The 144,179-nt window shown below is 38.2% G+C and overlaps 3 protein-coding genes across 4 annotated transcripts; all 3 read right to left on the bottom strand.

Annotated features, from left to right (window-relative positions):
* Positions 1-30,568: 30,568 nt before the first annotated feature.
* On the bottom strand, positions 30,569-113,070 carry LOC143875050 (uncharacterized). Of its 2 annotated transcripts, none has more exons than XM_077376939.1 (9): positions 112,234-113,070; positions 47,672-47,721; positions 32,538-32,958; positions 32,230-32,415; positions 32,061-32,153; positions 31,476-31,769; positions 31,311-31,384; positions 30,987-31,211; positions 30,569-30,890 (listed from the first exon to the last, which is right to left on the bottom strand). In XM_077376939.1, the coding sequence occupies exons 5-7, from the start codon at positions 32,109-32,111 to the stop codon at positions 31,358-31,360; spliced, it is 372 nt and encodes a 123-aa protein (XP_077233054.1). In that variant the 5' UTR covers positions 32,112-32,153; positions 32,230-32,415; positions 32,538-32,958; positions 47,672-47,721; positions 112,234-113,070; the 3' UTR covers positions 30,569-30,890; positions 30,987-31,211; positions 31,311-31,357. The 2 variants fall into 2 exon arrangements, with proteins under 2 accessions (XP_077233054.1, XP_077233062.1); XM_077376947.1 differs by having other exon boundaries at positions 112,234-113,067.
* On the bottom strand, positions 60,764-62,209 carry LOC143887704 (uncharacterized). The gene is made up of 3 exons (XM_077391855.1): positions 61,933-62,209; positions 61,163-61,860; positions 60,764-61,117 (listed from the first exon to the last, which is right to left on the bottom strand). Exons 1-3 carry the CDS (start codon positions 62,207-62,209, stop codon positions 60,764-60,766), a joined length of 1,329 nt encoding a protein of 442 aa, XP_077247970.1.
* Positions 104,996-105,430, bottom strand: LOC143887696 (uncharacterized). Its single transcript, XM_077391843.1, has one exon. It carries the CDS (start codon positions 105,428-105,430, stop codon positions 104,996-104,998), a length of 435 nt encoding a protein of 144 aa, XP_077247958.1.
* Positions 113,071-144,179: the final 31,109 nt, after the last annotated feature.

Raw genomic sequence — 144,179 nt, 5'->3', positions numbered from 1 at the left:
CTAAATACTTTGTCAAAAGAATGCACAAATAACATCACAGCTCCACAACCAATCAAATGATCAAATAGACTTATCCACTTTTTAGCTCAAATGGAATTAGATGAAAGATCAAACCATTATACAATTTTCCAAGACCCAACTTGATACTCCAAGGAAACATACAGGACTATATATTATCTTAAAAAAAACGAAATAAGGCACATACAACAATATGATTTACCTATTTAATTTTTCGTTTTCAGACCATTGACATCTCACTCTATTAATTAGGTCATCGAAACAAAATTCTCACAACCTATGGAAAAATTGCTACCAATTTTTAGAAAAATCAGAGTTATATAACATCAAATGAACAAAATCAAAACTTTATGCTATAAAATAGATATCGTAGAGATATTTCTACAAATCATGACAAATGAATAGGATCGAAAGCTTTAAATTGAGTTTAAAAACAAAACTTACTACAACTGGCTAAGAGAAGTATGAATAATACCTGATTTTTGTGCCGATTCTAACCTTTTTCCCTTGCTCACTCCTTTGCTTTAGCCTGTCTTATGAAACTGCCTTGTACTCTTCATATTTCATCAATTTCCAGTTAAAATATTGAAATTCTAGTGGAAATAACAACACTAGAGTTTGAATTGAAGGAATTTAGATTGATCTTCAAGGTAATAGACCGGATCTGAAGTTTAAGGCCCTAGATCTAAGGTTTATGCAGAGATTAGGAAGAACAAATCTCAGCAAAACACACGAAATAAAATATGTTGTTGCTACGAGACACGAATAGCAAGAACATACGGCCGGAATCCAGCCAAAATCCGATCGGAGAAAATTTTTTATCTGAAAAAGAGGGGAAAGAAAGTTAGAGTTAGGGCTTGGATTTGAGAAATCTCAGCTAAAACTTCATATCTAGGGTTTCCTAAAGCTGAGAACAAAATGCAAGTATGTGCAAAGAGGATATAACAAAGGATATAAAAAATCATCATACTGAGGAAGAAGAACGGGCCGGAATTTTGACCGGAATCCGGTAGGGCTTGCCGAAGAAGAAGATCCTTGGTCGAGGAACTAGGGTTTGGACGATGAGATTTCTTTTCTCCCTCTCTATTAAGAGTTCTGTTAGGGTTTGCAAGAAAACCGCAAAAATCCTCACAAATGAAACCCCTCTCATCTATTTATAGATTTTTCAGAAAATAACCCCTTTGAGTTGTTTTAGGACACTCCCATATGTGATATTTACATTTGGTTCTAAAATGATAGTGTGGTCCACTGGAAAAGTTTTAATGAAACATTAATAGATAAATTCGTACTCCTCTGGTTACCCAGAAACAACCCCTTACTGCAAATCACCCACGTCTTATTCTCCCCAGGCCACTCCTTAGTTTGGATAATACACTCTTTTTGCTACATTATACCACACAACGCTACAAACTTCACTCGTCTTATTTGCCATTTCTTGGCAGATTTCGACGAAATTTTAAAGGGATCTAAAAGGGATCCTAACCTACTCTAGGGTTCAATTTGGGACTCTAGTTCACCTATTTAATAGGGTTTTTATTAAAACAAAGTCATTTGGAGTTCGGTTAAAATGAGGTGTCTACAGATGCCCATCTTTAGCAGAGCGTGCTTGTCGTGCTAATGTCAAAGCTGAACTAACAACACATTTTGGCAGACCCGAAATCAAAGTGAAACAATTTTTTTTAGGTTTTTTGACTCTAAAATGGTATTCACAAAAGTAAAACAGCAATCACAAAAGTAAAACAGCAAAATGACATTGCAACAAAACTCGAAATCTACAAACATTGACAGATGACCTTCCTCCGACTGTCGACATCTAAAATGAGCTCTCTATTCTCACCAACAATGATATCTAAAATGAAATAGCCTCTCTCTAATATTCGAACTCAACAGACTATATCGATCAACAAAGACCTTTTTGAAAACAAACAAGCAAAAACACTTTTTTTACTATACTGGAAACCAAAATTTAACATGAAACGAAACACTTAAAGAATAAAATCGTAATTCAAACACACAATTGTATCAATGAATAAGGGTTTTTGCGGACAATCAGACCAAATATCGTTCGGTCAATTACCAAAATGATATCATTTAAAAGGATGAGCAAGTCTTAACGATCAGACCAAATATCGCTTGGTCAGTTGTCAAAATTGTCACAAAATAAAAGGGACGATAACTATACAGACCATTACTGTAAATCCATCTATTTAGCTATCCAGGTAACTCTGACTCCTCTTTTTCAAGGTAGCGAATCACCCTAGATTCATATGGTCCTGTGAAAAGGGTTCCATATAAATCTGGACAGATATACCTGACTCCTAACTCATTAGGTAGCGGTACATTGCGGAGCAACGATTAAACAAGCCACTACTTGGCATTTCACTGTTAATTGTCACGGACGAAGAAGAAAAGACCAGACTCCAAACACACGGAGCTCAATTTCACTGGTAGTTTCTTACTTCTGAAAAACTCTTCATGGTTAAAGAAAAGCCCAGACTCCAAACATGCGGAGCTGTTTTACCGGAAATTAAGAAAAATCCATTTCAAATGAGTTGAGAAATGCCCGGACTCCAAATTTGCGGAGCTGTTTCACCGGAAATTCCCTTCTTTTAAAAAAACCTTTCAAATGAATGAAGAAATAACTAGACTCCAAACACACGGAGCGACTAACAATTTCCTCTTAAAACCTCTTTTAAAATCTTTCATCAAAATCTTTCAAATGGATGAAGAAGTAATCAGACCCCAAACACACGGAGCGACTGGCAATTTCTTCTTAAAACCCTTTCAAATGATGAGAGAAACTGCCAAACTCCAAATCATAGAGCCATTGATGGTTTCCTCTTGAAACCTTATCAAATGATGAGAGAAAAGGACCAAACTCCAAATCACAGAGCCATTGGCGAAAATATTTTTAAAATCTTTCAAAAGGTGAAAGAAAAGACCAAACTCCAAATCATGGAGCCATTGGCGAAAATATTTTTTAAATCTTTCAAATAGTGAAAGAAAAGACAAATCTCCAAATCACGGAGCCATTGGCGAAAGTATTTTTTTTTAAATCTTTCAAATGGTGAAAGAAAAGACCAAACTTCAAATCACAGAGCCATTGGCGAAAATATTAACAAAATGATGGAAGAAAATACCGAACTTAGAAACACGGAGTCATTGGCAAAAATATTTACAAAATGATAAAAGAAAATGCCAAACTCTAAATCACGGAGCCAATGACGAAAATATTTTACTTTATTAAAGGAAAATTCTTTGAAATGATTGAAGAAATGACCAACTTTGACCGATTTCATAAGATGAATAAGTCATCCTTTCCCGAGAATGATTGAAAATGTACCATCTTTGTCAAAGACAAGTGATGAGCACATTTATGTGTAAATTGTAGTTAGGAAAAACATGCATTTTTCTCATTTTAAGCGGTGCTACTAATGTATTTTCCTTGTTTTTGGTGTTTCAGGGTTATTCTTGATTTTTCACGGAAAATGGAGTTAAGATGGAGCTAAAAGGCACTATTTTACCCTTTGAAAATTCAAGTACCCTTTACCAAAGCTACTTTGAGAAGCCAACCTCCAATGATCGTGATGAATGTGACTTCCACTTGGACGGCTTGGATCAGCTACTTAAGATGATCTAGTGGGCAGCGTCTACATTGAAGTTATCAGTTCAATGGTTTAGATTTGTCTGATGGAAGTGATATGGGAACAACCATGTACATGAAAGCTATCAAATGAGAGATCATCATATCGTGTTAATTCAAGAGTGCAACCTATCTAAAATGTGGCTACAAAAATGAATGATTCGGATCATCCTATGAAAGCTAAATTTAGGTACCACCTATATACATTGATAGCCCACTAAATGAACGGTTGGGATCGTCCCATGGAGTAATTATGAGATCAGGATATTTAAATTACATAAGTGAGATGAGGTTTGCTAGGGACTTTTGCACGACATTTAGTGGCTGATGCATGTCAGATCCACATCTCAGATGAATTACATGGATAAGACCAAATCGGTGAAAAGTGAGCTATGTGGACACAACACATATACATTATGGCTTAATAGAGGAACGGTTCAGAGCAGTCATCATTTGATTGGTTATGATAAATCAATGTCAATGGATGGACAGTTAGGATTACCCCATATGGGAAATAATTTTGGGCATAACCGATTTACATTGTGGGCTACCAAATCAATGGTTTGGATCATCATATGGGAGTTAATTTTGGGCTCAACCTACTGTTTTGGACACAACCTGCTTACACTATGCCTAATATATGAAAGGTTCAGATTATCATATGGAGCTAATTCCGACTATCACCAGTGGGATCCATTATCAATACTCTATTCTTTCAATTCGGTTCAAGAAAGTGGGACCCATTGAGTTTTGCACGAAAACCAAAAATGGAATTTGCTATCCGAATCGTATTCAATTTGAGAGCAATAGAAAAGAATCTCTAAAGTTTGCTTTTTGGGTTTGTCACCTTTTTAAATTGAGTTTTAAATTAGGAAAGAATATGGGAAAAGAAGATGCTAGAAAGGTGATGATAATAGAAAAAAAGGGCATGTTGGGAATTATTTTTGGTCATGGTTTGAGAGGAAAATTAGTAACTTTCTTTTGCTCACCGTCACAAATCGAGAATTGATATTTTTTATAAGAAGAGAGGGCTTCTATATTCGGTTAATTGAGTTTTTGTCAATTGGGTCCCACCACCTTGAATTTTTTACTTTTAGTCCATATAGGATTTGGCCACACAAGAAGGGTTTTTATGTTTGGAATTTTGGGTCCCACTCTCTCTCTCTCCTCACGCGGCACCCACTTGCTAATTATTAAATGCATGCCATTTTGGCTCTCATGTTTTGGGTTTAAAAATAGAAATTTTCTAAATGCAATCATTAGAAAAGCATGCAAATTTATACACAGCAGCTAATTCCACGGTTTTGATTTAAAAAAATAGCATTTTCTACATTTTGTGTATTGCAAACACATGCAATCAAGTGGGTCCCATTTGCTACTATTTTATTACTCTCATAACTAGGGCGATGATATTGTCACCCCCCCTAAATTACGCATTCGCTCCCCTTTTGGCTTGATTTGACGTCAAAAAGCATTAATAAGGGGGGCGAATGCGTACGCAGGGGGGGTGACAATATCATCGCCCCATAACTATTGTTAATATATTATTATATTTCTTTTGTCTTGTAGCAAAATTCCCACCCATTCTCCCACGTCAAAAAGTAAGGGAAGAGAAAATGTCAACAAAAATTTACCAAAAAGGAGTGCAAGGTTACTGAAATTATGAAGAAAGAAAAGAGGAAGTTTGCTATTACCAACAAATACTAAAAGTTGTAGATTTGCCAACTACAGGTGGTGATTTCCAAAAATACAAAAAAATGCTAAGATTGTGTTTTTTCTTGGAGATGAAAATAAAAGGGGAAGAAAACTACATATTGGAGTGAAGAAGACATTCTCAAGATTATCTCTTTCTCTCTTTCTCACTACTCTTTCTTTACTCTCTTGTTCTCTTCTCTCACATCCAATTTCTAAGGCCATTCCAACTCCAATCAAGGGTGACACAAGAAAGGAGAAAGGCTTGTCCAAGGCTTAGAAGACAAAAGAATAAGTTTTTATTTTTGTTTTATTTAAATTTTGGATTTTATTTATGTAATTTGTCTTAAGTTTAATTAGTGAAAGCATCTCTCTTTAACTTTCTTTTCAATTTGTGATTAATGGCTCTTCTTCCTCTCTCCTCTCTCTCTCTCTTCTATTTTATCTTTTTCTTCTTTTTCTATGAACAATTAAATCCTAGTTACTTAGGGTTTAGTTGAAGCCATGGGAGAGGAGAAAAATATTCAATTAATTCCATCCAAACTTTTTGTAAAAATTATGTAGGGTTTTGTTTTTGTACAAATCTCAATCATCCATGCCATTGGCTTTCTCCTTTCGTATGGATGATTGTTGATTAACAAAGATTAAATTCTATATAATTAATATAAATTAGAGGGTTAAGTTGATTAAACACTCATAAATAATGACATCTTTTAAATCTTATTATTAATTGACTGTTTAGTTGGATTTTCAACCTAATTAAAATGATTGTTTTAATTAATCAATTTTATCCAAACCCACGGTGGATTCCAGCCCCTAAGTAAGTTTTTTTTAATCTATCTTTTATCTTTTAAACAAATCTTGGTTTTAGTTATCTTTTAATTCTAGGTTTCAAGTTTGATTTCAACTCTGATTTTTTTGTTTTAATGCTGTTAGTTAATTTTTGAAGCTAATTTTGGACATATATAAGACCAAATTAGGAATCATCATAAACATAGAAGTTGTAGAACTTTCAAAATCCTTCGAAATGAGTACCCAATGGTTAAAATCCGAGTTCAGATGAGTGCGATATGACTGTTTTAGTAAACAGTATTTTTAATTCCAGATTCTAAAATTCAGATTTTAGTTTTTGATTTTCTAATTAGAATAGTTTTAATTTGTTTGTTAATTAGAACTGATTTTTCTTATTTAGTAGGTACTTAATAGAATCATTAAATCTTTGGTTCACTTTGCCTAGATATAAGAAATAAAGTAATATTCAAATTAAAGTTAGTTTCGATCTTTGTTTTGTTTAAGGAGTAAATTTATAGTAAGTTGTTGGCTCTGAGGTAAATTCACAGAAATCCTGAGACCCATGCCAGGCAATAACTTATTATACTTTTATTTTCTAAATAATATAAAGGTAGAAATTCTACATCCTCTACCCTGAGATCGACCCGTGACTGCATATGATCCGTTCACTTGCGGTTATTTAATATCACAATCAAGTTTTTGGTGCCGTTGCCGGGGAAGAGTGCGTTATTACTTTAGTTTCTATATTATTCGAAGTGATTTTTATTTCTTTCTATTTTTAGTTTTTTTTTATAATTAGTAAGTTTCTTAATTTGATTTTATTGCCCACCTCTCTTTCTAACTTGGTTCTCTTGTGTTTATGAGCGTAGGTTGGGTGCGGAACTCGGCCAATCGACTAGAAAGAGCAAACCGGTCAGAGACGGCGGACGACATCGAACTAAATCAAGTAGTCATAGCAGAAGAACAAGAGCCGCCCAAGAGTTTACGTGATAGCTTCTACCCGGCCCGAACCGCGCAACCTTCTTGCATTAGATTGCCGGTTGCGCAGGGCAATAATTTTGAGCTAAAATCGCAATTTATCTCTTTGCTTCCTCATTTTCATGGCCTCCCTTCGGAGGATGCTTATTTATTTTTGCATCAGTTTGAAGATGTATGTGCTTTGATTAAGTTGCAACAACTTACCGACGATGCGGTAAAGTTGCAGTTTATTACGTTTTCACTCAAGGATGGAGCCGAAAAGTGGCTCTATGGTTTATCAACGAACTCCATCACCACTTGGGAGGAGTTCGCCGTCGCTTTCCTAAAAAAGTTTTTTCCATTACATAAAACTAATAAGCTTAGGAACGATATTTTACAATTCAAACAAAAGCCATTAGAGTCATTTTCTAAGTTTATGGAGAGGTTCAAAGACCTACTCCAAGAGCATCCTCACCATGGAATCGATTTGTGGCACTTATGCCAAATTATTTATGAGAGCATAGATTACCAAACAAAGCAACTTCTTGAGTCCATGTGTCCTAACGGTTTTACATCTTTCACGGATGAGACAGCGGCATGGAACTTCTTACTTGATTTGGCGAAAAAAACAAGAGAGTGGGAATCCACTCAAGAAGGTGAGAGAGCTACTTCAAGCAAGGGATTTTTAATAGAGGGTGCCGTGGCAAAAGAGGCTCATCTTGATAGCCTAATCGAAAGGCTAGAAGCAATAGTTGTCAAAGGACATTCACAAGTCAATCAAATTGCACATAGTGTTCCCATGTGTAACTGGTGTCAAGCCACGGACCATGTCATGGAAGAGTGTCCAACTCTTGCTAAATTTGGTAATTCTAATGAGAATGTAAGTGCTTTGTATTCTAATAATCCTTATTCCAGTACTTATAATCCGGGATGGAGAAATCATCCCAACTTTTCATGGAGTCAAGGTGGGCCATCTAATTTACAAGGCCAAGGCCAATTCGGCCAACCTAGGCCCACCTTCCCGCCCACTTTTGTTCGGCCACCCCCTTCCGCTCCTACTTCTCAAAACCCCATGATTAATAATGTTTCAAATCAGCCCCCTCCGGGTTTTTAAAAACAAGGGGAGTCGGCACGAATTGCATCTTTAGAGAAGAACATGGAGCTTCTCATGAGTACCTTCATGACGAGCCAACACAACTTAGAAAAGCAAATTTATCAACTTGCTACGGCCCTAAGTGAAAGGGAAAAAGGAAAGATGCCAAGTCAACCCATTCCTAACCCACGGAATGTGGCCATGAATGAGAATCAACAACCACAAGTGAATCAGTTGAATGCCATGCAATCTAGTTTGCCGCAGCAGGACCCTGTGAATCAATGCAATGTGGTTTATGCTTTGAGAAGTGGAAAAGAATACAAAAAAGAGGAGGTCAGCACCAAACTTTCTAAAAATGCGCAAGATCTTCCAAGGAGCTAAGTGAAGAACCTTCCTCCACAGGCTCAGAAGAGGAGCCCAAATAGGTAAGTACAGAAGAGGTAACTTCTCCCCCTGTACGAGATTTCATTCCTAAAGCTCATTTTCTAAGAAGACCTGCTAATAATAAAAAGGTAGATCAAATTGATAAAGTTTTGAATATTTTTAAACAAGTGCATGTGAATATTCCATTGCTTGATGCGATTTCCCAAGTCCCCACATATGTTAAAGTTTTGAAAGATCTAAGTACACAAAAGAGAATAACGAATGTATCCAAGAAAGATTTCTTGGCCTTAAACGTTAGTTCTATTTTGTCCCAACAAATGGTAGCAAAATATAAGGACCCGGGATGTCCCACTATATCATGTACTATTAGAAACACTCAAATTGATCACGCCTTATTAGATTTGGGAGCTAGTGTAAATCTCATATCGTTTTCGGTTTTCAAGCAATTAGGACTAGGTGACCTCAAACCTACTACCGTCACACTCCAATTGGCGGATAGATCCATTAAAACACCAAAATGTATGGTTGAGGATGTCCTAGTAAAAATAGGCAATTTCTTATTTCCTGTGAATTTTGTGGTTTTGGACACGGAGCCCATTGCTAGTATCAATGATCAAATTCCTATAATCCTTCGTAGGCCGTTCCTTGCCACTAGCATCACTCTAATTAATTGTAGAAATGGCTTAATGAAATTGTCTTTTGGAAACACATCGGTTGATTTTAATGTCTTTAGATTGGGTAAGCAACCAAATTTTCATGAAGAAATTAATATGTTGGATTCCTTTCCTAGCGATATTGTTTCTAATTTTGAAATTGATTTTGATGCAGGATTCCAAGAATGCTTGGACGAACTAAGAAATGATGGAGATGATTTTTTTTCCAAAGCTTTTGCCATCCAAAATGTGGAGCCCGTTGGACCACTAACAACATCTCTTCCAAAGCCATCAATCGAAGAAGCCCCACAGTTGGAGTTGAAGCCCTTGCCTTCTCATTTACGTTATGCTTTTGGGTGATAATTGTACTTTGCCTGTAATAATTGTTGCGGAACTAACCTCCACTCAAGAGGAGGAACTCATTAAATTGCTAAAAGATAATAAGGAAGCCATAGGTTGGACAATGGCTGACATCAAAAGAATTAGCCCTTTGACTGTGCAACACCATATCAACCTCATTGAGGGTTCCAAACCTTCAAGGGAACCTCAAAGAAGGGCTAATCCTGTGATGAAGGAAGCCATCCAAAAAGAGATCTTAAAATAGTTAGATAACGGGATGATATATCCCATCTCAGATAGCCAATGGGTGAGTTCCGTCCAAGTAGTACCTAAGAAGTCAGGAGTCACGGTTATACAATCCGCCACCAATGAGCTTATACCTACTCGCATTCAAACGGGTTGTCGGGTTTGTACTGACTACCGAAAGCTTAATACAACTATTTGGAATGATCACTTTCCTTTGCCTTTTATTGATCAAATGTTAGAAAGGTTAGCGGGTCACGAGTATTACTGTTTTCTAGATGGCTATTCCGGTTATAACCAAATTCCCATAGTTCCTGAAGATCAAGAGAAAACGACATTCACATGCCCCTTTGGAACGTTTGCTTATAGACGCATGCCTTTTGGGTTATGCAATGCATCAACAACTTTCCAAAGATGCTTGATGAGTATCTTTTCTAACATGGTGGAGTCCTTCTTAGAGGTTTTTATGGATGATTTTTCTATTTATGGCTCCACCTATGCCGAATGTTTACATCACTTAAAATTGGTCTTAGAAAGGAGTAGAGAAAAGAACCTTGTCCTCAATTGGGAAAAGTGTCATTTTATGGTAAAAGAGGGCATCGTTCTAGGCCATGTGATTTCTAAAGAGGGAATTGTAAGCCCAAGGGTCTACTCTCCTATCTTGTTTTGATGATTCTAAACATAATTGATTGTGTTTTTGAATATTAATCAATTTGCTTTGAAGTGTTGTGTTTAAGATAGGATTGATCGTTGAAGAAACCAACACTCAACTTGGTCATGCTTAAAGGTGTACCAAACAAGAGCCAAAGGAGCTAAGTGTAGCTCACATCATCACTCAAGCAAGCATCCAAAGATGGAAGATCATTTGAAGACCAAAGCTAAAGAGGGATCGAAGATTGCATAGGTATCATTGTACATCCTTTCTCTTTAGATTTTCAAGTCAAGGCAAAACGTTTTCAAAGTGTTTTCAATTTGTTTTTCAAAGAACACTTAAGAACTTAAAATGGATTAGTGAATGGTTATGTGGTGGACCAACATGTTGGGACCCTCATAAACATTCCAAAATAACCATAGGAGTTGAGTTCCAAAAGCTAAAAATCAAACAAGCAATAAAAATAAAAAAACACTGCGGATTTTTAGGCTTCTCGGAACTCCGAGAAAAGGTCCAGTAGCGTCTGGACATTTTCTCGGAACTCCGAGAAATGGTCTAGTAGAAATTTTATTTCTTCTGGCCGTTGTCTCGGAACTCCGAGAATATTTCTCGGAACTCCGAGAATGATTCTCGGAACTCCGAGAACCCTGCGACAGCTCAGAATATAGCCGTTGGGATTTGAATTAATTCTTGTATTTTGATATTTCCACCCCCAAACGGTCATATTCTTTGGAGAGGCTATAAATACAATATGTAGAGAAGTTTTTCTAACTCTCTTGATCATTTGAAAACATCCTTGAGCATCAAAGAAAACTTGCAACCTATTATTGCTTGAGATTTTTGTTTTCCCCAAACTTGCCTTGCAACTTGCAAATCTATTTGAGTTGGGATTTTAGAGCTTTCACTTGCAACCATCATTGAAGAGCAATCAAGGATCTACAAAGAGCATCAAGCTTTCAAGAAGAAGCCAAGCTATTCAATCTTCATTCCTTGTATAGGTGGCTAGGGCATTCCTTATTTTAATTCCCTAGAGAGCAACCGCCTAGAACTCGGCGGAGAAGGAGAGTCTTTGTAAAGGTGTAAGGGCATCCTCATTTAATATCCCTTGGAAGTGTAACCGCCTCGGAGCCGGGCATCGTGGAGGTCTCCAATAGTGGAAATCCTTAAGGACAATCTTAAGAAGAGTGGAGTAGGGCTTTGCCCGAACCACTATACATCGGTGTGTTCTTTCTTGTCTTGCATTTCCATTATTAACTTTTGGTTTGACATTTCCTTTTTGTTTCTAATTATTTACACTAACCAAATATTTAACTAAGTGAAGAAAATTCCAATTAGGGTTCATAGGTAATTTTCAAAAGGCCTAATTTTGAGTTAAATTCAATTCACCCCCCCTCTTGAGTATTTCAATTGGTATCAGAGCCTCGTCTCTAATTTTCAGAAAACCCTAACTGGTCTAGAGTAAAGATTCTAAAATGGCAAACTACCCTCAACACCATGAAGGTTATTCAAACACTAGGCCACCCTATTTTGATGGAACAAACTATGGTTTTTGGAAAACCAAAATAAAATTTTTTTTAACCCAAGACTATCAAATGTGGAGAGCAATTAATAATGAATACATCTTACCCACAAGAAATTTAAATGATTGGACCGAAGCCGAACAACAAGCTTCGAATTATAATGCCAAAGCCATGAATTCTCTTATTTGTGCTCTATCTCCCGGAGAATTCAATAGAGTATCAAATTTGAATTCGGCTAAGGAAATTTGGGACACTCTAGAAGTCACCCATGAGGGAACCAATCAAGTAAAAGAATCTAAAATGAACCATCTTTTTCGGCAATACGAACTCTTTCAAATGACACCCGATGAAACAATTGCCGACATGTACACTAGATTCACAAATCTTGTAAATGGATTAAGGGGTCTTGGAAAACAATTTTCCAATAGAGATTTAGTGACTAAAATCCTTAGGTCCTTACCTTTGTCTTGGGAATCCAAAACCTCCGCAATCACCGAAGCCAAGGACATGAACACATTGAACCTAGATGAACTAATAGGGTCCTTGATCACCCATGAAATGATTTTCAAAACAAAAGCACCCGAAATCGAAACTAAAATCGAAAAAGGAAAAGGAATTGCTTTTGCTTGTAATATAGGTGAAAATGAAGATGCAAAAGAAGACATGGAAGATGAAGTTGCCCTCCTAACAAGAAGGATCAAATTCTTGCAAAGGAACATGGGAGGGATGAGAAATAGAAGGACAAACCCTCCATTCAAGAAGAAAGAAGAACTCGGTGATGGATCTTCTCAACCACGATGTTACGGTTGCAAGAAGCTTGGACACATTCGCCCGGATTGTCCACTCAACAATGAACCCACTTCAAACAACCGCTTCAAGAGAAGAGAAGGCAAGAAAGGAATGACCGCCACATGGGATGAGGAAATTGAAAGCGAAGGCGAACAAAATGATGGCGAAGATTGCTTGATAGCAAGGAACGTATGCTTCATGGCCTCAACAAACGACAACAATGAGGTAAACACTTTAAATGATGTTATTGTGTTTAAAAGAAGTTCTTGATTCCCTACAAAATGCAAATGATGAACTTGAAATTCAATTTGATAAAATTGCATCACTTGAAAATTCTCTTGCTAACATGACAAAAGAATTTGGTTGGTTAAAAAAGGATCATGAATTTTTAGATGATAAGAATGAAAAATACAAAGTAGAAATTCATGAGTTAAATGCTTCTATCAAAATCTTAAATAAAAACCGACAAGAACTCTCAAATGAAAACAACAATCTAAAGCATGAAAATGGTAGATTATCTTTTGAGTATGATGAACTAAAGAAACTTTTTGAAAAATTTGAAAATAGTTCATTAAAATTGGATAGGCTTGTAAATCTTCAAAGAATGTCAAGTGACAAAAGTGGACTTGGACATAAATGGAACACCACAATATCCAACTATAAAACTAAACTTGAAAAGGTTTCTTCTAGCGGTACCAAAATTTGCTTTTATTGTGGTCTAGAAGGTCATTACAAGGTTGCTTGCTTACATGCTAAACAAGATAAGATTAAGTTGAACTCTAATGTGAAAACAAATGAACATAGCAAGATTAGGAAGATTTGGGTACCTAAGGGATCTCACTTGCCTATTCATATGTAGGTATGCCTTAAAAGCCATAACAAGAAGAACACATGGTACCTTGATAGTGGATGCTCTAGACATATGACCGGAGACCTTACTCAATTCGCATCCCTATCGCTCAAGGATGGTGGAGACGTTACCTTTGGAGATAATAAGAAAGGAAAAGTCAAAGGTGAAGGCACCATAGGTAACTCTACCTCTCCCATACATGATGTACTATTTGTTGATGGCTTGTCCCATAATCTTATTAGCATTAGTCAATTATGTGATAACGGTTTTGAAGTTGTCTTCAATCCCGATAAATGCATTGTTAAAAATAAGATAGATGGAGTAGTCAAATTCATAGGTTCTAGAGATAATAACATTTACACAATTGGATTAGATGATCTTAGACTCCAAAATGTAACTTGTCTTAATGCCATTAGTGAGGATTCTTGGCTATGGCATAGGAGGTTGGGTCATGCCGGAATGGATCTCATTTCGACCCTCTCCTCAAAAGAAAGTGTTAGAGGATTGCCTAAGTTCAAATTCATCAAGGATCACATATGTAGAACTTGTCAATTAGGAAAACAATTGAAAAGCTCATTTGCACCTAAAAATATGATTTCAACTTCCTACCCCTTGGAGCTACTTCATATGGATCTTTTTGGACCAATGAAGACTAGTAGCCTAGGTGGAAAGAGGTACGTGTTTGTAGTTGTGGATGACTACTCACGATTCACATGGGTCATATTTCTAGCACACAAAGATGAAACTTATGAAAACTTCCTTACATTGTGCAATCAAATACAAAATGAAAAAGGTGTTGCTATCTCTTACATTAGAAGTGATCATGGAACTGAATTTGAAAATGTACATTTTGACACTTATTGTAATGAACATGGCATAAAACATAATTTTTCCGCACCTAGAACACCTCAACAAAATGGAGTAGTAGAAAGAAAGAATCGAACTCTCCAAGAAATGGCTAGAACTATGTTGCATGAAAATGATCTCCCTAGATATTTTTGGGCGGAAGCGGTTAGCACCGCTTGCTATATTATAAACAGGGTATATTTAAGGCCAATTTCTAAGAAAACACCTTATGAGCTTTGGAAAAACTTGAAACCAAATATAAGCTATTTTAAAGTGTTTGGATGTAAATGCTTCATTTTGAACATTAAAGATAATTTACACAAATTTGATAGGAAATCGGATGATGGAATATTCTTAGGGTATTCTTCTCATAGTAAGGCATATAGAGTATTTAATAGGAGAACCCTAGTAGTAGAAGAATCCATGCATGTGACATTTGATGAAAGAGAGCCAACACCACAAGAAATGCCACATGATGAGGATGAACCCATTGAACATCTTTTTCCAAAATTGAGTGCTCCTCCTTATGCATCAACAAGTCATACATTACCTAGTGAGGAAGTAGAAAATGAAAATGATGACTCATTGCCTAGGGATAGGAGAACATTGGTAGATCATCCTGAATCCTAAATTTTAGGTGATGCCACATTGCCAGTAAGAACTAGATCATACTATCGTAGTGTGAGTAACAATTTGGCGTTCCTATCCGAATTAGAACCAAAATCCATCAAGGAAGCTGAAAAGGATGAATATTGGTTGATGGCTATGCAAGAAGAGCTAAGTCAATTCGAAAGGAACAAAGTGTGGAGGCTAGTGCCTAGACCTAGTGATCATCCAGTCATTGGCACGAGATGGGTGTATAGAAATAAATTGGATGAAAATGGAATTATCACTAGGAATAAAGCTAGGCTTGTAGCCCAAGGGTACAATCAGGAGGAAGGGATAGATTATGATGAGACATTTGCTCCTGTTGCCCGTATGGAGGCTATTAGGATACTTTTGGCATATGCATCTCATAAAGGATTTAAACTATATCAAATGGATGTCAAAAGTGCCTTCCTAAATGGCTATATCCAAGAGGAAGTGTATGTTGAGCAACCTCCAGGTTTTGAAGACTTCAAACATCCAAATCATGTCTTCAGGCTTGATAAAGCTTTATATGGATTAAAGCAAGCTCCTAGAGCTTGGTATGAGAGGCTTTGCACTTTCTTAGTTGAAAAGGGATTCGAGATGGGAATGGTGGATAAAACCTTATTTATCAAAAGAGAAAATCATGATATCCTTCTTGTCCAAATCTATGTGGATGATACCATCTGTGGCTCAACTAATCAAAAATTGTGTGATGAATTTGCAACCTTAATGAAAAATAAATTTGAAATGAGCATGATGGGAGAGTTAACCTACTTCTTACGACTCCAAATTAAACAATACAAAAATGGAATATTTTTAAATCAAGAAAAATATACAAAGGAGTTATTAAAGAAGTATGGCATGGATAGCAGTAAGACATCAAGAATTCCCATGAGTACTACTGCTAAGCTAGAAAAAGATGAATTTGGCAAATCTGTGGATCAGAAATTGTATAGGGGTATGATAGGTAGTTTGCTCTATTTGACAGCCAGCAGACCAGACATTATGTTTACTGTCTGTCTCTGTGCTCGATTTCAATCGGATCCTAAAGAATCTCACCTATCAGCAGTTAAGAAGATCTTCAAGTACTTAAGAGGAACCCAAAGTCTAGGACTGTGGTATGAAAGATCATCTTCCTTCACTCTCATCGGATATTCAGATGCAGACTTTGCTGGATGTAGAGTAGATAGGAAAAGCACTAGTGGGACTTGCCAATTCTTGGGTAAATCACTTGTTTCATGGTTTAGCAAGAAGCAAAATTCAGTAGCTCTGTCCACAACAGAAGCAGAATATGTGGCAGCTGGAGCTTGCTGTGCTCAAGTCCTATGGATGAAAAGCACATTGATGGACTATGCAATTAAAATGGACAATATTCTCATCCAATGTGACAACACTAGTGCTATAAGCTTAACAAAGAACCCCATACAACACTCAAGAACAAAACATATTGAGATCAGGCACTACTTCATTAGAGATCACTCACAAAAAGGGGATATTTGTTTAAAATATATCAACACTGAAGAACAATTAGCGGATATCTTTACAAAACCCCTTAGTGATGATAGAATTTGCTATATCCGAAGTGCCTTAAACATATGGAGTGCGGATCAAATCAAAGAAATTGCCAAATAAATACTTTGTGCCTTTAACCAGCTTATCTATATAGTATTTATATATATAATCTTTGTTTGGTAGTATCTGCATGAATGAGATGTCAAATTTTTAATCTTAAAAATCACTCAATTGATATTCTTAGCCTTCTTAGTTTTTCTAAGTTGGAGAAGTATCTTCACTTTAATTAAAATACCTAACATCTTGACATATGTCAACATCTCGATCATGAACAGGTATATGTGCATTACTTGGTTATATATTTTTATACCATAAGCATTGATTTAGGGGGAGTTATCCACTCCTAAATTTTTTTTACACCCTTTCTGTCGATGACAAAAGGGGGAGAAGTTTGAAATTGATTATCTATTCAATTGACTATATGCACCACTTGCTTATAACTTGTATCATTTATATGTGTGCATATATTGAGGGGGAGTTCCAGTATTCACTTGCCTACTATGTCACTCCACACACACCTCATAATCAATTTTGTTTGTCATCATCAAAAATGGGGAGATTGTAAGCCCAAGGGTCTACTCTCCTATCTTGTTTTGATGATTCTAAACATAATTGATTGTGTTTTTGAATATTAATCAATTTGCTTTGAAGTGTTGTGTTTAAGATAGGATTGATCGTTGAAGAAACCAACACTCAACTTGGTCATGCTTAAAGGTGTACCAAACAAGAGCCAAAGGAGCTAAGTGTAGCTCACATCATCACTCAAGCAAGCATCCAAAGATGGAAGATCATTTGAAGACCAAAGCTAAAGAGGGATCGAAGATTGCATAGGTATCATTGTACATCCTTTCTCTTTAGATTTTCAAGTCAAGGCAAAACGTTTTCAAAGTGTTTTCAATTTGTTTTTCAAAGAACACTTAAGAACTTAAAATGGATTAGTGAATGGTTATGTGGTGGACCAACATGTTGGGACCCTCATAAACATTCCAAAATAACCATAGGAGTTGAGTTCCAAAAGCTAAAAATCAAACAAGCAATAAAAATAAAAAAACACTGCGGATTTTTAGGCTTCTCGGAACTCCGAGCTCGGAACTCCGAGAGTTCCCTCGGAACTCCGAGAAAAGGTCCAGTAGCGTCTGGACATTTTCTCGGAACTCCGAGAAAATTTCTCGGAACTCCGAGAAATGGTCCAGTAGAAATTTTATTTCTTCTGGCCGTTGTCTCGGATCTCCGAGAATATTTCTCGGAACTCCGAGAATGATTCTCGGAACTCCGAGAACCCTGCGACAGCTCAGAATATAGCCGTTGGGATTTGAATTAATTCTTGTATTTTGATATTTCCACCCCCAAACGGTCATATTCTTTGGAGAGGCTATAAATACAATATGTAGAGAAGTTTTTCTAACTCTCTTGATCATTTGAAAACATCCTTGAGCATCAAAGAAAACTTGCAACCTATTATTGCTTGAGATTTTTGTTTTCCCCAAACTTGCCTTGCAACTTGCAAATCTATTTGAGTTGGGATTTTAGAGCTTTCACTTGCAACCATCATTGAAGAGCAATCAAGGATCTACAAAGAGCATCAAGCTTTCAAGAAGAAGCCAAGCTATTCAATCTTCATTCTTTGTATAGGTGGCTAGGGCATTCCTTATTTTAATTCCCTAGAGAGCAACCGCTTAGAACTCGGCGGAGAAGGAGAGTCTTTGTAAAGGTGTAAGGGCATCCTCATTTAATATCCCTTGGAAGTGTAACCGCCTCGGAGCCGGGCATCGTGGAGGTCTCCAATAGTGGAAATCCTTAAGGACGATCTTAAGAAGAGTGGAGTAGGGCTTTGCCCGAACCACTATACATCGGTGTGTTCTTTCTTGTCTTGCATTTCCATTATTAACTTTTGGTTTGACATTTCCTTTTTGTTTCTAATTATTTACACTAACCAAATATTTAACTAAGTGAAGAAAATTCCAATTAGGGTTCATAGGTAATTTTCAAAAGGCCTAATTTTGAGTTAAATTCAATTCACCCCCCCTCTTGAGTATTTCAGGAATTAAGGTTGATAGAGCTAATGTGGATCTCATTGTCTATCTTCCACCGCCCAAAAGTGTGAAGGATATTCGATCATTTTTGGGCCATGCGGGCTTTTACCGGCGTTTTATAAAAGATTTTTCTAAAATTGCTAGGCCTCTAACCAACTTGTTAGCAAAAAGATCAAAAATTTGAGTTTTTCAAAGAATGCTTCGATTCTTTTGAGTGTTCGAAAAAAGAGTTAACTACGGCTCCCATCATTTAAGCACCCAATTGGACCGAACCGTTTGAAATTATGTGTGATGCTTCCGATTTTGCAATAGGGGTTGTTTTACGCCAAAGACTTAATAAATTACCCCATGTAATCTATTATGCGAGTAGGACTCTCAATGATGCACAACTCAACTACACCACTATGAAAAAAGAATTCTTAGCGGTTGTGTTTGCATTAGGGAAGTTTCGGTCCTACTTGATTGGATCGCATGTGATAATTTATACCGACTATTCAGCAATCAAGTATCTTGTTGGAAAGAAGGATGCTAAAGCTCACCTCATTAGGTGGGTTTTACTTCTTCAAGAGTTTGATTTGGAGATTAGAGATAAAAAGGGTACGGAAAACTTAGTTGTTGATCACTTGTCTTGACTTCCTAATGCAAAGAATAATGAAGGTCCAATTAATGAAAACTTCCGGATGAGCAATTATTTGCTATTTCTAGTGAGCCATGGTATGCGGATATTGTGAATTACTTGGTTACAGGTGCTACACCGGATCATTGGTCCAACCGAGACAAATACTTGTTTCACTTACAGGTAAAGTATTTCTTTTGGGATGATCCCTATTTGTTCAAAACTTGTTCGGATCAGATTGTTCGACGATGTGTGTCCGATCATGAGCACCAATCGATTCTATCTTTTTGCCATGATCAAGCCTATGGTGGCCACTTTAGTGCAAAGAAAACCGCGTACAAAGTTTTACAATGTGGTTTCTATTGGCCTAGTCTCTTTAGAGATTCTTTTGATTTTTGTCAAGCTTGTAGGTCATGTCAATCATTAGGAAGAGTTACAAAGCAAAATATGATGCCCTCAACCCGATCTTAGTGGTAGAAATTTTTTATGTGTAGGGTATTGATTTTATGGGTCCATTTCCTAACTCTTTTGGAAACTTGTATATTTTGTTAGGTGTAGATTACGTGTCAAAATGGATTGAAGCCATTGCTTGCAAATCCAATGACCACAAGGTGGTGGTCAAGTTTCTTAAAGAAAACATTTTTTCGCGCTTCAGTATACCTCGTGCCATCATTAGTGATAGGGGTAAGCACTTTTGTAATAGACTGTTTGAAGCTCTTATGACAAAATATGGTATTACTCATATGCTGGCCACCCCCTATCATCCTCAAATTAGTGGCCAAGTGGAGGTTTCAAATAGGCAAATTAAGCCAATTTTGGAGAACACAATGAATCCAAACCGCAAAGATTGGTCCATTAGATTAGTGGATGCCTTGTGGGCTCATAGGACGGCATTCAAGATTGATCTTGGTCAGTCTCCTTACCGCCTTGTTTATGGAAAAGCTTATCATCTCCCGGTTAAATTGGAGCATAAAGCTTTTTGGGCAATAAAGAAGCTCAACGTTGATTTTTCTTCTACAGGTGTTTAAAAGAGATTACAACTTTTCGAATTGGAAGAGTTGCGGAATGATGCCTATGAGAACGCAAAAATCTATAAAGAGAAAACGAAAGCCTTTCATGACAAATACGTAGTGCGGAAAAGCTTCACTGAAGGTGACAAAGTCTTGCTCTACAATTCATGCTTGCATCTTTTTCCAGGTAAGTTAAGATCCTGTTGGGATGGACCATATCACTACAACAAAACCAATATTTACCGGCGATCACAACCGCTGCTAATATTAGGTAACACCGCTGTTATTCAATTTACCCGCGGTTTCCTTTCTGTTGGTGTATGTCCCGTCGGTGCATCATTTACCAACGGTTAAAACAGTAGCTATTACCACCGCTAGTGTATCTGTCAAAACTAGCAGCGGTTATAACCGCGGGTATATATCGATATATACCCGCGGTTATGGTTATGACCGTGGCTATTAACACCGCTAGTGTATTGTCATAACTAGTGGCGGTTAGGACCGCTGGTAGATCTCAGTGTCGTTAGTTGAACCACAGATATATACCAGCAATTATGACCGTTGGCATATATCAGTAATAACTACCAGCGGGTATAACCGCGGCTATTAAAGGGGATGTTCTCAGTTATATCGAGATATAACTGCAGCGGTTATGACTGCTGGTATATCGGTGTGATTTAGTGAACTTGAGATATATACCAGCGGTCATAACCGCGGGTAAACTTATAGGGGATGTTCTCACGCGTGTTATATACTAGCAGTTATAACCGCTGCTAAAAATGTGAATTTTTTTTTTTGAAAATACAGAAACGCTAAATATCCCAAACCAACATGGGTACAATACACATACAGAACCTACTGTACAAATTAAAACCTGTGACACAAAGAGAACCAGCTGCTTCACATATAAGAACTTGTGACACATACAAAACCTGCTTTTCAAAAGTATAGAACTTGTAGACTTTGACAAAAGAACTTTTAATTTATTTAACACAAAAGAAAATTTACAAAGGATGGATCAAATCGATGGGGATGCCTTAAAGGCTACAAGTGCGACATTTAAGTTCCACATCCAAAGCCCGCATTTTTTGTCAGCCCAGTTTGATAGTTTGGACCGCCTCTTCGAACATAGATGTCCATTCTTGATGCCTTCAGTTTGGATTCCTGAAAAATCAAGAAGATAGGCATATAAGTAATATATACTGACGAAATGTCACATTTTATCATACAATTGAATACAAAAAACTTGAAATAAATTGAAAACAAAGGTTACCAAAGTTGGCATCGATGTCATCAAACGATAATGATATATTGTTCCCAATCAACACCACAGTTGCAGTAACCCTAAGCAATCCAAATCTTCTCTCTATATATCTATTCCCTAACCCTAAATCAAAATAAATGAAACCCACACCATGGTGGATTCTATGGATCAAAACACCAGCTTCCATGCTTCGTATAGCATAAACTGAAATTTAAAATAAAGGGCGTGTGTTAATATTCAAAATATGGGGGTGAAAATCATTTTCAGTCCTTTGTCAAAAATACCTTCCGCCCTCAACAGGCTTGTAAAGGAGATGAAAATACCAAATAGCCATTCTGAGAGATTCCCATTGGAGCAAAGCTCATAAACAAGAAAACACTCATCTTCTTCATCACAGTAACCCAGCAAAGTCACAAGGTTTGGATGTCTAACATGTGATAGGCTCGTAACCTCCCTCACAAATGTCTCCACATATTCATCCTTGATAATATGCTTAATTGCAACATGCTGCCCTTTTGAGAGTACACCTTTATACACCTTTCCTAATATATCACAGAAAGTCAGACAAAATCAAGCTTGCTCATGAACCAGACTAAAATCCTTAACCAGTGCCTAAATGATTTCTTCAGGCCATAAAAACTTCAAGTGTATGATGTATAACCTACCTTAAGGATCTATACAAGAAGGCCCACTCCATTGTCTAAAAACATTGCCAATCAAGACACGTATTTGTAGTTGTACACATGGCGGGTTTTTTTTTTGAATGACAAAATAGATTTCATTAAATAAAAACCGAGACCGAGGAGGTCCCAAAAGAAAGATACAGAAGTACAATCAAGACATCGAAGCCAATATACAAAAGGAAGACACTAGGGAGGAAGAAAGTCGAAAAACTCAACACTTTTTGGGAAACCACCTCCATGAGCTAATTTATCTGCCTCGCCATTGGCTGACCGCCTCACATGTGAAAAAGAGATCGATGCTGCCCCAATTCTATCCTGAATTTCATCAAAGAAGTCGGCAAATCTCCAAGGCACCGCCTTTGTACCTCGATGCATCTAATAACATTGAGAGAGTCCCCTTCCACCACCACCTTGTTCATATCAACATTAAGGAGCATCTTGATACCATGATGGATGGTTCGTACCTTGTACACATGGCAGTTAATAAAACTAAAGTTTGAAAACATTCAATTGACCATTTTCGTTGCTTCTTTGCTACCACTATGTTAAATATAATGTCTAGACTCTAGACTCTAGACATTCACATATACTTCTATTGTATTTTATCTCTAAAGTATCTTTCTGCAAGCTATTAGGTGAATGAAACAGAGGGTGAATTTACTGTGGCAAGTAGAAATAGATGTTCACCTGCTATGCCTTGGCCAATGAAGTTCAAAGCATTTAGATCATTCATGGCAGCATAGATCTCCTTAATTGGAATTTTCTGACAGCCAGACCCTTCAGATACGAACTCCTTGGAATCTGTAGAAGTAAACAAGCCAATGTTCAATTTACTAAGTGTTAAAAGTGGTAAGTTACAGTGGATGAATCTAGGAATGGGAAATGCTATGAAATACCATCTTTTTCTTGTGGAATATTGGATATAGACCATTTTTTTGTCGAGTGCCACACGGCCCTCACCACAATAATTACCAATATGAAAATCCCTACTAGGCCCCCAACTAGTAGCCACAGACCTATTTCATTGCAAAAACTGCCCAGTTTAGAAAAGAGATCAAAATAACTCATATAGAATGAGGTTTTGGTCATCGTTTCGAAGAAGGTTTCACCTGCAAAAATCTTAAAGCTTTCTCTTCTAGTTTGTTGTCTGTCTGCAAATAATTGGATGATTCATTACCAAACTATTCTTTAACAAATTAAGGCAAAACACAAAAGAATTCACAGAAAAAAGCAACATAGTAGGAACGTTTCAGTAAGCACATCAAGATTAAGGAGTAACTGGAAAAGACATCAAAGAACACTGAATGAATAAAAGCAGTATAGAAAGAGAAGATTATGAGCCCAAAGAACCCTAATATATAAAGCTCACAATAAACGATTATTCCATTTCTCTAAAATAACCCAATCACCATTTGCAGTCACCTATAGGGTAAACAATTTACATCTATACAAAGTTAACTAAAATGCACCAACATGATATATGATCTTAAAAGCCTCGAACATAATCAACTAAATGAATCATTTAGGGTACGTAATTCATACATGTAAAGCAACATTATTGTTAAGCTAAATATATTTGATGAAATTGGATTTAAAATGCTCTTTTAATTATCTTGTGGCATCGATACAACACGTCCTCCTCCATTGTTGAAAGGCTGTTTGGTTTGCAGATAGCAGAGTTGGAATAGCAAAGGTTCCTCAGACGTCCCGCTTTATCCCCTGTTTGATAGTGCCTTTAAAATCAGAATGAGGATCTGTGTGCCCGTCATTTCCGATTTAACCCCATAAACAGGCCAAATGCAACACCAGCTTAGGCTGATGCTGCACTCACCCTGTTTTCAAGGGATAAGTGAGACCCAGGGTTAGAAAAGATCCCTATCCTGGCAATACTATCCCTAGACCAAACAGTCCCTGAAGGTCTAAAGTCTAATGAATAAGAAGAAAGAGCTGAACAAGGTGTTCTAGTGATATCATTTGACTTCATTCTAAATTCAGAAGAAGGTTCGCCAGTGGTCTTTAGATCTCAAATTCAAGCAATCTTTCTGTTTTTCATTTCCAGATCTATGGTATTCGTTCCAGGTGTAAGAGCTGTTTAGATAGGTTTCTAGAAGTGGCTATGTTAAGTCTCTAAGATGCTTATTTCCAGATTTACGGACTTCGGTAGAAGTTTAATTACAGCAAGTTTGCTTTATTGAGTCAGAACTATAATATCAGTACAGGTGAAGTTTAAGCTAGAGGCTCTAAGCCAATATTGATGGGATTCTATATATATGGCATGCAAGAGACAAAGTTCAGGAACCTTTTGTATGGGAGTTTGATGTTTTCCTCTATATTTCCTGTTACTTTCTGTTACTTTCTATTTGAGCACCTCCATAACCCCCAAAAGAACATGAACCAATACAACCTTACAATATGAAAGGATCATTGGTCGATCTTCTAGCAGCTAGATTTTGCAACACTGACTCTTTCCTTACTTTTCCAGCATGCAAGGAGAATACACATGAAAGTGAGGGAAATGGCACTATGTGCGTAGTCTATTTTTAGTGCACACCACTACCCATAAAAAAAAAGAATTTGCAACATTACACTAAACCCTGATGAATGGTAGAAGAAAATGTGTTATATGGATAAATCAGAGCAAACAATGAAAAACATGCATGTGCTAAGAGAAACGAAAACATAGCTTGCTTATCAGGGTAGTGGCAAGGGCCCTGTGATAACTACTTAATAACCCAGTTTTTGGTGTGGGGGCAATCATTGTGGTGGTACACAACAAGATGTGGCCCATCTCACTTGAGTAGGAGAATTATGCATCTTATGTTCAAACCAAGTAACTTAACTGGAATTTTGCATGGACCATGAGTGAGAATAATGTGTTTTAACCAAGTCCGAATAACCAGTTTCTCATTGTTGAATACTGCATTGAACCAATGTATGCTTAACCAATTTACAATCACATTGTTTGGATCTAGGAAAACAGATAATATCAAAGGGCTGAGTCATTAGATTATTCTTGTCTTTGATAACAATATATATTCCTTACTCTCAAAACCACTTAAGATATAACATAACAAAAAATTTCATGAACCACACACTATATGAAGATATACCACAAAGTTACATAAGAAGGGTGTAAGCCCAATGGTTTTTACCTTGGCATTCCCATCTTGTTTTGATGATTCCAATACACAAGTGATCATTTATCACTAATGTGTTTGTTTGTCTAAGTTGTAGATCTTGATAAAGTAAGATCAAGGATGCTTGGATTGAAGGCCAAGAAGCCCACATTGGACCACTAATTGGAAGGCCAAAGTCATCAAGCAAGAAGTCATGAAGACTTGAAGACATGAAGAAATTAATATTGAAGACCATTTTTTAATGTAATTGATCCAAACCTAGATTAGGTTTTTAGAGGCATAATTAAAGTAATCTCACACACCCTAAATAAACAAGTGATTGTATTTGTGGAGTTCCAACACCTTGGAACCCTCATAGCAATCCCATCTTGGTTGAGAACTGGAAGCCCAAAAACAGAATTAAAAATCTGCTCTGCATAGGCTTCTCGGAACTCCGAGAGTTTTTCTCGGAACTCCGAGAATTCTCGGAACTCCGAGAATTATTCTCGGAACTCCGAGAAATGGTCCAGTAGACTTTTTCCAACTTCTGTGAGGCTTCTCGGAACTCCGAGATTTTTTCTCGGAACTCCGAGGATTCTCGGAACTCCGAGAATTATTCTCGGAACTCCGAGAACACTCCAACGGTCTGAAAAAGAGCCGTTTGGAATTTTGCTGGAATTACCGTAATGCCACTGAACGGTCATATTTTGTTTTTCCTATAAATATGGGTGTTCTAAACATACAAACAATCAATCCTAACACTCTTAAACTTCATTTGAATACCCAAGAGTGAATCAGCTTCAATTGTGCCTCTCATCACCAACTCTAGGATTTGGATCATAGGCTCTCAATTGTACATCTTTTGTAACCCTTGTGAAGGGATTTTTTAGTTCTTTCTTTCATCTTTCAAGATTTGTATTCGGGCGAGTATTCGGAGAAGCGGAGCCCTTTTTTTCTCCGTGGTGAGGATTGCCACTAAGGTTAAAGCAATTGTAATTGGCACCGATCTTCGCCAAGGTTAAGAAGATCAAATAGTGAAGCCATCAACGGGTTTGGTTGGTGGAGTGGAGTAGGCCTCGCGTTTGAGGACCGAACCACTTTAAATCTCGGGTGCACTCTTTCTATCTCTTTGCTCTTTCATTTGCATTGCACCATTAGATTTAACTTGTATGCTTAAAATATTATTTTTGATCTCTTAATCGGTTTAAGTTTTTCAAATTGGTAAATTCTAGTTTTCTTAAACAACCGTATTCTCCCTCCTCATTGTTGCCATTTCTATTATAACTTGGGACCCCCTATATCGGATTTTCACTTGGTATCAGAGCCTTGGCTCTTAAAAGATTTTAAAATTTTTCGTGAAAGTTATTTCAAAATCTAACTAGGGAAAGATTTTATTTGGCAACTTCTAATTGTGAAATGGCACACCAAATTGGAACCGGACTTCCGGAAGGCCATTCCACAACTAGACCTCCTTTCTTCAATGGGTCAAACTATGGACATTGGAAAACAAGGATGCGCATCTATCTTCTTTCGATAGATGTGGAACTTTGGTACATTGTTGAAAATGGATACAATGTACCTTCCAATCCTTTTGAAGAATGGAATGTGGTAGAGAAAAGGCAAGCTAATTTGAACTACAAAGCCATAAATTCCTTGTTTTGTGCCTTAGCTACCGAGGAGTTTAATATAGTTGCTCTTTTTGATTCCGCCAAGACTATTTGGGATACCCTTGCAACTACCCATGAGGGAACATCACAAGTCAAGGATTCCAAAATAAACTTGTTAAAGAGCAAGTATGAAATGTTTAGAATGAGTCCAAACGAGAGTATTTCGGAAATGTATACTCGTTTTTCTATTATTTCTAACGAACTAGCTAATCTTGGTAAATCTTATCCTAACGATGAGCTTGTGAGTAAGTTACTTAGGTCTCTTCCTCCCCATTGGGATCCAAAGGTGACCGCGATTCAAGAGTCAAAAAATCTCAAGACGCTAACCATAGAGGAGCTTGTAGGATCTCTCATCACCCATGAGATGCTCCTTACTAGCCGACAAGAGGAAAAGAAGCCAAAGGAGAAGGAGAGGGAATTTAGATCCCTAGCACTCAAGGCTTCCAAGGAAGACTCATCAAGTGAAGCGGATAGTGACGAAGAAGAAGCTTTACGAAGATTCAAGAGCTTGTGGAGAAAGAAGCATAAGAAAGATAAGAAAAAGAAAGAAGAAAGTGATGTTGATGGAGCCTTAAGATGCTTCAATTGCAGGAAGATAGGACACAAAAGACCGGATTGTCCACTTCTAAAATCAACTTCCTCTAAGTACAAGGGTAAGAAGGATTGGAAGAAGCATAAGGCTCTTGCCGCCGGTTGGGATGCGTTAAGCACATCGGGCAAAAGCTCAAGTGAAGGGGAAGAAAATAAAAAAGATGATCTTTGCTTCATGACATTCGCCCATGAAGTTGAGGTAAACTCTAACCCCTCATATTCTTCATCTAGTAGTAAAAGTGATATCATACCTTATGATGAATTATGTGAAACCTTGCATACCCAAATTTCCAAAAACAAAGTTCTTAAAAAATCCATTTTAAAGTTAGAAAAAGAACTTGAATTTTTGAAAAGTGATTTATCTTCTTCCATATCTCAAGAACAAGTTACACTTGAAAATCATAAACTTGAGATTAATACCCTTAAGGGTAGCTTGGATGAGAAAACTTGCCAACTTTTAAAATTTCAAAATATGGCAAGCTCCTCCAATTCTTATGAAGATGAAAGAAATGAGCTTTTAGTTCAAACATCCCATCTTCATAATGAAAATGAAAGACTTAGATTATGTTTACATGGATTTCTAAATGGAAATAAAATTATTGACATAATCTTAAGTAAAACTAGTCTTAGACCTCAACATGCTTATCATGATAGGACGAGTGTATCTAACCCTCTTGTTAGATGCCATTTTTGTGGAATGAATGGCCATTACCAATTCCAATGTGCATCCAAGAGTAGGGCTAGATGTGGGACCAAGAAATCTTGGGTTCCCAAAACCCCCATATGATGATATTCATATTGTGTAGATTATGGGTTTTTGAACTTAAAATTGAATATATTTCATTTGTATGTTTTGTTTGATAACCCCTCTTGTATTGTAAAATTATTTTAACTAGGGGGAGTTAAAATTGAATTTTTCTTTGAAAAAGGGGGAGCTTTTAAATTGTAAATTTTAAACCCTTGTTTTTCTTACCCCTTCTTTTTGTTGATGACAAAGGGGGAGAAGAATCTAGAGTAAAGTCTCTAGTGTAAGAAAAATGTGAAAAGAGTATATGCTTTGATTTGTAAATCTCTTGTGCTTGTCATCATCAAAAAGGGGGAGATTGTAAGCCCAATGGTTTTTACCTTGGCATTCCCATCTTGTTTTGATGATTCCAATACACAAGTGATCATTTATCACTAATGTGTTTGTTTGTCTAAGTTGTAGATCTTGATAAAGTAAGATCAAGGATGCTTGGATTGAAGGCCAAGAAGCCCACATTGGACCACTAATTGGAAGGCCAAAGTCATCAAGCAAGAAGTCATGAAGACTTGAAGACATGAAGAAATTAATATTGAAGACCATTTTTTAATGTAATTGATCCAAACCTAGATTAGGTTTTTAGAGGCATAATTAAAGTAATCTCACACACCCTAAATAAACAAGTGATTGTATTTGTGGAGTTCCAACACCTTGGAACCCTCATAGCAATCCCATCTTGGTTGAGAACTGGAAGCCCAAAAACAGAATTGAAAATCTGCTCTGCATAGGCTTCTCGGAACTCCGAGAATTCTCGGAACTCCGAGAATTCTCGGAACTCCGAGAATTATTCTCGGAACTCCGAGAAATGGTCCAGTAGACTTTTTCCAACTTCTGTGAGGCTTCTCGGAACTCCGAGATTTTTTCTCGGAACTCCGAGAATTCTCGGAACTCCGAGAATTATTCTCGGAACTCCGAGAACACTCCAACGGTCTGAAAAAGAGCCGTTTGGAATTTTGCTGGAATTACCGTAATGCCACTGAACGGTCATATTTTGTTTTTCCAATAAATATGGGTGTTCTAAACATACAAACAATCAATCCTAACACTCTTAAACTTCATTTGAATACCCAAGAGTGAATCAAGCTTCAATTGTGCCTCTCATCACCAACTCTAGGATTTGGATCATAGGCTCTCAATTGTACATCTTTTGTAACCCTTGTGAAGGGATTTTTTAGTTCTTTCTTTCATCTTTCAAGATTTGTATTCGGGCGAGTATTCGGAGAAGCGGAGCCCTTTTTTTCTCCGTGGTGAGGATTGCCACCAAGGTTAAAGCAATTGTAATTGGCACCGATCTTCGCCAAGGTTAAGAAGATCAAATAGTGAAGCCATCAACGGGTTTGGTTGGTGGAGTGGAGTAGGCCTCGCGTTTGAGGACCGAACCACTTTAAATCTCGGGTGCACTCTTTCTATCTCTTTGCTCTTTCATTTGCATTGCACCATTAGATTTAACTTGTATGCTTAAAATATTGTTTTTGATCTCTTAATCGGTTTAAGTTTTTCAAATTGGTAAATTCTAGTTTTCTTAAACAACCGTATTCTCCCTCCTCATTGTTGCCATTTCTATTATAACTTGGGACCCCCTATATCGGATTTTCAAAGGGGTACTGTTAAGAGAAAGGTTTTAGTCCTACAACTTGAAGAGCCAGCTAATATTAATAGGTTCACAGGTTTAGATATCCACCCTGTGGCCATTCCTTGATCCAAGTGAGTCATTATAAGGCAAGCATCCAACCCATTATCCTCTGTCTACTTATTATTAAACTTCATAGTGTTACAAGCATTGAGCATAGGAGTGACAACGGTATCAAAAGAAATCTAAAATATATGCTAAATTCCCAAATTTACACATGCTAGAGACATGAATTTCAGGGAAAGTGAGCAAATGCTAATATTACTAAAAACTATCTATCTCAGCATTTCTATATCAAATGCTAATGCTAATAGATGGGAACTACCTTTCTCATCGTAGATCTCGTGTCTGTAGGGAAAGTGAGAAACAACTTCTCAACTCTCGACTCCTGACCCATCCACAACTTGATAACTTCTTATTTACACTGAATTCCTAAAGAAAACTAAAGGTAAAAGTTACATCATCAAGGAAACTAAAGAAAAATTACATCAGAAAGGAAAGTAAAGAATAAACAATGCTGAATGCAATTCCTATCCCTTTGCTACCTGATCAGTTGTTCATATCAACCTCCTTATTTATGCACACTTAAGATATAAAAATCATTAAGCAAAAATAATATGACCACCAGCAAAATCATCCCTTTACTACCTCGTCCACACAAAAAATTTGGAATCGGATACAAGAGTTTAGCATATCCCCAACCACTGCTCACATGAAGATTATCTATACTTTAGCATGTCCCCAATGATGATGTCACTCATCATACAAACACAAAAGTAACTTAATTGCTTGGTGCTTCTTTAACCTGCAAAGAAAGTAAAAAAAACAAAAATAAAGAAAACGATTAGTAAATATATGATAAAAAAATATATTAAAAACCAAAATTATATCATAAACTTACACAAAAGGATGGCCAAACGACATGTCCTCCAGCCACGTCTCTAATAGTTTTCCGTCGTCCTGATGGTCTTATCAGAAGTTCATCGCCCACTATTATAACCCTGACACTAACAAGAGAGAATCCTGGCCCAATCGGTGTGCCATCAACTATCGTCGCCGGATCTTCGCTCACAAGAAGTCCTTTGGCCAATTCAATCCCCGGTCGTGCCAAGCTCATCAAAATAACCTAGGCAACATTAAGGAAATGAAAACTTGCAAATTACACAGTCAATGATAGCAGTCAAGTATTGGAATTAGCTGCATGAAAATGTAAAATCAATTATACCTCTGTGGAGGAGCAAGGCGGGTGACTTGCAGGGGGGAAGTCACATCTCATGATGGAGTCGCATCGGCAGTATTCTAAAATTATTATAAAATAGAAGCGTTATGTAAAAAACCTCATTTTACAATTTTGTATCTTACTTGTATGCAAGATAATTTCAAACATTACCTGGCTACCACTGAAATTTGACATGAAATTCTGAAGCTGCTGGGTCACCTTCTCCTTAAACTGGCAAAAATCCTCCCTAATTTGTTCTTTGTCATTTCGCTCTTCTTCAATCATTCTCCGATAATCCATGCGATTCAGTGATGGCCCAAAACAATCAGTTGGGGTTGTACCAAAACCCATCATCCGTACCCTGCCATGTCTCTCTGATCCCATGAAATGGGCAAAGGCGTCGTCTCTGGAAATTGCAACGTTGCTATTGGAAGACTCAGGATGCTCCATCTCGTACTGTGTAAACTTTTTTTGAAAATAAGAAAAAAAAACAATAGAAATAAAGCTTAACATAAAACCGGCCAAATAAATAAAAAAATAGCATATAGTATTGGCACATTATATTTAATAACATACTATCAGATCCTCTGACGTTTTATCAACAATCTTCCCATTTTTCTTCGTATGAGTAAGCTAGAATAGTTCAGGGCGGCTAAGAACCTTGGCACTTCCTTTCTCTTGTCAACAGGAAAACTATTTTATCATGTCAAAACCAATATATAAATGAGGAATTAAATTAGAAGTTCATGAAATTACCAGATCATAGCGTTTACATGCGAAGCTCTGAGTCCCATTTGTGTGCATCATCACTTGTTTGAATCGGTTAGCCTTGTTCGTTATACTGCACTTCTGAAATTAGCAACCAAATATAATAATGTAAATTTTTTTATATTAATGTTAAAACCAAAATAAGATTGCATTTTACCTGAGCAAGCGATGACTGCCAATGGGCGCAGAGACCCGTCCACTGGTCACCAATTAGTCTATCATCCGTGCATGGGAAACCAGGATCGAAGTAAGTTTTTCTCAAAGAACACTTCCAATCTTTCCATTTTGTACTGATATTACTCAATGTTCAACTCTTATGCATCTCATCAACATCATAGTAATCCTAAATTGACACGTAAGAAGTCTTTAATACCATGGAATTATAACAAAATTTATAATCAAAATAGTACTAGCTTCCTAAAATAACTTGTAGGAAGTTAATAATACAATTTATTTTCATCGTACCTGAACAACTTCCCACGCATCTTCTTTCTTTTCGTTAGGCACTTGCCTCCAGTCGAATTGGTCAATTGGTAACTTAGCACCAAGTCTTGCTATAGTGCCCAAGAAATTTGTGAATTTTTTCCCTATTTTTCCTATGGGCTGGCCAAATTTATAAAACACTACTCTCTTCCTTTGGCTCCTAGGGCATCCCCATGTATCTTTGCAGTAAGTGGGACCACGTCTCTTCCTCAACCTCCTCGACGAGGAGGAAACATCCTGTGTCTCAGGAACAGAGGAGGGCTGTGTATGCAAGTGCCCGACCTGGTCATCCAGATCCTCAGTCTGCTCATCCCCCTCTCCTACCTGGGAATCATCATGTGTATCTTGGGCCTGAGAATGTGAGGGTGGCATAGTGAGATTGCGTTTCCTCATGTCTGATCACCTGTAGATGATTAACAATTGAGATTGATATCTTAAATAATAAGCATACAACTATTGCAAATTGATAACAATTTAACGATTTGACATTTAAGTGGAGATGATAATGTATCCATCAAATTTCAAAAGATAGCAGGTGTAAGTATTTTAGTAAACAAAGCCTATAAATTTAAGAACATTAAGAATAGAGCAACATTTAGTGATTCAAAACTCCCAAATATGATACCCCCTCAACCATTTCTTAGAAAAAGAACAGGTACAAGTGTTCCACTACACAAAGTCTACAAATGTAAGAACATTAAGAAAAGAGCGACATTTTGTCAAAATTCAAACAAATCAACCATCAAAGCAGTACACCAAATAGAGAAAGAGATATGATCCCGTTTATTTATAGTTGGCAAAGGGACTCTCATCGCCGTCAGTATCATCTGAATCTGTATCACATTCTTCATCATCTGGTATTGCCTGGGTCAATTGTTCCAACGGTTCATCAATTTCTGTCCCTACTATATCTATTCGTTCCCAGCTATTTACGTCTTCCAAATTTTGGATTTCTGCTGCTTCGGTCTGGACATCTTCCTCATCATTGTTCCCATGTACCTCATACAAGTCCCTAAGTTTTGTCTTCACAACCACATGCCAGTCTTTGTTGCCGGGGTGATCTTGCACGTAGAATACTTGCTCAGCTTGAGATGCAAAGACAAAAGGCTCATTTTTATAAATATGACGTGTCATATTTACAACTGTATAACTGAACGCATCTATTTTTATTCCCCTGTTCGGCATTACAACATCAAACCAATCACATTTGAAAAGCAATGCCTTGAGGCGTCCAAAGTAGTTAAGTTCAATGATATCTGTTAAAACACCGTAATAACTAATATCTCCTGCTATTGGTTCTGATCCCTGGCACTTGAAAAACTTCTTGTATTTGTAGTGACAACAACTCCACAATTCTGTGTTTCCCTTTTCTGTTCTTGAGCCTTCGTGTGAAAGCGGAAACCTTTACTAATAAACCCTTTGTATTTCCTAGCGACGGGCGCTGGTCCCCCAGCTAACCATCTAAGCTTTTCTGATATATGTTCACTCCTTGTCCGCTACAAATTTTGAACCTATTCAAAATTTGATAATGATTAGCAAAGACCAAAGTGTATGCTAAATAAAGTTGAAGAGTAGCTTAATGTGGGTGTGAGCTGACATGTGTGCCAAACCAAGTTGGAAATTTTTATTGTGAATTTGCTCTATATCCCTTGCCCTAGCACGAGGATGCAGCCTTTGAATATGGTTTACATGTTCTCTACATAAGCATTAATGTACGTAAGAGAAAAGAGTTTCCAAGTATTTACCGAATAGATTGAAGACAATTTAATTGGCTTACGCAATAAATGAAAAACTGCAGGGCAGTTGAAGAGAACCTATCGATGTGCCTGTTCAATTGTGGTTTGATCTAAAGGGCAACTCTTAACTTCGCCTAGAGGGCGTTCTGCTAGTGAGAATATAGAAAATCCTTCTTCCATTTCAACATGTGCATCTTCATCATTCCTTACCGGCCGATTCAACTTTGATTCAACACCTTCCAAATATCTTGAACAAAACGTCAAACATTCTTCTGCCAGGTACCCCTCTGCAATAGATCCCTCGGGACGACTTCTATTGCGCACATATGACTTTAATGTGAGAAGGTACCTACACAATCACAGCGTGCATTACTTTCACTAATATGAATTTATAGAAACCTTCAAGATCGAACCAAATTTTTTTATGAACTGTGCATACCTCTCTATGGGGTACATCATCAATATTGTACCGGTCCAGCCAACATTGCCTCATCCGCTAAATGAATAGGTAAATGCACCATAATATCAGAAAAGGCAGGAGGGAATATCTTCTCCATATGGCAAAGTGTTAGTGCAATCCTATCTTGTAGTTTGAGGAGGTCGCCTACATTGAGGACTTTTGAACATAATTCTTTGAAGAAGTTACATAGCTCAATCAATACGGAGCTGACGTTCTTAGGCAATGATGAGCGTATAGCTAATGGAAGTAGCTGCTGCATCAAAACATGACAATCATGACTCTTCAATCCCGAAATCTTGTGCTCTCGAACATTTACACGTCGCGAGATATTTGAGGAATAGCCATCTAGAAGCTTGACATCCTTCAGGATGTTGCAAAGAACCTCTTTCTCCTTTGGAGACATTGTGAAGCATGCTGGGGGCAAGTATGTTTTGTTCCTTATAGTAGTCACTGGGTGAAGTGTCCTTCTCAGTCCCATTTCTTGTAAATCTAATCGTGCTTTTCCCTTCAATATTCAATAATGTACCAATTACACTATCGCAAACATTCTTCTCAATGTGCATCACATCTAGGTTGTGGTGCAATAAGAGCGATTCCCAGTAAGGAAGACTGAAAAATATACTTATTTTCTTCCAATTATGCTCCTTAGGAGGCTTCTCTTTTTTATTAGCAGCGGAGGCAGAACTGTTTTCCTCCAAGGGACTCTCCTCTTGGACCCTCTTCTTCCCACGTTTACCTTGCTTCTTTGCACCGGTATCTTGCTTCTTGCCAAATGTGATGTTAATGCTTTGTAGTTGATCCAGTATCTGTGTCCCTGATAGGGGAATTGGAGCTAACCTCTTCTCCTTAGTGCCATTAAAAGAAGACTTATCAGACCGAAATCTGTGGTTGGCCTCTAAGAATCGTCGGTGTCCCATGTAACAAAACTTCCTTCCATGCTTCAAACGTAGAGAACATGTGTCCTTGTTACAAGAAGGACAGGCTAGTTTCCCTTTGGTGCTCCATCCCGACAAGTTAGCATATGCAGGGAAGTCGCTAATCGTCCACAAAAGTGATGCATGTATCTGAAATGCCTCCTGCCTCGATGCGTCATAAGTCTGCAAACCTGACACCCATAATTCCTTCAACTCTTCGATTAGAGGTTGTACGTAGATATCAATGTCATTCCCGGGACTAGAAGGGCCAGGAATTAACAATGACAACATTATATATGGTTGCTTCATGCACATCCATGGTGGAAGATTATATGGAATGAGCACAACGGGCCATGCGCTGTGAGCAATACTCATCGTCCTAAATGGATTGAAGCCGTCGCTTGCTAATCCAAGTCTAACATTGCGAGGTTCAGAGAAAACCACTGATATATGTAGTCAAAAGTTTGCCAGGCCGTAGAGTTTGCAGGATGCCTTAATATATCGTCTTTGGTATGGTTCTCATAATGCCATGCCATGAAAGAAGTCGTTTTAGTTGACATATACAACCTCTGCAACCTTGGCTTCAAAGGAAAATGACATAAAATCTTTGCAGGAACTTTCTGCTCTCTTGTGGATGAATGGGTTCTCTGCTCATCTGAATTCCCTTCAATTGTTTTCCACCTTGAAGCCCCACAAACACGACATTGAGAATCATTGGAGGCTTCCTTCTAGTATAGCATACAATCATTAGGGCATGCATCTATTTTGTCGTAATGGAGGCCCAAATCCCTAATAATCTTCTTCGTTTCATAAAAGAACTTCGGTAATGCTTCACCCTCAGGAAGTACCTCTTTCAACAGCTCAAGCAACATGGTGAATGATTTGTTGCTCCCCCCAATAAGACACTTTATGTGAAACAATCGAACCACGAAGGATAATTTAGTGAACTTGCTTCCTGGGTATAATTTTTGCTCGGCATCTTGTAATAGTTTAAAAAACTTATGCGCATCTCCATTAAGCTCTTCCATACGTGCATCTGCTGAATGACCCTCCTCATCTAGTGGTCTATTATCATGATCATGGCTCGATCTTGGGTGTATATCATTCAATAGTTCGTGCATTTCATCTTGTATAATTGGTTCATGAGGTGCTTGGTATTCATTATTACTCACAGCACGAGATGACCCTTCCCCATGATTAACCCATCTACTATAGCCCAAGAGCATCCCATTCCACAACAAATGTCCCTCGGCCTCTTCTCGATCAACCAATCTAACATTGCCGCATTTGTTACATGGGCAGAATATCTTTCCTTCATGAGCTCCATGAGTAAATGCAAAGTTAAGAAATTGAGAAACTCCTTCCTCGTACGCCGGGTCATTCCTATTGTATCCAAAAGCGAACACAAATTAAACATAATAAAATTATACATAATCAATCCAATTTCTTCCACATTTGAAAAACCTAAATGCTATCATAGTCATACCTTGGAAGTTGGATCCAACTTCGATCCATGACTTTTTGAGATTTTTCCGTAGACGCGTACAACTGAGGATGCCAGGTAGATCACAATATTCAACTTATATGAACATCCTAATAACAAAGGTCATTGCTTTTGAAATATTAAAAAATCACCTTTTCAATACATTAACATGTATAAGCAACATGTATTAAAAAGGGTAGTTGACTCGCGGGAATAAGGGAATGCGATGTCGAAAAGAAAGGATTGAATGGATGAAGACATGTTGTCCAAATTTAAGAAAGTATGCAATAGTATGCAATAGCCATGGAAATAGATATTAATTTAATTCTTGCATGAGAGTCATGGCGCTTCAGTCCGCGTGCGCGCGCACACACACACACGTAGCTTCCACTGCATAGCTGCGCTAGCAGATAACTTCCGCTCAAGCAGCGGCTTCTGAGAGTAAGTGGAGTTGGGTAGGCTCCTCTCCAGGGCCTCATTCCTAGATAGAGTAGTGTGTTACATCTCATTGTAACAAAACTGTATTGTTCTGAGTTATATCAAGATTCAGGCTCTGGGTTTTCGCACTACCATGTTTTAATAATCGCACAAACTCAGGTTATCTTTTGTTTTTTAATTGTTATCATATTAGATTAACTCGTATGCCTTTGCCATAGTTCAGGCATAGTCAATTAATTGTTGGTTGGTGATAAACTTACAGTCTCTATCCGAAATTAATAGTGTTACTATGATTATTATCATATTGGATTTGATGGCTATTTATTTTTGAGAATAGTGAAATCATCAACTGATAGTACATTGGCTTCAGATATTTTTGCCATGAAATTTATGATACTGCTCCATCTTAAAAACTAGCTACTATGCACATCTACTTTCAGTATGGAACTGAATGCATGATGAATATTGAGGTTTTATTTAATATTCAATTATACATCTACTGGCCTTTATTTAATATTCAGTTATACATCTACTATGCACATCTACTTTTTTGTTGTGAACTTCGTGTGCGAAATCTTAAAGGCCACTATTGGTCATGCATCTCAAGAAACATTAATTCATGTGATTAGTGATAAATTTTGCAGGCATTTAGAAGATTGTATGAAGAAGTTGGTCTTGGATGGGTTTATGCCATTACAAAATATGAGCCTGTAAGACTTCTTATGATAGTATGCAATAGCTAACTTGATGGACCTACTACATTTAATTTATGTTCATTAATGCTTCTCTTTGCAGGCAAGAATGAAAGTTAAATAAAATTATAATCAATACATGTAGTTGAATCTTGGTATTGCCACATATAATTGCTGGAAAATGATTTCATGTCAAGAAATCTTTTTGTATTGAGAAAATGATGCTCTAGCTCGATGCCTGATTTACAAATTCTGATCCTGTGCTTCTGAAGTCTATCTTTTAAAATAGAGAAAGATCCTCCAACCTTGACCAGTGATGGTTAAAGGGCCGTTACGATTGAAACATATCTTTATCCGAGGAAAAAAATCCACCCGATATGAAATTCAAAACCCCCTTGACGTCAGCCCATAAGTCTCTTAGAATTTTTGTTTTCATGAACAGTTTGATTTTCTTCCAGAACTCCTATCTCACATGCTCATACTGCTTACTTCCAGCACTGCTAGCTCTGTTTTTGAACCTAAATCTTATATGCTATACATGAGTAACGTGTAGCATTGTAGTGAAGATGCAAGGATTAACTTGTAACTTGTGATTTACTCAAGAATGTGGTGTTGACTTTGAAGAAACCTACACTATAGTTGCTAAAATGACTGCCACCAAAATATTCTTGCCATTCATGTTCTTAGACAGTGGGAACCTTTATCAGATGGATATCAAGAACATGTTCCAAAATGACGACCTTCATGAGGAGGTATACATTATGCCTCAAGTAGGCCTAGATTCCTCTTGACTTCTCTCTAGTTTCTCGGCTGAGAAAACCGCCATATATTCTGAAGAATTCAGCAGCACTGTGATACAGACAGAGCTTTATTTAAAGCCCGAGTGAGTACTCTATCTTTGTACATCAAACCACTAGTGGAAAAGTCATCTTGCTCATTTATGTTGTTTAGTTTCTCATTATCACTTTCACATTAAAGATCTTGGGAGCCTTACATGTTTTTGGGGTTGGAGATCACATGTCTTCCGCGCTGTTGTGTTCTCAGACATTAACTGCATGCAACAAAATTTTCATCCCATGCTCAACTTCTAATGCTCCATTAGAGTTATATGTCAAACTATGTGTGTGTATGGCGGAGCCAGTCTTATTGAGTAACGACCAATTGGAGGACTAGTATATCTGATAACCTCTTGTCCGAAAGTGCTTTTACAGTTCACAAAGTGAACCGATTTTCAAATGATATTGGAAAGGCTCACACGGTTTCAGTTCATTTATCTTTGATATATTTAGGACTTTTCTCTTCACTCGGCTGTTGATTTTGATTGAGCAGGTGAACTTGGTTTTTGCAAGTCCAAAACTAGATATTGTATCTTCCTCAGTTCCTTCTTATTTCTTGGAAAAGAAATAAAAAGGATATAGTGGCAAAATCAATTACCGAGCAAAATATTAGGCCGTGTCCACTATCTCCTTGCTTCATGTCTCACCAGGGATTTAGATAGCCAGCATCCTTATCAATCCAATGATTCACTCCTGACAGTTGGCTAATGAGATGTGCATACACTCCTGGTGACTGAAAATGAATGTTCGAAGAGAATAGGTTGCTATAAGGCTAGTCTAATATATAGATTTTTATTATTTATATGTTATTAGCAGCTTAGCCAACCCCAACTAGTTTGGGACAAAGGCTTAGTTGAGTTGAGTTGAGATATGTTATTAGCAGCTAGGGTTGTGTAGATTAGAGTATATCTGATAAAGATGACACACAATTGCCCTCGCCTCTTTGTACGTTGTTAACAACCAATGTTTCAGTTAGACCCACATGAGAATCCGTTTATGTGACAAACTAATAGGATGGATAATGAGCAGTTTGAGGACATTAGTCATCAGGTTTTATCTGCTAATGAGTCCATATACTATTTCTCTTTTAGAATTCTTTCTCTAAGTTCACATTACATTTGTCATTAAGGTTTTTTGAAAGTGAATACTAGAAAGTTTTCCAGGCTGACTTAGTATCTTAGGGACCTCTCTGAAAATTCCCCATTGTAAGCCCAATGGTTTCCACCTTGGCATTCCCATCTTATTTTGATGATTCCAATACACAAGTGATTTATGATCACTAATGTGTTTGATTGTCTGAGTTGTAGATCACATTGGTGCTAAGACAACATTGCTTGGATTGAGGCCAAGAAGATCTCATTGGACCACATCATGAAGGAGAAAGACATCGAAGTCCAAGACATATGAAGACTTGAAGAATCCATTGAAGATCAAAGTCATATTTGAATGTATAAGATCCAATCTTAGTTTTACATTTTAAGAGGCATAATTAAGTAAATAAACACACTCCCTAAATGTATAAAAGATTGTCCTTGGGGTGTTCCAACACCTTGGAACACTCATAGCAATCCCATCTTGGTGTAAAGTTGGAAGCCTAAAAACAAGAAGTGAAAATCTGCTCAACATAGGCTTCTCGGAACTCCGAGAGAATTCTCGGAGCTCCGAGCTCAGAACTCCGAGAGATTCCTCGGAGCTCCGAGAAATGCTCCACTAACATTTTCTCACTTCTGTTTGTATTCCCGGAACTCCGAGATTTTTTCTCGGAACTCCGAGAATTTCTGGGAACTCCGAGAAATATTCTCGGAACTCCGAGAACACTATAACGGTCGGATTTTTAGCCGTTGGGAATTTTTCAGAAATTACCACAATGCCACTGAACGGTCATATTTTGGTTTTCCTATATATATGGGCCTTCTAAACTTCAAGACCATCAATCCTAACACTCTAAAACTTCATTTGAACATCCAAAGAGTGAATCAAACTTGATTATGCCTCTCATCCTCTAAAGATTAGGATTTGGATCATAGGCTCAATTTGTACATCTTCTACAATTCTTATAAACCCTTGTGAGGGGTTTTTTATTCTTTCTTTCTTATCAAGAACTTTGTATCGGGCGAGTGTTCGGAGAAGCGTAGCCCACTCTCCGTGGTGAAGATTGCCACCAAAGTTAAAGGCATTCGGAATTGTAATCGGCATTGATCTTCGCCGAAGTTAAGAAGATCGCATAGTGAAGCCATCAACGTGTTTGGTTGGTGGAGTGGAGTAGGCCTCGCGTTTTGAGGACCGAACCACTTTAAATCTCGGGTGCACTCTCTCTTAAACTCTTGCTCTTTATTTAGCATTGCACCTTTAGATTCAACTTGTGTGCTTGAAATTCATTTGTGATCTCTTAATTTCCTATATTAGGTTTGAGTTTTCAAAAGAGTTAAAACTTATTAGGAACCTAATTTTTCCCTCCTCATAAGTTGCCGTACTCGAGACCTCCCTTGGAGTTTCACTTGGTATCAGAGCCTTGGCTCTTAAAAGATTTTCATTTCTTAAAATCTTTGGTAAATTTTCTTTAAAAATTTCAACAAGGGAAAGATCATAAGATCTTTGGCAACTTTCTAATTGTGAAATGGCAGATAAAAATGGAACCGGACTTCCGGAGGGCCATTCCACAACTAGATGCGCATCTATCTTCTTTCGATAGATGTGAAACTTTGGCATATTGTTGAAAATGGATACATTTTGCCTTCCACACTATTTGAAGAATGGAATACGGTAGAAAAAAGGCATGCAAATTTAAATTACAAAGCTATAAATTCCTTGTTTTGCGCCTTATCTACGGAGGAGTTTAATCGAGTTGCTCTTTTTGATTCCGCCAAGATTATTTGGGATACACTTGCCATTACCAATGAGGGAACATCAGAAGTTAAAGATTCCAAAATAAACTTGTTAAAGAGCAAATATCAAATGTTTAGAATGGATCAACATGAAAGTATTTCCGAAATGTATACTCGATTTTTTAAAATTTCTAATGAATTAGCCAATCTTGGTAAATCTTATCCTACTGATGAGCTTGTTAGTAAGTTGCTTAGGTCTCTTCCTCCATATTGGGATCCAAAGGTAACCGCCATACAAGAATCAAAGAATCTCAAGACGCTAACCAAGGAGGAGCTTGTAGGATCTCTCATCACCCATGAGATGCTCCTCACTAGCTGACAAGAGGAGAAGAAGCCGAAAGAGAAAGAAAAAGAGAGTCGATCTCTAGCTCTAAAAACCTCCAAAGCGAACTCATCATCCTCTAGCGAGGTGGATAGCGATGAAGAAGAAGCTTTAAGAAAATTTAAAAGCTTATGGAGAAAGAAACATAAAAGGGATAAAAAGAAGAAGAAAGAAGAAAGTGAAGTTGAGGGAGCTTTAAGATGCTACAATTGCAAGAAGATTGGACACAAAAGACCGGATTGTCCACTTCTCAAGTCGTCTTCCTCAAAGTATAAGGGAAAGAAGGATTGGAAGAAGCACAAGGCTCTTGCCGCCGGTTGGGATGCTTTGAGCACCTCGGGACAAAGCTCAAGTGAAGGGGAAGAAAAGACGGATGATCTTTGCCTCATGACACTCTCCCATGAAGTTGAGATAAATTCTAACCCCTCTTGTTATTCATCTAGTAGTGATAGTGAAAAAATATCTTATGATGAATTGTGCTCAACCTTGTACTCTCAAATTTCTAAAAATAAAGTTCAAAAGAAATCTATTTTAAAATTAGAAAATGAACTTAATTTTTTTTTAAATGAATCTTCTTCCAAATCTTAAGCACAACTTGAAAATTTTAAACTTGAGATTGAAACCCTTAAGGGTTGTTTGGATGAGAAAACTTGCCAAATTGCAAAACTCCAAGATGTGGCAAGCTCTTCCAAATCTTATGAAGATGAATTTAATGATTTTCTAAATCAAATAACCCATCTTCATAATAAAAATGAAAGGTTAAGATTATGTCTCCATGGATTCTTAAATGGTGACAAAATTATTGACATAATCTTAAAGAAGACTAGTCAAAGACCTAAACATGCATGTTATGATAGGACTAGCATATCTAACCCTCATGTTAGATGCCATTATTGTGGAATAAATGGTCATTACCACTTCCAATGTGCATCTAAGACTAAGGATAGCGGTGGATCCAAGAAAGCTTGGGTTCCCAAAGCCGCCATATGATTTTCATCATATGTGCTTAGATTAGGGGCTTGCTCTAAAATTTAATATCGTTCTATGGATAATTAAAATATCCTCTCTTATGTTGAATAAAAATCCTAAATAGAGGGAGTCCTAGGTTTGTCTTTTTCCTTGAAAAAGGGGGAGCCTTAAATTGCATATTTCATCCCTTTGTTTCTCTTTTACCCCAATCTTTTTAATTGATGCCAAAGGGGGAGAGAATTCTAGTGTAAGGAAAATATGTATGCTTTTATTGGAAAATCTCTTGTGCTTGTCATCATAAAAAATGGGGAGATTGTAAGCTCAATGGTTTCCACCTTGGCATTCCCATCTATTTTATTGATTCCAATACACAAGTGATTTATGATCACTAATGTGTTTGATTATCTAAGTTGTAGATCACATTGGTGCTAAGACAACATTGCTTGGATTGAGGCCAAGAAGATCTCATTGGACCACATCATGAAGGCCAAAGACATCGAAGTCCAAGACATATGAAGACTTGAAGAATCCATTGAAGATCAAAGTCATATTTGAATGTATAAGATCCAATCTTAGTTTTAGATTTTAAGAGGCATAATTAAGTAAATAAAGACACTCCCTAAATGTATAAAAGATTGTCCTTGTGGTGTTCCAACACCTTGGAACACTCATAGCAATCCCATCTTGGTGTAAAGTTGGAAGCCTAAAAACAAGAAGTGAAAATTTGCTCAACATAGGCTTCTCGGAACTCCGAGAGATTCCTCGGAGCTCCGAGAAATGGTCCAGTAACATTTTTCTCACTTCTGTTTCTATTCTTGGAACTCCGAGAATACTACAACGGTCGGATTTTTAGCCGTTGGGAATTTTCCAGGAATTACCACAATGCCACTGAACGGTCATATTTTGGTTTTCCTATATATATGGGCATTCTAAACTTCAAGACCATCAATCCTAACACTCTAAAACTTCATTTGAACATCCAAAGAGTGAATCCAACTTGATTATGCCTCTCATCCTCTAAAGATTAGGATTTGGATCATAGGCTCAATTTGTACATCTTCTACAATTCTTGTAAACCCTTGTGAGGGATTTTTTGTTCTTTCTTTTTTATCAAGAACTTTGTATCGGGCAAGTGTTCGGAGAAGCGTAGCCCACTCTCCGTGGTGAAGATTGCCACCAAAGTTAAAGGCATTCGGAATTGTAATCGGTATTGATCTTCGCTGAAGTTAAGAAGATCGCATAGTGAAGCCATCAACGTGTTTGGTTGGTGGAGTGGAGTAGGCCTTGCGTTTTGAGGACCGAACCACTTTAATACTCGGGTGCACTCTCTCTTAAACTCTTGCTCTTTATTTTGCATTGCACCTTTATATTTAACTTGTGTGCTTGAAATTCATTTGTGATCTCTTAATTTCCTATATTAGGTTTGAGTTTTCGAAAGAGTTAAAACTTGTTAGGAACCTAATTTTTCCCTCCTCATAAGTTGCCGTACTCGGGACCTCCCTTGGAATTTCACCCATTCTGTCCTGCAGTAACTTTCAAGAACCATACTTCTATGCATAATCTTCCATCAATATTTGTTCTAATTGTTTGATAGAATTATATAGTTTTCATGGATAGGCTATAAAGAGCCCTGTTTTTTTTTCTTTCTCCAAGTGAAGTCTACAGTGTCTTTATCCATTATAGTAAGTTTTTGGTTTACTGTTAGTAATTTGTATTTTATCTTTGCATGTTTTTCTCTCTCTAAATTCTACATTCTTTGACATCTGATGTCATATATCTCTTTCCCTTTCCTCCTTGCCCAATTATTGCACCCATGTCTTCAGTTCTTTCCAATGAAATATCCATGTTACATCACTTATATATACAAATGTCATGTAAAATTGCCATATTCCCTTAACGATTTAAAACAAAATCTGTAGCACTGCCCCCTCAACCTGTTGGCTTCCTTTGAACATTTTCGGCTTGTCATTTATGTATAAATGTTGATTTCCAATCAGGTCTCTAGTGAACACATCTACTACTTGGTCCATACTATATGTGTCTATATCACCTCTTTTTACCTTTTCACAAATGAAGTGAAAATCAACCTCAATATGCTCAGTGCAGCATGAGACACTTAGTTCTATGACATTTTGGTTGCACTCTTGTTGTCATAGTATAGTATATGAGATTCTGAACTTTTTGGTTTCTAAGCATGCTGAGACTATGCAAGCTGTCGAGCTCTTAATACCTGTGGAAGCTGCTCTTCTTCATTGAGGAAATGTTATCTTATGATTCTGGTGTGTTAATGGCGTGAATTTATATGTTAAGACAGAATCTATTTTAATAGTTTGTTTTCTAGGCTTTAGAGGTTTAGTACTGTGAATGTGGTGGATGTCACCATATATGACACCAATGATTAATGGTGTTTTACTTATTAAATCATAAGATGAATGTATCAGATGCAGGATTTACTGCCAATTAAGAACATTTGAAATGCGAACAAAAGCTTAAACATCGGCAGGTACTATTATAATCATATAACATATAACATTTTTTATCAGAAACATTAAAATCATAGTATAAATCCAAGCTATTTAGTCTAAGTTCTAAGATATTGAAGAGTTTTTGGGAAGTTTAGTGTGTTTTGTTATACCCATTGCAATTGCCTATTGGGTAATGGTGGGGCTGCCTGGTATACTGTAGAGGCCTTAGTTTCATACTCTCATGTCAATAGGGTTCTCTTCTGCTTGATGAAGGTATGCAAACAACCAATGGTCAGTAAGTTCAGGGAGAACACTAAGAGAAGAGAAGTTGTACACTGTTCCTGTTTCAAATAATTCTTTAATTGTGTTGATGATGTTAGCCTCTGCAATGTTCCAAAAGGATCTATAGAAAAAACCTTTGTAATTTGTTAGGTTGTGGATGATGATGTTAGGTTGCAAAAGCATCACCAAAAACGCATTAGGCGAACAACTATGGTTACTCAAGCCACAATTGAGGGCAACCTTCTATCCCACTGATCCATCTGACCCCACTAAAACATTTTCAAAAAGAATCTAGAACCTCTTTACACAGAAACCCCAAAAAGACAATACAGTATTCCATCACCATCCAAGTCGTCCCTTCATTTTCTTCTTTTACCAACAGCCTAAAATTTCCAAAGAATTCCTTTCTACTCCTTTACCATCTTGATAGAGAACATGGTATATCAGAGAGCCAAGAAGAAGAACAAAAGGAGATTGCTGACAAAGAAGGACAATCGGAAGGTCAATCAGATCACGACAAAAGAATCAGAGGCAGTAGAATGACCAGAACACCTCGGTGGATGAAGGATTATGTCCATCGTTAGATTAACATAATCTGATTCATTAAAAGGTTGTTAAACTTGGATGTTATCGTTTACGCTTTCCATGTAATTCGAGAATAATGCCAGCTAGGCTCAGTTGGTTACAATCTGAGTCAGAGAATCAAGTCCTGTTATGTAAAAGAGGCCTATAAACAAGGGCATCAGGAGAGGAGAAATATAAAGAAATACAATTTTCTCGAATCTTCTTCTTCTGCTCTCCCTCTTTCTCTTTTCCTTCTCTTTTTCTACCTATTTTCGTTCTGTTACAGAGACTTGGTAATCGTCACTACTGGGTCATAACACATCTTCACAATTTCTCGACCCCTTAGATTCTAAATGACCTAACTACCCTTATTTTATGAAAATGCCTAAAATGCATATTAAAGGGCTAAAATGACCAAAGTACCCCTACTTATGCAAATGTACATGAAACAAAAGAACATTTCCTACGCTAATGAGCATTCAAAAGCCGATGTAACTTTCTTAAGGGGATGCTGTTGCATCAGCCGGACCCACATCTTTTCCTATTTTAACCTTAATATTTTCAAATCTAAGAGCTATTATAGGAGCCTTTTATGTCTTTTTACCTGCTCAAACATATCGTAGAGTTAAAAACACATAAAATGGCAAGTACATTAGGAATTCCGAAAATATCGTTAGAGAAGAAATCTGAAATAAATCACCGTCAGAATACAAGACATCTACACAAAAATTTTCTTAATTATTCCGTATTGCTTATACTTCCAAAGCATACTACACTAAAGGGAGGAGTCTTTACCTTCATCAAAGTGGTGTATGGTTGCACAATTCATAACTAACTACGCAACCAAAATCAAAACATCAAAAACACAAGGAAAAGCAAAGAATCAATAAATTTATACTAAAACTAACAAAAAATCCCAAATTTGAACCGAAACAACAAATGAAAAAATTGTCCCAACTCAATTACTCCAATAAAACTGTGAAAATTGATTTCCAAATCACCAAGCACAACAAATTCTAACCTAAAACAGAGATCGAAAAACTGAAGGCCGGAGTTAAACAAGATCTGACCTTTTCCCGGCCAGATTGTTGTGGAGAATCCGTCGAAGGAATATCTTCTTCTACAAGAAAAAAAGGCTAATCTAATAAAACTTCAGATCTAAAAAAGAGAAAGGACGAGAGATAATTCTGCATGAGTATTACACTAAAACAGGCAACTCACACAAAAAGAATAGTGATCAAATAATACCAAATACTAAAAGCCCTAAAAACCAAATCCATATAAAAAGTAAACAACTCACTAATTTCACTCAAAGTAACTAATATTGCTGATGAATTAAAAGAACCCTACATCGAAAATCAGAAAATGGGTAAAAGTGAAAACAATAAACAGAGCTTTAGCACATATTTATAAAGAAAGAGAGAGAAGGAAAAAAAAACCTACTATGATCTAAGACATAAAATGAAAAAAATGCTTCTAGATCTGAAACTAATAAGCAATACCTTGAAACCCTTCTTCAGAAAGAAAAGAGGAATCAGGAGAACTCACATGCTTGGAACGATGGTGTAGATCTCAGCCCAGAAGGAATGAACCCTAACCCCAAATGCCCTCTTCTTCGTTTCACAGTGGCAAAAAACAGGATGGCGTGGAGATGGAGCCAAATGGAAAGGGGTGGTCAAAACCCTACACAATAAATGAAAAAGAATGGTCGAACCCTAAAAAAACAGAGCAATGGAAGCTTCTGTCTTCCTCAATTTCATCTCCTTCATCAATCTGCAGTGGAGATTAGAGTTTGACGGCAGTTTTGGGCTTCTAAATGTCACAGAAAATTAGGGTTTCACGTCTCCTTCGCCAATCGCAGACGAGGATGGAAAAGAGGGAAAAGAGGGAGCAAAAGACACGGGAGATTAGGGTTTCACGTCTCCTCAATTGTCAATCACAGACGAGGATGGAAAAGAGGGAAAAGAGGGAGCGGAAGAGAAAAGCGAGGGAGTGGGTAGCACGGGAGAGGAAAGCGAGGGAGTGAAAAGTTGGCGCGAGTGGGTATTTTTCTTTATTTTTTCTCCAAAGATCTACCAGCGGCCGGCTAAATAACCGCGCCTAAATACCAACATGAACCGCTGGTAATTGATGATTTTGTTGTAGTGTATGTGGTTAAGAAAGTTTTCTATCATGGTGCGGTCGAGGTTACTAATCCAAGCAATGGTGAGATTTTTAAAGTTAATGGTCAAAGATTAAAGCCGTTTATGGAGTTGTCAAAGCCGGATATGGAAGAGGTCATGGATCTCCATGAACCTTCCTATTCGAATTACGCCTAAACAAATACGGTACGTACCCTCCTTTCTTTTTTTGGTCCACATGTTTTTATTTCTATTTTTGCATGCATTGAGGACAATGCATAATTCAAGTACGGGGGGGGGGGTGGGTAGCGTTTAGAAACTTTCATTTTTCTATTCTTTTCTATGGTTTAAAGTTAGAAAGTTTCTTTTCTTTTTGTTTTTTGGTATTTATCTCAAATTAGAAAGAACTTGGTATTCTTAGAAAGAAGTTTGTTTTCCTATTTTGAGAAAGAAAGTTAGTGGATATTTTAATTTTGGAATCTGAAAAATTTAGAAAGAATACTTTCCTTTCTTAGTTTTGTTTTCTTTTGGAATCTTTCTTTTAAAATGATTAGATTTGAATAAGAAATAGAAATAGAAACTTGCTTTTTATATGGTATGGTAAAAAAGGAAAGAAAGGTTAAAAAAATATTTTTTTTAGAAAGTTTAGCTTTTGATTATAGTTTTGATTTGTAGCCTTTTTGACATGAGCTATTAAGTTTGAAGGGTTTTCATGCCTAGTTCCTTAAAGCCAACTGGCTTGAGAGGAACTGACTGAAACATTGATACATGGGTCAATTAGAACGCTAAATAAATCAAAGCATTGCACATAATCAAAGGTAAAGCTTGAACTCATATGCATCAATGTCTATGACATATGCAAATCAAAGATTAGTCGGATACTGCTTAGTAGCCTGGGTGTCCGGTGCATGCCCTGCATGTCATTCACGCCAAAAGCAGTAGAGGATTACAGAAAGTGAGTACTATTCTTAGTAAGTATGGGAAAAATGAAAAAGTGTGGTGGACCATATAAATTTGCATCTTTTCTATTAAGTTTCGAACTTAAATTTCTTTTATGGTATGATTACATTAGCATCAAATTTAAGGAAGAAGAATAGGACAAATTAAAAAGAGAATTCCTTGATTAAAATATTTTTCTAATTTTTTCAACTTGGGATAGGATGCAAAGTTTAAGTATGGGGGTATTCTTGTTCTTCTATTTTGAGTAATTTATCAAAGAAAAAGGATTAGAAATTTTTAGCTTTATTCTACAGTGAGATTTGGAAAGAAAAGTTAGTTTTTAGTATTTTGGGTGTATATTCACTGCAAATACTTACGAGACACAACTCGTCCACCAAGCTAACCTAGGCGTTTAAAGGCTTGTTGCACGTGCTAAGTGCAATCGTGATTCCTACGAAAGTGAGTTGGGATTTTGTTTTTGTTTTGTTTTTATTCTTGTTTATTTTTCTTCTTGTTTGTTTGAGGACAAGCAAAGCTTAAGTATGGGGGAATCTGATGAGCACATTTATGTGTGAATTGTAGGTAGGAAAAACATGCATTTTTCTCATTTTAAGAGGTGCTACTAATGTATTTTCCTTGTTTTTAGTGTTTCAGGGTTATTCCTGAATTTTCACAGAAAATGGAGTTAATGTGGAGCTAAAAGGCACTATTTTAGCCTTCGAAAATTCAAGTACCCTTTACCAAAGCTACTTTGAGAAGCCAACCTCCGATGATCGTGATGAATGTGACTTCAACGTGGACAGGTTGGATCAACTACTTAAGATGATCTAGTGGGCAGAGTCTACATTGAAGTTATCAGTTGAATGGTTTAGATTTGTCTGATGGAAGTGATATAGGAACAGCCATGTACATGAAAGCTATCAAATGAGAGATCATCATATGGTGTTAATTCAAGAGTGCAACCTATCTAAGATGTGGCAACAAAAATGAATGATTCGGATCATCCTATGAAAGCTAATTTTGGGTACCACTTATTTACATTGATAGCCCACTAAACGAACGGTTGGGATCGTCCTTTGGAGTAGTTTTAAGATCAGGATATTTAAATTACATAAGTAAGACGAGGTTTGCTAGGGACTTTTACACGACATTTAGTGGCTGTTGCATGTCAGATCCACATCTCAGACGAATTAAATGGATAAGACCAAATCGGTGAAAAGTGAGCTATGTGGCTTAATAGTGGAACGGTTCAGTGCAGTCATCAATTGAGTGGTTATGATAAAACAATGTCAATGGATGGACAGTTAGGATTACCCCATTTGGGAAATAATTTTGGGCATAACCGATTTACGTTGTGGGCTACCAAATCAATGGTTTGGATCATCATATGGGGGTTGATTTTGGGCTCAACCTACTGTTTTGGACACAACCTGCTTACACTATGCCTAATATATGAAAGGTTTGGATTATCATATGGAGCTAATTCCGGCTACCACCAGTGGGATCCATTATCAATACTCTATTCTTTCAATTCGGTTCAAGAAAGTGGGACCCATTGAGTATTGCACAAAAACCAAAAAATGGAATTTGCTATCGGAATCGTATTGAATTTGAGAGCAATAGAAAATAATCTCCATTTGGTTGCCAGTTAAATTTTTGTCCCAGGAAGAGTTAGTTAAATTTTGGTCCCATCCCATGTTTGGTTGCCTTTTGGCACTAGGTTTATTTTAATCTCACTCTTGTAATGATTGCTTGTGGGGTGAATTTTTTAATTCCACTTTTGTAATGATTGCCTTTTCATCCCATCCCAAGATAACCCCAGGAACAAAAATAAACTCAGGAACCAAAAATAAGCTTGAGAAGAATTTTTTTCTACCCAACAGTTCAAGCAACTAAATAAAGGTTTTTTTTTTCCCACCATAATCCGGTCAACCAAACATGGGATTTTTATTTTACTAGGATACTTCTAGGACTTTTTTTTCTCACCTATCTCCCAGGGTATTTTTTTCTCCCACATAACTCCCAGGAAAAAAAAAAACCCGGCAACCAAACAGAGGTTTCCTTTGTGGGTTTGTCACCTTTTTAAATTGAGTTTTAAATTAGGAAAGAATATGGGAAAAGAAGATGCTAGAAAGGTGATGATAATAGAAAAAAAGGCCATGTTGGGAATTATTTTTGGTCGTGGTTTGAGAAGAAAATTGGTAACTTTATTTTGCTCACCATCACAAATCGAGAATTAATATTTTTTATAAGAAAAAAGGGCTTCTATATTCGGTTAATTGAGATTTTTGTCAATTGGGGCCCACCACCTTGAATTTTCGACTTTTAGTCCATATAGGATTCGGCCACACAAGAAGGGTTTTTATGTTTGGAATTTTGGGTGCAACTCTCTCTCTCCTCACGCGGGACCCACTTGCTATTTATTAAATGCATGTCATTTTGGCTCTCATGTTTGGGTTTAAAAATAGAAATTTTCTAAATGCAATCATTACAAAAGCATGCAAATTTATACACAGCAGCTACTTCCACGATTTTGATTTTAAAAAATAGCATTTTCTATTTTTTGTGTATTGCAAACACATGCAATCAAGTGGGACCCATTTGCTATTATTTTATTACTCTCATAACTTTCGGTAATATATTAAGAGGAAACTCACCAAACTTATGGTGAGCTAGCTTGCCCAATCACATGGGGCCCACTTTGTTAGGATGATCCAAACCATTCATTTGAAAGTCCCATACATAGATGGGGGTGTACCAAAAATCAGCTCCATAGGATCATCGTAACCCCTCTACAAATGGAGGGGTTAGGATGATCCTATGGAGCTGATTTTTGGTACACACCCTATCTATGATAAGGCCTTGCAAATGAATGGTTTGGATCACTCCCCAAAATGTGGGACCCATGTGATTGGGCAAGCTAGCTCACCATAAGTTTGGTGAGCTTAGTTTCCTCATATATTAATATATTTCTTTTGTCTTGTACCAAAATTCCCACCCATTCTCCCACGTCAAAAAGTAAAGGAGGAGAAAAAGTCAACAAAAATTTACCAAATATGAGTGCAAGGTTGCTGAAATTACGAAGAAAGAAAACATAAAGTTTGCTCTTACCAACAAATACTAAAAGTTGCAAATTTGCTAAATACAGGTGGTAGTTTCCAAAAATACAAAATGATGCCAAGATTGTGTCTTTTCTTGGAGATGAAAATAGAAGGGGAAGAAAGCTACATATTAGAGTGAAGAAGAGATTCTCTAGACTTTCTCTTTCTTCTCTTTCTCACTACTCACTCTTTACCCTCTTGTTCTCTCAACTCTCATGTTCTCTTCTCTCACATCCAATTTCCAAGGCCATTTCAACTCTAATCAAGGGTGACACAAGAAAGGAGTAAGGCTTGTCCAAGGCTTAGAAGACAAAAGAATAAGTTTTTATTTTTGTTTTATTTAATTTTCAGATTTTATTTATGTAATTTGTCTTAAGTTTAATTAGTGAAAGCATCTCTCTTTAGTTTTCTTTTTCATTTGTGATTGATGGCCCTTCTTCCTCTCTCCTCCATCTCTTCTATTTTATCTTTTTCTTCTTTTTCTATGAACAATTAAATCCTAGTTACTTAGGGTTTAGTTGAAGCCATGGGAGAGGAGAAAAATATTCAATTAATTCCATCCAAACTTTTCGTAAGAATTATGTAGGGTTTTATTTTTGTACAAATCTCAATCATCCATGCCATTGGCTTTCCCCTTTCGTATGGATGATTGTTGATTAACAAAAATTAAATTCTATATAATTAATATAAATTAGAGGGTTAAGTTGATTAAATACTCTTAAATAATGACATCTTTTAGATCTTATTATTTATTGGCTGTTTAGTTGGACTTTCAACCTAATTTAAATGATTGTTTTAATTAATCAATTTTATCTAAACCCATGGTGGATTCCAGCCCCTAAGTAAGCTTTTTTTAATCTCTCTTTTATCTCTTAAACAAATCTTAGTTTTAGTTGTCTTTTAATTCTAGGTTTCAAGTTTGATTTCAACTCTGATTTTCCCGTTTTAATGTTGTTAGTAAATTTTCGAAGACAATTTTGGACAGATAAATGACCAAATCAGGAAAAATCATAAAGATTCAAGTTGTGGATCTTTCAAAATCCTTCGAAATGAATACTCAAATGTTGAAATCCGAGTTTAGATGAGTAAGATATGACTGTTTTAGTAAACAGTGTTTTTAATTCCAGATTCTAAAATTTACATTTTAGTTTTTGATTTTATAATTAGAATAGTTTTAATTGTTTGTTAATTAGAACTGATTTTTCTTATTTAGTTGGTACTTAATAGAATCATTAAAGCTTTGGTTCACTTTGCCTAGATATAAGAAATAAAGTAATAATCTAATTAAAGTTAGTTTCGATCTTTGTTTTGTTTAAGGAGTAAATTTATAGTAAGTTGTTGGCTCCGAGGTAAATCCATGAAAATCATGAGACCCATGCCAGGCAATAACTTATTATACTTTTATTTTCTAAATAATATAAAGATAGAAAGTCTACATCCTCTTCCCTGAGATCGACCCGTGACTGCATATGATCCATGCACTTGCGGTTATTTAATATCACAATCAACAAGCCTCAAGCAAAGATGAAGAGATTTTTGAGTATTGACCCTTTGAAATAATTAAAAAGCATTCTGCTGGAGTTTGAAGATTACATGGGTGAATTTTAGACTCTGCATGAGGGTAAGAGTTTATGAAAACATGACTTTGAAAGAAAACAACTTGATTGAGGAGCTTGAACTAAAAGAGTGTGTTCAAGTTTCTCTTATCTATATTTAATGAGAATAGCCATCTCAAATATCAATGTTTGATTGACATCTTTTATGACGCAAGTGATAAAAGATGCCCCTAATATGATTACTTCCATGACAAAATTCATTGGAGAGCAATACAAAAGGGATCAAAAGGATAAGCAGAAAGCTTTCATTAATGAACTCTTGGGGTTACAAAACTTTTCTCATGAACACTTGGGTTTACAAAATTTTATCATCTACAAGAAACTGGTTTTGCTCAGAAACTCTCTTCTCTGCCAACCACTGATACTTCAGATGGGTTTAAAAGCCTGCCACATTCTGAACTTTGCTCTGTATTTCACTGCTCACAGGAGGCATATATTCTCTTCTTTCTCCCCCCTTTTTTTACTTATCACCCTGGCTTTGGGAGGACATTGACTAAACAAGACCTCAAAAACTTGACCTTGACTCAACAAAAGAAAGACTTTGACAAGTGACAAACGAGGACATTGATAAAACACATGACATGAACACTAAGAGAGACTGAATCTACTTCTTAGCTTGATAAGATGTTTTAAGATGGTACAGTCTACCACTCTTAGATTCTTTTGAATACCACGTTTAATGGTGTTTCATTCCTCTTTTCGGTATTTCCGTAATGGTTATTATCCCTTTCGATTGCTTAGTCTTAATGCCCCTAGCTCAGAGAGTATCAAAGGAAACTATGCTGGCACTTATTTAGACATTGGAGTAATGCCAAGGAAGAAATAAAAGTTCAGCTGACTTTCAAAAGTTCTGTCCTTTCTTGAAGTCACTGCCATGACTAAATCGCCCTTGCGGGTTTTTGATTTAGGGAACCGTATGCCTTATATTTTGCCAGTACTGTCTTCCCTTGCAGATTTTCCATCCAGTAGGCTCTGCACCTTGATTTTTCCTAAGCCGCCCTTTCGGATTCTCAGCTTAGCGGGTGAATGACCCTAACTTTTACCAAGACCGCCCTTGCGGGTTTTCAATCTAGCGGGTCTAAGACCCCATCAGTTTTTTTTTCTTTCTGTTTCTCTACAAACCCGGGCCTAAAATACACTAGAAGGACTTTTAGGTAGGCTTAGGTTCAAGGAGGGTAAACCTTGGTTTGTTTGAATTTATTTAGACCGAATTTGAACCCTCCAGATTGCCTACGTATCCCTAAAGAAAAAGGGAATCAGGTCTGCGTAGTTCGCCCATTTGGGGTTTCAAAGAGTATTTGTTGTTTTTATTTTTCTAAAAAGGTTGTGAAAGGTTGCGATCGATCCTGAATTAAACAGGCTACCTACATACCCTGTAGAAAGGGATTAGGTCTTAATGTAGTTCAAACAAAAAACAAAATACCCCTAGTTTGTGGCTATCAAAGAAAACAAGTTTTTTTTATTGGACCTAAAGGGTGTGCAAACAGTTTTGAAACATTTAGGTTTTGGCTCAAAGCTCAAATCGATCAAAGATGGCCTCCTGGTGTATCAGGCATAATACTTCTTCAACTGATCCAAGTTTGTAGGTTTATTTAATTTTTTTCCATTTTCATTGAGGAGTCTTACGGCTTTTCCAGGCAGGACTTCATCAACAATGTAAGGACCAAACCAGTTTGGCCTGAATTTTCCTCTGGGATCAAACACTGGTGCCCTCTAAGATTTAAGGACAAGATCTCCTGGTTTAAGGTCTCAGACTCGAACTTTCTTGTTGATAGCGCTTTCTATCCGACTTTGATATCCCTGAATATGGTATAAGGCTCTCAGCCTCTTTTCATCGATCATCTGCAACTCATCATGTCTGGCTTTGGCCCACTCAGACTCTGGCAGATTCGCCTTCATCATGACTCTTAACGAAGGAATTCTCAACTCAATCGGCAAAACCGCTTCCATTTCGTATACCAAAGAATACGGAGTCAGACCTGTCGAAGACCTGATCGATATCCGATAAGCCCACAAGGCATATGGCAACTTGTTCGACCAGTCTTTATAAGTCTCAGTCATCTTACTGATAATGACTTTGATATTCTTGTTCGCTGCCTTTACAGCCCCATTTGACTGAGGTCTGTAAGGAGATGACTTATAATGCTTTATCTTAAATTCTTCACACAAGTGTACTACCTCTTTCTTAAAATGAGTTCCATTGTCAGAAATCAGCTCATGAGGCACTCTGTATCTACATATGATGTTTGTACGGATAAACTTCACAACTGTGTTTGAAGTTATGGAAGCATATGATCCAGCCTATATCCACTTCGTAAAATAGTCAATAGCTACCAAAATGTACTCATGTTTGCTTGAGGATCTTGGATAAATCTTTCTAATGACGTATATTCCCCATACTGAGAGTGGCCATGGACAAGTCAAAGAATGCAACTCTGACGGAGGAACATGAATAAGATTCGCATAGAGGCAAAGCAGTCTGCTTCCAATGTGGGCCAATAAAATCCAAGTCTCAAAATCTTTCCAGATAATATTTTGCTATTCATATGCAGTCCACAAACTCCTTCATGAGTCTGCTCAATAAGCTCCGCAGCTTTATCCTCATCAACACATAAGAGTTGTATTCCGTCAAAAGATTGCCTATACAGCTCTTCACCACAAATGATGAAGTTGGTAGCTAGCCTCTGAAGAGTTTTCCTCTCTTTGCTTGAAGCTTCAGGAGGGTGCCCCTTGCCCAAAATGAAGTTCTTGATATCTGTATACCATGGTTTCCCTTCCGGACAGCTTGCCATTATTTCTATCACATTCACATGTGCAGGAGCCCACTGTAACCTAACAGCTAAAGGCTGAACCTCCATAGTTGCAGATATGTCTAGCATCGAAGCCAAAGTAGCCAAAGCATGAGCAAAATGGTTCCTGGTTCTTGACAAGTGAGTAAAAGTGATACTCTTAAACTTTTTGACCAGAGATTCCAAATATGTATTATAATGGATCAATCTATCCTCTCGAATTTTTCATTGCCTATTGATTTGACAAATAATGAGCATTGAGTCCCCAAACACATCTATGTCTTGAACTTGAAGAGCTAAAGAGGCCTCAAGTCCTGCTATACAGGCTTCATATTTTGCCATGTTGTTCGTGCACTCAAACTGCAACTTGATGGATATAGGGATATACTCTTTCTTTGGAGATATCAAAACTGCACCTACTCCTTGACCCTGGTTATTGACTGCTCCATCAAAATACATCAACCACTTGGTTATTGACATATCCATGATTTCTTCATCAGGAAACTCAATGTTCAGAAAAACATTCTCCTCTGTAGGAGAATCAGCTAGCTGCTCAGCTATAACCCGTCCTTTGATGGACTTCTGAGTGACATAAGTGATGTCAAACTTAGATAACAATAACAACGATCTTGCGGTTCTTCCAGTAAGGGCGGGTTTCTCAAACAAGTATTTCAACAGATCCATCCGAGAAAGTAAAATAACCTTGTTCGACAAGAGATAATGTCTAAGCCTTTGGGTCGCCCAAACCAATGCTAGATAAGTCTTTTCTAAAATGGAATACTTTATCTCATATTCTAGTATCTTCTTACTGATATAGTAAATTGGCCTTTCCTTGCTTAGATTCTGGATCTTTCTAAGCAAGCAAACAACCCATTGCTGTGTCTGTGATTGACAAGTACATCAACAATGGTTCGCCTGGAACAACAGGAGATAAAACAGGAGGCAAAGATAAACACTGTTTAACTTTTTCAAAAGCTTCCTGACATTCCTCATTCCATTTCTTCGAGGAATTCTTCTTTAAAAGCTTGAAAATTAGTTCACATGTCATAGTTAAATGAGATATGAACTTTCTCAAGTATTGAACTTTTCCATGAAAACCTCTGATCTGCTTTTATGTCTTAGGCGGTTCCATTTCCTATATTGCCTTGGTCTTTTGAGGATCAACCTCATTTACTCTTTCACTGACCATAAATCCTAGGAGTTTCTCTGATGTAACTCTGAATACACACTTGTTTTGATTCAAGCGAAGCTGATATTTCATTATTCTCTCAAAGAATTTTCTCAAGGCAACTGTATGCTCTGGTCTAGTCTTTGCCTTTACAATCATATCATCTACATAAACCTCAACTTCTTTGTGAATCATATCATGAAGAAGAGTAGTTACAGCTCTCAAATATGTAGCACCAGCATTCTTTAGCCCAAATGGCATTACTCTATAGCAATATGTACCCCACTGAGCAATAAATGCTGTCTTTATCATGTCCTCGGGTGCCATCTTAATCTGATTGTATCTGAAAAATTCATAAATAAAGGATAAGAGTGCATGTCCAGTGGTATTATCCACCAGGAGATCAATGTTCAGCATTGAAAAATCGTCTTTTGGACTTGCCTTGTTGAGGTCCCGAAAATCAACACACATTTGAACCTTCCCATCCTTTTTGGGCACCGGTACTATGTCAGTGAGCCATTCAGGGTATTCGACCACTTAGATGAATTTTACTTCCAATAATTTCTTCACTTCTTCATAAACTTTCAACTCTCATTCTGTCTTGAGTTTTCGAAGTTTCTACTTATTTGGCTTGATGCCAGGGATTAAAGGTAATTGATGTTGAACGATATCCTCATTCAATCCCGGTATGTCATCATCACACCAAGCAAAAACTTCCTTGAACTCTTTAAGTAAGGTGATCAATTCATCGCGTTCCTCAGGAGATAAAGTTTTGCCAATCTTTATTTCCTGAATCAAAGTTTCATCACCTATATTCACAGTTTCAACTTCCTCTTCGAGTGGTTTGGCTCGGCGACTCTTCTCCTGTTGAATCATATGTTTGATTTCAGGGGGAGTTTCGTTGGCATCCTCATCAGAGGGGAGTCTTGATTATTATTATTAACATTAACAGATTTTAAAGCAGATTCAGTAGATGAAATAGAAACAGGAATGTACACAGAAGAAGAGCCATTTATTTCATTGAAAGTAGAATTGAATACATCAGATGATGAATAGCCCACATCAGGCTTTACAATGGACTCATGACTCGTATTTACAGACTCGATTGACAAGTTGACATCAGTGCCAACCGACTCAAACATATGCAAAGAAGAAACATCAGGTCCATCAACAGAAACAGCCTCCAACTCGACCTCACTAGGAGAAGTGGACCCTCAGAAATAGACTTGACCTCTACGGTACCTACATTAAAAGAATCATTAGAAGGAAAAGACTCTGAATTAGACTCAGAGACTGACACATACCTATGAACAACTGACTCTTTTGAGGGAAAATGACAGGACTGAAAAGTAACCTGAGGTAGGACTTGAGAGGTCCAGTTAGTCAAAGGTCCCTTGGCAGAGGTGATAAGGTTTGTGGGGTCTAATATCACTGTGCACTTGTCAATAACGGCCACAGTCTGTGACCCTTCCTCAAAAAGTGAGTTCAGAAATTCTGGCACCATGCAATCAGCCCAATCTGTCTCTGTGATCTTCACACCTACTGGCTCATTATCTGTTAGCTCGAGGTCGAAAAAAATTTCAAACCCTGGCAACATTTGCCCAGTCGACTCATCAACCCAGGCCTCAGTGAAACCGCAGAATGGAACATCTGCTCCCTCCTTGCGAAAACGGCTATTCATTGTCAAATCCAGAGGTCCCATAGGTAAGTCTAAGCCACGGCGACGACACTCGGCCCACTTTAGCATATAACGCTTCATCTCTATGATCTTCTTCTTCGTGGGTTTGTATCCTAGGCCAAACAGGCCATTGAAAGTCTTGAACACTGGAGACTCAGTCATACCCTGATGATATTTGCCTAACCTGGCACCTGGTATATACCCTTGTTGGCGAAACATCTTGTCAACTTTGGAATTAGTACTGCTTATGAAGAAGATCTCTTCATTCATCGCTTCCTCTATGGTAATAGCAGTCACCTCTAGCGAAAAACCAGTTAAGCTTATATCTCCTGCTTTGCCAACAATCAACTCCTGGGAAATCTGGCCTATCTCTAAATCAGGGTCACCTTTCACAGTGACCACCATATTATTTCGAATAAACTTCAACTTCTGATGCAGCGTGGATGGTATAACCCCAACTCTGTGCAACCATGGGCGACCGAGCAGTAACAAGAAAGATGCTTTAATAGGCTAGAATGCCTTGCTCACCACCTATTTGGATTTCTGTGACCAAAGTCCCAGTGAAATCACGACGTGTTCCATCATAGGCTAGAATGCCTTGCTCAGAGGGGACAAAATTCTCTGGCCCGAATCCAAGGGTAGTTGCTGTGCTCAATGGGCAAACATTCAGAGCGGACCCATTGTCTACTAATACCTCTGGAACCTTCTTTTTGTTGCAGATGACTGTAATCTTGAGAGATTTTGTGTGATCTCAACCCTCAGGAGGAAGGTCCTCATCTGTGAAGGACAAAGTCCTAGATGCCCTAGCCATGGCGACCAGGCTCACCAACTCATCGGGTGTAACGTCAACAGATACTTGTGTGGCATTTAACTCTCTGAGTATTACTTTTCTATGCTTGGAAGAAGACATGAGCAGACCCCATATGGAAATATTTGCTTGTGTCTTCTTTAACTGCTTTAACAAATTATCATCTTCCTCTTCTGTAACAGGCTTATTCTGCCTTTGATTCCTTGCAGCCTTTGCTATCTCTGTTGGATTCTCTGCACTCAATTCTGGAGGCTTGAATACACGACCACCCCTTGTGACATGTTGAAGCTCATCACACTGGTCATCGAGGAACAACAAATCATCATCCTCTATTTTCTAAACATATGGTGCTTTGTTCTTTTGCTCTTCCTCAATGTCTTCACAACAGAGAACATAAGGTTGAGAAGAAGACTCTACAAAGTCATCATCAGTTAGGGAAAGGACATAAGGCTTCTCCTTTGTCAATTCTTCGATCTCCTCATCATCCAACCTCAGTACATAGGGTTTATCGAATGTTATGGCACAAATGAGGATTGAAGGGTCAAGAAGAGGTTCATTGATAAAAATAGCATTGGTAACGGGCGGAGAAACAACACGATGATTTGGGAGGAGGTTTTGAGTAGTATTTGGTCGTTCAACTTTCAAATCCTTGTTATCTATCATTTTCTGAACGGCATACTTCAGAGCTAGGCATCTTTCTGTCAGATGACCCAAATTCCGGTGATATTCGCAGTATTGGTCTAATCTCCAATACTTAGGCAATGGATCTGGTACTGGCCTACTATTAGGAAGCTTTATCTTCTTATCCCTAATCAATTTGTTTAGAATAATAGGGTAGGGATAAGGAAGCGGATCAAATTGTTTAGGTGCATGTTTCTCTGCCGGTCTTGACACCTCAGTTACTGTTCTCGCCACTGGTCTGACATAATTCACACTATTCACCGCTTTCTGTATAACCATCGGCCTCTTGCCTTCTCTGACATCAGATGGTGATGGTCTAGCCCTCAAACCATTGCCTATGGCATCCTCAGTTTGTGTTCCTGTTTGAATTAAATGGTAAAAATTAGGATAATGTTGTGTCGCCATAAAATGGAAATACTAAGTAGACAAACTCTTGACCACCAACTTTATCTGATCCTTTTCTGATAACCTCTGATTTAATTGGGCAGATTTGCACCTCCAGCGCCTAATAAATGAGGTAAAGGTCTCTTGAGGACCTTGTTTCAACTGTTTGAGGTCTCTCTTCGTAACCTCTATCCCTTCCTCCATCGAAAATTGCTCTATAAGCTTGTCAGAGATGTCCTCCATGGTCCTAACCTCATCTGGTTTCAGCCTTAGGAACCATTTCTTTGCTATCCCTACCAGAGAAATAAGAAATAGCTGGGCCATCTGTTCACGATTCAGGCCATATTGCTGTCAAAGGATGATAAACCACCTCATATGGTTCCGAGGACATCTGGTCCCGTCATACTTATCATAATCTGGGACTTTGAAGTTAGGAGGTAAAACGACTGCAGATGACATCATCAACTCGAAGACGTCAAATTTCTTCGGTCCCTGGACTTTCATGTGTTCCTGGAGATGCAACACGAGGAGGTAAGGGTATCGGCCCTCTAGAAGTGGAAGCTTTGTCATTAATTTGACTCTTCATATGGGACATTTCTTCCTTCATACCGGCCATCTCACGAGTAGGTTTTTTAGCATCTCTTGAATGACTACCATGGGATCTACTGAATCGGCCATTGGAATTGGAGAAGGATGTATAGGTGAAAGTATTTCTTGAAAATTTGAAATGGGTAACAATGAGGAGGTAATTGAAATTGGTGATAAAGATTGTCTACTCAACCTGAAATCAAAAGATTGATGGGACCAGGTTGGTTTTGAAATATTGGTTCTTTTAGAAGCAATGGCTGCCCAGCGTCAGAATCCTGAGATGGAAATATAAACACTAGGTTAAATAATTGATAAATGAAAATAAGGTATTTGGTACTAATCAAAATATAAGAAACGAGAACACATTCCATTGATGATATTAAATTTTTTCATTACAACCACTGAAGGATAACAGTTAAACAAGACAAGGTCTACTAGAATTCAGAATGATATGAAAATTGGATATTTCTGTTTCAAGAAGATTTTTCAAGCTGTTCTTCGATTCGAGCCTTCTTAAGATCCCTTTCTCCAAGTTCATCAATCAAATTAGGATGAAGGTGACGCGTCAACTCTTGGAGGGTTTTCGAAGCATTGATATGCAATCTTTCAATGGGCCTTTTATCCCATGCAGTGACTAGATGCTGGACTATAGACGGATTCAAAGTTTCACATGGAAAAAGCGACATATCCCTGGACTCGTATTGGAGACCTCCAAATTGTCGTAAAATTCGATTGGTTATATAAATGAGTTTGTTCAAGCCCAATAAAGCGAACATATTGATTTTTATGGGTACCAAAAGTAGCATGCCTAACACGTACATTCTGCCAATTAATATGGAAAATTTTCTAAAGATTTCATTACAGTTGGTTGGTGGCTTAAAAATTTGGAGCTTCTAGCAAAGCCATCCAAACAGCAACTTAGAACAACCGGTAAAGTACTTTTTGCCCTCTTTGTTAGGACTAAAAATAAGAGAGTTATGGATGTTTTACTCTATACCACCATATTTTTACTAAACATAACATAACTCTCTCATCCCTTTGACTTTTTGAAACCGTTTGTTGCGTTTGAAAGAAAACTTCAAGATGAAAATATAGAGACCGGTTTTATTTTATTTTGAGTTAAAATGAGAGTTGTGGATGTTTTGCTCTATATCTCTATGTTACTAAACGGACCGTAACTATCTCTTCCCTTTCACTTTTTTAGAGCCGTTTGTTGCGTTTGAAAGAAAACTTCAAGATGAGCAAATAGAGACTGATTTCATTTGATGTGGACTGAAAATGAGAGAGTTATGGATGTTTTACTCTCTACCTCCATGTTACTAAACAGACCAAAACTCTCTCATCCGTTTGACTTTTTTGGAGTCGTTTATTGAGTTTGAAAGAAAACATCAGAATGAGATGATATCGTCTTATTTCAAATGATCTGGCCTTAAAATGAGAGAGTTATTTTTGTTTTACTCTATGCCTCCATGTTTTTACTAAACAAAACATAACTCTCTTATCCATTTGACTTTTTTTGGAGCCATTTGTTGCATTTGAAACAAAACATTAAGGTTAACAGACATTAAGGTGCAAATGCAAATATAAAGCAATAAGATAAGAGAGAGTGCACCCGAGATTTAAAGTGGTTCGGTCCTCCAAACGCGAGACCCACTCCACTCCACCAACCAAACCCGTTGATGGCTTCACTATTTGATCTTCTTAACTTCGGCGAAGATCGGTGCCAATTACAATTCCGAATGCTTTAACCTTGGTGGCAATCTACACCACGGAGAGTGGGCTCCGCTTCTCCGAACACTCGCCCAATACAATGTTCTTGAATAAGAAGGAAAGAAAACAAAAATTCCCTCACAAGGGTTTACAACAAACTTTGTAGAAGATGTACAATTTGAGCCTAATGATCCAAATCCTAATCTTAGAGGATGAGAGGCATAAACAAGCTTTGATACGCTCTTGGGATATTCAAGTAGAGTTTAAGAGTGTTAGGATTGATAATAGGAAAGTAGAGAATACCCATATATATATAGGAAAACCCAATATGACCATTTGAGGGGCATTGTCATAAATCTGGCAAAGTTCCCAACGGTCAAAATTCTTCCCGTTATAAGTGTCTCGGAGTTCCGAGAATTGATCTCGGAGTTCCGGGAATACAAACAGAAGTTGGAAATTTTCTATTGTACCAAATCTCGGAGCTCCGATGATTTCTCGAAGTTCCGAGCTCGGAGCTCTGAGAATTCTCTCGTAGTTCCGAGAAGCCTATCAGCAGCAGATTTTCAATTTTGTTTCTGGGCTTCCAACTTTACACCAAGTTGGGATTGTAAATGAGGGTTCCAAAGTGTTGGAACACTACAAGGACAATCACATAAACATTTAGGGTGTGTGTTTATTTACTTTATTTAAGCCTCTTAAAATCTAAATTAGGATTGGATCTTATACAATCTAGATAGACTTCGATCTTCAATGTGATTCTTCAAGTCTTCAAATTGTCTTGGATCGCCGATGACTTTGGCCTTCCGTATGTGGTCAAATGAGAGCTTCTTGGCCTCAATCCAAGCAATCTTGTCTTTAAGCAATCATGATCTACAACTTAGACAATCAAACACATTAGTGATCTTAAATCACTTGTGTATTGGAATCATCAAAATAAGATGGGAATTGCCAAGGTGGGAACCATTGGGCTTACAATCTCTCCCTTTTTGATGATGACAAGCACAAGAGATTTTTCAATAAAAACATGCATAATTTCCTTACACTAGATTTCTCTCCCCCTTTGGCATCTATAAAAAAGATGGGGTAAAAGAAAAATTAAAGGGATAAAATCTACAATTTTAAGCTCCCCCTTTTTCAAGGAAAAAGACAAACAATGAACTCCCCCTATTTGAAAAACAAATTCAATACAAGAGGGGATTTTAAAATTCAAAGATAAAGATATACAAATAATTAATCAACAAGCCCCTAATCTAAGCACATATGAAGAGAATCATATGGGGGCTTTGGGAACCCAAGATTTCTTGGTTCCACCACAATGCCTAATTTTAGATGCACATTGGAATTGGTAATGACCATTTATTCCACAATAATGGCATCTAACATGAGGGTTAGATAGACTAGTCCTATCATAAAAGGCATGATTAGGTCTATAACTAGTCTTTTTCAAGATTATGTCAATGATTTTATTACCATTTAAAAATCCATGGAGACATAATCTTAACCTTTCATTTTCATTATGAAGATGGGTTATTTGATTTAGAAAATCATTAGTTTCATCTTCATAAGATTTGGAAGAGCTTGCCACATTTTGTAATTGGCAAGATTTCTCATCCAAAATACCCTTAAGGGTTTCAATCTCAAGTTTAAAATTTTCAATTTTTACTTTAGCTTGAGATATGGAAGAAGAGGATTCATTTTTCAAAAGATCAAGTTCATTTTCTAATTTTGAAATAGATTTTTTTTTAACTTTATTTTTTGAAATTTGAGAATGCAAGGTTAAGTACAAGTCATCATAAGATATTTTTTCACTATCACTACTTGATGAATTACAAGAGGAGTTAGAGTTTACCTCAACTTCATGGGAGAGTGCCATGAGGCAAAGGTCATCTTTATTTTCTTCCCCTTCACTTGAGCTCTTTCCCGAGGTGCTAGTAGCATCCCAACCGGCTACAAGAGCCTTTTTCTTCCAATCCTTCTTTCCCTTGTACTTTGAGGAAGATGACTTGAGAAGTGGACAATCCGGTCTTTTGTGTCCTGTCTTCTTGCAATTGTAACACTTTATTCCTCCTTCTACTTCATTTTCTTCTTTCTTCTTCTTTTTATCCTTCTTATGTATCTTTCTCCATAAACTTTTAAATTTCCTTAAAGCTTCTTCCTCAATGTTATCCGCATCACTTGATGATGAGTCCATCTTGGAGGCCTTTAGAGATAGAGAACGACTTTCTCTTTCTTTCTCTTTCGGCTTCTTCTCCTCTTGTCGGCTAGTGAGGAGCATCTCATGGATGATGAGAGATCCTACAAGCTCCTCCATAGTTAGCGTCTTGAGATCTTTTGATTCTTGGATGGCGGTGACCTTCGGGTCCCAATAAGGAGGAAGTGACCTAAGCAACTTACTCACAAGCTCATCAGTAGGATAAGCTTTACCAAGATTAGCTAATTCATTAGAAATCTTAGAAAATCGGGTATACATTTCGGAAATACTTTCATTTTGACCCATTCTAAACATTTCATATTTGCTCTTTAACAAGTTTATTTTGGAATCCTTAACTTGTGATGTTCCCTCATGGGTAATGGCAAGTGTATCCCAAATAAGCTTGGCGGAATAAAAAAGAGCTACTCTACTGAACTCCTCCGTAGATAAGGCGCAAAACAAAGAGTTTATAGCTTTGTAATTTAAATTTGCATGCCTTTTATCTTCAAGATTCCATTCTTCAAATGGCTTGGAAGGCAAAATGTATCCATTTTCAACAATATGCCAAAGTTCCACATCTATCGAAAGGAGATAGATGCGCATCCTTGTTTTCCAATGTCCATAGTTGGACCCATTGAAGAAAGGAGGTCTAGTTGTGGAATGGCCTTCCGGAAAACCGGTTTCATTTATATTTGCCATTTCACAAATAGAAAGTTGCCAAAGATCTTATGATCTTTCCCTTGTTTGAAATTTTAAAGAAAAATTTACCAAAGATTTTAAGAAAAGAAAATCTTTTAAGAACCTAGGCTTTGATATCAAGTGAAATTCCAAGGGTGGTCCCGAATTGGCAACTAATGAGGAGGTAAAAAATTAGGTTGCTAACAAGTTTTAACCTTATTTAAAAACTCAACCCAATTTTGAAAATTAAGAGATCAAGATGAAATTCAAGCACACAAGTTAAATCTAAAGGTGCAAATGCAAATATGAAGCAATAAGATAAGAGAGAGTGCACCCGAGATTTAAAGTGGTTCGGTCCTCCAAACGCGAGGCCTACTCCACTCCACCAACCAAACCCGTTGATGGCTTCACTATTTGATCTTCTTAACTTCGGCTAAGATCGGTGCCAATTACAATTCCAAATGCTTTAACGTTGGTGGCAATCTACACCATGGACAGTGGGCTCCGCTTCTCCGAACACTCGCCCAATACAATGTTCTTGAATAAAAAGGAAAGAAAACAAAAAATCCCTCAGAAGGGTTTATAACAAACTTTGTAGAAGATGTACAATTTGAGCCTAATGATCCAAATCCTAATCTTAGAGGATGAGAGGCATAAACAAGCTTAAATTCACTCTTGGGATATTCGAGTAGAGTTTAAGAGTGTTAGGATTGATAATAGGGAAGTAGAGAATACCCATATATATAGGAAAACCCAATATGACCGTTTGAGGGGCATTGTCGTAAATTTGGCAAAGTTCCCAACGGTCAAAATTCTTCCCGTTATAGTTGTCTCGGAGTTCCGGGAATACAAACAGAAGTTGGAAATTTTCTACTGGACCAAATCTCGGAGCTCTGAGGATTTCTTGGAGTTCCGAGCTCGGAGCTCCGAGAATTCTCTCGGAGTTCCGAGAAGCCTATCAGCAGCAGATTTTCAATTCTGTTTCTGGGCTTTCAACTTTACACCAAGTTGGGATTGTAAATGAGGGTTCGAAAGTGTTGGAACACCACAAGGACAATCACATAAACATTTAGGATGTGTGTTTATTTACTTTATTTGAGCCTCTTAAAATCTAAATTAGGATTGGATCTTATACAAACTAAATAGACTTCGATCTTCAATGCGATTCTTCAAATCTTCAAATTGTCTTGGATCGCCGATGACTTTGGCCTTCCTTATGTGGTCAAATGAGAGCTTCTTGGCCTCAATCCAAGCAATCTTGTCTTTAAGCAATCATGATCTACAACTTAGACAATCAAACACATTAGTGATCTTAAATCACTTGTGTATTGGAATCATCAAAATAAGATGGGAATTGCCAAGGTGGGAACCATTGGGCTTACAACAGAACATATCTCTCTCATCCCTTTGACTTTTTTTTGAGCAGTTTGTTGCGTTTGAAAGAAAACATCAAGGTAAAGAGAGAGGCTGATTTTATTTGATTTTGACTTAAAATGAGAGAGTTCGGGATGTTTTACTCCGTAGCTCTATGGTGCTAAATAGACCATAACTTCCTCATTCCTTTAACTTTTTTGGATCAGTTTGCTGCTTTTGGAAGAAAACATGAAGGTGAGAAGATAAAGACTGATTTCATTTGATTTGGACTTAAAATGAGAGAGTTGTGGGTGTTTTACTCTATATCTCCATGTTACTAAATAGACCGTAACTCTCTCTTCCCTTTCAATTTTTTGGTGCCGTTTGTTGCGTTTGAAAAAAAACTTCTAGATTAGAAAAAAGAGACTGATTTCATTTGATTTGGACTGAAAATGAGAGAGGTATAGATGTTTTACTCTATACCTCCATGTTACTAAACAGACTATAACTCTCTCATCCCTTTGACTTTTTTGGAGCCGTTTATTACGTTTGAGAGAAAACATCAAGATGAGAAGATAGCGACTTATTTCGAATGATTTGGACTTAAATTGAGAGAGATAATTTTGTTTTACTCTATGCCTAATTGTTTTTACTAAACAAAACATAACTCTCTCATCCCTTTGACGCTTTTTGGAGCCATTTGTTGCGTTTGAAAGAAAACATCAAGGTCAACAAAGAGAGACTGATTTGATTAGATTTTGACTTAAAATGATAGAGTTTTGGATGTTTTACTCTATACCTCCATGTTACAAAACATACCGTAATTCACTCACCCTTTCACTTTTTTTGAGCCGTTTGTTTCGTTTCTAAGAAAACATCATGATGGGAAGATAGAGACTGATTTGATTTGATTTGGATTTAAAATGAGAGAGTTCTTGATGTTTTACTCTATCCCCCATATTTTTACTAAACATACCATAACTCTGTCATCGCTTTGACTTTTTTGGTCTAGTTTGTTGCATTTGAAAGAAAACTTCAAAATGAGAAGATAGATGAGAGAGTTATGGATGTTTTACTCACCTCCATGTTTTTACTAAACAGAACATAACTCTCTCATCCCTCTGACTTTTTTAGAGTTGTTTGTTGCGTTTGAAAGAAAATATCAAGATGAACATATAGAGATTGATTTTATTTTATTTTTAGTTAAAATGAGAGAGTTATGGATGTTTTACTCTATATCTCCTTGTTACTAAATAGACCGTAATTGTCTCTGCCCTTTCAATTTTTTGGAGCCGTTTGTTGCGTTTGAAAGAAAACATAAAGATTAGAATGTAGAGACTCATTTCATATGATTCAGATTTTTTTTTTCAGTGGGTAAGTTGGGGTTAGGCGGATCCCGACCAGATATATTGATAGGAAACAATACAAATTACAGAGGGGGCCTAAAGCGGTGGCAAGAAAGGAAAGATACATCAAATAGCAAACTCAACAATTAATTCAAAATGGCTAATAGAGCATGCTGAGCAGAGCCCCGAAGAGGTTCAAAATGGCAAATAACCATGCCAGATGAGCGAGAAACAGGCCTAATATATGCACAGACAACTCTGAAAAGGGGGCAGAGGGGTAATCTTCAGGATCGACTTGAAAGCTGGTCTAAAAGCTCTGAGTCCAGAGACCAATTCAACTGAGTTATAGCCTAGAGTAGGGAGTTCCAGAGGCATCTTCATTTGCAATGGAGATCAATTCTACAGGGAAAGCATTGGGAGTATCTCTGCTCCCCTTATAGGGCAATCAAATTTTGAGAGGAAGTCAACTCCTCTATTCGCTTCTCTCCAGATATGGGAAAGTTTCCATCCTTTCAGGGCTAACAGATTTGTTCGGATCCTGATGATGGTAGGTCTCTTCCTCCAACTCTCTCATCCCATTGACTCTTTTTGGATCTGTTTGTTGCGTTTGAAAGAAAACATCAAGGTCAACAGAGAGAGACTGATTTTATTTGATTTTGACTTAAAATAAGAGAGTTATGGATGTTTTACTCTATACCTCAATGTTACTAAATAGAACATAACTCTCTCATCCCTTTGAGTTTTTTGGGGCCGTTTGCTGCGTTTGAAAGAAAACATCAAGATAAGAATATAGAGAATGATTTCAATCATTTGGACTTTAAATGAGAGAGTTATTCATGTTTTACTCTATTCCTCCATGTTTTTACTAAACAGAACATAACTCTCTCATCCCTTTGAATTTTTCATGTCGTTTACTGTGTTTGAAAGAAAACTTCAAGATCAATAAATAAAGACTGATTTTATTTGAATTTGACTTAAAATGACAGAGTTCTGGATGTTTTACTCTATACCTCTATGTTACTTAACATACCTTTATGTTACTTAACATACCATAACTCTCTCATCCGTTTGACTTTTTTGGAGTCGTTTATTGCGTTTGAAAGAAAACATCAAGATGAGATGATCGCGACTTACCTCTATGTTTTTACTAAACAGAACATAACTCTCTCATCCCTTTGACTTTTTTGGAGCCGTTTGTTTCGTTTGAAAGAAAACATCAATGTCAATAGAGAGAGACTGATTTTATTTAATTTTGACTCAAAATAAGGGAGTTATGGATGTTTTAGCCTATACCTCAATGTTCCTAAACAAAACATAACTCTCTCATCCCTTTGAGTTTTTGGGGGCCGTTTGTTGCGTTTGAAAGAAAACATCGAGATAAGAAGAGACTGATTTTATTTAATTTTGACTCAAAAAACGAGAGTTATGGATGTTTTAGCCTATACCTCAATGTTCCTAAACAAAACATAACTCTCTCATCCCTTTGAGTTTTTTAGGGCCGTTTGTTGCGTTTGAAAGAAAACATCGAGATAAGAAGATAGTGACTGATTTCATTTATTTGGACTTAAAATGAGAGAGTTATTTATGTTTTACTCTATGCCTCCATGTTTTTACAAAACAGAACATAACTCTCTGATCCCTTTGACTTTTTTTGGAGCCCTTTGTTGCGTTTGAAAGAAAACACCAAGATCAATAGAGAGACTGAATTCATTTGATTTGGACTTAAAAGGAGTGTTGTGGGTGTTTTACTCTATATCTCCATGTTACTGAACAGACTGTAACCCTCTCTTCCCTTTCAATTTGTTGCTACCGTTTGTTGCGTTTGAAAGAAAACTTCAAGATTAGCGAATAGAGACTGATTTCATTTGATTTGGACTGAAAATGGGAGAGTTATAGATGTTTTACTCTATACCTCCATCTTACTAAACATACCATAACTCTCTCATCCCGTTGAGTTTTTAGGGGACGTTTGTTGCGTTTGAAAGAAAACACCAAGGCAAGAAGATAGAGACTAATACCATTTGGTGTGGACTTAAAGTGAGAGAGTTACTGATGTTTTACTCTATTCCTCCATGTTTTTACTAAACAGAACATAACGCTCTCATCCCTTTGACTTTTTTCGAGCTGTTTATTTCGTTCGAAAGATAACTTCAAGATCAACAGATAGAGATTGATTTTATTTGATTTTGACTTATAATGAGAGAGTCTGGATGTTTTACTCTCATTTAGCTCCATGTTGCTAAATAGGTCACAACTCTCTCATCCCATTAACTTTTTGGGATCTGTTTGTTGCGTTTGGAAGAAAACATCAAGGTGAGAAGATACAGACTGATTTCATTTGATTTGAACTTAAAATGAGAGAGTTCCTGATGTTTTACTCTATATCTCCATGTTACTAAACAGACCGTAACTCTCTCTTCCCTTTTAATTTTTGGTCCTGTTTGTTGCGTTTGAAAGAAAACCTCAAGATGAGCAATTAGAGAATGATTTCATTTGATTTGGACTGAAAATGAGGGAGTTATGGATGTTTTACTCTATACCTCCATGTAACTTAACAGACCATAACTCACTCATCCCTTTGAATTTTTTGCAGCCGTTTATTGCGTTTGAAAGAAAACATCAAGATGAGATGATAGCGACTTATTTCAAATGATTTGGACTTAAAATGATAGAGTTATTTATGTTTTACCTTATGCCTTCATGTGTTTACTAAACAGAACATAACTCTCTCATCCCTTTGACTTTTTTTGGAGCCATTTGTTGCGTTTGAAAGAAAACATCAAGGTCAACAAAGAGAGACTGATTTTATTTGACTTAGACTTAAAATAAGAATTATGGATGTTTTACTCTATACCGCAATGTTATTAAACAGAACATAAGTCCCTTATCCCTTTGAGTTTTTTTGGGCCGTTTGTTGCGTTTGAAAGAAAACATCAAAAGAAAACATCAAAATAAGAAGATAGAGACGGATTTCTTTTATTTGGACCTAAAATGATAGAGTTATTGATGTTTTTACTCTATTCCTCCATGTTTTTACTAAATAGAACATAACTCTCTCATCCCTTTCACTTTTTTGGAGCCGTTTATTGAGTTTGAAAGAAAACATCTAGATGAGATGATAGCGACGTATTTCAAATGAATTGGACTTAAAATGAGAAAGTTATTTATGTTTCTCTATGCCTCCACGTTTTTACTAAATAGAACATAACTCTCTCATTCCTTTGAGTTTTTTTGGAGTCATTTGTTGTGTTTGAAAGAAAATATGATGGTCAAAAAAGAGAGACTGATTTTAACTCATCTTGATTTAAAATGAGAGAGTTCTGGATGTTTTTCTCTATAGCTCCATGTTGCTAAATGGATCCCTTTAAATATTTTGGATCCATTTGTTGAGTTTGGAAGAAAAGATTAAGGTGAGATGATAAAAACTGATTTCATTTGATTTGGGCTTAAAATGAGAGAGTTGTTTTACTCTATATCTCCATGTTAATAAACAGACCGTATCTTTCCTTTTCATTTTTTGGTGCCGTTTGTTACGTTTGAAAGAAAACTTCAAAATTAGCAAACAGAGAATGATTTCTTTGATTTTGACTGAAAATGAGAGAGCTATATATGTTTTACTCTATACCTCCATGTTACTAAACAGACCATTACTCTCTCACCCCTTTGACTTTTTTGGAGCCGTTTACTACGTTTGAAAGAAAACATCTAGATGAGAAGATAGCGACTTATTTGAAATGATTTGGAGTTAAATTGAGAGAGTTATTTTTGTTTTACACTATTCCTAACAGAACATAACTCTCTCATCCCTTTGACATTTTTTGGAGCCGTTCGTTGCGTTTGAAAGAAAACATTAAGGTAAAAAAAAGAGACAGATTTTATTAGATTTTGACTTTAAATGGGAGAGTTATAGATGTTTTACTCTATACCTCCGTTACTAAACAGACAGTAACTCTCTCAAATTTGACTTTTTTTTATTTGATTTGGATTTAAAATGAGAGATTTCTGGATGTTTTACTCTATGCCACTTTATTTTTACTAAACAGACCGTAACTCTCTCATCACTTTGACTTTTTTGGTGCAGCTTGTTGCGTTTGAAAGAAAACATCAAGATGAGAAGATGGAGATTGATTTCTTTTGATTTGGACTAAAAATGAGAGAGTTATGGATGTTTTACCCATCTCCATGTTTTTACTAAACAGAATATAACTCTCTCATCGGTTTCACTTTTTTGGAGCCGTTTGTTGCGTTTGAAAGAAAACTTCAAGATGAACATATAGAGACTGATTTTATTTGATTTTTAGTTAAAATGAGAGAGATATGGATGTTTTACTCTATATCTCTGTGTTACTAAACATCAAGATGAACGTAACTATCTCTTCCCTTTCACTTTTTTGGAGCTGTTTGTTGCATTCGAAAGAAAACATTAGAATAAGTTGTGGATCTTTTACTCTATATCTCCATGTTACTAAATACACCGTAACTCTCTCTTCCCTTTTAATTTTTTGGAGCCGTTTGTTGCGTCTGAAAGAAAACTACAAGATGAGCAAATAGAAACTGATTTAATTTGATTTGAAGTGGAAATGAGAGAGTTATGGATGTTTTACTCTCTACTTCCATGTTACTAAACAGACCGTAACCCTCGCATCCCCATAACCTTTTTGGATCCGTTTGTTGTGTTTGGAGGAAAACATCAAGGTGTGAAGATAGAGACTGATGTCATTTGATTGGGACTTAGAATAAGAGACGTGTGGATGTTTTACTCTATACCTCCATGTTTTTAAAAAACAGAACATAACACACTTATTCTTTTCACTTTTTTGGAGCCGTTAATTGTGTTTGTAAGAAAACATCAAGGTGAGAAGATAGAGACTGATTTCATTTGATTTGGATTTAAAATGAGAGAGTTGTGGATGTTTTATTTGCTCCCATGTTTTTAGAAAATAGACCGTAAGTCTCTCATCCCTTTGACTTTTTTATTGTAGTTTGTTACGTTTTAAAGAAAACTTCAAGATGAGCATATAAAGACTGATTTCATTTGATTTGGACTGAAACTGAGACAATTATGGATGTTTTACTCTGTACCTCAATGTTACTAAATAGACCATAACTCTCTCATTCCTTTGACTTTTTTGAGGCCGTTTATTGTGTTAGAAAGAAAACATCAAGGTAAGAAGATAGAGACTGATTTCATTTGATTTGGACTTAAAATGAGAGAGTTATTGATGTTTTACTCTATTCCTCCATGTTTTTACTCAACAGAACATAACCCTCTAATCCCTTTGAATTTTTTCGAGCCGTTTATTGCGTTTGAACGAAAACTTCAACATCAAGAGATAGAGACTAATTTTATTTGAGTTTGACTTAAAATGAGAGAGTTCTGGATGTTTTACTTTATACCTCCATGTTACTTAACAGACCATAACTCTCTCATCCCTTTGACCTTTTTGGAGCCGTTTATTGCGTTTGAAAGAAAACATCAAGATGAGATGATAGCAACTTATTTCAAATGATTTGGACTTAAAATGAGAGTTATTTATGTTTTACTCTATGCCACCATGTTTTTACTAAACAGAACATAACTCTGTCATCCCTTTGATTTTTTTTGGAGCCGTTTGTTATGTTTGAAAGAAAACACCGAGGTCGACAGAGAGAGATTGATTTTAATTGATTTTTCACTTAAAATAAGTGAGTTATGTATGTTTTACTCTATACCTCAATGTTACTAAATAGAACATTACTCTCTCATCCCGTTGAGTATTTTGGGGCCGTTTGTTGCGTTTGAAAGAAAAAATCATGATAAGAACATAGAGACTGATTTCATTTATTTGGACATAAAATGAGAGAGTTATTGATGTTTTACTCTATTCCTCCACGTTTTTACTAAACAGAACGTAACTTTCTCATCCCTTTGACTTTTTTGGAGCCGTTTATTGCGTTTGAAAGTAAACATCGAGATAAGACGATAGCGACGTATTTCAAATGATTTAGACTTAAAATGAGAGAGTTATTTATATTTTAATCAATGCCTCCATGGTTTTACTAAATTGAACGTAACTCTCTGAGCCCTTTGAATTTTTTTGGAGCCGTTTGTTGCATTTGAAGGAAAACATCATGCTCAATAGAGGGAGACTGATTTTATTCGATTTTGACTTAAAATGAGAGAGTTCTGGATGTTTTACTCTGTAGCTCCAGGTTGCTAAATGGACCATAACTTTCTCATCCCTTTAACATTTTTGGATCCGTTTGTTGCGTTTGGAAGAAAACATCAAGGTGAGAAGATAAAGACTGATTTCATTTGATTTGGACTTAAAATGAGAGAGTTGTGGGTGTTTTACTCTGTATATCCATGTTACTAAACAGACTGTAACTCTCTCTTCCCTTTCAATTTTTTGGTGCCGTTTGTTGCGTTTCAAAGAAAACTTCAAGATTTGCAAATAGAGACTGATTTCATTTGATTTGGACTGAAAATGAGAGAGTTATAGATGTTTTACTCTATACCGCCATGTTACTAAAAAGACCATTACTCTCTCATCCCATTGACTTTTTTGGAGCCGTTTATTACGTTTGACAGAAAACATCAAGATGAGAAGATAATGACTTATTTCAAATGATCTGGACTTAAATTGAGAGCATTATTTTTGTTTTACTCTATTCCTAATTGTTTTTACTAAACAAAAGATAATGACTTATTTCAAATGATCTGGACTTAAATTGAGAGCATTATTTTTGTTTTACTCTATTCCTAATTGTTTTTACTAAACAAAACATAACTCTGTCATCCCTTTGAATTTTTTTGAAGCCGTTTATTTCGTTTGAAAGAAAACATCAAGGTCAACAAAGAGAGACTGATTTTATTAAATTTTGACTTAAAATGAGAGAGTTATGGATGTTTTACTTTATACCTCCATGTTACTAAACGGACCGTAACTCTCTCAATTTTGACTTTTTTAGAGCCGTTTGTTGCGTTTCTAAGAAAACATCACAAATATAAGATAGAGACTGATTTGATTTGATTTGGAATTAAAATGAGAGAATTCTGATGTTTTACTCTATGCCCCTATATTTTTACTAAATAGACCATAACTCTCTCATCGCTTTGATTTTTTTGGTCTAGTTTGTTGTGTTTCAAAGAAAACTTCAAGATGAGAAGATACAGACTGATTTAATTTGTTTTGGACTAAAAGTGAGAGAGTTATGGATGTTTTACTCACCTCCATGTTTTTACTAAACATAACATAAGTCTATCATCGCTTTGACTTTTTGGAGCCGTTTGTTGTGTTTGAAAGAAAACTTCAAGATGAACATATAGAGACTGATGTTATTTGATTTTGAGTTAAAATGAGATAGTTATGGATGTTTTACTCTATATCTTCATGTTACTAAACAGACCGTAACTGTCTCTTCCCTTTCACTTTTTTGGAGCCGTTTGTTTCCTTTGAAAGAAAACATCAAGATTAGAAGATAGAGACTGATTTCATTTGATTTGGACATGAAATGAGAGAGTTATGGATGTTTTACTCTCTACCTCCACGTTACTAAACAGACAATAACTCTCTCATCCCATTGACGTTTTTGGAGCCGTTTATTGCGTTTGAAAGAAAACATCAAGATGAGAAGATAGCTACTTATTTGAAATGATTGGACTTAAAATGGGAGAGTTATTTATGTTTTACCCTATGCCACCATGTTTTTACTAAATATAGCATGACTTTCGCATGCCTTTGACTTTTTTGGGAGCCGTATGTTGCGTTTGAAATAAAACATCAAGGTCAACAAAGACAGACAAATTTTACTTTATTTTGACTAAAAATGAGAAAGTTATGGATGTTTTAGTCTATACCTCCATGTTACAAAACAAACTATAACTCTCTCATCCCTTTAACTTTTTTGGTTTCGTTTGTTGTGATTGTAGGAAAACATCAAGGTGGGAAGACAGAGACTGATTTCATTTGATTGGGACTTAAGATGAGAGATTTGTGGATGTTTTACTCTATACCTCCAAGTTTAAAAAAAAAGAACATAACTCTCTCATTCCTTTCACTTTTTTGGAGCCGTTAGTTCCGTTTGTAAGAAAACATCAGGATGACAAGATAGAGACCGAGTTCATTTTTTTATTTAAAATGAGAGAGTTGTGGATGTTTTATTCTAGGCTCCCATGTTTTAACAAAACAGACCATGACTCTCTCATCCCTTTGACGTTTTTACTGTAGTTCGTTATGTTTTAAAGAAAACTTCAAGATGAGCAAGTAGAGACTGATTTTATTTGATTTGGAATGAAAATGAGAGAGTTATGGATGTTTTACTCTATACCTCAGTATTACTAAATAGACCATAACTCTCTCATCCCTTTGTGTTTTTTGGGGCGGTTTGTTGCGTTTGAAAGAAAATATTAAGGTAAGAAGATAGAGACTGATTTCATTTGATTTGGACTTAAAATGAGGGAATTATTGATGTTTTACTCTATTCCTCCATGTTTTTACTAAACAGAACATTACTCTCTCATCTCTTTGACTTTTTTCGAGCCGTTTATTGCATTTGAAAGATAACTTCAAGATCAACAAATAGAGACTGATTTTATTTGATTTTGACTTAAAATCGGAGAGTTCTGGATGTTTTACTCTATAGCTCCATGTTGCTAAATAGACCATAACTCTCTCATCCCATTAAGTTTTTTGGATCCACTTGTTACGTTTGGAAGAAAACATCAAGGTGAGAAGATACAGACCGATTTCAATTGACTTGAATTTAAAATGAGAGAGTTGTGGATGTTTTACTCAATATCTCCATGTTACTAAACAGACCGTAACTCTCTCTTCCCTTTTACTTTTTTCGTACCGTTTGTTGCGTTCGAAAGAAAACTTCAAGATGACCAAATAGAGATTAATTTCATTTGATTTGAACTGAAAATGAGAGAGTTATGGATGTTTTACTCTATACCTCCATGTTACTTAACATAACATAACTCTCTCATCCCTTTGACTTTTTTGCAGCCGTTTATTGCGTTTGAAAGAAAACATCAAGATAAGATGATAGCGACATATTTCAAATGATTTGTACTTAAAATTCACTCGATGCCTCCATGGTTTTACTAAACAGAATTTAACTCTCACATCCCTTTGACTCTTTTTGGAGCCGTTTGTTGCGTTTGAAAGAAAATATCAAGGTCAACGAAGAGAGACTGATTTAATTTGATTTTGACTTAAAATAAGAGAGTTATGGATGTTTTACTCTATACTGCAACATTACTAAAGGAAACATAACTCTCTCATCGCTTCGAGTTTTTTGGGGCCGTTTGTTGCGTTTGAAAGAAAACATCAAAATAAGAAGATAGAAACTAATTTCAGTTATTTGGACTTAAAATGAGAGAGTTATTGATATTTTACTCTATTCCTCCATGTTTTTACTAAATAGAACGTAACTCTCTCATTCCTATGACTTTTTTGAAGCAGTTTATTGCGTTCGAAAGAAAACATCCAGATGAGATGATAGCGACGTATTTCAAATGATTTGGGATTAAAATTAGAGAGTTATTTATGTTTCTCTATGCCTCCATGTTTCTACTAAATAGAACTCAACTCTCTTATCCATTTGACTTTTTTTGGAGCTGTTTGTTGCGTTCGAAAGAAAACATCAACGTCAACAGAGAGAGAATGATTTTATTTGATTTTGACTTAAAATGAGAGAGTTCAGGATGTTTTTTACTCTATAGCTCCATGTTGTTGTTGCTAAATGGACGATAACTTTCTCATCCCATTAACTTTTTTGGATCCGTTTGTTGCGTTTGGAAGAAAACATCAAGGTGAGATGATAAAAAATGATTTCATTTTATTTGGACTTAAAATGAGAGAGTTGTGGGTATTTTACTCTCTATCTCCATGTTACTAAACAGACCGTATCTTCCCTTTGTATTTTTTGGTGCCGTTTGTTGCGTTTGAAAGAAAACTTCAAGATTGGCAAATAGAGAATTATTTCATTTGATTTGGACTAAAAATGAGAGTTATAGATATTTTACTCTATTCCTCCATGTTACTAAACAGACCATTACTATCTCATCCCTTTGACTTTTTTGGAGCCGTTTATTACGTTTGAAATAAAACATCAAGTTGAGAAGATAGCGACATATTTCAAATGAGTTGGACTTAAATTGAGAGAGTGATTTTTGTTTTACTCTATTCCTAATTGTATTTACTAAACAGAATATAACTCTCTCATCCCTTTGACCTTTTTTGGAGCCGTTCATTGCATTTGAAAGTAAACATCAAGGTCAACAAAGAGAGACTGATTTTATTAGATTTAGACTTAAAATGGGAGAGTTATGGATGTTTTACTCTATACCTCCATGTTACTAAACAGACCGTAACTCTCTCACATGAGAAAATGTGACTGATTTGATTTGATTTGGATTTAAAATGAGAGAGTTCTGGATGTTTTACTCTATCCCCTACATTTTTACTAAACAGACCGTAACACTCTCATCGCTCTGACTTTTTTTGTCTAGTTTGTTGCGTTTGAAGGAAAGCATCAAGATGAGAAGATAGAGACTGATTTCATTTGATTTGGACTAAAAATGAGAGAGTTATGGATGTTTAACTCACCTCCATGTTTTTACTAAACAGAACTTAACTCTCTCATCGCTTTGACTTTTTTGGAGCCGTTTGTTGCGTTTGAAAGAAAATGTCAAAATGAACATATAGAGACTGATTTTATTTTATTTTGAGTTAAAATGAGAGAGTTGTGGATGTTTTACTCTATATCTCCATGTTACTAAACATCAAGATGAACGTAACTGTCTCTTCCCTTTCAGTTTTTTGGAGTCGTTTGTAGCGTTTGAATGAAAACATCAACATTACAAGATAGAGACTAATTTCATTTGATTTGGACTTAAAATGAGAGAGTTGTGGGTGTTTTATTCTATATCTCGATTTTACTAAATAGACCGTAACTCTCTGGTCGCTTTCAAGTTTTTGGAGCCATTAGTTGCGTTTGAAGGAAAACTTCAAGATGGGCAAATAGAGACTGATTTAATTTGATTTGGACTGAAAATGAGAGAGTTATGGAGGTTTTACTCTCTACCACCATGTTACTAAACAGACAATAACTGCCTAATCCCTCTGACTTTTTTGGAGCCGTTTATTGCGTTTGAAAGAAAACATCAAGATGAGAAGATAACGACTTATTTCAAATGATTTGGACTTAAAATGGGAGAGTTATTTATGTTTTACCCTATGCCACCATGTTTTTATCAAACATAACATGACTCTCATGCCTTCGACTTTTTTTGGACCGGTTTGTTGCGTTTGAAAAACACATCAAGGTCTACAGACAGAGACTGATTTTACTTTATTTTGACTTAAAATGAGAAATTTATGGATGTTTTACTCTATACCACCAAGTTACTAAACATATCGTAACCCTCTCATCCCTTTAACTTTTTTGGATCCGTTTGTTGTGTTTGGAGGAAAACATCATGGTGGGAAGACATAGACTGATTTCATTTGATTGGGACTTAAAATGAGAGACGTGTAGGTGTTTTCCTCTATATCTCCATGTTTATAAAAAAGAGAACATAACTCTCTTAATCCTTTCACTTTTTTGGAGTCGTTAGTTTTGTTTGTAAGAAAACATCAGGATGAGAAGATAGAGACTGATTTCATTTGATTTGGATTTAAAATGAGAGAGTTATGGATGTTCTATTCTATGCTCTCATGTTATTACAAAACAGACCATGACTCTCTCATCCCCTTGACTTTTTTACTATAGTTTGTTACTGAAATCCAAAAAGTGAACCCGGTTTGGCAACCTAGAGGAGGGTGAATAGGTTGTTTAGAAAACTTTTGCCTTTTGAAATACATTTCCGAAAATTACCCTAGTTTTATCCTGTAATTTTAATCCTTTTTAAGTAAGTCGAATTAGTTGAACTTTAAACAAGTATTACAAATTATGCTAAGTTCAAAAACCTTTGTTGATTAACTCACTTAATTAAGTTGAATTATGGCGTAATTAGCAAGATACAAATAGCATAAAAAAACTAATGCTAACTACTCACTCAATGCAATCATAAATAAGAGAGTGAGAGAAAGGTACCAATCACACAAGTGACACAAGGATTTTTAAGTGGTTCGGCCAACGGCCTACTCCACTCTTCTTAAGGTCGCACTTGAGGATTTCCACTATTGAGACCTCCATAACGCTTGGTGTAGACACTCCATTTTGACCGAACCCTAAATAGGTGTGTGTGAATAAAAATCCCATTAAAGGAATGAATTCGAGCCCCGAATTTCCTCACAAGGTAGTTTAGGGTCCCTTGTAGGGCTCTGCAAATTTTTGTCGAAATCCGTGGAGGTTTGCCCATCAAGATGTGCATGGTTTATAGCGTAGTGTAATATAGTGCAACAGAAGGGGAGTGTTTTATCCAGTTTGGGGGGCGATTTAGTTAAGCTATTTGTAGTAAAGGGTTGTTTTGAGTAACTGGGGGCTGAATTGTCCCTAATTTGCAATAAAGAGCTTTTCTGCGAACCACCACTATTTAACCAAAAAAAACAAGTGTAAACATAACATGGGGGGTGTTCAAGGCAATTAAAAGGGCCCAAAAATTATGGGAAAAATCTATAAATAGGTGCTTAGGGATCTCATTTGGGGGATTTTCATTTGTGAGCTAGGTTTTCTATTTTTTCGAGAACGAGAGAGAGAGGAGAAAAATCCCCATTTTGCTGAAACCCTAACCCCATTTTCTTTTCCGATCTTCTTCTACGGCAAGATCCGCCAGGAATCCGGCCAATCTCCTAGATTTATACCATAGAATCCTAGATATACATTTTAGACTCTAGATACAAACCCTAAATTCATCTTCTCCGGCAAGATCTCGCCGGAATCTGGTCGTTTTGCCGGAAATCCAACCGTCGGAGTTCTTCATTAGCATCTTAGCTTCTTCCTATCATCATCTCTTTCCTCAATTTCACCATAATTATCATCATCTTTTTATTTTCCTTTGAAACCCTAACGAATTTAAAGAAATTCTTAGATCTGCTATTTTTAATTCAGCTACAGCAAGAATCTGAGTTAAAAATTTAGAGAAGAGAAGAAGAAAAAGCTATGAGATAGAGAGAGTTTCAGAGAGAGAAGAGCTTGATCCGGCCAATTTCGTTTCTCTGTCATCACCTCTTTTTTCCTACAAGTTCATCTTCGCTCTTTCATTTTAAGAATTTCAGATCTGAGCTTTCTCATTTCTGAGTTGTATTTAGTTCTTTTCAAATCTCTCTTTGAACTTGCTATTGAGATTTTCATTGCTAATCAGTTTAGTGCTAGATTAATCACTGTTTCCAAGGTTTCAGAGACTTAGTCGGAATCAATTAATCATTTCGAAGGCTTAGGATAATGAGGTCGTTGTTGATAAATCCCTAACCAGGTTAGAAATGTTATTATTTGATTCGAAGGATATTGAGCCAGCAAAAGAATAGATCTCTATGAAGAAGTTTCAGATGCCTCTATCTCTGTTTCCATGGCTAAAGTTGCAGATCTTATAATAATCAAGGTAAAAGAATTGGAAGTTTAGAAGTATATGAGAGCTTGTTCGAGAATTTTAACAAAAGAAAAGGTTTTTCTTCTCCGAGAAGAGAATCAGAGGGAAGAGAGTGAGAAATTGAGAGAGGGGCTGAGAAACAGAGGATGAGAGTTGAGAGAAATATAGGAAATAAAAGGGAGAAAGATTGAATAAAAGAGGAAGAAAAATGAGTTGCAGGTTGCTATCTCTGGTCGCTTCATCTTCTCCGGCAACAGCCATGGATTCTGGTCAAATTTCTTCAATTCACTTAATCACTACTGTTCACATTCATTAACATATCCCCTCCGATCAGTTAGCATTTCACATGTACATCATAAAATCAGAGGAGGTATTAAGGAGAGAGAGTGAGGGAGATTTGGTTCTATTAACCTATTTCTGCTACCTCTATTTTCGTTTGTATTTGAATTCACCAAAATCCGGCAATCCTCCATGAATTCTGGCAGCAACTCCTTGAAGTTTCATAGAAAGAGAAAGTAAGATTACCTTCTCCAGTGACTTTTCTCCAAAAAGATTGAGGCTCCGGTCAGCCATTGCTTCTAACCTCAGAAAAAGAGACATAAGGTTTGAGAGAATGAGAAGATAAGACAAAAAGTTGCTGAAGGAGGAAAGTTTTTCATTCAGGAAAAATCAAAGAGCAGAGAAAAGAGGGAGCATGAGAGAATGTTTGTATACACTGATGTTTGGGAGTATTGGTGACAGTGGGGTATTTTCCCTTCTTGAGGAAAGAGTAGTTCTTTATTTTTGAAGTACAGTTATCTCATCTCTTATGGGCAGAGTTGTCTAAGAGTCTCTTTCATTAAAGGATCTCCTCAATATCATTGAATTTCAGGTTCCCCATCCTAAGAGTTCAGAGTTTCATCCATCGATTACTCAGGCGATTATTCGCCGGCAATCCGATCAATCCATTATCTTGGGAATCAGTTTCTGCTAGCATTTTAACACATTGGTAGCAAAGTGACGATGCTAAATTGGATCTCTGCGATCATAGTTCACATCAAAAATCCGAAGAGCACTCAAATATTGGTAACGTTTCTCAACAGGTAGTGTTTTGACCTTTTAGTTATTTCATTTTTAATAGTTGATTAGTGTATAGTAGAATTTCTAATTCCAATTTCTTTTCGTTAGAATTATATAGCATCATAATCAGTGCAAAATATCTTATGGTTATCATAAGAATTAGACTGCAAAATGAATGAGGATAACTTCCATTGAAGGAATTCTTTTCTTGAGAGTTTAGGTTGAACCGTTTCCTCTTTAGAATTTTATACAGTTAAGATCTGATATCAGGTTACAATAATTCTGTAAGATATTTCGTTAATGAGTCTTATCTCAACAGATAATTTTTAGGATCACTCTTGCTGGTTGTTAATTGAATGCTTTTAGATTCACTCTTATCGGTTGTTAATTGAATGCTTTTTTAAACTCATTAATTCTGTAAGCTAAAATGATTTTGTCAGCTGCTCATTAAATAATTCTTTAGTAAGCTTATCTTGTCCCCAATTGATTCTGGACTCATTAAATCTATTTCATTCGAAGTCTTTAGTATATTTACTTAAAAACCCTAGAAAATACATTTGCAAGGGTGGGAATCGAATCAGAACTAACAATCTGTTGTCGGAGCTAGAGATAGTCAGGCCCCAATGAGTCAAGAAATCTAACTACACGTAACTCCTGACGTTTTTTAAGTATGATGGGATCTGTAGTAAACGGCATCAATAGATAAAGCTCCTGACAAAGTGCTAGATAGTCCATGTATTGTCTGTCCACCGGCTTGTCACCTCTCTGAAGACTAAACTACTCAGAAAAATGACCCCATATGCGCATAAGATTATCTACCCCAGAATACATCGTAGCCGTCTGTAGACACCCCATTTTGACTGTGCCATAAACGTCCATGTTTGAGCAAAACCCCATCAAACCAATGTTTTAAAACTCCAATTTTCTCCCTAAGGCAGGTTAGTTTCTCCCATAGGTCCCTGTAAAATTTTGTCGAAATCCAAACTAAATTATCAAATAAGACGAAGCGTGTAAGATACGCAGTGTAAGCAGAAGGGGGGTGAAATATCCTGAACGATGCAGAGCAAGGTTTGAATAGGACACGATTGTGTCGTGCGCCTATCAATTTTTCGCGCAATCCGCGTGCTTTATCCACTTAGAATGCTAATATCAATTTTCAAAAATCACTATAAATACCAGCTCAAGCTTCATTTTAAGAAAAAAGATGGGTTTTCTTGCAAATTTAGAGAGAGGAATTCCGAGCTTTTAGAGAGAGAAAATGGATCTCGTCTAAAACCATAACCCTCATTTCTCTTCTTCTCCGATAGTCCTTCCGGCAAGATCACCGGAGCTCCGGTTGGATCCTCACTTCAAGGACCTTATTTCATCTTCTCACTAGCTTTTCTTTTCTTTCTTTACATTTTTCGAGCCTTAAACCTAAGCTAGAACCTTTGAATCTTAGATTCAAAAATTGAAACCCTAACTTTTTTCTTCTTCATCTTCTCCGATCTAACTCCAGCGAGCTCTGACCGGTCTCCGATTGCCATTACCTTCCTTGAAAATTACTTATTCTTTCACTAGCATACATAGAGGCATTGAAGGTATATGAGAGCAAAGAATATCACAGAAGTAAGGACACAAGAGATTAGAAGGAATTCATTATCATCAGAGTTTTTCTTGGAGCTTTAAAAAGAAAAGAAGGAGATTTCGAGTAATCACGAGCATAATCAGAGGATATGAGATCAGATTTCTCTCCACGATTTGCAAGAAAGAGGTTTTTTTTATTTGTTATATGATGATTTGAGCTTTGATTTCCTTCATTGTAAGGCATAGATCGATGGAATAGATTTTCTTTTTTCTTTTTCTTTTTATCTCTTTCCTTGAATAATCAGTAAAAGATTACTTCATCTTATTTTGACTCTTTTTTAATAGATTCAAAGGTTTTCTGTAAATATCATCACTTTTGATTTCATTTTCTTGGATTTTCCTGTTAATATGATCATAAATTGATAATAGGCTGTATAAATTTCATTATACTATGATGATTTCTTTTGGAAAAATGGTGTTAATGCTATAATAATGATCTCAACTTTTTAGTCCTGCCTGTGCATCGATGGATTGCCTTCTTTGCTGACTGTAGCTAAGAATGTCTTTTTTCTTTTCATTAGAGGATGGAGATCCTATTGTATGACCCGTAAGAAACAACATTGATACATTCATGGTTAGTTCTAAGCAACACTTTAATTTTTATAAATAATTGATAGTTCAATGATGATATTGGTTGATATGTGTGAAGGTTCTGACTGCCTGCATGTTTTCTTAACTATATATAAGTTGGATTTGTCTTGTTTGCCATCTATTTACTCTCTTTGAAAAGTTTTTGTGAATTGTGAAGAAAATTTGGGAACATGAATAACAGTTGAGTAGCATAGTTCTGTAAGTAATAGTCTAAAGAATAATTTTTAGATGGATGGATTCCATTCTTATCTTTTAGTTGATCCAATTTATGAAAGGAGTGTATAAAAGTCACATGACTGAATTGTGAGGCTGTGGGAGGCTAGGTAGCTGCGAAAAAGGACAAAACTTCAGGTGTTGAGGTCGTGTTGCTATTATGGGATGATTGGCTATCTCTTGCAAGGATAAAAGATATGCTTTGGGGCTGAAGGGTGGATTGAAAAAGAAGATGGAGGAAGAGACTGTTCTCAGGCTGAAATAGGCTTTTATGTAGGTGAAATGGAGTGAGAAATATAGGTTGAAATAGGAATTTTGTGCGCCAAAAGGGACTGAGGTTAATGGGAAAATTGAGGTTTTGGGTGTTTGTTTTGGGCATAGAAAATGTGGAAGTTGTTAGGGGTATTGGGCTCTCGGATGGTATGAGACAGAAGGAGTTTCATTAGTGGTGAATTATATGTAGCAAGCTGTTGTATTGGAGATTGGAAGAATTGATCCAGGGGATGATCAGTTAAGAAATAAAATCGTCTTGCATGAAACAAGTAGGGATGAAGAGAAAAGATAAACAAGCAGAATCATTCAAAATTCTAATTTTTGCAAACTTCAAAGAACAGAAATGTGCGCATTGGTAGAAGAAAAAACAATTGATTTAATTGTCCAAGGTTGCCCTCCCTTTCATTTCTTTATGTTCTTATATTGAGTTTTCCCTTATAACCCCATTAAAAGCAATTAAAATAAAATAGGCAAACAAGGCAATATTGGTTGTCCAACGTGGCTACAATCTCAAGTTCTAAACTAGACAAATAAGAGGCATGATCATTGTTGGGATCATTGTTGGCATCTATATGTTGTTTATCCTGCTTGAATTACTATCTTAGTTTGTACTCATTCATGCACATTCCCGGTTTTATTTATGCATATGGCATCTTATAGATTGCACACAGGTCCCTATAGTTTTTGGTATAGTTGCTTTTATGAAAATGAAATACTACCATGCTCTAATATTTGTATAATTTTACATTATAGTGTTTTAGATGCTTCAGCTATAGTGAATATTTGCTTCAGATTAAGTTTTTTTTTTATAGAATTCTGAAAGTCCAGTTGTGAGACATGTTTGTGATATAAATGAAATTATCCATAGACTCTTCTCTTAGGTTTAGTTGCTATAGTTCTTGCTTTGAATATGCTTATGAACTAATAAGAATCTGTTGCAATGATTTATGTAAATTACACCTGTTAATGGTTCATGATTAAACTATTGATTAGTATTTTAAAGTCTGTTATGATTTAAGCATGAGTACCTGTTTCAGGTTTTAACATTAACATTATTCTTTTATTCTATTTCTCAAATGATTGTATCTTTAGTTTAGTACTGATTTGTTTAGCCTTTGCTTTATTAGATATTAGCACCACTTATCCCTCAAGTGATTCCTTTTGTGACTTTTATAGTATTGTCAAGTGAGCTTTAAACTCATTAAATGATTTCTATTGAGAACTTTGGGTTTGTATTTTCTGAAAATTTATCTATATCAGTCCCTTTAATGATTTCTATCATAACTTTCATCAAATTACTAAATGGTCTTGAATCTGTTAAGTGATTTTCATCAAAAGCCTAAGGATTTTTCACTGAATACTTTAATTGTTATGTCTACCCATTTACATCATACTAAGATTTTCATTTAACTCTCAAGTGACCATCAATTCGTCAAATCATTTCCATTGGGGGGGCTTAGGTTTGTAAATCCAATGACTTTGTCAATGTGCTGTCAATTCAGTGTTGAGGATACCCACAACGTCTTTGGATCTGATTCATTATATTTTAGCCTACTAATTGGGATGATTTGGAATCCATTTTATGCTGCTTTGATCTATGGATAAGAAAGATTGGAAAGGAAAATATTAATTTGTACAGGGGTTCAAGTTATAAGTTAGTAATGTGGCCTAATCCACCAGGGTGATTCATTAGATTATGGGTTGTGAGAGTCATCATATGTATTCATCATGATATGTCCTTTTAGTTCGAATTCATAAATATGTTTTTCATTAGCTCTAAGATCATATGCTTTTGATGATTTGATTGTATCAGAATATGTACTCATGTTATATATAAAACACTAGGAATTTAAGATATAAGTGTGTTTTGTTTCTTTTGATTCTATAATCTCATGTCACTAATGATCTAATTAAGGTGGGAGTTATTTTGGATACCAATAGACGTATCAGTTCTTGGTTTGGTGTTGAAGTAGTAGTAGTATTGTTGAGTGGTAAAACATGCATGTTAATTCTAGTAGTAGTATTGTTGAGTGGTAAAATATGATATTAATATCAGTTCTTGGTTTGGTGTTTATATATGAAGTAAATGTCTTTTAGTTTCGAAGCTACATATTATGGAAATTTTTAAATGTGGTGTGTGTTGAAGTTATTGCTTATATTATTTTTGTCAAATAGTCTATTGAAATATTAGGAGAAGTATGGCAGATAGGTTCATTTCTTTTTAGTTCCACATAGATCTGAACAGATATTCTTGAACTGTGAGGTAAATTCACCTATTTTATGGCTCAATCAATAGCCAGTATTAGTCAGTTTTTTTTTTATATATATAAATAAGTGGAAGAAATGAAGAAAATTGAACAGGGATTGTAGTTAAGATAAGGAAATGTCAACACTGATAGTTTGAATGAATAATTTCTTTTGTTTTGTATGATTCGAGTGATTTGATCTTTGTTTTTATCCCGATGGAATATTTTTTTTAGGTCTTTGGCTATAATTTTGTTTTGGCTAAATAGTCTAGTTAGAGATAGTTATCATGTTTGATCATCCAATAAGCAAGTTGCTCCCTTTTCCTAAAAAATTAGAAGACTAACTTAGTCATTTAGAGCCCTCTTTTAGGAGACAAGCTATGTCTCATGCAGAAAAGTCAAACCCTTTAAGGAGACAGGCTATGTCTCAGTAAAGTAGTTTATCCATACAAGTCTAACAAGTAGTTGTACCCCTTTCTAGTTGAAGACTAACTTGGTCTGACAGTTGCTATATTCCTATTTTATCATTGCAAAGGCAATGATAAGGATACTTGGAGCCTTCCATAGGAGACATTCAGTGTCTCATTAGATGGTCATTCTTTTTAGGAGACTCGTCCAGTCTCATTCTCTTGTCGATTCTTCTCTTTTAGGAGACAGGCTATGTCTCATTGATCCTAATGGCCATTTTCATTCGAGAGACAGGCCTTGTCTCATCTGCAAACTCTTTCAGAGAAGAGCGGTGGAAGACTTCATTTCTGATTTAGTTTTTCTCCCTTCTTTTAGGGTCTAACTCAGTCTTCTTAGTTTTTCACACCTTCTTGGGATTCCTTCCATTCTATCATCTATTTGGGACACCGATTTGTTTGTTAAGGACAACCCTTAGGCTAAAAGGGTTCCGTCTTTTCATCTGACACTTCTCCAGGCTATGGATCACAGGAGTGTTCTTTTCTTTCAGATTGTCTCTTTGTTTCCCCTTTGGCAAGAAGGGAAAATCCTTTAAAAATTCAAAAACAGTGAAACTTCCCAAAACATCTCAAAAGTCTTGAGTCACTAGGATTAGTTAGGAAATTATGTTCTAAACTACGTTGGCTTGATCCTCTTCCATGAGGTACGTAAGCAGCTTGGGATTCTTATCCCAAGTTCAGTCAAACCTTTCAAAATAAACATTTCAAACCTTCAAAAAATACAAAAATTCTAAAAAACCTTTTCAAAAAGATCTTCCTCTAGAGATAGGAGTCTATCCTAGATGTTTGGGTTATTGTGGAGTTAGGAGTCTGTCATGGTTGTGTTTGTTTTAGAGTTAGGAGTCTATCCTAGCTAGGAGCAGGTTACGCCTCAGTCCGATCAGTTGGCGATTCACATCGCCGACTGATGGTTTGGTCTAGGATGCGTTAGTGATCCCATTGTTTTCCTTAGAACACGCAGCCTAGTTACACATAGGTTGTAGGAACCACCTGCATTAGTTTAGGGCTAACCTACATTTAGTTAAGACATATAAGGTGTCCTAAAATTCATAATCCAGTAAAATTTAAATAATCGCACAAGAAGCTTTAATAATTAGTCGGGTCTTTTAGGTCACGTCTAGGATAGAGGTCTAGATGTCTTAGGCATCATAGCATAGAATAGGTGCGAAGAACTATGTGACTCTGATTCTCGTGGAGGCGGGGATACGTACGCTTCTTTGGATGAACATCAGATCATCTAAATACTCAGGTTTAGGCCTTAGAGTCTTAGGGTTTGTTGTTAGTATTTTAAGGCTTGTGTTTGGTATATTGATTATGATTTTTCACATAGGATCATGATAGTGTGTGGTGTGATTATTTCTTTACTTACTCACATGCTTAGCTGTAGCATTATCCTGTTTATTCGTCTCGATTACATGCTTAGCTGTAGCACTTATCTGCTTTGATTATCATTTAGCTGTAGCGCTTTACTGCTTTACTACTTATCATATTTGTCATTTATTACTTTTTAGATGAGATGTGTTATGATTTTATATTATATTAGGTGCTATGTATTCGCCCTAATGTAGATAAGTGCTATGTGTTCTCCCTTAGGCTTTTATTTCATTACTGCTTATCATATCTGTCATTTATTGCTTTTTAGATGAGATGTGTTAGGATTTTATATTATACTAGGCGCTATGTATTCGCCCCAATGTAGATAGGCGCTATGTATTCGCCCCAATGTAGATATGCGCTATGTGTTTGCCCTTAGGTTTTTATTTCATTACTGCTTATCGTATCTGTCATTTACTGCTTTCTAGATGGGATGTGTTAGAATTTCATATTATACTAGGCGCTATCTATTCGGCCCAATGTAGATAGGCGCTATGAGTTCGCCCTTAGGTTTTTATTTCATTACTGCTTATCATATCTGTCATTTACTGCTTTCCAGATGGGATGTGTTAGGATTTTATATTATATTAGGCACAATTGGTTAGCCCTAATGTAGATAGGTGCTATGTGTTTGCCTTAGGTTTTACTTTATTGTTTATTCTTTATTTCGTTTACTGCATTCTTAATTCATTTCACGATTAACTGTTAGTTTTAGATTTTTATCCTGTACAGACGTTGTACCTTTAGTTGTGGCATGCATGTGTTTGCCCATAAGAACTTAGACACCAATTTGGCATGACACTCATAACCTAGTTATTCTTAGGTGACACTTCTTTCATTTATTTTGTGTGTGCTTATTATTTATCTCCAAGATATGCATGATTGGGTAGACATCTTCTCGGAGATATATGTTCCCATTTCACATGACTTTCGCCCAAAACTCTTCAAAATCAATAAATAAATGGCATAAGAGACCAGGTGCTTGCACTTGGGCAGATGAGGTGCTCTTCAGACCTTCCAAATTCGTAACCAGGCATGAACCTTTTGCATCTTTGGTTATCCATTGCAACAGAGCATAGTATGGGATCCAGGGCCGACTTCCTTGGATGGTGACTCTTCTTTGTTTAAGGTACATCTCGAATCCGAGCTAGTCCCGAATCGAGAGGTATCTCACTTTACATCGCCACTCATGCTGTGAGAGGCACCTTTTTTAGAATTCCTTGGCAGAGCTGTCCTTCGTGTGGATGATCTAGAGACTCTCGGGGGCTCGTCCCCCGCCTCTCTCGGATCGGGGTCCACACCGTCTGCTCCCAAATTTCTTTTGACGACTGAAGATACATCAGAGAAGTAGCAATATTGGGTTACATACAACCCCAGAGAAAAGAGCGGATCACAGCATCGTCCTCACGCCACTTATCATATTTCAAATCACTGGTAGCTGGTGGTGCGCTCTCTAAAAAACTGATTTTCCGACGGCGAAGTAAATAAGTATAGACGGCCATCTTCCACGGGGGGTAATTAGTCTCATCTAGCTTGATTGAAGTCATCTGAAGGGGAGGTTCGACAGGGGAATAACTAGATTGGCCATTGTATGACGAAGAACGAATTTCAACAACCTTGTTGTCAGCAGTTTGCTGGGAAGATTGGTCCACATATTCCATAATAAAGGCACCCAAACACCAATAACACCACTACGAATCTTCCGACACCCACAACACTATGAAGAACCTCCAACAACACACAATAACACAAAACCACAACAAGTACCCACCAACCAACAATGAATAACCACGAACAAAAAAATCAACCAAACCACGATGTCAACACAACATCGACATCAACAATCAACAAATAGCACCTCAGCACCACCAGTAATCATCCACAAATAAGAACCACAACAACACTAGCCACCGACCAAAAACAATGTCCACAATCACAACCACAATCAAAATCAGCACCAACAATTGATTACCATCAACAAACAACCCCAACAACATATGCGTTTCGACCATAAAAAAATCAGCACGAACCACAACAAATCAGTCTTCAACACAGTGCCAATAATGCACCTTGATGTCAAACAACAAGACTACATTGATCCACCACAAGATCATCCAACAAAATACATGAATCACTCAAAATCAGAGAAGAAGAAGGATAGTTTAAAACATGGTTAGGTGTAGACAGTAGTAGGAAAAAAAAGGTTTGGGGACAAATTTGTGGGGTGGAGAGCAATAGGGTTAGGGTTATAAAAGGACAAGTAGGGTATATGGGGTTTGTTGCAGTGGATGTGATTGAAGTACCATAAAATAAAGAAAAAAAGGCGTGGGCGGTTTGTTTGGGAATGGTAGAAGGATAGGGGAAAACAGGGTTTTAGGGTTGCAGGGTGCGGCTAATTAGATTGAGAAGAAAACCCAACAAAGTTGGAGGATGGAGGTGGCGGCTAGGTTTAGGGTTATAAAATGGTTACTTGGATTAGGATCAGGATACGGCTAGGGTTAGGGCCTTGATGAAGGTTAGGGTTTGAAGATGATCGATTAGGGTTTGAGGAGGTTAGGGTTTAGATGGAATTGTAGCAATCTTGTCTTCGTCTTTGCGAAGAGAACTCTTTATCGTCGACCTTTGGCTCTGATACCATGTTGATTTACATGGTAAATGATAAAGAGAGAGAATAACAAGAGAGAGGGAGAGAGAACGAGACAGATAGGGAGAGAGAAGAGAGGCGTGAGTAGGAGAGTATGAAAAACTACTCTCTCTCACACATTATTAATATTTATAAATTAATATACCACACAATGTCTATTTTTCCCTTATGGCATTTAACGACCATAACAATGGCCATGACAGGGGTATCTTTGTACCAGAAGATGAGTTGATTTTGGGCAAAGCTCTGCCGCTATTGACCATAACAAAGGTATGGGATGAGTATCTTTTCAGAAAGGATAGACTCAGATTGAGTAAAGCTCGGGTACTGTGACCATAACAATGGTCATGACAGGGGTATCTTCGTACCAGAAGATGAGTTGATTTTGGGCAGAGTTCTGCCGCTATTGACCATAGCAAAGGTATGGAACGAGTCTATCTTTTCAGAAAAGATTGAACGGGATTGAGCAGAGCTCGGGTACAGTAACCATAACAATGGTATGACAGGGGTATCTTCGTACCAGAAGATGATTTGATTTTAGGCAGAGTTCTGCCGCTATTGACCATAACAAAGGTATGGAAGGTCTATCTCTGTGGGGAGAGATATCTTTTGAACAGGGGAATTGACTGAGGTAGTTAGAGAAAACTTAGGTTTATTTGGACAGGGCTTCACCGTCTTGACTATAATGATAGTAAGGCTGGATCAAAGGATGAAAAGACAGTAGAGCCTGATGTGGCTGAGACCAAGACGGTCTGAACAAAGAAGATGATTTGAGGGATTGTAGTAACCTTTGACTGATGTGACCAGAATGAGTCTTTTGGTTAAACGCATTAACCGTAAGACGAACATTCCTTCAAGGTACAATGATTGCTTATCCAAGGAATGTGATGATATGGGTTTGCAAACATGACTCTAAACAAAACTAGAGGTTAAAAGTAACCTCTAATCATGGGTAGAAATAAACTGCGACTGTTTGCCCATCGGGCTAGGGTGATGACATCCCTAGTAAGAATTGAGGCAACCCAGGGACACCTTTCTAGACTCGCTCAACATGCCTGAGGTGGGCCAAAGGTTTAGTGTATCCTTCTTTTGGATGACGCTCACATCTCTCAAGAGTAACTGGTAGGCTTGCCTAACTCTAAGCGTAGTATGTCCTGTGGGGACATGGAAACATCTACGTGCGTATATGCTGGGCTATGCAGGGGATGAAGGCTTGAAGGTTCCTCTTGCCAATCTGATCGGAAAACCCTTGCCAGATGTCGCCCAACGCGACGGGAAGTTGGATCATCATCGTTTTAACGCCACCGCAAGGCTGACGTGCAAAGAGGTGGTGCTTTCACAGCAAATGGAGACGAGATCGCTGCACTTCAAGTGATGAAATCCCAAGTGGTACCATATCCATTCCAAGTGCTAGTCACTTCCGGATAAATAGGTATGCAAGTGGGCGATGAACTCCCATGGTGTGTGCGTGAAAATTAAAAAAAAGGGGTAAGCCTAAGTGCCTCCCGGGGCATTTTCACGCAATTTGGCGGCAATTTTGAGCATTGGCTCTTAGCAATCCCTGCAGAAGATGTGTAACAAGCGTATGGTACTAGAAAGTAAGTCTAACACTTGTTTTATTTCGCTCGTCTGGAGCGTCCGCAACTTGCGACATGTTCACAACTTACGATTGCCCCTGAAGGCTACATCGGGTTAAGGATAATCCTAATAAAGGAGAAAAACCAAATTATTTTATTCGAATTCTTCAAAAATGCCAACTCAGTTATACAGAGTTATAACCTTTTTTTATTTTGATAAACAGACCTGCTGAGAGGATTTATCATGTTTAAAGTTAAATATGCCCAGCAGAGTCGCCAGTCTGTGGTATCCATTTTCTTCCCGTGCTACACAAGACGATTAGGGATCACCACATCGGGTTCTTATTTTTATGGGATTGTTATTTGATCTGCGCTGCTTACGAACTCGGGACCGTGGTCCTAACTTCGCAAGTTAGAGAAACTCAGAGTCGCCACCTAGGTTAGGGGCTAGGACCCGTGTCTATTCTTCCAAGGAAATGAGTAACGACTCTAATTTCATTGGAAGAACAGTAATCAAGGGTTCCTTTGCTATGGGTCTAGAACCTTATATTTTGCTATGTTTTGCTTTAAGGCGTTGCCCTTACAGATATCTGGGTAAGGGTAATGATGACAATTGGGGAAGGTGTTAGGCACCCCTCTTGCCCGGGTTAATCTAGTCTCTTAACTTGGATTGGCATTTTTTAGAAGGATTTGAATTAGGATAATTTATCTCTTTATCCTTTATTTTGGTTGAACTTAATTCCAGGATGTAAATAAAGATGAATTTACAGAAAAAATCTGAAGAGAAGCTGTGGTGGCTTAGTCCCGCATGAGATCATATGTCACAAACCCAAGGAGGGAATTTTAACTGATCCCAATTGAGTCGCCAAATCTAACGGAAAAAGACAGCGCGAAAAGTAAAAGTAAAGCAGAGGGATTTATATCATAATTTGCTCAGCCGTGCAACCACGATTTTATGATGTCACCACCTCGTACTTTACTTGTAAAGGAAATTACAGAAAGCTGTAAATTGCAGAAAGTAAAAGAAAAGGCAGAGGGGTTTATATCATAATTTGCTCAGCCGTGTGACCAAGATTTTATGATGTCACCACCTCGTAAATTGCTTATAAAAGGAATTACATAAAGCTTGTATGGAATGTAACTTTACCAATGGAGAATTGGGCGGTGTAACCGCGCTGTATTTGAGGAGGAGACTACGAGTTTGCAGAGATTTCGGCAGAACAATGATGTTATTTTTGGAATAAGGCTTTGGGTTCTCCGAAATTCAGAGGCGCAACGGCGATGTGTTGATGAAGGAGCCTCTGAAGTTGCAGAGAAATCGGCAGCGTAACAGCGGTGTATAGCCGAAAAAGCCTTCTAGTTTGCCGATATTTTGGCAGAACAATGGTGCTGCTATTGAAAAGCAGCTCGTAGTTCTGTGAAATTCAGCAGAACAATAGCGTAAAACATAAAAAGACACTTTGAAACTTTGAAATTTCGGCGGAATGCCGACGTCCGATTGGAGCTACCTAGTGTTTCTCTACTCTCTCTCTCTTCTAGAAAAGTAAGCTAACTAGGGGTTTTTCTGGATTTCTGCAAGGGTTCGGGGCTTAGAAATACACCAAATGAGGGTGTATACACCAAAACAAAAGGGGGGAGAGAGAGAGGTGTAAAAAACTTTTACCCCCCCACCTATTTCTAGATGGGGGTAAAAAAATATCTGGGCCGAACCAAATTCGCCCCAGGCGAATTCCAATTCTCCTGGGGCGAATTTTGGGATGACATCACCCAAAAATATCTGGGTGATGTCGTCCTCGGTTCACGTGATGGTTCGTCTCTTCCCCATTTTTTTTAGTGGTTTTCGTCTCTTTATCGGATAGTTTCGATCGTTTGGTACCGTAAAGAGAGATTAAGAGAAACACAACTCGTGCTCTGGGACTCGTCATAATGATATTCCTCGCGTCACCTACCATTAGTACTGCCTTGACAAAATTGGGTGTCTACACATGGCTTTAGCTTGTCTCTCAATTTTAGTTGGCCTTAGTATTATAATAATATTTTGAAATTCTTTAAATAGTTTTTTTTATATAAAAGAAGGGGTCCTTGGGAAGAAATTTCAAGGCATAGTAGTGCTAATATTATTTCCATGCATAATGTTGCCCAATTCCCTGTTCTTGTTTCTTCCTTAGACTAACTCATTTTTTACATCATAAATGAATGATTTAAAAAAAGGAAAATGGGGGATTGTGTCGTTATTCTATCCTAACATGTTCATTAAATTGGTTTAGTCACCTTAACTCCAAAGACTTTAGTTTTGTATTGTTATTATTTGAATTGATTTTAGCCTAGCCATGTCTTGATAATTGCATAATCATACCTTGTCTTGTTGTTTTAATGGGTTTGTGAATATTTTAGAGATTGAAATGACTCTTGGGCAGTTTTATAAAAACTAAAAGACATATTCAAGCAAACAGGTTCCACTTGAATTTAGTAGTATTATTATCATTATATGACAATGCAAATATCATTTGGCTAATGACTGATGTCAATGCTACAAAATTTTAACATTCGCTCTAAATTGGCTTGTCTTTGTTGATTTAGTAGATTTCTCGAAAAGTTTTGGGGTCCTGTTAACCTCTACAAATGTTTTATTCCTCTTTGGAAAGTAAATTATTGATTCAAGGGCGATGAAGGAGTCATCCCAAGCCCATCCTTTAGGGGACTTGCTCAGTCCTTGTAGCAACACTAGTCCTTTTTTATAGAGACTTATTTAGTCTTTTCGATATTTTTTTTAGTTATTCATTGGTCCTATCATAGCATAAGGCTATGATGGTGTTAGCCGAAGCCTCCCCTTTTAGGAGACATACTTTGTCTCAATAGGTTGTTACCCCTTTAGGAGACTATCGAAATCTCTGGTACCCATCTTTATAGAGTTTTTGGCATGTTTTGACTTATTTGCACCCCCTCTTATAGAGTTGTTAAACTTGTTTTGACTTGTTTGCACCCCCCTCTTAGAGTGGTTAGTTTAGAAGTAGTCTATCCTCTAGTTAGGAGTTTATCTTTAGACATTGTTTCTTCATCTTTCATAGAGACTATATTAATCTTATTAGAGTTAACCTGCTTGGGATCTTATCAATTCATTTTCTTGGGACACTAGTTTACTTGTTTTGGGATCATTTTCATTTTATTTTGGGACACTAGTTTACTTGTTTGATATCATTTCATTTTTACAGTAGTTTACTTTTTTATGGCTTCCCCTTTAGCCCAAGGGATATTGCCCTAGTGTGCTGTTTTGCATGTTCCCTTTGGCTAAAAGGGTAAAGACATTTTAAAATTTTAAAAACATTAGAAATTCAAAACTCAAAAAACATTGAAAAAACATCTAAAAGATTTTAGGAGCGTATTAGGAAAGTTTGTTTCCGAACTATGTCGGCTTGATCCTTTTCCACGAGGTACATAGGCAGCCTAGGATCTTTATCCTAAGTCCAGTCAAACTTTCAAAAAGAAACAATTTAAACCTTTTAAAAATCAAAACCTTTCAAACAAAACTTTATAAATTATTTTTTGAAAAGATCTTCCTTTAGAGTTGGGAGTTTATCCTAGATGTATAGAGAGTTTTAGAGTTAGGAGTTTCTCCTAGAGTTAGGAGCCTCTATGCGATCAGTTTGACTATACAGCTTGGCACATAGTCAGCTGATAGCTAGAATAGGATTCATTTAGTGAGCATATTATTTTCCTAGGATACAACCTAGTTGCACATAGGATGTAGGGCCCACCTGCATTAGTTTAGGAATCAACTTGCATTTAGTTAGGGCATATATGAGGTCCTAAAATCTACAATTCACTTCAACTTAACTCATCATTTCAATAAGCTTTAAACACAAGTCCAGTCTTTTAGGTTGAGTTTAGTTTAGTGGTCTAGGCACAGTAGGCATTGTAGCTTAGACTAGGCCGCAGAACTACGTTGAACTTGATTCCAGAAAGAGGCTTAGATACGTAGGCAACTTGGATGGCTAGTCATCCAAGTTCAGATCATACTGTTGCACATTTTTATTGTTTTAGAGTTTTAAGAGTTTGTGATAGTGTTTGTCACTGTCCATTGCATAGGTGCATGATGGTGTGTCTATTTACTTGTCTTGAGTGTTTATCCTTCCCTCTTGTATAGGGACATGTTAGTGTGTTTTTTTTTTTTTTCTTGAGTGTTTTCTTTATTTAGATATATCTTTCGTATAGTCTTAGGTTCTATGATCTATTTTTATTATTAACTTTTGTATAAGGACATGTTAGTGTGTTTCATTCCCTTTTCTCGAGTGTTACTCTCTTTAGATACCTCGCTTGTGTAGCTATACTTATTCCTTTACTATTTTTTTATTGCTTATTCACATGTTTATCTGTAGTATACTTATTCTTTTACCGCTTTCCTTATTGCTTTGATCATATACTTAGCTATAGCATATTTCTCTTTATTGCTATTCACATGCTTAGTTGCAGCTCTTTACTGCTTTTCGTGCTTATCTTATCTCATTACAGTTTATCACTTTATATTTACCTGCTCATTATCTCTTTATATCTTATCATATCTTTTTATATTTGCCATTACTTGCTTAGATGTAGATGTGCATGTGTTTGTTTATCGCTTTCTGGATGTGATGAGTTAGGGTTAGATGTGATATGTGGAGATAGATATCAGGGTTATCTGGTATTGGTTAAGCACTAGTCTTCTACGCCTCTTTTGGAGACGACGGATTCTAGTGTTCTTTCCAATGTTAGGTGATACTGATATCAACTCTCATTAAGACTTGGATCTTTTATTTTTCTTTTGCCCACCCCCAGGTCATGCATGTTTAGGTAGACATTTTCCTAGGGATGCTCATTCCCATTTCACATGGTTTTCGCCCAAAATTCTTCAAAAGTAATTAAAAATGGCATAAGAGACCGAGTGCGCTCGGGCGAGAGGGGTGCTTAACACCTTCCCTACTCGTAATCAGGCACAGACCCAATTATCTCTGGATTTATCCATTGTACAGAGCATATATTTTGGTTCCATGGCCTATTCATGGATGGCGACTCATTCATATTTTTAGGTACGTCTTGATTCTGAACTTTATTTCTGAATTAAGGGTTATCTCATATATCGCCACTCATGCTGTGAGGGCACCATTTCGAAAGTTTCTTTGTAGAGCTCTCATTCACATGTGGAGATCTAAAGGATGAAGGGATCTACATCCTCATCATTCTCAGATTGTGGTCCATAGGCTGGTGACTCTGCTGGGGATCTTTTAAAATTATGCCTAATTATGTAAAAATGCCATTATTGCTAATTTTGAAGAAATTTGGGCCAAAATCAAGCTAAATGGGAACATTATCGTTAGAATCCAGGGGCACCAAATAAGTGCGTAATAAAATAAGGGCTCACACACTCACTCTTATCCCTTGCATATATTATCCTATTTTGTGGTTACTTTTTTGCTATGGTTTGTTCTGGATGTGATATGAGATGACCTATTCAGGTTACTATCAGCAGGAGCCACGAGAACTATACCCGTTCTCACTCAGACATCACCGCACCTATAGTACACTCAGCTCCTGGACACTTAGTGTGTAAAATGGATATAGTTCGTATACTAGACGATAGTCACAGTATACAAGTAACTATGCACCCGGCCAGGAGGACCTCAGCCTTACCCTCTCTATATATTGCATTTGTCCTTTGTTTGAAATAGGGACGAACATGTGTTGCTTATACATGTGAAGTCTAGAGTTAGGGGCCTTGTGCTATCTATAGACTAGGTAGTTCACCTCATGTGGCTACAAATACGGTCACAGTACACTCAACAATCTGTCATGAGTCTAGACCTCCTTGACTCCACTAGATTAAACTAGGGATGGTGCCCCTGGTTAGGATATGTATGTGAATATATATATATATATATATATATATATATATTATTAGATTAAGTGAAATCCCAATAGGCAAACCAAGAGGGGGGTGAATTGGGTCTAATTAAAAAATCTCTATAATTTGCAATGTGAGAAATTGAAAGTCCAACTAGTCTTTGTTGATTGATAAATAAATAAGTAGAAAATGTTACCACAAATATTGCACGAAGGAGAGAAGAGAGAGAGATAATGAACACGAGATTTAACGTGGTTCGGAGCAAGTCCTACGTCCACACTCCATGTCCGCATGCGGGTTTCACTATCTCGATCCTCCTTCAAATGGCCGGATCAATTAGCCAACTACAATCACTCAACTTCTCCTTTTTAAGCCCGAAGCGTAAAACCCCTTACAATCAAACGTGCCCTTTCTCAAGGGCCGAAGCGTAAAACCCCTTACACTCAAGCTTCTCGTTTCTCAAGGGCCGAAGCGTAAAATCCCTTACACTCAAGCTTCTCCTTTCTCAAGGGCAGAAGCATAAAGCCCTCTCTACAAGCAAGCTTCTTCTTCTATAGGGTTGAAGCATAAAACCCTCTTTACAATGAATGGACGGAAGAAAGGCAAATACAACTCTCAAGCTCACAAAGTTTCCAAATGATTGAAACTAAATGCTTATGGAGATCTCCTTGACAAGTAATTGATGCAAGTTTAAATGCACAAGAGGTTGAGGAAGAATCTATTAGATTTTGAAAGTTAAAGGCTCTAAGATTTGATAAATGTTGTTTCAAAAGGTTGGTTTGAAGGTTTTTAATGGTGTATATATAGCCCTAAAAGATTTAAGACCGTTTGGGGGCAATACTATAATTTCTAGGTTAGGTAAACCTACCTTGCGCAGGCCCCAACGACTCTTTTGTCTGACCGGGCGGTCGACCGAGCAACGGAGGTCTCCCGCCCTTATCAGGCGCTCTTTTTTATTTTTGAATTTTGATCTACCGCGGTCCACCGAGGTGGCCGCGGTCACCCGCCGAGGGCTACCTGTTCGATAAAAACTTAAGCTAAAAAACATGGCGCGGTCGATCGAATTTATGCGGTCGCCCACCAAGGGCTATCTGTTTGAAAATTAATTTTCACCAAAAACATTCCGCTGTCGACCGGGTCATCTCGGTCGTCCGCCAACCTTCCGCGGTTGCCTGGGATGTCCCTGTCAACTGGCCTTGTATTGAAAACTTGATTTTAAAACTTTGATTCAAGGGACTTGGAGCCAAGGTCTTTGGGCTTTAAACATGTGGTTTCAAATATCATTTAAGAGTTGTAAAAATGATTTTCAAAGTGATTTGAAAATACTAAATCATGCAAACACATGTCAAGAGGACTCCAAAGCATTCTAAACTATATAAACCTTTGAGTCTTCTTGATCTTCAATCTTCTTGATTGCTTGCATGAGCTTTTCTTTGTCTTAAGATAGTCTTCAAACTTGATCTCGTGCCTATGGTTCCCTTGATTCTTCGATAGACTATACGGCTCCAAGGATGACTACCAAGACTGAACTTTCTCCAAAACTAGCCCTTGATCTTCTTGCTTCTAGTGTTAATATGAATGAAACCTGTCTAAATCACAACACTGGGAAAACCATTAGCATCATATAATCAATTTGAGTTTGTAGATCATCAAAACATAGATAGGGTTCAACCCTTGGGCTTACAATCTCCCCCTTTTTTATGATGACAAACCAAATTGATTATGAGGTAGAAGCCCCCCCTTAGGGATTGAAAAATATAAATATTGCTCCCCTCAACCTATGCTTATAATAAACATTTCAAATGATGATGTTTAGCATGTTTAGCAAGTTTTTAACATGGAAGGACAATAAGCATAGAATATGCATGCTATGTGATCATAAAGGGACATATGAGCGTGATATGATAAATATGAACAAAGTTAGTCCAAATAACATGAGTACTATGTTAAACATAATCAATTTACTGTTACTTCTCCCCCTTTTGTCACATCAAAAAGGTGGGGAAAGAATATAACCATTTAAGTAGTTTTCTCCCCATTTTTTTTTTGCTTGATAAAGTGATTGACTTATTTAGCACAACTAGAGGGATAATGAGCAATGTGAATTCATTATGATGGTCCATATGAGCATGAGAAATGAGACTCTAAAGCTCTCCCCCTAAGGATCTACATCGGCCTAGGATAAAACATTGAAGGCAAGGCATGACAAGCAAGATAGCTAAGGATATGACAGTAATAGCTTATCTTGGATAAACTTATCATGGAGATAGATGTGTATATCTTGAAAAGCACATGATAAGCATAAAGATACATAGGATATAGGATTAATCAAGTAAAATGGGATCCTATGGATGAAATTTAATGGAATTGCAGGTAAAGGCTCAAAATCAGAAACTTATCAAGGTTGAATGATGAACACATGAGGTACCACATGATAAGTTCAAAATGGGACAGATATAACTTTAAAACTCCCTTTTATTAATGACTCACACCATAAGTGAATCTAAAGGGATGTCCGACCATAGTCCTCACGGGTTAACAATGAGAATAGGTGCAGGAGAATCCTTGGGCTATAAAATTGCATGCTTTCCATAGACTAAATGAAATTATGAAATGATTTGGTACACACATGCATCTAAAGTTTGTTTTCAAATGATATTACATTTAAGCTTACCCTACAAGATAAATATTCAAGTCTTGGTTTTAGGTGCCCAAACCTTTTTGGGTCCATCTATATTAGTTTCCTAAGACTTGTCTTTTCTCACCCAAACATGGCAAGATGATCTTCTAAATCTACATGCATAGTTGTAATGTCCAAGTAATCCACAATAACGACATGTAGGAATGAAGGAGCTTGTGGTAGCTTAAGTATGGACAAGAGAATAGCTAGCGTATGAAGCTTTGGACTTGACAAACTTGTCTTTGTAAGCAACTTTCTTTTGGGAATTTTGGTAACCAAGACCACTCTTTCCAAAAGAAATTTTGCTTTCTAAGATCTCATCAAGTTTGTTCTTTTCACAAGAATGTTTGAGAACAAGCTTATCATAATAACATTCCAGGCTCTTATTCTCCAAACATAACTTGTCAATATCATTGTAAAGTTTTTTATTTTCTTCCATCAAATGATTATATTTGCAAGTAAGACTTTTACATTTTTCACTCAATAAATTGTTTTCCATAACTAATTTATCATTTGAAGAGATTTTCAAATCAAGTTCATTTTTCAAGTTTCCAAAGTCCTTGGTTATCTTTTTCAAGAGAGTTTTTGAATTTTTGGCTTTTGGAAACTTCAAGAAACAAAGCTTCTTTAGCTTTTTCACAAATTTCAATTAATTCTTCCATGATAGGCTTTTCTATATCACTACCATTATCACTATCACTTTCAAGAAAAGAATCTAAAATTTTACTTACATTGAGTTGGGATGAATCGCTTGCCATGCAACATACATAGTTGGACTTCTCATCCTCACTTGTGTCGCTCTTGGATGAGTCACTCAAGCCATCCCAATTTGTTCTAAAGCTCTTCTTCTTCTTGTCATCTTTCTTTTTTCTTCTATCTTTGTCCTTCTTGAGCAAGGGGCACTCCGGGCGAATCTGTCCGGCTTTCCCACATTTATAGCATTGGACGGAATCATCATCTTCTTCTCTTCTTTTTTCTATCTTTCTCTCTTATTGGGGAGTTGCTTCTTCTAGCATATTTATTTTTATGGTTGAGTCTCCCAAGCTTGTTCATCTTTTTGGTGAGGAGATCCAATTCTTTAGTCAAATCCTCAAGACTTGACTCTAGGTCACTCTCATATTCCTCACTATCAATCTTTGCCTTAAAGGCCACTTCTTTCTTCTTCGTTTCTTCTTTCTTGCTTCGCTTCCTTCCCTCTTCTTCATCTTCATCTCATGAGTAATGAGGTTTCCCATGAGGTCATCAAGTCTAAGGGTATCCAAATCTTTAGATTGCTCGATCGATGTGATCATTGAATCCCAATTGTCCGGGAATGATCGAAGAAGCCTTTGGACCAACTCATAATTTGTGTATGTTTTTCCTAAGGCATTTAACTCATTGACAATATTAGTAAACATTGTGAACATGTCGGAGATAGATTCTCCTTCATGCATTTCAAGTGCCTCAAAATCACTAATTAGCATATTTACTTTAGATTTCTTAACTTGAGTTGTCCCTTCATGGGTTATTTCAAGAGTGGTCCAAATTTCTCTTGCCATCTTACAATTTGAGACTCTATTGAATTCCTCGGGAGATAGTGCACAAAATAGTTGTGTTACTCCCTTAACATCCAATGTAGCATTTTTCTATCCGCGGCACTCCATTTCTTCCTTTCCGTGGTAGGTTCAATATATCCCTCTTCAATTAGTTCCCATATTTCAGAATCTATGGATTTAAGGTAAAAAGACATTCTAATTTTCCAATATCCATAGTTTAGTCTATTAAAGTATGGGGGTCTATTTGAAGAATGACCTTCGACGTACCCGGAGGGAGCTACCGGAAAGGGGTTGGTTGCCATGGATCTTTCTCTTGTAGATTTTTAGATCAAAAATCTCTATAAGAGCCTTTGCTCTGATACCAAGTGAAATCCCAATAGGCAAACCAAGAGGGGGGTGAATTGGGTCTAATTAAAAAATCTCTATAATTTGCAATGTGAGTTAAACCCTAGAAATTGAAAGTGCAACTAGTCCTTGTTGATTGATAAATAAACAAGTACAAAATGTTACCACAAATATTGCACAAAGGAGAGAAGAGAGAGAGGGAGAGAGATAATGAACACTATTTTTAACGTGGTTCGGAGCAAGTCCTGCGTCCACACTCCACGTCCGCACGCGGGTTCCACTATCTCGATCCTCCTTCAAATGGCCGAATCAATGAGCCAATTACAATCACCCAGCTTCTCCTTTCTAGGGCCGAAGCGTAAAACCCCTTACAATCAAACTTCTTCTTTCTCAAGAACCGAAGCATAAAACCCCTTACACTTATGCTTCTCATTTCTCAAGGGCTGAAGCGTAAAAACCCTTACACTCAAGCTTCTCATTTCTCAAGGGCCGAACCGTAAAACCCTCTCTACAAGCAAGATTTTTCTTCTATAAGGTTGAAGCGTAAAACCCTCTTTACAATGAAAGGACGGAAGAAAGGAATAAAGACCTCAAGCCTCTTAAAGGTAAATACAACTCTCAAGCTCACAAAGTCTTCAAATGATTGAAACTAAATGCTTATGGAGATCCCCTTGACAAGTAATTTATGCAAGTTTAAATGCACTAGAGGTTGAGGAAGAATCCTTTTGATTTGGAAAGTTAAAGGCTCTAAGAACTGATAAATGATGTTTCAAAAGGTTGGTTTGAAGGTTTTTAATGGTGTATATATAGCCCTAAAAGATTTAAGACCGTTTGGGGGCAAGACTGTAATTTCTGGGTTAGGTAAACCTACCCTGCCAGGCCCCAACGACTCTTTTGTCAGACCGGGGCGGTCGACCGAGCTACGGAGGTCGCCCGCCCTTATCGGGCGCTCTTTTTTATTTTTGAATTTTGAACTGCCGCGGTCGACCGCCGAGGGCTACCTGTTTGATAAAAACTTAAGCTAAAAACATGGGCGGTCGACCGAATTTACGCGGTCGCCCGCCAAGGGCTATCTGTTTGAAAATTAATTTTCACCAAAAACATTCTGCGGTCGACCGGGTCATCTCGGTTGAAATACGGGTGTGACAACCCAAGAGAGGGGTGAATTGGCTAATTAAAAAATTTAGGGCTTAAATGAGGATCATTAAAATTATTTACTAATTAAGCACTAGTTAATCTAACCCTTGTTCAAATAATCAATATAGTGAAATATGGGGTTTAGATGTTACATTAAGCTTATATACTCTAACCATTGTTCAATAAATCATAAATGCAATTAAAGGGTAGAGATTACCAATCACTAAGTACAAAGAGAGGGAGAAGAGAAAGCATCCACAAGGCACGGAATTTATAGCGGTTCGGTCACAACTTGACCTACTCCACTCTTCCAAGTTTACCTCCTTGGGCTCTCCACTTTACAAACCTTGTATAGCTCACAAACACTCCAAGGAAGATAAAATGTAAAGCCTATGGAGTAGCTCTTGATAGAATGTAAAATCTAAGTTCAAAGAGGTTTAACCTTTCATATAAAAGTTTAAGTTCAAGAAGATAGGATTTAATCTTGTAAAAGGTTGTTTAGAAAGGTTTAGATAGTGTATATATAGCCCACAAGGAAATATGACCGTTTGGGGGTAAAACTGTAAATTACAGGGTTGAAAAAGTCAACCTGCAAAAGCCCCAACGGCTATATTTCCTTATCGCGGCGGTCGACCGAGGCACGGTTGTCGCCCTCCCATATCGGGCTCTCTATTTGAATTTCAAAATTCATACCGGCGCGGTCGACCGGCCCTATGGCAGTCGCCCGGCGAAGGCTACCTGTTTGAAATAAATTTTCGGCTCAAAACACTATTACGGTCGACCTCGAAGCCCAACATGGATGTTTTCTAGATTTTCAGAAAACATATCCGCGGTCGCCCGGCTTACCCCGGTCGACCGGGGCCCGATAAATTTCGAGATGTCTAGGACTTCCAGGTAGCATCTCGTGGTCACCCGGCATAGCCCGGGCCACCGGCCTTGAGTAAAATTTCATTTTTAACTTTAAATTCCAGGGGCTTTGGGCTTTGGTCTTTGGGCTTAAGTCCTAAGTTTTCAAGCACATATTTGCATGTGTGAAATGATTTTCAAAGATATAAAGGTTGAGTATGAAAACCATTTGAAAACCTAATGAAAGTGCATTTAAACATAAAATCAAGAGTACTCCAAATACATTTTAAAAATAAGAACCTTCAGTCTTCTTGGAATGTCTTGGCTCCTTTCACTTCCTTGGACTTCTTATGCTTAAGTGAACAACTTGAACTTTGTCTTGGCTCTTGTGACTTGTCCTCCAATCTTCAATGCATGTTGAGGTACATGAAGTGTCACCATGGCATGTTCAACTTCAAGCCCTTCTTGACACTTGCTGAGGAACTTGTGGGATCTTCATGTTGAGCTCCTTGACTTGATCATCTCCAAATGGAGATGACTCTAATGTAGGTGCAAGCTCTTTGTTCCTTGCTTTTTTGATTCACAAGCTATGTGTTGAGTTAAGTTGTGTAATGGCGATTATGACATGAAATTCCTGTAATGACACAACACCTCAAGGCAACACATTAGTCCATAAAAACTAACCAATTTAGTTTGCTAGCATCAAAATAAGAAGGTAAGGTGAATGATTAACCCATGTGAACCCTTGGGCTTACATTCTTCCCATTTTTGATGATGGCAAACAAATTGATTAGGGAGGAAGGATATATCAAACAAATAGATGAATAAGCATGATATGATATACACAATAAAGCATAGCTCCCCCTCACTATATGACACAAATATAATTAATGACTGTAAAACATATGGTGCATATACAATTGGACTACTTATTCAATTCTCAAAATTCTCCCCATTTTGGCAACAGCAAAAAGGTAGGGATCTACAAGTGAAAGTGCAAGTGGGGTGTCAAGATGAATAATAGCTTGTCTAAGCTATGTTCCTTGTATATGATATACCATTCAAGCTCTATGAATACTTATCAAAGAGAAAACAAAAGTGAAATGCATGATAAGCCCTTTTTTTTTAATCAAATGATTTGCAAGTTAAGCACAAGAATAGGGGTAATAAACCATATGAGCATATCACATAGGTCTATATAAGTGTCAATATATGACTATTTAACTCTCCACCTCTGAATTTGTCATTGGCCCTAGGCGAAACCTATGTTGTAGGGCATGACAGAGTATAATGATTTGAATACTTGGGCTTCATTTGCAACCTTTCGAAGTAAATAAGTATCTATCTAAGCAAAGATATGCTCAGATATATGACCTAACCTTTCAAGTTCACAAGTTGCATTATGTTGGGGTTTTCTTGTCATAGGGCAGGCAAGTCTCTTCCTGAGCACAAACATGCTCAGAACTATAAAATAGCTTTTGAGTTTAAGTTGTTTGACCCTAAGTAGTTATACATTTGCAAGTGAAAGCTCCCCTTTACTATGTGCATCTAGTCTAACTGTAATATTTCAAGGCACACAGAACCCATGATTTAAATTACCTTAATCATTCTAATTTTTGCTCCATTCAAATGAGAAGTAAAATTTGAACTAGAATTGATGATTATTAGACATAGGATTATAAAGTTGAGGCAAGTACAGTCTAATAATCACAAGAATACCAAAATAATGAACAACAAGGGAATACACAGCCATGGCAAAACAAGATCATGTGTATATATATAGGAAACATAAAACTCCATATACATGAGCCAATAGGTGGAAGAGTCACACCCTCTTCACATCATATTAAACTGTGGGACCGATCCCGCGAGAGGGGAATGAGGCGCGAGTCGCCACGCTCTCTCTTGGTCTCTCGTACCCACGCGATTGGCGTGTGCTTTTTATTATTGATTTTAATTACCCAACCAAGCAGGCACCAACCAAGCCATAGGGTGCAAACAAACGTGCAACCCAGTACCCATAAGGGTAGGGGTAAGCCGCCGAGCCTAGCAAGGTGTGATTTAATTCATCTTTTCTGTGAACTTAGGATCACTTAGGCAATCTGAATTCCACGCAAACGAGAGTTACAGAGTCGCCACCTAGATGAGGGATCTAGGACCTATGATTGACCAGAAATCTAGACTCGTTACCTGATTATGAGAATGGAAGGTATGGGGAGTTACATCCACATGCACCATTCCTGCCCGATAATCGGTCTTCAATTCCAAAAGTTAACTCTTTTGAATTTCTTTTAAATGGCTCATTTAACTCTATATTAATGTGCGAACTAGGTGACATGCATCCTAAGATCTAATTTCAATGTAATTCCTAAATGTGTATCTTGATTTTCTTAATTTGTTTGAATTCAATCTAAGTGAAAGTTCTCCTAAAATTCTAATTTCATGAAAGGTCCTAAGTGATTTAATTACTTTTAATTTAAGGATTAATGTACAAAACCCAACCACTTATGTGTGGAGCCGACTCGTGATTGGTATGCCATCAAGCATCCAAGCTGCCTACGTACCCAAGCCTCACTGGGATCAGAGCCGACGTAGTTCGGTGCACATAAGCTAAGTTACTTATGCCTAACTCATCTAAGACACCGATCTAGACTGGATTGATTGTTTCAACAGTTTTAAGAGAAGTTATTTAATTCAAGTTGAAGCTTTTATTATCCTAGGACTTCATCTAAGATGCTATATGATCATAAGTGCAAGTTGTCCCTTAGACTAATGCAGGTTAACCTACATCCTAGGTAGCTAGGCTTGTCCTATGGAAAAAAGGTATAAGTAATGCAACTAGATCTATGACTCAATTGCTAATAATAGCAATCGGTCGTGATGAGGCTGAACTCCCTAACTCTAGGACGCCCTAAAACCTAGAATACAACATGACACAAGTGTTCCTAAATGGGGCTCTAATGATTCCTACGATGGGAAGCCGTAATCCAACGGTTCCAAAGACATGGAGTGAGTTAGTTCAATTTGTTGAAGTTGATGATTTTCGATTTCAAGGATTTTCGGTTCTTAAATATATAGAATACCAAAGGCTCTATGGTTCGCAAGTTTCAGCCTTGAATCGCAACCATGGAATGGAATCGTGCTCTTGACCCTCGTATAATTTAGCACGTAAGTTATAGTATATTATTGCCTGGCATATTTCTCAGGATTTTCGTGGACAGTGGACCTCGGAGCCAATAACATACTATAATTTACCCACTCTAATTATGCTAGATCAATCGCAATTAGTATACGATTATGGTTACGATCTCGGCATCTAAATTATCCTAGCATGTTATTTTACAAAGAAAATCTATTACTCCTAAGATTTCTGTTTCAGATGGCTTATTGATTGAATTCATTATGAAAAGTTAGAGTTCTCTGAAAATTTTCAAGGTGCTTTGAATTAATTTGGATTTTTAAATGAATTTATCACAATTTGATCAGATTAATGATTTTACAAAGAAGCCTATAGCTAATTAAGTTATCTGTTCCAGAAATTTTAGGATATGATGTGTTCGTGAAAAATGTAATCTCCTTTAATTTTTCATGATTTTAAAGATTGAAATTCAATTTTTAATTGATTTTCCACTTTCAGGTCAGATTGATGATATTACACTAACAAATATAGCAAATTAATTCTAAATCCAACCAAACTTTTACTAGACCATTCTCGGACAAATAGAAATTATGAGAAAAATTCAGACATTATTTCGATAATTATCTATTTTTAACAGATATATTCATATTCTGGTCAGAGCAATTAAAAATAAATATAAAATACTAAAATACGTCCAAAATTTCCGAGAAATTTACAATATGATTCTGACTGATCAGTTCATCTTTCTATCAAATTTCAGCTTTTACGGAGTTCGTTTAATGATATGTCCTTCATATATATGAAAATCCATGATTTTATCAAAACAGTTCCAATAGAAATAATTAATCAACTCCAAATCTTTTAAAAAATTTGGTATGATATTTAAACATCAAAAATCTACTGAGGACCAAATTTCAATCAATTTTGAATTGTTTTGTTAAATGAACTATTTTTGGAACCATCAAAATCCTATTTTCGGGTATTATTTAAACGAATTTTTGAGCCATCAAAACAAATGAAATATACCGGAATTTTTAGATTTTTGGTGCTATTTTAACCACATTAAGACTCAGAAAACATAGCTTCACGAAAAACCCTTGGTTTTAAAACGCTCACTTTGTAAAAACAATTCAAAAGCCACTAGATATCCCAATCGGTTAAACGCCCAATTTTCTCATATAACGATTCCTTCTTTTTTTTTACCAAAATTGATAATTAAATAAACTGACCCATCAAAATCATGCATGGTAGCTTTTACGAAATTCATGAAGAAAACAAAGAATAAATAGCCCTAAGCATGCTTTTCTACTTTTGATTTTACAAAGATGAAGGAACCTACCGTTGATCGCGCTCCTCGTCTCTAGGGTGCGTAAATCCGAGGTATACGCTTTGTCGCACCCTTTTATATGCTTTAGAAAACCCCTTTGATGAAGTTGTGAACCGAAGCTATGTGCGAAGACCCGCAGAAAGGTGGGTTTGATTTCTAATCCAACGCCTCAAAATCCTCACTCAAGAAATCCCTTGATGACGTTGCGATCTGAGGTTGATTAAGATTATAAGATGAGAATTCGGCTACCCCTGAGAATTCGGCTACCCAAAAATCTTCCAAAGGACTTCGGCCTCCAAGAGATTCACACACCAATGAATATCAACCAAAAAGATTTCTGCCAAAGGTAATTCTGCCGTATTCTACCAAAGTGCCATGAGAAGGCCACTGTTTTCTTTTACCACCAAAGGATGAAAAAGGACTGCTAGGGATGAGGTGTATTGTTCGGTACTAAAAGATCAAAAGCCAATAAGGAGAGGGAGATGAGAGAGTTGCACTAGTCGAGAGAGAGAGGGGTGCTAGTTTTTTTTTTTTTTTTTTAAAGCAATTTTTCCCCAACGTGAGAGTGAAGAGAGAAAGAGAGCTGCTCAAAAAAAATCCAAACAATAATGATCTCCCATCCTCCAGAGATGCCCTCCCAAATCAGTTTTGTAGGATGATCAAGGGAGAGATAGAGAGAGAGGGTTGTGGATTTCGGCTCAGAAAGGGAGAGGGATGGATCGGATCTCTTTTTGCCCAGCCGAGAGATGAGAGGGCTGGTCCTCTATATGTGATCAGAGTCACCACCGAAAGAAAGCCACTGACCTTTCTTTTTCTTTAGATAGAAATCGAATCTTCAATTTAGAAACATTCTCCACTATTGCCGAAATTTTCTTTTCCTCTTAATGAGGTTGGGATACAAGAATAACAGGTTTCATCCAATGGAAGAGGAAGGTTAGGTGTCACAAAGATCCCATTTTAGACATTTCCCAAATCGTCCCTCTTATTTACATGTAAGCCACACTCATACATGTACGTTTCCTTTTTATATCTTTCCCAAACATGCCTCTTAAAAGCTTTAATTAGAAAAGGGAAAAAAATGGAAAGATGAAAGATGAGGTCATCTGATTCTTTAGACGGGGGAGTGGAGTTACCAAACCAACGAGTTGCCACAAATTAAAGGATATGTGAAAATTGAATGCTTTCCTCTTAGTAAAAGATAGAGAGCAACTTTCCCTTTTAATAAGAGAGTCAAAGAGAAAGGTAACTGTTTTTGGGCTTTAATATTATTTTTTCAAAAGTATTGTACGAATCACACTATGGGATAATCCAAACCGTTCCATTGTTGGGCCTTCACATAAGTGGATTGTATCCCACAGGCTATTCTTGTGGGCTGGTCCGAGCCGTTCACTTGAATGGCCGCGGTTCGAATTAGCCGCGCCCCTTAATCATCTCCCTAGAACGATCCAAACTGTTCGATTGATGAGCTACGATGCGAATTGGCTTTGCCTTCCTAGTTATTTCCATAGGATGATCCGAACTGTTCAACTTGTGAGCCTCAATATGTGAATTAGCTGCACCCCCTTAATCAATTCTATGAACTGATCCACACCGTCCAAATGATGGGTCACTTGATGATCTCGACCGTTCTAATAGTGGGCTACAAGGCGAATTAGCTGCGTCCCCTAAATAATTTGCATCGGTGATCTGAACTGTCCACTTGGGGTGCCACGATATAAACAGGTCGCAGTACCGATTGGCGGTGTCCTGCGAATCACCTCCATGAGATGATCTTAACTGTTCAATTTGTGGGCCCTCACACAACTGGACTGTGTCCCGCAAACCACTTTTGTGGGCTGATCCGAATGTCCAATTAATGGGCTCGGGCTTGTGATTTAGTTGACCGCATCCCTTGAATCACTTTTGTGGGATAATCTGAGCCGTTCATTTGGTGGACCTGAATATAAACTGATTACGCCCCGCTACCCACCGCCATAGGATGATCCGAACAGTCTATTGAATGAACCGCCACCTTGGACTTGAATTACGACAATTACGGGCCCATGCTAGATTGGCCGAAATACACTACGCCTGCCCTGGAACTCGATTTTGTTTTTTTTTAGATTCCAATAAGTTCAAAACTCATGTTTATAAACAACGATGTGGTGTACACTTGCTTGATCCAAATCTAATAAAAAAAATTCAATGCGGGTCCACCAAATGGATCCAAATTCTCCCTTGCTCGGATTCTCGTGAATATCCTTTCTCAACACTTAGCAGGAACATACGAAACATGAAAATGACCGAAAAGATTGAGAAAAAATAAGAGACGGACACGAAAATAAAAAAACACTGAAAAACCGATAGGAAAACACTAACTTCTTTATTGATTAAAGCAGAGCAAAATGGGGTGTCTACAGATGCCCCTCTTTGGCAGAGGTGACGTAGTCATCGAATACCAAAGCAAAAGTGACAGAGCCATTTTGCGCAGCTTAAATAAACAAAGGACTCTCTAGAACTAAATGCAACCTAACCTAATGCAAGACCTTAGACAAAGTCCTAGAATTGAAATGTTATAAAAAATCAATTACTCTAAACACCAAGACTAGCTTGTTCAGAATAATGGAGAAATGGATTCAATCTTATTGCAAAAATTACGCAACCCAGATTGAAAGATAATGATGCAGCGCCGTTTTCAAACGGGCAATGAGGAAATGAGAGATCATTTTCGAATGAACTCGAAAAGAATGAGACCACGTACCTGTACGGGTTCGAAGGGATAAGAGGCCATATTTGTACGGACTTGAAAGAAAAAAGATACGATAATTGTATGGGTCCAAAGAGAGCAGGATACTGTAGTTGTACAGACCCAGAGGAAACGAGACACCAGAATGAGACACCGTATTTGTACGGTTTCCCAAAGAAAATGAGCAACCATATTTGTATGGATCCTAAAGAGGAATAAGAGACCATTTTCGAATGGATTCAGAAAAAATGAAACACCGTATTTATATGGATTCCAAGGAAATGAGACATCATATTTGTATGATGCTCAAAGAGAATAATAGATCATTTTTTAACGGACTTAGAAGTAATAAAACACCGTATTTTTACGGATTCCAAGGGAATGAGACATCATATTTGTATGATGCCCAAAGAGAATAAGAGAACATTTTTGAATGGACATAGAAAGAATGAAATACCGTATTTTTATGGTTTTCAAGGAAACGAGACATCATATTTGTATGATGTTCAAAGAGAATAAGAGAACATTTTTTAATGGACATAGAAAGAATGAAATACCGTATTTTTACGGTTACCAAGGAAACGAGACATCATATTTGTATGATGTTCAAAGAGAATAAGAGACCATAGTTGTATAGACTCGAAGAAAATGAAATACCATGTTTATACGGAGTTCATGGAAATGAGACATCACATTTGTATGATGCTCAAAGAGAATAAGAGACAATTTTTTAATGGACTCAAAGAGAATGAAATACCGTATTTTTACGGATTCCAAGGAAATGAGACATCACATTTGTATGATGCTCGAAGAGAATAAGAAACTATAGTTCTATGGACTCGAAGAGAATGGAATACCATATTTATACGAATTCCAAGGAAATGAGACATCATATTTGCATGATATTCAAAGAGAAGAGACCATTTTCTAATGGACTAAGAGAGATATGATAATTTGAGTTTTGACAGAGATTATCAGAAAAAGAAAATTGAAATCTCCACTTAATAACTTTGGAAGCAAAGGATTTAATTACACCATATAATAAAGGACTTTCAAGGCCCGAATTTGGGACGCCACTTCATTAGCAACCTGCCCCGGTTTGAGGCATTCTAACTTTCTTCTATTCATTGACCAGAGATCATTCTTCAAAGATTTTTCGCCATTCATGACAGTCTTGCCTCTTCCAAGTTTCTCAAAACCTGTTAATGAACCTGTTTTCAGAGTGATTGCACCCTACAACAATTCTTAAAATAAATAAGTTTTTTTTTTTAACAATTAAAATTACAGGTACTTGTAATAAAATGACGAAGTAAAAAATATTACTCAAGTAATCCTGTGATGCTTTTGACTTATCAGTATTTTCTTTAGGGTTACGCTAGCCTCTTTTAAAGAATGTTTCTTCATTAATAAACATCTTCACTTATTTTTAAGATAGTAATACTTCATATATCTTTCTATCAACTTTCCGATTGCTAGAAATTAATGCCCCTAGTTTCAGGAATCGTTTGTTATTTTTGCCTGACCTATTGTGATTTCAGAGATCGATATAATTCTTCTGGTGTGAACCCAATCTTACCACGACCAAGTTCCCCTTTTGGATTTTCGACTTGGCGGACCGCTTGGCCTTAACTTTTGCCTGAATCGCCTTTTCAAGTTTTTGACTCAGCAGGCCACCCCCTTAACTTTTGCCTAAGCCGCCCTTTCAGGTTTTCAACTTAGCAGGGGAATGATCCTAAATTTTGCCTATATAGCCTTTTCAGGTTTTCAATCTAGCGGATCTTCAAGCTCCATTTCTTTTTTCTTTTTCTTTTTTTCTTTTTTCATCATTTTTTTTTACTTGAACACCAAAAGGACTTTATAGGTGAGGTAGGGCTTTTCAAATAATGGCTTAAGGTTTTGCAAGAATCTTGACCGAACCTGTGGACAGGTTGCCTACGTATCCCAGGGTAGGAATCAGGTCATGCGTAGTTCAGGGCGAATGCCCCTAGTTTGAAGGTAAATTGATTTTCTTTTCTTTTCAGATTGCATGAATTTTTTCTTTTATCATGACCGAACTCGTTTTGACCGAGCTGCCTACATACCCTAGTGTAGGGATCAGGTCTTGCGTAGTTCAGGGCGGATGCCCTTAGTATATTGGGTTTTCGAAGGAAAATGTTACTTAGGCTCAAAAGGGTTCGCAAAAGGTTATATATATATTTTTATTTTGGGCTATGAATTTGGGATTTATTCAGCCAAAAGACGGCCTTCTGGTGTTCAAGCATAGAACCTCTTGAGTTGATCAAGATTTGTTGGTTCTGGCAATATTTCTCCATATAAATTACGGAGCTTGACGGCTTTTCCGGGTAAGATTTGGTCCACAATGTATGGTCCTGACCAATTTGGTTTGAACTTGCCTCTTGGGTCAAACACTGACGCTCGGTTCTCTTTCAGAACAAGATTGCCTTCTTCTAAATCACTGATCTTAACCTTTTTATTAAAAGCTCGAGCTATTCTGCGCTGGTAACCCTGTACATGGTAAAGTGCCTTTAACCTCTTCTCATCTAGCATATTCAACTCTTTATATCTGGCATCTGCCCATTCATTTTCTGGCAACTTAGCCTCAGTTAACACTCGGAGCGAGGGTACACGGATCTCAACAGGTAGTACTGCTTCCATCCCATAAACAAGAGAATAAGGGGTTGCCCCAGTTGAAGTTCTAATTGATGTTCTATATGCCCACAAGGCGTACGGTAACTTATTCGACCAATCCTTATAAGTTTCTGACATTTTGCTAATGATTGTCTTGACATTTTTGTTTGCAGCTTCTACTGCTCCATTTGTCTGTGGTCGATAAGGTGAGGATTTATGATGCTTAATCTTGAACTCTTGGCAAAGAGTGATTACTTCCTTTTTGAAATGAGATCCATTATCTGAGATGAGTTCATGGGGAATTCCATATCTGCATATGATATTGGTGCATATGAATTTGGCAACTGATGCGGATGTAAGCTTTGCGTAAGAAGCGGCCTCAACCCACTTGGTGAAGTAGTCAATTGCAACGAGTATGTACTCGTGACCATTAGACGACTTAGGAGAAATCTTGCCAATAATGTCAATTCCCCATACCGAAAACGGCCAAGGAGAGGTAAGAGAATGCAATTCGGTAGGTGGTACATGGATGAGATTCGCATGTATCTGACATTTATAGCATTTCTTCACAAATGTGTGACAATCTGCTTCTAATGTTGGCCAATAATATCCCAGGCGTAAAATCTTCTTTGCCAACATCTTTCCATTCATATGAGGCCCACACACCCCTTCATGAATATCTGCGAGAATTTCTTCTGACTGATCTTCAGTGACACATAAGAGTTGAATTCCGTCGAAAGACCGTCGATACAACTCCCCTCCACAAATGACAAAATTAGCTGCCAATCTCTGCAAAGTCCTCCTTTCTTTATTCGAGGCCTCGCCGGAATGCCCCTAGTCTGAGATGTAGTTCTTTATGTCCGTGTACCATGGCTTACCATCGGGACATCTTGCAGCTATTTCTATAGCATCAACATATGCAGGAGCCCATTGCTCTTGAACCGTGATGGGTCTCATCCTCATATTGTGAGGTATGTCAATCATAGAAGCTAACGTCGCAAAGGCATCAGCGAATCTATTCTTCAACCTTGGTAAATAACTGAAAGTGATGCACCGAAATTGTTGAACAAGAACATCCAAGTATTCATGATATGGCTATAGCTTTTCTTCTCTGGTTTTCCATTCTCCTTGAGGTTGGCAAATGATTAACTTCGAATCTCCATATACGTCAAGATTCTCTATGCCTAAGGCCAATGCGGCCTCAAGCCCAACAATGCATGCTTCATACTCTGCCATATTGTTGGTGCAATTAAATTGTAACTTAACGGCAAGGGGAACATGCTCATTTCGAGGTGAGACAAGCAATGCCCCTACTCCTTGCCCTGTTTGGTTTGCTGCTCCATCAAAATAGAGGGTCCAACCAGTTTCTGGATATTCATTTTCTACCATCATGATATCTTCATCTGGGAACATCGGCTTGAAATGCTGACTTTCTTCTCGGGGTGTTTCTGCCAATTGTTCTGCAATGGCTCGGCCCTTTACTGATTTTTGGGTTACATGGGTGATGTCAAACTCAGATAACAACAATAACCATCTGGCGGTCCTGCCTGTCAGGGCTGGTTAGAGATACTTCAGAGGATCCATCATTGAAAAAAGCAGAACCTTATGTGATAAAAGATAATGCCTGAGTCGCTGAGTAGCCAAAACCAAAGCTAAGCAGGTTTTTTCTAGGACAGTGTACTTCTATTCGTACTCCAACATCTTCTTACTAAGATAATATACAGCCTTTTCATGCTTGGTTTCTGGATCTTGCTGTGCTAACATACAACCCATGGTGGTTTCTGTTAGTGATAAGTAAAGCAGCAATGGGTGTCCCGGTATTACTGGTGCTACTATTGGTGGTTCGGACAGACTTTGTTTTATCTTCTCAAAGGCCTGTTGACATTCCTCTGTCCATTCTTTGGAAGTATATTTCTTTAAGAGCTTAAAGATAGGTTCACAAGTTGATGTAAGATGAGCAATGAATCGTCTTAGGAACTGTATCCTTCCTAGGAATCCTCGAATTTCCTTCTCGGTTTTAGGCGGCGGCATCTCCTAGATAGCCTTAATCTTCTGAGGATCTACCTCTATGCCCCTTTGGCTCACCATGAATCCTAGCAACTTACTAGAGGTAACCTCGAATACACACTTGCTAGGATTCAGGCGAAGCTAGTATTTGAGTATTCTTTCAAAGAACTTCTTAAGGTTCGGGATATGATCTCTCCTTTCCTTGGCTTTTACAATCATATCATCGACATAAACTTTGACTTCTCTATGTATCATGTCATGGAGTAAGGCTGTAGCTGCTCTTTGGTATGTCGCACCTGCATTCTTAAGACCAAATGGCATTACCCGATAGCAATAGGTCCCCCATTGTGTAGTGAACGAGGTTTTAATCATATCCTCGGGTGCCATCTTAATTTGATTGTAACTGGAGAAACCATCCATGAAAGATAATAATTCATGCCCGGCCGTATTGTCTACCAGGATATCCATGTGCGGTAGAGGAAAATCATCTTTTGGACTTGCCTTGTTCAAATCCCTGAAATCTACACAAATTCTCACATTTCCATAATTCTTTGGTACAGGTACTATATTTGCGAGCCATTCTGGATATTCCACTACTTGTAGAAACCCAGCATTCAACTGCTTAGTAGCCTCTTCCTCTATTTTCAAGACCCACTCGGGCTTCATTCTCCTTAGCTTCTGCGTTTTAGGTTTAATCCCTGGTAACAAAGGTAGCTTGTGCTAAACAATGTCTTCGTTCAACCCGGGCATATATTTGTAGGACCAGGCAAAAACTTCTTTATATTCCCTATGTAGGTTTATTAATTCATCGCGCTCTTCAGAAGATAGAGTATTTCCAATTCGTATTTCCTGTATTAAATCTTCTGTTCCGATGTTTATAATTTCGATTTCATCTTTAAGAGGCTGGGCTCGGCGCTCCTCCTCTTGTTTGAGCATATGCTGTAACTCAAGGGGAGTTTCGTCGATCCATTCTTCCTCGTCTGAGGAGGGAGTGTTATTATTATTAAAGTCATAAGCAAACACAGAGACATACTGAGAATCAGATTTCATTGGATTAAAAGAAATTACATCATCATCATCGGACTCATCCTAAACAGGCTCAGGATTCACATTGAAAATAAAATCAGAAAATGACTCGCCTGGACTAGGCATCGACACAGACTTAACAGACTTGACTCGACTCGACTTAGTAATAAGATAAGTAGAAAAAATATCAGAACTCCAGTTTGAAAGATTTTATGTTGCAGGTGCAATCTAACTCTGAGGTTCAGTAAAGGTAACATCGTTCTGAATAACCGCTACCAGCACATCTTCACGGTCTGTCTCTTCTTGTTCTTCAGAATGGTCTAAAATTGGCAACTCCTGCCAAGCAGCATCAGGCTCATCTTCTTCAAACAAGGACCCCAACATATCTGGCTCAAGGTAGACTAACCAGTCCTCAACAGTTTTCTCAACATAATGCACCGGCGGTTCTTTTTCTGGGAGAGCAAGGCCACTAAATATTTCAAAACTAGGTATCATGATTCCTGTCACCGAGTCATACCATGGTTCGGAAAACCCATAGTATGGTGAAGTCTCGCCTTCTTTAACAAAGTGATCGTTCATCGATAAGGAGTATGGAGCTATTGGGACTACCCCTCCGGTGCGGCGGATTTCTTCCCTCAATTTCAACAATTCTTCCATGGCTTCTTCCTCTTCCTCTGTAGGTATATATCCGAGACCGAAAGTTCCATGGTTTGCTTTGATTGGGCGCCAGTGAGACGCCTTGGTTGGATCACAGCCCAAATTCATGCCAGAAAATTAATTCATTTTTCTCATTATCTTGGCAACCACAGGACTGATGGCAAAAGGTAAACACAACTCCTCCTGAGAGGCCTCTTCATAGGAAATAGCAGCAACGTCGAACGCGAAACCATTCAAGTTGTAGTCTTTTGCTTTTGCAACTGGGAATATCAGAGTTTCTCCTGTTATTTATCCTATTTCTGGCTCTCCGTCACCTCTGATAGTGATCAACTTTCCATCTTTGATGAACTTCAATTTTTGACGAAGGGTTGAAGCAACAGCACCTTCCTTATCCAACCAGGGACGTCCCAGAAGTATATTAAACGAGGCCTTGATGTCAATAACTTGAAACTCAACTTCAAATTCTTGACCACCTACAACAATCTTGGTGGTAAGGACCCGACTACATTTCTGCGGGTGTTATCATATGCAAGGATTCCAAGGGTTAATTCGGCAAAATCAGTGGGTATTCTCTACTTCCTTATAATCGATCCTAACACTCAAAAACTCTACTTGAATATCCCAAAAGTGAATCAAAGCTTGTTTATGCCTCTCATCCTCTAAGATTAGGATTTGGATCTTTAGGCTCAAAGTTGTACATCTTATTCTAAGTTGTAAACCCTTGTGAGGGATTTTTAGTTCTTTCTTTCTTATTCAAGAACTTTGTATCGGGCGAGTGTTCGGAGAAGCGTAGCCCACTCTCCGTGGTGAAGATCGCCACCAAGGTTAAAGGCAGTTGGAATTTTGTAATAGGCATTGATCTTCGCCGAAGTTAAGAAGATCACATAGTGAAGATGAACTACGGCCTAATCTAGACACAAATGGGTAGGATATCCTAAGCTAGGCTCACACACGTGATGCACGTGTGTTCGTATACTATATGCATGTGTGGGTTAATCTAGAGGTAAGGCCAAGAGTTCCCTTAGAGCGAATCTGTGTTCAATATACTGTACCAGTGTCCGGCGTATCAGTACGTGAACAAGAGATCAGTTTACGTACCATAAAGGTACTAGGCTAAGAGTGGAATGCTTCTCTAGCACAGAGGCACCAGGTGATGAAATCCCAGTCAACCATGCTAGATAACACTCTGGGTTCCTAAAATAGGATGTGTGTGCATGTGAGATGCAAGAGTTTAGATGCAAGTGATGTAAGTGTGTGCAATATGTTTGCGCAATCTATGATGCCTTCAGGTTTTGTTAGATTAAGTTTGAGTATGATGTGATGAGAAAATAAAACATACAAACTAATGTAACAAGCATACAAGATATAAGATAGAGTTTTTATGAGCCAGTTAAATTAAATTCAAACGAACTATCTATTGAAATTTTAATGAAGTTAGGTGATTTCCCAGCAGAGTCGCCAAACTGTGGGACCCGATCCTGCGAGAGGGGAATGAGGCGCGAGTCGTCACGCTCTCTTGGTCTCTCGTACCCACGCGATTGGCGTGCGCTTTTTATTATTGATTTTAATTACCCAACCAAGCAGGCAGCAACCAAGCCATAGGGTGCAAACAAACGTGCAACCCAGTACCCATAAGGGCAGGGGTAAGCCGCCGAGCCTAGCAAGGTGTGATTTAATTCATCTTTTCCGTGAACTTAGGATCACTTAGGCAATTCGAATTCCACGCAAAAGAGAGTGACAGAGTCGCCACCTAGATGAGGGATCTAGGACCCATGATTGACCAGAAATCTAGACTCGTTACCTGGTTACGAGAATGGAAGGTATGGGGAGTTACCACCACATGCACCATTCCTGCCCAATAATCAGTCTTCAATTCCAAAAGTTAACTCTTTTGAATTTCTTTTAAATGGCTCATTTAACTCTATATTAATGTGCGAACTATGTGACATGCATCCTAAGATCTAATTTTAATGTAATTCCTAAATGTGTATCTTGATTTTCTTAATTTGTTTGAATTCAATCTAAGTGAAAGTTCTCATAAAATTCTAATTTCATGGAAGGTCCTAAGTGATTTAATTACTTTTAATTTAAGGATTAATGTACAAAACCCCACCACTTATGTGTGGAGCCGACTCGTGATTGGTATGCCATCAAGCATCCAAGTGCCTATGTACCCAAGCCTCATTGGGATCAGAGTCGATGTAATTCGGTGCACATAAGCTAAGTTACTTATGCCTAACTCATCTAAGACACCGATCTAGACTGTATTGACTGTTTCAATAGTTTTAAGAGAAGTTATTTAATTCAAGTTGAAGCTTTTATTATCCTAGGACTTCATCTAAGATGCTATATGATCCTAAGTGCAAGTTGTCCCTTAGACTAATGCAGGTTAACCTACATCCTAGGTAGCTAGGCTTGTCCTATGAAAAAAAGGGATAAGTAGTGTAACTAGATATATGACTCAATTGCTAATAATAGCAATCGGTCGTGATGAGGCTGAACTTTCTAACTCTAGGACGCCCTAAAACCTAGAATACAACATGACACAAGTGTTCCTAAATGGGGCTCTAATGATTCCTACGATGGGAAGCCGTAATCCAACGGTTCCAAAGACATGGAGTGAGTTAGTTCAATTTGTTGAAGTTGATGATTTTCGATATCAAGAATTTTCGGTTCTTAAACATGTAAGGAATACCAAAGGCTCTATGGTTCGCAAGTTTCAGCCTTGAATCGGAACCATGGAATGGAATCGTGCTCTCGACCCTCGTATAATTTAGAACGTAAGTTATAGTATATTATTGCCTGGCATATTTCTCAGGATTTCCGTGGACAGTGGACCTCGGAGCCAATAACATACTATAATTACCCACTCTAATTATGCTAGATCAATCGCAATTAGTATACGATTATGGTTACGATCTCGGCATCTAAATTATCCTAGCATGTTATTTTACAAAGGAAATCTATTACTCCTAAGATTTCTGTTTCAGATGGCTTATTGATTGAATTCATTATGAAAAGTTAGAGTTCTCTGAAAATTTTCAAGGTGTTTCGAATTAATTTGGATTTTTAAATGAATTTATCACAATTGGATCAGATTAATGATTTTACAAAGAAGCCTATAGCTAATTAAGTTATCTGTTCCAGAAATTTTAGGATATGATGTGTTCCTGAAAAATGTAATCTCCTTCAATTTTTCATGATTTTAAAGATTGAAATTCGATATTTAATTGATTTTTCACTTTCAGGTCAGATTGATGATATTACACTAACAAATATAGCAAATTAATTCTAAATCCAGCCAAACTTTTACTAGACTATTGTCGGACAAATTGAAAATTATGAAAAAAATTCAGACATTATTTCGATAATTATCTATTTTTAACAGATATATTCATATTCTAGTCAGAGCAATTAAAAATAAATATAAAATACTAAAATACGCCCAAAATTTCCGAGAAATTCACCATATGATTCTGACTGGTCATTTTATATTTCTACCAAATTTCAGCTTTTAAGAAGTTTGTTTAATGATATGTCCTTTATATACATGAAAATCCGTGATTTTATCAAAACAATTCCAAAAGAAATAATTAATCAACTCTAAATCTGTTGAAATTTTTGTATGATATTTAAACATAAAAAATCTACTGAGGACCAAATTTCAATCAGTTTTGAATTGTTTTGTTATATGAACGATTTTTGGAACCATCAAAATCCTATTTTCGGGTATTATTTAAACGAATTTTTGAGCCATCAAAACAAATGAAATATACCATAATTTTTAGATTTTTGGTGCTATGTTAACCACATTAAGACTCAGAAAACATAGCTTCACGAAAAACCCTTGGTTTTAAAACACTCACTTTGTAAAAACGATTCAAAACCCACTGGATATCCCAATCGGTTAAACGCCCAATTTTCTCATATAACGATTCCTTATTTTTTTTACCAAAATTGATAATTAAATAAACTGACTCATCAAAATCATGCATGGTAGCTTTTACGAAATTCATGAAGAAAACAAAGAAGAAATGGCCCTAAGCATGCTTTTCTACTTTTGATTTTACAAAGATGAAGGAACCTACCGTTGATCGCGCTCCTCATCTCTAGGGTGCGTAAATCCGAGGTATACGCTTTATCGCACCCTTTTATATGCTTTAGAAAACCCCTTTGATGAAGTTGTGAACCGAAGCTATGTGCGAAGACCCGCAGAAAGGTGGGTTTGATTTCTAATCCAACGCCTCAAAATCCTCACTCAAGAAATCCCTTGATGATGTTGCGATCTGAGGTTAATTAAGATTATAAGATGAGAATTCGGCTACCCCTGAGAATTTGGCTACCCAAAAATCTTCCAAAGGACTTCGGCCTCCAAGAGATTCACACACCAATGAATATCAACCAAAAAGATTTCTGCCAAAGGTAATTCTGCTGTATTCTACCAAAGTGCTGTATTCTACCATTGTTTTCTTTTACCACCAAAGGATGAAAAATGACTGCTAGGGATGAGGTGTAATGTTCGGTACTAAAAGATCAAAAGCCAATAAGGAGAGGGAGATGAGAGAGTTGCACTAGCCGAGAGAGAGAGGGGTGCTAGCTTTCTTTTTTTTTTTAAGCAATTTTTCCCCAACGTGAGAGTGAAGAGAGAAAGAGAGCTGCTCAAAAAAAAATCCAAACAATAATGATCTCCCATCCTCCAGAGATGCCCTCCCAAATCAGTTTTGTAGGATGATCAAGGGGGAGATCGAGAGAGAGGGTTGTGGATTTCGGCTCGGCAAGGGAGAGGGATGGATCGGATCTCTTTTTGCCCAGCCGAGAGATGAGAGGGCTGGTCCTGTATATGTGATCAGAGTCACCATCGAAAGAAAGCCTCTGACCTTTCTTTTTCTTTAGATAGAAATCGAATCTTCAATTTAGAAACATTCTCCACTATTGCCGAAATTTTATTTTCCTCTTAATGAGGTTGGGATACAAGAATAACAGGTTTCATCCAATGGAAGAGGAAGGTTAGGTGTCACAAAGATCCCATTTTAGACATTTCCCAAATCGTCCCTCTTATTTACATGTAAGCCACACTCATACATGTACGTTTCCTTTTTATATCTTTGCCGTAAATCTTTCCCAAACATGCCTCTTAAAAGCTTTAATTAAAAAAGGGAAAAAAATGGAAAGATGAAAGATGAGGTCATCTGATTCTTTAAATGGGGAGTGGAGTTACCAAACCTACGAGTTGCCACAAATTAAAGGATATGTGAAAATTGAATGCTTTCCTCTTAATAAAAGATAGAGAGCAACTTTCCTTTTAATAAGAGAGTCAAAGAGAAAGGTAACTGTTTTTGGGCTTTAATATTATTTTTTCAAAAGTATTGTACGAATCACACTATGGGATAATCCAAACCGTTCCATTGTTGGGCCTTCACATAAGTGGATTGTGTCCCACAGGCTATTTTTGTGGGCTGATCCGAGCCGTTCACTTGAATGGGCCGCTGTTCGAATTAACCGCGCCCCTTAATCATCTCCCTAGAACGATCCAAACCGTTCGATTGATGAGCTACGATGCGAATTGGCTTTGCCTTCCTAGTTATTTCCATAGGATGATCCGAACTGTTCAACTTGTGAGCCTCAATATGTGAATTAGCTGCACCCCCTTAATCAATTCTATGAACCGATCCACACCGTCCAAATGATGGTTCACTTGATGATCTCGACCGTTCTAATAGTGGGCTGCAAGGCGAATTAGCTGCGTCCCCTAAATAATTTGCATCGGTGATCTGAAGTGTCCACTTGGGGTGCCACGGTATAAACGGGTTGCAATACCGATTGGCGGTGTCCTGCGAATCACCTCCATGAGATGATCTTAACTGTTCAATTTGTGGGCCTTCACACAACTGGACTGTGTCCCACAAACCACTTTGTGGGCTAATCCGAATGTCCAATCAATGGGCTAGGGCATGTGATTTAGTTGACCGCACCCCTTGAATCACTTTTGTGGGATAATCTGAGCCGTTCATTTGGTGGACCTGAATATAAACTGATTACGCCCCGCTACCCACCGCCATAGGATGATCCGAACAGTCTATTGAATGAACCGCCACCTTGGACTTGAATTACGACAATTATGGGGCCATGCTAGATTGGCCGAAATACACTACGCCTGGCCTGGAACTCGATTTTGTTTTTTTAGATTCCAATAAGTTCAAAACTCATGTTTATTAACAACGATGTGGTGTACACTTGCTTGATCCAAATCTAATAAAAAAATTCAATGCGGGTCCACCAAATGGATCCAAATTCTCCCTTGCTCGAATTCTCCTGAATATCCTTTCTCAACACTTAGCAGGAACATACGAAACATGGAAATGACCGAAAAGATTGAGAAAACATAAGAGACAGACACGAAAATAAAAAACACTGAAAAACCGATAGGAAAACACTAACTTCTTTATTGATTAAAGCGGAGCAAAATGGGGTGACTTCATAAATAAACATCGAAGGTATATGAATAAAAATATATCATAAGGCGGCATAAAGCCCTATGGGTACCATCTATACATCCGTAAACAAAATATCAAGCCCACACTGGGCGTACAACCACAATATCCACAAGCCCATCAAGGGCAACATCCACAATAGTCATAAAACCCCATACTAGGTATGTAAAGTCCTAAATAAAAGCCCACATCGGGCATAACCATAATCCATGAGAGAATAACAACATAGTCCAAAAGCCCAAACCGGGCAAGAGAAAGCTAAACAAAACATGATAATCAGCAGTAAGATGTGATTGTATGTGTCTGCCGCAAGGAAGGTGTTGTCTATCGATTAGTTTTGAGGTGGAGGCTGGTGCTCCTCACGAGGTGGAATCCTGGAGGTGTAGTATCTGGTGGCTTGACTCCTTTGATAAGCTTGCATCATCTCCCTATGCTGCCTCGCCATAAGCTCCATAAGTCTCTCATGATAAAAGGCTCTCTGGCTCTCAGCAGTCACGAAGCTGGTGGAAAGAGTGTCAAAGCTGGTCGTGAGGGTCTCCAGTCTAGTCATGACAGTATGTAAGCCAGTCCTCAAGGATGTGATATCTCTGGCGAAATCCCCATGTGAGCTAGTGGCAGGAGGCTGACGCTGCTGAGCCTGTGCCTGCTCATGTGCTCTACTCTGTTCCTGCATCAGGGTCACTCGTTCAGCTTCATCCACAGCCTCATCTGTATCTTCTTGCGCAACAGCACTTGGACCACCTCCACCGGGTATAGAGATTTTCATAAGAGAAATGGTGGTATGGTTGAGTGCAGGATCAGGATTCACTGAGAATGCCTTGTCTAGATTGTTCTTATTATTCCTCAGGGGCTTAGTAATTTGTATCCCATACGGTAGGCCACCCTGTCCTCTCTTGATTGCCTCATCCATGTAACCCAACATGATGAAGCATAAATTTAATTGGATCTTTTTCATAACGCAGTGAATTAAGAGGGCTTCGAAGGGCTTTACAGCATTAAAATTTCCTGCTCTAGGGGTGATGTTGTTTGCCACAATTTTATGAATCACCCTAGCTGTATCATTCATTTTACTAGCCTGGATGTTTAACTTATCCTTTGGAGGAGGAACTCCTAATGTCCCATATACCTCTTCTCTTGGAAAGTGACTTTCTATTTCATCTTTTCCCCAAAAGAAAATCCATCTCCCTGCATTAGGTATATCAAGCCAAGCACAGAAGTTCTTCAAATTTAACCCAAATTTGGCTCCTTGAAGATGGGTACTCATTACTACTCCTTCATAGGAGATTTCCAAATTGGCATAAAAATATCTCACTATCGCATGATAAACTGGAGCATTATAGATGAGAAAGAAGGACCAACCTTGAAATTCAAAAAGTGATAGAAGATCGAATCCCTTAAAGTCTTGGAAAATGACTTTTCATCCGGAGATGACTCCTCGTTGTTGAAAAATAGTGAATTGATCCATAGCCTTCTTGTTAAAGAAGTGTTCGGTAGGGACCACCTCTTCTTCCGGTTCCGTTCTTGCTGGCTTCTCTTTTTGAGCTAAGGTTTTCCTTGACATTTAGTTTCTAGGGTTTTGAGAGAAAAATGAAGAATAAAAGTGAAAATCAAGGGGTTTTGAGAAGGATGATGAGAATGGATGAAGAGGATGGGAACACGTAGAAAATGAATGATTTGTGGGAGAAAATGGCGAGCGAAAAAGAGAGGAAATGGAATGGAAAGATTATATGAATGAAAACAAGGAATGAAGATGGATTGGCAAAACTTTATCTCCCGAGGAGCGCAAAGAATTGATAAACCTATTTAGAGGGATTCAGAGTAGTCTTGGTCGATCCTATAAGGATAAATCGGGTAAATGCCCTGTTGTGATGCAAAGCAAGACTCCATCGGCTTTAGACATCAAGTCGAAAAGCAAAAATTCAAGAGAGAAGAATATCAAACATCCATTGGAGCTGATGAGAACATTGAGAGGAGACTTTCAGATAGCAAAGTCGTATTCATAGAGTGAGCCCTAAAAGAACATTTGGACTGCATATTTTCAATGTGATTCTGAGGTGGAATATTTCAAGAGTAAGGACATTTTTAATATCTGAAAGTAAAGAAAGCATGAAAGAAAGACAAAGAATGAGAAGGGATTGTGTCCACAAGACAACTCCTTAGGAATATCAATGACCCAGATGATGGAGTCAATGAGATAGATTGCATATGTGAATCGTCTTCAACATTTGAAAACTAATGAGAGTTGTAGAGTCTTGAGCATAGTGTCAAGATCTCTGAGACGAGTATAAGTTTGAGTGGAGCATCGTGGTTGAAGTCTTGCCTGCAAATACCATCAGACTCCTCGAAAAAAATATTCAAAGCCTTTGAACCTTATCCATTCAAAAGAGCTTGTATGTCAAAACACCAAGAGGCCATCCTTGGGTTTGAACCTAAAAGCCAAAATCATAACGTTTGAAAATTCATTAATAAACTCTTTGAGCCAAAAATTAAAATAAACATTCCTTTCAAACACATTATAAACTAGGGGCATTATGCATACGAACTACGTTGGCTTGATCCCCTCCCACGGGGTACCTAGGCAGCTTGAGATCTTTATCTCAAGTCCAATCAAACCTTCAAAAATAAGTCCAGTCAAATCTTTCAAAAATACAAAATCTTTCAAATAAATCTTTTCAAAATCCTGTTTTCAAAAAGATCTTTCTTTAGAGTTAGGAGTTTGTCTTAGATGTATAGAGTGTTTTAGAGTTTCGGAGTTTGTCCTAGAATTAGGAGAGTTCTAGAGTTTGGAGCCTCTGTGCGGTCAGTTTGATTATATGGCTTATCGCATAGTCTACTGATGGCTAGAATAGGATTCACTTAGTTAGCCCATTGTTTCCCTAGGATACAGCCTAGTTGCACATAGGATGTCGGACCCACCTGCATTAGTTTAGGGTAAAACTTGCATTTAGTTAGGGCATATAGGGAGTCCTAAAAACTCACAACCCACTTCAATCTAACTAATATAGTTTAATAAACTTTAATCACAAGTCAAGTCAAGTCAAGTTTAGTAGGTTGAATCTAGTTTAGTGGTTTAGGCACAAATAGGCATTGTAGCTTAGAATAGGCCACAGAACTACGTTGAACTTGATTCCAAAAAGAGGCTTCGATACGTAAGCAACTTGGACGGCTTGAACTGCCATCCAGGTTCAGATCGTACTGTTGCACATTTTTTATTGTCTTAGAGTTTTAGGAGTTTATGGTCTGGTACTTGTCATCGTTTATTGCATAGGTACATGTTAGTGTGTTTACTTCTTACATGCTCACATATACTTGGCTGTAGTTTCACCTGCTATTTCATTTTGATTACATGTTTAGTGGTAGCTTTACTTGTCTTATTTGCTTTGATCATATGCTTAGCTATACCATATTTACATCTTTACTGCTTTATTTACCTGTTTACTTACATGCTTAGCTGTAGCATTTATTTACTTCCTTATCTCATTTGTCTACTTAGTTGTAGCTATTTACTGCTTTCCTGTTTATCATATCTTATCTTATCTCATTATATATCTGTCATTATCTACTTAGCTGTAGATGTGCATGTGGTTGTTTACTGCTTTTCTAGATGTGATCAATTAGGATTATAAGTGATGTGTGGAGATAGGTAGCAGGATTACCTGGTATTGGATTGGCTCTAGTCTTCTTCGCCTCCTTGGGAGACGGCGGATTCTAGTGTTCATTCCAATGTCAGGTGATACTGATATCAACTCTCTTTAGGACTTGAATATTTTATTCTTCTTTTGCCCATCCCCGAGTAATGCATGTTTAGGTAGACGTTTTCTCGGGGATGTTCGTTCTCATTTCACATGATTTTCGCCCAAAATTCTTCAAAAATAATAAAAATAGCATAAGATACCGAGTGCGCTCGGGCGAGTAGGGTGCCTAACACCTTCCCTACTTGTAACCAGGCACGAACCCGATTATCTCTGAATTTATCCGTTGCACAAACTGTATTTTTATGGGTTCCATGACCTTAATCCATAGATTGTGACTCTATACTATTTTTAGGTACGTCTTGATTCGGGGCTTTGTCTCCGAATCAAGAGGTATCTCATATATCGCCACTCATGCTGTGAGGGCACCATTTTGAGAGTTCCTTGGTAGGGCTCTCCTTCACATGTGGAGATCCAAAGGATTTGAGGGGGATCCGTCCCTTGCCATTTGTAGACACCCTCATTTTGCTACAATTTAACCAACAATAACTTAATATATTGATCCGTGGAATTTCACTGATAAAATATGCATCCTAAAATTTCCTGAAAGCCAAAATGATAAAGAGATGTACCTAGTAAGATGATTAGATCCGAAAAATTGAAAAATGCCCTGATTGGTGACTATAGAGTATTAAATCCATGTAAGAGTCCTCTCATGAATTTATATATTTAAAGTCATCAAAATCCTAATCCGACTGTACGGATCATCAGTCGGGGTAAAATTAGGTAGGGTTACTTCATAGCCCGAGCCCTAATTCTACTCCGAGATCCTATTTTTATCAAATCGCCAAATCAAGTGGTGAGATTAATTTGCTTTTTTTTAAGTAAATTACAGTCGTTGGGTAACAATTAAATCAATCGGGGTCAGCCACAATTCCGATCGAACATTGGATCACTTTATTGGAGAAAATCCCAGCAAAAACCCACGGATCAGTATGAGCAAATAAGGGCCGTCGAAACTATTCAATTCTATGATCAACAATAGACTTTAACTCATAAATTGGGTGTTTGAGGGCTCGGATCATCAATCCAAAGTTGATCAAGTTGGTTGGTCCAATCGGATTGACAATTTGACCAACGGTTGGAAAAACGATCCGCTGTTAAAAACCGACAGCTCTCGTTGGACGGAAAAATTAAGTTTGGAATTTACATGGCAATATTGGGCTTAAAAGAATCAGAAAAAACTAAGGAATAAGATTTGGGAATAAAATTTTGAAAATGGTCGTACAATCTCACGAAATCTCGTAAAATCTCAGGAATGGTAACTTCTCATAATTTCTCTCTCTTCCTCACTCTATCTCTCCACCCCACAATGGCCCATACGTGTGGAATGCTATATTTTCAAGATCTTTTGTTTCCTAAAGACCTCCTTTGGTTGCTTCCAAAATATCCAACAAGGTTGCCCAATCAAGAGTTAGACACATGTTAGAATTCCTATTCAAGTCAAAAGTTGCTAACTTCCTCTTGCTTACATGTACGGGATTGTTTCTATTATCAAAAAGATTGTGATTACCAATTTCCTTCTCTTATGTACATTTTGGGCAGTAAATATTCACCAAAGGAATACCCAAAATATGAGATCAATCTTGGCCATCCAATTCCCATTATTGCAATCTTCTAAAGAAGGCAACTCGTGCTAACTTTTACCTATAAATACTCCCATATACCTCCCAAGAAGAAAAAAAAGGAATCTCAGCCTACTCCCTCTCTTAGAAAAATTCGTCCCTCTCCGTTCCCAAGGTCGTGCAACACCTTTTCCCTCATCTCTTCAAGGGTTCGGCTATCCTTGCCGAATCGGTTGATTTTGTTATGTTGGGTGGTAGATATATATCAAAGGGGTCATTATCAAGTAATGAATCATCATCAAGGAATTAACATAAAAAATCAAACACAAAGTGGGTCTTCAAAGAGGTAGGCATTTATTTAAATTCTATGTAGAGTCCGTTTTCATGCATATCTTTTATTTTAAAAGAAAAACCATGTTAGGAAGCATCTAGGATTAGTCTTTAATCATGTCTTTTGTCTTTTGATGGTAGGAAACATATAGGATTAGACTTTGAAGTTATGCATGTTTCCCTCTTCTCTTAACCCATCTTCTCTTCATTTTTTTATCCCTAATAGTCAATTTATAGCTTTAAGCCCACCTTTCTAATATCTATTTCCTCTCCCAAAGTCTAATCCGATTTGGTTACTCTCAGGCAATTCAAGATCTCTATTGCACATGCATCCTATTGAGTAACCTAACCCATAGATTTCGCAAACCCAAACCCAAGAGCTTACCCCTACGCGCAAGCCCAATCCAAAAGCCTTACCCCAACCCCAACTAGGGCACACAACCTGGACCCGTACCTGAAATCCACAACCCAAGCCCGCACCCCGAATCCAAAACCTGCAACCCGAACCCAACTCACACAACTTGACTCAACCTGAGTTCAGCCTGAGCTAACTCGGTCCTACTTGGAGCCGGTTCAAGTCAGCCCAAGCCAACCCGAGCCAACCCGAGTCCAACCCGAGTCCATCCGAGTTCAACCCAAGTCAACTCGGACCCCAAATCAGGTCATACCCTGTTCAGCCCCAACCCAACCCAGTGCAACTCGGACCCAGCCGGACCCAAACCCCATTTTTTTCAGCACATCATGCACGCTCACCCAATGATCCCGAACCCTAGCTAATTCCATCCAACCTCATGCGCTGTATAAATTTCTAATATATATTGTGTACGGTGTGCGTCTCTTAAAGACCACAGGCTGCATGTTGTTCCCAACCCCAAATCCATATAAGTGTTGTGTCATCGATCCATGCATTGTGTGCATATCTCCTAATTCAGATCCATGTATGCTGAGCTTTGAATTATGCACCATGTTCATGGTTATTTCATGCATCCCCTTTAATATGCACTGTGTTTACGTTCATCTAATTAACCCGCCCATACCCACTCAATCTAACTGGACCACAACACCCGGACCCACTTGACCCAAACCGGGTCCAACCCGAGTCAACCCAAATCAACACGAGTCAGCCTGAGCCCACCCAGTTAACCACCTCCAAACCAACTTAGCTTGGTTTAGCCAGTCCAAATCCGAGTACCCTATCTAGTCTACTTTAATTCAACAGCACCTCACCCATTTTTTTAATCCATGGCCATCTATACCTCGTTAGTCCCCACATCAGGTTTTACATCCCCATCCACATCCTACACCATCAGACCTATATCCCATTAACCCATATTCCCTATACCTATCTACCCACGTAATACCAACCCATTTAATACCATGTATCCAATCTGATCTAAAATAGTATCTGTACCTCTTATTCTTTGGATACTGTGTCATCCTACCCCCATAGTGGCCGAACCCCAATCCCCTCTAGACCCTATCCCAACCCGGTCCGACTTGGACCAAAACTCAGCCTCAACCCGGTCCAACCCACTCCTAACCCGAGCCAAATCAACCCAATCCTACAACCCGCGCTTAATCTCAACCACCCCATTGGAACTACGTGTGGCTTGATCCCCATCACGGGGTACGTAGGCAATTTGGCACTCCCAAGTTCAGTCGCACCTTTCTCCATCTTTCTCATTCCCTCACACCATTCTTCATCTCTTCCATTCCTTTTTCCACCATTTTCTTTTTCTTAAATCCTTTTTGCATGTTAGATGTTTTCTTTTGTTTAGTTGCATGATTAGTTGCATGTTTAGATCTCTTTAATTGTTCTTATCGTAAGCTTAGAATCACATGCTAGTTGTTTTGCTTTTTAGTATGCTAGTTGCTTTCTTTACATGATTAGTTGTGTTTGCTAAATTTGGAACTCAAAAGAATTCAAAAATCTTAAAGAATCTAAGAACTCATAATCATCTAAGATGAAAAATCTCAATCTCCAAAACATAAAGTCCTAGGCTCTAAACTTAGGGATCACACTCTAAGTTTCCAAAATAGAATTCTTAGAATCCAAAGTTCACAAATATACTAAAAAAGTAACGTAGGTCCATTGCATTAAATCTAGGTTCATATAGCATAGGTCACTGCACTTCAAATCAATTAATCAAATTCAACTCAAATCAAATCTCATCAATCTCAAAACAATCACATAGGCACATAGGCATGTAGTTGCATGTAGGATGCACTCCTGGCCCGCATAAGTCTAAACTGTGAACGGCTAAAAAAAAATTAGAATGCATTTAGGTTAATAAAGTTCACATTCACCCCATTTAGGAAAGGCATTGAAATTAGATCTTAGGATGCATGTCACATAGTTCGCCCATTAATGTAGAGTTAGATGAGCCATTTAAAAGAAATTCAAAAGAGTTAACTTTTGAAATTGAAGACCGATCATCGGGCAGGAATGGTGCATGTGGTGGTAATTCCCCATAGCTTCCATTCTTGTAACCAGGTAACGAGTCTAGATTTCTGGTAAATTATGGGTCCTAGATCCCTCATATAGGTGGCGACTCTGTCACTCTCTTTTGCGTGAAATTCGGATTGCCTTAGTGATCCCAAGTTCACGGAAAAGAGGAATTAAATCACACCTTGCTAGGCTCGGCGGCTTACCCCTGCCCTTATGGGTACTGGGTTGCATGTTTGATTGCACCCTATGGCTTGGTTGCTGCCTGCTTGGTTGGGTAATTAAAATCAATAATAAAAAGCACATGCCAATCGCGTGGGTACGAGAGACCAAGAGAGAGCGTGGCGGCTCGCGCCCCACCCCTCTCGCGGGATCGGGTCTCACACCATCGTAAGGATCAGGGTCCACAGTCTTTGCTTCATGTAACACTTTACTGACATAGTAGATTGGTCTCTGCTGAGTGTGCTCTTTCCTGATGAGTACGGCCGCTAATGGCGCTGGATTCACCGCCAGATACAAGACCAACTCTTCGCCAGGTTCTGGTTTGGATAGTAACGGGGGCGAAGCGAGATATTGCTTCAACTCTTCGAACGATGCTTGGCATTGTGGAGTCCAGGGGACTATTTTGATCCCTTTGATTGCATTGAAAAAGGGGAGGCACCTTTCTGCTGATTTGGAGATGAAACACCCCAGAGCAGCCACCATTCCGGTGAGTTTCTGGATTTCCCGTATGGTGGTTAGTGGGATCAGTTCTATCACAGCGCGGATCTTTTCTAGGTTCGCCTCTATCCCGCTCTGGCTAACCATGAACCCCAATAACTTACCCGCCATGACACCGAATGCGCATTTGGTCGAGTTGAGATTCATGTTGTAGTTCCTCAGGATCTGGAATGCTTCACTCAGATCGGATATATAGTCTGGAGCTTTCTTACTTTTAACCAGCATGTCGTCGACATAGACTTCCATGTTTCAACCGATCTGTTACTTTTAACCAGCATGTCGTCGTCCTAAGGATCGGGGTCCACAGTCTCCGCTTCATGTAACACTTTGCTGACATAGTAGATTGGTCTTTGCTGAGTGTCCTCTTCCCTGATGAGTACGGCCGCTAACGGCGCAGGATTCACCGCCAGATACAAGACCAACTCTTCGCCAGGTTCTGGTTTGGACAGTAACGGGGGCGAAGCGAGATATTGCTTCAACTCTTCGAACGACGCTTGGCATTGTGGAATCCATAGGACTGTTTTGATCCCTTTGATTGCATTGAAAATGGGGAGGCACCTTTTTGCTGATTTGGAGATGAAACGCCCCAGAGCAGCCACCATTCCGGTGAGTTTCTAGATTTCCCGTATGGTGGTTAGTGGGGTCAGTTCTATCACAGCGCGGATCTTTTCTAGGTTCGCCTCTATCCCGCTCTGGCTAACCATGAACCCCAATAACTTACCCGCCATGACACCGAATGCGCATTTGGTCGGCTTGAGCTTCATGTTGTAGTTCCTCAGGATCTAGAATGCTTCACTCAGATCGGATATATGGTCTGGAGCTTTCTTACCTTTAACCAGCATGTCGTCGACATAGACTTCCATGTTTCAACTGATCTGTTACTTTTAACCAGCATGTCGCCGTCCTAAGGATCGGGGTCCACAGTCTCCGCTTCATGTAACAGTTTGCTGACATAGTAGATTGGTCTTTGCTTAGTGTGCTCTTCCCTGATGAGTACAGCCACTAACGGCTCAGGACTCACCGCCAGATACAAGACCAACTCTTCGCCAGGTTCTGGTTTGGATAGTAACGGGGGCGAAGCGAGATATTGCTTCAACTCTTCGAACGACGCTTGGGATTGTGGAGTCCATAGGGCTGTTTTGATCCCTTTGATTGCATTTAAATAGGGGAGGCACCTTTCTACTGATTTGGAGATGAAACGCCCCAGAGCAGCCACCATTCCGGTGAGTTTCTGGATTTCCCGTATGGTGGTTGGTGGGGTCAATTCTATCACAGTGCGGATCTTTTCTAGGTTCGCCTCTATCCCGCTCTGGCTAACCATGAACCCCATGAACTTACGCCTCACGACATCGAATGCGCATTTGGTCGGGTTGAGCTTCATGTTGTAGTTCCTCAGGATCTAGAATGCTTCATTCAGATCAAATATATGGTCTGGAGCTTTCTTACTCTTAACCAGCATGTCGTTGACATAGACTTCCATGTTTCAACCGATCTCTTCCTTGATGAGTTTGTTGACGAGTCTTTGGTATGTTGATCAGGCATTTTTCAGGTCGAAGGGCATTACTCGGTAGCAGTATGTCCCTTGATCTGCAAGGAAAGAAGTCTTAAGTATGTCTGCTTCGTACGTTCGTATCTGATTGTACCCTGAAAAGCGACCATGAAGCTCAACAACTCATGACTTGAAGTGGCGTCTATGAGTTGGTCGATCTTAGGGAGAGGGTAACTATCTTTTGGACAAGCTTCATTTAGATCGGTCAAGTCTATACAGATCCTCCACTTTTCACTGGCCTATTTCACCATCACAACATTGGCTAGCCAATCAGGGTATCTGATTTCTTGGATGAAGCCAGCTTTCAAAAGCTTCTCAACCTCTTCTCTGATCGCCTGCTTTCTTTCCAGAGCAAAGTGTCTCCTTTTCTGCTTTACGGGTTTGCAAGTTGGGTCCGTGCTAAGTCTGTGCACGCTCACTTTAGGATCAATTCCCGGCATATCGGTGGGGGTCCATGCAAAAACTTCGGCATTTTTCCTCAGGAACTGAATGTGTTCCTCTCGCGCGCTGCCATTTAGGGATGAGCCGATTTTGTTAAGCTTTTCTTCATCGTCTTCATATAATGGAATTGATACGAGGTCTTCGGCTGGCTCGTTGACGGTGACCTGGGTTTCATCTCTGAGGTCAAGTAACTCAATCGGTAGTGCTTCAGTGGCCCTCATTCCCTTAGCACGGTGGCATAGCATTCTCTCGATTGTGGTTGGTCCCTCTGACTTCCCCTATGCCATTTGGTGTTATGAACTTCATCTTCTGATGATAGGCCGATGCGACGGCACGTAGGAGGTTTTGTCCAGGTCTTCCTAAGATAGCGTTGTAGGCCGAGGTGGCCCTCACTACTAAGAAGTTGACCATGGGAAAAGCTTGAGAAGGAGGCTCTCCCACGAGGACGAGAAGTTCGATGTATCCTTCTGATGGCGTCTGGATCCGGGTCTGCGATCGCGCGGTCGGTAGAGGGCCTCCGCGGGGTCTGCAATCACAAACAAAAAGGGGGTCAGGGGGTCCGGGGTGGGTCCCGGACGACCACTTCGACACCCAAGTCAGATCCTTCGACCAGTCAATATAAAGAACAGCTAGAAAAGGAGGGGGTTTTGATCAGGGTTACCAGGGCCGGTGCGTGGGGACATTTCTGGGTGCATAAATGAGTGAGTCGGAGGGGACTAGCAGGGAGGGCAGGATGGGATTCCTGGCCTCCTCTGTTGTTGCCTCGCCTCTTTTTCCGGTATTGCGGGGTGGAGGATGGGTGAGTTCCCTGCCTTCAGGGGCCAAAAAGAAAAAAGGGTCTCCCAGGTCCGCTTTCGTCTTCCTTTCCCTCCCCTTTTAAAGGGGGGTGTGCGGCCCTTTTCATCATTATGGAGGGAAAAACTTCATTTGCAGGATTGGGCCGTCCCTCTGCCTCGCCAGCGCGCGTGGCTTTGGCGGCCATTTCCTTCCCTAATTTGTGATGATGAGGCCTGGGTGGTGAGAGGGCGACACGTGTCATGAATGTGTGGTCTTTGCCGTTTTCCAACACCCTTCTTCATGATGGTTGGGCTCTGCTCGTGCATGGATGACACGTGGCGATATCTGGGAGCGTAGCCGTATTTGTGCCCCATCATAACTCCCCCTTACTCCTTTGGTCCATTGAATGGGCCAAGGGAGTAACGTTTTGTTCGAGCTAAGTCATGATGAGGATATTTACGAGGGCTCCGGGGTGCGAGGAGACGTGCCGTTTTATCCGGCGGCTGTCATTGGGAAGCGGCAGCGTCGTTAGGAAGGCTGCGTTGTCTCGAGGCACCAGGATTTCTTTCCCGAGTTTAAAAGAGGGGAATTACCCTGGTGTCTTTTTGTGGCTCTTCGTCGCTCTTCTTCTTTCCTTTGCGGTAGGGGTTCTTTTCGTATATTTTCCAGTAACATGTCTGGCTCTTCTTCACGAGTTAGGGGCAAGGCCTGTTTCCTCCAGGAGTCGTCGAGCGACCCTGACTTGTCCTCCGATCCGGGGGAGGATCTCGTGGCTCGTCGGAAGCAGGCTAAGAGGGGCCCGGGCGCTTCGTCGGGCTTCCCCCCCCCCTTCGCCTTTCTTCCCTGCCTAGGAAGGACAGATTGTCCAGGTCCCGCGTTGCCCGGGAGTGGTCGTTTTTCTCTCGAGCCTATCGTCAGGGAACGGAACTGCGTGGGCGTGTTTCGAAGATGGGTCAGGAGATCGAGGACTTGAAGCGGGAGAACGAGGTTCTACAGAAGAAAGTTCATCTTCTCAACGAGCAGCTGTTGGAATATGAGGTGGACCCCCTGCTGGAGACCTCTTGGGAGGAGGAGGGGAACTCCTCTGGGGAGGAGTCGTTCTCCGATTAAGCTTTGGCTTTCTATGTTTTCCTGCGTGTCTATCCCCTTCTCTGGCGGGGATTTCTGATGCGGAAAACTCTTTCAGCGGCCAGTCCCTCTGAGCTGATTGCGGTGGGAGTTCGGAATTTTTGGAGGAAGCCTCTTGTCTTTGCGCTTTCTTTTTTTTGTCTTAGGGATCTTGGGGGCTTCAGGCCTGCGTGCCTATTGTCCTTACTCCCCTTTTTGTAGGCCTTTGGGCCAGGAGGAAGTGGTTTATGAATGGTGCCTTTCTTTTTCCTGTTTCTGATGTGTGTTTTCTCCTTACGTGTTTGCTTTTCTTTTGCATGCTTGCTTTCTCGCGCATTTCTGAGCCCTTGTCGCTGCGTTCGATATTTTCGGCCCGGTGGTATTTTGTATGGGGTATCTAGTCGTACCTTTATGACGGGTTCCGAGCTCTTTGCCATCGAATGTGGTTTATTTTTATTTTTATTTTAATTTTTTTCATCTTGTGGAGGTGTATGTCGGGCCCTTGTGACGGGGTCCGAGCCCTTTCTTTATGAACGCAGTTTTGTCCATCTGGTGGAGGTGTATGGATGGCTTGCTGGGGAAGTTACGTTGTGGGTAGGGGTAGAGACGTCCTTTCCGTATGGCGCTTCGACTTATGGCGGTTCCCTTGGGTTTCTCAATCGGCGCCACGTGTGCGCGTCCCATCGACTTAGAAAGGGCGGGAGTTCGAACGACAGGTGTCAAAACCCTAGCCCTTTTTAAAGCCTTTTTGGGGATTTCATTTTTTACTTTATTCCTTCGTCTTCCTCGATTAGAACGGGTTTTCTCCGCGGCGATTCTTCTACGTGTTGCTTGTTGTCCACGCTTCGTTCGGTGAGTTCTGTGTCTTTGTTTCATAGCTTAAGATGTCTGTTGCAACTGTGCCTCAGAGCCCCTCTTCCGCGTCGGTAGAGGTGGTGGAGAGGGCTCCGGTGAGAAAGAGGAGGCGGTTGTCTGTAGAGGGTGGGAGCGGCGTCGCTGAAGATGTGCGGCAGCCCACGGAGTTGAGGGATAGTTCCGGGACCTCCGGGTTGTCGGTGGGGGCCGCTGCTTCGGAATCTCCGGCTCGAGTTTCTTATGCTCGTGGGGCGGAGATTGGGGACATTCGGCCTGGCGCCGTTATTCGTCCCGGCCGGGTGGCGTGTTTCAGGAATACTTTGGAAAAAAGGGCGGCGGAGAAAATTAGGAGGGAGTTCCATATCCCCGATGATTATGGGATTAGAGTCCCCTCCTTTGTAGAAGGGGTGTGTGGGGGTACCACGGAGGAAGAGGTAGCTTTCTACGTGGAAGCTTTCCGGGCGGGGGTTAGGTTTCCGCTCTTGGACATTATAATAGAGGCCCTCGAGTTTTACCAAGTGGCTCCTTCCCAACTGGCGCCTAATAGTTGGCGCACACTCCTGGCCTTTGTGGCCAAGGCGGGTCTTCATAAGGTTCAGCCCACCCTTCCGCTGCTCCGGGCCTGCGTGGCCCTCAGTCCGTTGGTGAAGGGGGAGGACAGCTGGCTTTATCTGACCCAGCGTCCTCAGGTGAAGATTGCAGCGAACTTGCCTTCGTCCATCAAGAAGTGGAAGGAGGAGTATGTGTTTGTTACCCCTCCATCGGACGCTGGCTGGGATTTTCCTCGTTCTTGGAGGCGCTCTGTTGAGTGGCGGAGGAAGTCCCTTCCCGACGAGTCTGACTACAGCAAGTTTGACTTGGGGAAGCTCGCCTCTGGGGAGGCTATTGACGTCTCTGAGTTTAGGTGGGAGAGGAGCCTGAAGAGGTTTGGCTTGGTGGGAGCTGTGGAGAGGAGGGCCCGTTGCATGGGCGAGGGAACGGGGGAGAGTTCAGCCAGCTATCGTGGTGAGCCCCTCCCCTCTTCCTCCCTCTTTTTTCTTTCTTTTTTTTTTTTTTTTTGGTCTTCCTTTGCTTTGAGCGATTGTTATTTTCTTGTTTTTGGCAGGAGAGATGTCTTCTTCTGGTGACGTTGGTAAGGGGAAGGAGGTTGCGGCGGTGACAACGGGCTTGTCGAGCCGGAAGAAAATTCCTTCTGACTTTATGGCCGCGGCCAGGCTGGGTCGGTCGCAAGCGAGGCTCGCAACATCTATGCCTTCCAGCCCCTCTGGTCGAGCGGTTGGAGAGAAGGGGCCGGTTAGTTCCTCACCCCCGGGGTCTGAGCATCCTGCCAGGAGGGTCGCCAGCCGCGTGGCGCGTCCTTCAATCTTTGCGGAGGACGTGCCAAGTCGGATGGAAGGGGCGGTAATGACCAAGCTTCTTCTGGAGCGGGCGGAGCTTCCCCCGCAGAGTTTCCAGGTGCGAGGGGAACTGTTTAAGCCTGGCTGGAGGATTGGTGTTGAGGACAGCGTTCTTGCGAATCCCCGGGATGGGGTGGAGCTAGGGGTGACAACTGCCCTTCCTTGTGACGAGGCTGAGCTGAAGGGCTACGATCGTAGGGCTCTGGAGGCTCAGTATTTTCAATCAACTTCCTGCGTAAGTAACGGGTGGCCGGTTTTCTGATGGTATTTTTCTCTCCTCGCTGTTTTTGAGATTGCATGTTGGAAGTTTTCTGATAACTTGCCTTTTGCAGTCCCAAAGTTATGCCAGGAGGATGGTGCAGTGCCTTCTTGAGGATGAGGCTGAGATAAGTGCCGCGGGGGAGTTAAACCGGCAGTTACGCGAGGAATTGGACAGAGCCCGGGCGGAGAGAGCGACCTTTGATGACACTGTTGCTCAACTCCGGGAAGATCTCCGGGTAACTGTGGAGGGGAGGAGTCGTGCGTCGGACAAATTGACGCTGGCTTGGCGAACTCATGCCCGGGAATTGGCGAAGGCACGGGAGGAATGGCGCGACTCTACGGAGTTTTTTAAGGCTGCGGCTGCGTTCAGCGTGGATATTGAGATTGATGCGTTTGCTGAATGCCAGCGCCGCGTTCAAGAGGTCGATCCCTCCTTCCCTCTCGATAAACTGATGCATGAGTCTGAGGTTGATCCTTTGCCGGCACCGGCGGAAGTGGTGGAGCCGGTAGGAGAGGAGGTGGCCGCCCCGGTGGATCGCGTAGTTGCCGAGACTTCCGAGGGGGCCCAGTGATGTTGTGAAGGCCTTGGGGGGCTTGCTCTTTTCTTTTAATGTTCCTGGTTATTTGGTCTGTAATAACTTTTGAACTACCTATTTTTTTTGTTTGGTATGTAACCGTATTGGCATCTCTGCATATATACGACGCACCGCGAGGTTTTCGAGTTCTTGCTGTTGGTCCTCAGGCCTTTGCGAATTTTGTTGGTGAGGGTATTCTTAGTGCACCCCGTAGGGCGTCTGTTTATGGGAGGACTATCTTCCCCTCGAATGATCAGTTCGGGGTTAATGGGTCCCGCCTGCCCTTAAAGGGGGAGGTCTTTTTTTTTCATGGGGAGCGTTTTAGGGTATTCTCGGGGGGATCGGCCCCGATGTTACCTCTGTCTCACTCCCTGTTTTCTTTCGGGTCCCTCATTTATCGTGGGCCGGAAAGTGGAGATGTACGCTGCTTTTGTAGAAGTGCTTTTCCATTAATTTGTTGACAACAATACATCTTTGCTTCTAGAACACAAAAAGGAAACCAAAACACTTGTCATATTTTTTAAAAGAAAGGCACGGAACTTACCCTGTCGTTTTACTGATAGAACTTTCGGAGGTTGTCCATGCTCCAACTGCAAGGGACCGGGGTCCCATCCAGGCGTTCTAGTTGGTAGGCCCCGGGTCGAAGTGC

Source organism: Tasmannia lanceolata, unplaced genomic scaffold, assembly GCF_043159265.1.
Source record: "Tasmannia lanceolata isolate RefF3 unplaced genomic scaffold, GAP_Taslan_0.1 ptg000002l, whole genome shotgun sequence".
In the NCBI taxonomy this organism is placed as follows: Eukaryota; Viridiplantae; Streptophyta; class Magnoliopsida; order Canellales; family Winteraceae; genus Tasmannia; species Tasmannia lanceolata.
This window is presented reverse-complemented; position numbering and strand designations above follow the sequence as displayed.

What these genes read in the sequence shown, in the direction of transcription:
- LOC143875050 (XM_077376939.1), bottom strand. Translation starts at nt 32,111, where the DNA reads ATGATGCACACAAATGGGACTCAGAGCTTCGCATGTAAACGCTATGAT. An exon ending in CATGTAAACGCTATGATCTG is followed by an intron (nt 31,770 to 32,060) that starts GTAATTTCATGA and finishes TTTCAAAAAAAG; the next exon opens with TTTACACAGTACGAGATGGA. An exon ending in CAAATTTCAGTGGTAGCCAG is followed by an intron (nt 31,385 to 31,475) that starts GTAATGTTTGAA and finishes TAATAATTTTAG; the next exon opens with AATACTGCCGATGCGACTCC.
- LOC143887704 (XM_077391855.1), bottom strand. Translation starts at nt 62,209, where the DNA reads ATGGCCCAGCTATTTCTTATTTCTCTGGTAGGGATAGCAAAGAAATGG. An exon ending in GATAAAGTTGGTGGTCAAGA is followed by an intron (nt 61,861 to 61,932) that starts GTTTGTCTACTT and finishes TAATTCAAACAG; the next exon opens with GAACACAAACTGAGGATGCC. An exon ending in AAAAGAACAAAGCACCATAT is followed by an intron (nt 61,118 to 61,162) that starts GTTTAGAAAATA and finishes CTCGATGACCAG; the next exon opens with TGTGATGAGCTTCAACATGT.
- LOC143887696 (XM_077391843.1), bottom strand. Translation starts at nt 105,430, where the DNA reads ATGGCAAGAGAAATTTGGACCACTCTTGAAATAACCCATGAAGGGACA.